This window comes from Miniopterus natalensis, chromosome 12 (genome assembly GCF_054644295.1).
Source record: "Miniopterus natalensis isolate mMinNat1 chromosome 12, mMinNat1.hap1, whole genome shotgun sequence".
In the NCBI taxonomy this organism is placed as follows: domain Eukaryota; kingdom Metazoa; phylum Chordata; class Mammalia; order Chiroptera; family Miniopteridae; genus Miniopterus; species Miniopterus natalensis.
In genome coordinates, this window is record NC_142092.1 from 50,084,577 (window position 1) to 50,226,756 (window position 142,180).

At 45.7% G+C, this 142,180-nt stretch overlaps 4 protein-coding genes and 1 long non-coding RNA gene across 7 annotated transcripts; 2 read left to right on the forward strand and 3 right to left on the reverse strand.

Moving 5' to 3' along the window:
* Positions 1-19,955: 19,955 nt before the first annotated feature.
* LOC148091852 (uncharacterized) lies at positions 19,956-34,432 on the reverse strand. 2 transcript variants are annotated; one of them, XR_015715413.1, is made up of 3 exons: positions 34,367-34,432; positions 30,741-30,954; positions 19,956-23,097 (listed from the first exon to the last, which is right to left on the reverse strand). It is a non-coding gene; the product is annotated as an uncharacterized LOC148091852 (long non-coding RNA). The 2 variants fall into 2 exon arrangements; XR_015715412.1 differs by lacking the exon at positions 34,367-34,432 and having other exon boundaries at positions 30,741-31,720.
* On the forward strand, positions 32,554-53,316 carry ANP32B (acidic nuclear phosphoprotein 32 family member B). Of its 2 annotated transcripts, XM_087822778.1 has the most exons (9): positions 32,632-32,757; positions 39,232-39,381; positions 43,130-43,252; positions 45,101-45,162; positions 45,911-46,022; positions 48,852-49,041; positions 50,068-50,192; positions 51,447-51,504; positions 52,729-53,316. In XM_087822778.1, exons 1-9 carry the CDS (start codon positions 32,704-32,706, stop codon positions 52,794-52,796), a joined length of 942 nt encoding a protein of 313 aa, XP_087678904.1. In that variant the 5' UTR covers positions 32,632-32,703; the 3' UTR covers positions 52,797-53,316. The 2 variants fall into 2 exon arrangements, with proteins under 2 accessions (XP_087678903.1, XP_087678904.1); XM_087822777.1 differs by lacking the exons at positions 45,101-45,162; positions 45,911-46,022 and having other exon boundaries at positions 32,554-32,757; positions 52,729-53,193.
* A 6,406-nt stretch (positions 53,317-59,722) lies between these two features.
* NANS (N-acetylneuraminate synthase) lies at positions 59,723-81,434 on the forward strand. The gene is made up of 6 exons (XM_087822779.1): positions 59,723-59,885; positions 65,930-66,145; positions 75,509-75,608; positions 76,413-76,567; positions 79,168-79,434; positions 81,197-81,434. The coding sequence occupies exons 1-6, from the start codon at positions 59,754-59,756 to the stop codon at positions 81,404-81,406; spliced, it is 1,080 nt and encodes a 359-aa protein (XP_087678905.1). The 5' UTR covers positions 59,723-59,753; the 3' UTR covers positions 81,407-81,434.
* A 4,528-nt stretch (positions 81,435-85,962) lies between these two features.
* Positions 85,963-105,333, reverse strand: TRIM14 (tripartite motif containing 14). Its single transcript, XM_087822780.1, has 6 exons — positions 105,112-105,333; positions 102,198-102,293; positions 95,695-95,928; positions 93,563-93,725; positions 89,735-89,827; positions 85,963-87,604 (listed from the first exon to the last, which is right to left on the reverse strand). The coding sequence occupies exons 1-6, from the start codon at positions 105,331-105,333 to the stop codon at positions 87,069-87,071; spliced, it is 1,344 nt and encodes a 447-aa protein (XP_087678906.1). The 3' UTR covers positions 85,963-87,068.
* Positions 105,334-108,200: 2,867 nt separating this feature from the next.
* CORO2A (coronin 2A) lies at positions 108,201-130,608 on the reverse strand. The gene is made up of 11 exons (XM_016222800.2): positions 130,408-130,608; positions 120,162-120,278; positions 118,460-118,609; positions 117,099-117,278; positions 116,346-116,462; positions 115,516-115,620; positions 114,646-114,742; positions 113,753-113,865; positions 113,305-113,395; positions 112,124-112,398; positions 108,201-111,099 (listed from the first exon to the last, which is right to left on the reverse strand). Exons 1-11 carry the CDS (start codon positions 130,606-130,608, stop codon positions 110,968-110,970), a joined length of 1,578 nt encoding a protein of 525 aa, XP_016078286.2. The 3' UTR covers positions 108,201-110,967.
* Positions 130,609-142,180: the final 11,572 nt, after the last annotated feature.

Here is a 142,180-nt window from a genome sequence, read left to right on the forward strand (position 1 = left end):
GTTTCTCCCTCTAAAATCAATCAATAACTTTTTTTTTAACTCTAAAAAAATAAAATATAGTAAATTCCAGTGTTGCCACATTCCCTAATTCAGTGACCTCAAGCAAGTTAGTTATGGAGCCACTTTACATCTCTACTACGTGGGGACACTTCATCGTCTACCTCACGGGGTTGTTGGGATGACTGAATCAAATAATCCATATGAGGCATTTTATGTGCCTGACATGTTGAATTTGCTTAGTTGTTGGATGTTTTTATTAATAATAAAAATACAGTAACCAGCCCAGGCCACTGTGGCTCAGTGGTGAGAGCGCTGGCCCATGCACTGAAGGGTCTCAGGTTTGATTCCTGGTCAAGGGCACATACCTGGGTTGCAGGTTCGATCCTGGGCCCCCAACAGGGCATATTCGGGAGGCAACCAACCAATGTGTCTATCATATCAGTGTTTCTCTCTCTCCCTCACTTCCACTCTCTCTAAAAATCAATGGTAAATATCCTCAGGTGAGGATTAAAAAAAAATACAGTAACCAGATTTTGGAAAACCGAGCCATAGTTTAAATGCACTTAAGAAACAGAAACTTTGAAAGGGATCCTTTATAATGTGAATAGGTGCTCCTACTTCCAGAGACTTTTAGGGCATTAGAACTGGAAGGGCCCCTGGAACCATCTAGTCCCTTCCCCTACGTTATATTCAAAGAAACTGGGAACTAAGGAAGGATTTACCTGTCCCAAATTTTCTTATTGCTGATTGTAAGATGGGCTGTCTTCTTATGCTTGGTCTTGCCTGGGTATGAAAATGTATGTGTGATGTGACCATACACACTGAAAAGTACTGAGAATTACATAACACACACAAGTAGCCCCCGCCAAAATTTAACATGGTTTCTAATGAGCAGATCCTAATGCTTTAGCTTTAAGTTTCTCAGTTACTCATTTTTTCTTACAAATCTCTCTCCAAACATTCAGATAAGCTCTGGGAGTCCCTATTCAAAGGAATCCTGTAGGGAATGGAAGGCATGCTTTGTAACTTATCTCTTGATCGGTTTTGGATTTTCAGATAGAGGGGTTAAAGAAATCAAATGCAAATTAAAAGAAACTTTGAAAATTATAAAACAGTAGCATTTTATAATTTAAACTTGCATTTTAAATATTGGTCCCTTTAGCCCAGCCGGGCGTGGCTCAGCGGTTGAGCATCGACCTAGGATCCAGGCGATTGGGGTTCAATTCCCGGTCAGGGCACAGGCCCGGGTTGTGGGCTGCAGCCAATCAATGACTCTCTCATCATTGATGTTTCTATCTCTCTCTCTCCCCTTCTCCTTTCCTCTCTCTGAAATCAATAAAGATTATAAATAAATAAATAAATAAATAAATAAATAAATAAATAAATAAATAAATAAATAAATAAAAAATATTGGTCCCTTTATTTGAGATGTTTTAATTCTTACTGGTTAGCTTGTTTCTTATGACAGCTCAATCAAATAGCCTCACAGAATACCTCTGGGGCACCTTGTGGAAGATGCCAAAGTACTACTTAACCAGGATTATCCTGACTCAGAGCCTGTAACACCCACTCAGCGACCCAGCAAACCTCACTGGATGCCCACTCTGTGCCACGTACTAAGCAAGGCTGTCAAGCCACAGAGATGAACAGATGCAGCCCATGAGTCCTGTGGACTGCAGGCTCATAGAGACGTATACCTGTATCATAAGGAATTACTTCGGTTATTTATTCCCTATTGCAACCTTCCTAAGTTGGTCCCACCTCTGCCTCACGTTCCCTGTATCTAGAAGCAGAATGTGCAGGGACTACAAGAGGGTGGGGTCTCAAGTTAACAGTTAATTGGGGGGCAGCATTGGGTGGAGGGGCCAGTGGAGGAGGGACTTTGGAGCAAACTCGATTGGAAGTCAGGCAAGGTGTCCCTGGTGTGATAAGCAGGCCAGAGCAGGAACTCGCCTGGGACAGAAATAACCACACAGAAAGTTCACGAGCCATAGTTCATTGTCCCTCCACTCCGTAGAAAACTCTGGTGTCACTGCCAGAATGTGAGATGTCAGGCATTAAAGGCTGGATATTTTTAACAGGTGCTGCCTTGTTCTAGAGTTATTTGCATAAATATATGAAACCTCCCTCTAGGCCACAAACTCTTAGACTTGCCTTTCTGTCTCCACAGTTTAGTCTAGTGGGAGGCCTGGCCCACAATCACACCCTCACCCTGTATGCAGGACCTGTTTCCTGGGCACGCGGCCTGTGAAAGTACCTTATACATGCAGGGGGCTGATATGATTGTAACCTAATGACAGTAATCACAGCATCCGTTCCAGAGCTTTCTACCATCATTCACTGGCACTGTCCTATGTGCTGGAGACACAGCAGTTAAAAGACAAAGTCCCTGTCCATACAGAGCCTACAGTCTAATGGGAAGAGATAAACAATATGCAAATAAGTTAAATATCACACATCTCAGACGGTGATGAGTGCTTTGGAGAAAAGGGAACAGGGAATGACAGGATGGAGAGTGAGGGGGGAGTTGATGGTGGTTGCTATTTTAAATCAGGTGACTGGGGGAGGCTTGACTGACGGGGGACAGCTGAGTAGAACTGAAGGCGGTGAGGGGCCAGCAGACTGATCTGTGGGAGCGCATTCCAGGCAGGGGGGCAGGGACAAATGGCCTGAGATGCGGAGGGGGCTCACAGAGCTGGCTTTGTACCTCCCGCGGGGATGTCCCCTCTAATTGAGACGCATAGTCATGGGGTGGCTTTGAACAGAGGAGCGATGCAACGTGGCTTATATTTTTAAAGGATTAGTCTGGCCACTGTGCAGAGAACAGACACGGGGCACAGGGGGGAGGTGGAAGCAGGGAGATGAGTCAGGTTTTGTAGCAGTCCGGGTGAGAGACGTGGACTGTGCCGGTGGTGACACGGTCAGGTTCCGGAGCAGCTTACAAATTGGATATGGAGTGAGAGGTAAAGAGTCAAAAACTATGACAAGGGTTTTGGTCTGAGCAACTGGGAGGGTGGAGTTGCCATGAACAGATGAAAAAGACTGGGATGTCAGAAGTGTGTTTCGTTCTGGATGTGCTAATAGATTAGGGAGAAAACAGCAAAGGGCAGCCAGTGAGGCAGAGGAAAACCAGAAAAGTGTACTGTCCTGGAAGCTGGGTAGAAAAATGTTTCGAGGAGGGAAAGCTCGACTGTGTCAAATTTTGCTAATAGGTAGAGGAAGGATTGAGAATTGTCCTAACAATTTAATTTAAATCATTATAGACTGTGGAGCCCTAGAGGTTTTAAATGACTTGGCCAAGGGCATAGATAGGACCAGCTACATAATTTACAAGGTCCAGCACAAAATGAAAATGCAGAGCTCCTCCTTCAAAAATTAAGAATTTCAAAATAGCTACAGAAGAAAATTAAACCCAGCACAGGGTCCTACTTTCATAGGTGTTTTACTGAATCCATGCAGGAGACTTATGAGATAACTATCATCATTTTTCAGGTCAAGGCACTGGTACTCCGGCTGCTTTGTCTGTGGAGTAGCCCATCCTCTGTCTCACTGCTTCATTAATAAACTTTCAGCTTAAACTCTTAAAAAAAAAAAAAAGACACTGATGCTCAGAGTATAGAGTGATTTAACCAAGGTCACAGACCAAGGCTGGTAGTTTGAGCCTGGAACCTGAGCCATCAACCTCAAGTCTGGCCTTCTTCCTACCAGCCCAAGCTAGATATTGAGGGAGATTGCTTTCCAGTCTCCTGACCCATCTGGAGAAGGTTTAACCGTGGAGGCCTTGTCCGTGCATTTCAAAGGCCTGGCTGAACTGGGCAGATGTGGGAGGGAAGGAGGCAAGCACATTGCTAAGAACTTCTGTCCTAGGGTTCTTTACAATGGGGGTGAAGAGGGAGCACTGGGTACTAGTTAGTCACAAACATGACTTCATAAAAGTGCCCCAGAGCTGATGCAGTTTTAGGCTATACTGATAAAATTACAGGGCGATCAAAGGCCTGCGACCCTGTGGATTGTCATTCCGTACCCTAGAGCGTTACACTGTAAAGTCCAGGTGAATGGTATTTGGAAACATGTACTAAAAAGAGCAAGGGGTCTGGGACTCTACCATTTTCTGGGTGTGTAATCTGGGGGAAATCACTCAATTCTTTCAAAACTTACTTCTTCCCTTGTGAAAAATAATACTTCACAGGGATCCTGTGAAAATAAGAGATCATGGGCGCTTTTTATACAATGAAAAGCACTGTGCAGATAGAAGAGCCCTAAACTTGGGGTGCTAATAGTATCATCAGCACGTTCTAATGATGCACCTGGCATTTTTCTTGAGTGCATTTGGGTGGAAAAGACAAGAAAGGGAAGATAGTGTACACTTCTTTTTCTTAGTGTTCCTTCTTGCTAAAATACTTGTTCAAAGTGCTAGAATTATTTTCAGAGAGTGGATGTAGCTTTGTCTCCCTAAGTGGGGAAGGAGTTTCTTGCTTCCCTCTCTCGCAGCCTGCGGATGCATGATAAATGAGGCTGTCCCTGCTAAAACAGATGCTGCTGTGCACATACAGATAACATGTTCTCGAACTTCAGAATGGCTGTAACCTGACTTTCAATCTAGTTTCTTCCAAAGTCCTTCCTCTTGCCCCCTCCACTAAAGTTACTTTCTATTTCGTAATGTGTAGACAAATTCGCATCTCTGGATAAACGTTAGTGAGCGGTCATTTACCTGGGGAAAATAATCTGCTCCCCAGGCCATCCTGTACAGCTAGAACATCCCTCCCCCCATACCTAGCTCTGAACTGGTCACTACCCTGTAGAATCCTATAAAGTCTCAGCGAAACTGGCAGAATAAAGACTAAATTTCTCAGCCTGGCATTTAAAGCCAACTTCTCACTATTCGCTAACATTACTTTCCTGAAAATACCCAAGATTCCAATTAAACAGTGCGACTTCCCCACACTAGTTGGCCCACAGTACCTTTATTCATGCCTCCTGTTGGGTGCCCTCCGGTGTCTGCCCCTCCGGAGAGCGAGTGCCTCCATCACAAAGCCTTGGATGATGATAGTGATGATGCTGATGATATGTTAGCTGCTCTACAAACATAACAGGTACCTGGCGTTTTACACACATCATCTCATTTAGTTCTGCCAACTAATAGTATCCCCATTTCACTGATAAGGAAATTATTGTTTAAAGAAGTTAGGTTACATCCCAAAGTCACATAAGCTAGTAAGTGCCAGAATTAGGGCCCAAGACCAAGGCTGTCCGGCTTTAACGTTCACAGACTTAACTCTGTTCCACTGCCTTTTCCTACCTACTAGCTTTCTGAGCACTCTTGATCTGAACCTCTTGTATGGTAAATATCACTTCATTTTTTAAACTTATTTTTCACGTGTACACATCTTTTCCACAATATTCATTCAGCAAACTTTTATTGAACATTTATTTCTTGCCAGCCCCTTTACTAAGAATTGGAGTCACAGAGGAGAATTAAACAGGAGTCCTTTCCTTCAAGGAACTTAGCCTAATTGAGGATGACAGACAAGTAAATCTGGATTTAGAATATAACATGGCGTGATAATTTTAATATCAATATTTCCAAATGTTCTGAGAGTAGAGGTGGAGTGCTTCATTCTACTGCCTTAGAAGTGGGAAGATAAGGATATTATATTGTATATCCCATGGCTATAGTTCTCTCTATTCATAACCACCTTGGTCAACAAATACAGTAAGAAAAATGAAGAACCTCTATGTATAAAACAGTATCTTGTATTTTTTCACTTTATAATAGTGTTTAGTTTTTTCCCTTTTATTAATGTCACAGAAATAATAATAACAATGACCAATACTTATTGAATACTTGCTTACCAAATGCCAGGCACTATTCTGAGCACTTTATATATAATAATTCATTTAGTCTTTACAACACCCTTTAAGGTAGGTACTATTGACGTCTTTGCTTTATAGATGAGGAAACTGAAGTGCAGGCATTGAACCTGTGCTAAATCACATACTGGTACGTGACAAAGCTGGGTGGTTTCAATCTAGAAGGCCATATGCTTAACTACCCTGCTCCCCTGCACCTCATTTCTGCTTCTTTCATATTTAGTGAAATAAGGTAGCAATATATTACCCTTTCCAATCCCCTCTGTCCTGTCTTCCCTTTTTCTCCCTCCCCCACACTCTCCCTTTTTCTGCAATTTGTTGACTACCTCCTCTGTTTCCCAAACTATGCAGGGCCCTAGGGATACAGAGGCAAATATTAACGAACACCATACAAAGAAAATTAAGGGAACACAGAGGAGGGACATCTAATCAGGATGAAGAGATGGGGGTCAAAAATGTCTTTCCAGAAAAGATTATCTTGAGGGTAGTTTTGAAGGGTGAGTAGGAATTTACTACTGAGACACAGCAAGGCTAAGAGGAAACAAACAGGCCCTGAGGTCAGGTCTAAATTCATTCAAATCAGGTCTGTGAGGCCTTGGGCAAGTTACTTAAAATCTTCCAGCCTCATTTCCCTCATGTAGAATGGGCATTGTAACACCTACTTTTCAGGACTATTATGAGAATTAAGAATGATGACCTATGAAAAGCACCCAGCACACAGCAGACCTTAATGCCCTGGCTGTTATTATGATTGTTCATGTCTCAATAATAGTAAGTGAAATAGGACCACTAAATAATAAAGCCAGGCAAGGCATCAGAGTTATTGTGTGGATAAGGAAATGGAGATCCAGAGAGAGGCCACTGTCACAGAGGTGTAGTGCCAGCTGGAACTGGAATCCAGATCCTGCGAGAGTTCTGCCATTTTCCCTTCACCTCTCCAGTGTTCCAAGTCAATCTACCGCGTTCCCCAGTTTAAGGAAGTATTTCCCAAACTTTCCAATTGTTTACATTCCATGTTTGTGATTTTTGCCATATTCTTGCAATAACATCTTCTGTATTATTATTTACTTAACATTTTTCTTCAAATAAATTTATTTTTACTAAAAGTATTGTAAGTGGTAATTTTATATCACCATTGTAAATGGAAAACCAACAATATCACCTGTGAAAGCACAGGTTTGTAGTATGACAATTTCTTTTGAGGCATATTAAAATAAATACAGAACTGTTAAAATACAAGACCTTTCATCTACAATTATCTGTACTTCCCTGAGTAGAATGCATACCACATTTTGGGAAATGCAGACCTATGTAATTAAGCAGTGAATTCTTTTCATTTCACAGAACTTCTAGATCAGGTTTGAATCTACCCTAAAACCATAACTTAGAAGGGATAGAGCAAAAGACCCAACTCACTTCCTGGCCTGTCATGGACCCACTGTCACTCATATCAGCTGCTCTCAGTGGTGTCTCTAGTTGAAGACTGGCCCCTCCTATTTTTGCTATTTCTTCACCCATTGGACTTTTAGCTACTCTGGCATGGAATATGTACTAAAACCTAATGCTGCTTTGGTCCATTGTTTGGAAACTTCAACTCCCTGCTTCCTGCAGATTCTACCCCTTGGACTTGGAGTTCAGAGTTAGAATAACCTAGATCAGTCCTTGCCCGAAACGGACCATGGATGAAGAATTGCAGCTTCCACAGGGTTCAGCCCCCATTGCCTGCCAGGGCCTCTGGCACAAGAGGGGTCATCGCCTGAACCAAGCAAGGTGGAGGTGCCTCTGGCTAGAACTGCTGCCACCAGGTGGACGTCAATGGCACTGCACCATTCTCACCTGGTAACTAGGTGGTGAGCTTTGGCTCTAGCACTTTCCTCCGGAGGCAGCCTGCTTGCTCCCTAATTTTCTGACACTCTGTTCCCCCTCCCTCCAAGTCCTCCTCTGGGTTTAGCACTGAGGATGTTTGCATACCAAACACTTAGCTAATTGATATTCTGTCACAATCTGTTCAACAAATGCTAGGCTTTTCGTAGAGTGTGTGTGTGTGTGTGTGTGTTTCAGTGACACTCTGGTTGTATTTTTAGCCAGGTTGGGGAGGGAAGGGAATTCGTTACTTTAGCAGGCAGAACATGTCTTGCCAGGTCTTTTTTGCCTGGCATTCTCCTAAGCGGCTGTGAGCACCTTTAACAGATGGAGCTCAGGATATACTCAGATCTGATTTTATCAGCATATATCCTGGGCAAGTTCTGTGTGAGGATGAAGACTTCCTTTGTGCTTCTTTATGTCCTGTATTGTCACCATTTGTTGTTAGTACTCTCATCTAATTTCAAGGAAGCCAGCCTGGCTCAGCCACGATAGACACCTGTGTGGGGGTCGCATAGCAAAGACTGGTGCTCCACGGGAAGAAAAGAAGGTGGCAGGCCTGGTCCAGCACTTGGAAATGAGACCCCCCCCATCAGCAAGAGCACATCTCATTTTAACATTTAAGTGTCATCATGTTCTTGGTTATCAAGAGGATAATTAAAACAAACCCAGACAGGCTAGCTTTCCTCAAAGACTGCCCACAACATCCAGAATTATCCAAAATTCTTCTATCCGAAGGGCCTTGGACTTCTTGATGAAAACAAAGATAGGATGTTACATGTTATTATTGATATAAACTTTATCATTAAAATTGGACACTGCACTTCACTTCTCAGGAAACATTAACTAGTAGGCACAACTATCACCCTGAAGAGTGTATGGTGCAGCGGATAGAGCCTGGACTCTTGGGTCAGAAGATACGTAGGATATCTATTTCCACAGAGCAGCTATTAGCTTCTGTTTTTACCCAGTTCAGATGGGCATACAATACTTTGTTCTCATGCAAAGAGGCTGGGGAGAACTTGTCAGACTAAACTTAAATAACTTGGTCCATCCAACCAAGGTAGACTTTCCTTTCTAGAAAATTACACACCTACCCTGACCTATGGAAAACCCCATTCCCATATCCCACTACCAAAGACGGCACCCAACTGGATTTAGTCATCTCTCTGAGGAGGGACAAATAGAGTGAACCTTCACTAATCCAGTCATTTTAATTCCTCTTTAGTGAGAATTAAATTAAGATCTCAATAATACATGATGACAGTTCTGCTTTCTAGCCTTATAGCGAAATTATGCCTCTAGCTCTAAATCCTAGTTATCTCTCACAGAGGAAATGAACAATTGATCAAGTAATAGAGTTGCCATATTGTAGGGGGTAGGAGTGGAAAGAATAGATTGATGATTAAGTGATGGAATAAGTAAGTAATGGGCTGGAGACCTTTTGATCAGATGGATGCTGGGCTGGGCAAAAGAGCTATTTATTTTGGAAATTACTTACAAGCTGATAATTATACTTCAGGGAGTTACATGAGCCTGGCACACAGAAAACACTAAGTTTCATTTAATTTCATAGATTTAATGTCATCTAGTCAAATTTCCCAAGAGATGCTTCAAAGCCCCTAAAGACTCAATTTGCTAGAAAATGTTTCTGATTTTAAACATTTTGTCAAAGAAAAGCCAGCAGGGATTTTTAAAGCAACTCCCGTATGTTATAGGTCTGTTTACTACTTCATGACCCTGGGAAAGTTGCTTCATTTTTATAGGCCTTCACTCAAAATGTGACCTTGGGTAAGTCATTTCACCTCTCCAGATATCCGTTTCCTTATCTATAAATAACAACCCCAGCTCTGTCTTGTCTGCCCCACAGAGTGGATAACAGGCTAAAGAAGAGAGAAATGGAAGTGTCTTGGCAACCATAGGCACAGCATACTTTTTAAAACATAAAAAATGTTGCTATTAGCTCTTACATTCCATCGCCAGCCATACAAGAGTAGCAGTGTTTCATCCCTCTTCGTTCTACTAAGAGGTTTCTCCTCCTTGGTCATAATTCCCTCCATAGAGCTACCCGCAGATGGGTACCTACGAGAGCATTCTCCAGGGGGTCAGTTATGTGCTTTTCACACACACAAAAACACAAGGAATAGGTTTGTGCTGGTCACAGCGTCTGCTGGGGGAGCAGCCAGGGTACAGTGAGGCTTTCAGTGGGAACAGCTGCAGGCCTCTTGCTTCTCCCCACATCCTCAAATACCAGGCCCACTTGTCCGTAGGCCTCTGTCCGTGTGGGTGGACCCAAGGAGCACGGCCGCGGCAGACCACACAGGATCTTCATAGTCTTCTTTTCTGGTCAGTGCAGAGCCTCATAATGGCAAAGATTGTTGTTCCTGCTAACGGGCCTTTAGCAAGTGTTATGAGTCAGGCCCTGTGCTCGCCACCGGGGGTAAGAGATGAGTCAGATGCGCTGCCTTGCCCTTGAGACCTCACAGTTTAGTGGGAGAAAGAGACTAATAAGTGTCCTACGCAGGATGTGTTATGACCAAAGCCTGCACAGTGTTTGGGCGCAGCTGATGGGCCACTTAAATCTATCTGAGGGCTCAGGGTAGGCTTCTCAGAGGACATGAGATTTAAATGAAACCTTAACAGGGGTCTAGAAATTCCCCAGGGGAGATGAAGTGTGAGGAGGGCATTTCAGACAGAGGGAGCTACAAGTGCAAAAAGGCAGAGACGTGAGTGGGCACCTCGGTTCTGGGTCACAGGGAGGCTGGAATGTGTGCCACACATCAGGGAGTGGAAAGACCTGAAAACAGAAAGGTAGTTGGGGGGGCCAAGGAGCAGGCCTTTATGACGTCATGGGAGCCACTGCCGGTTTATAGGGAATAAAATGTAATGGTCAAGTAAGGTTCTTAGAGCATTTAGGTGGCAGTGTGGGGCCTGCGTGGGAAAGGAGGGAAGATAAATTAACCGAAGGTATTGAAGGAAGGGACAGATTCTAGAGAGATTTTGAAGATAGAACTGATAGATCTTATGAGAAATTCTAAGAGCTTCTGGCACAGGAAATTAAAAGAGAAAGAGGCGGACCGAAAATTTAGTGAGGGCCCACAGGTAAGGTGACAAGATATCTTGCATCAAGCAAATTAGACTTTGACTTCAACTTCTTCACTACCTGGCCAAGATGGCCTGTGTAATGTTTGTGGACAGGAGGTCAAAAGCTTTTATTACAAATTATTTTTACAGCTGCAAAGATGAATTCAGCACATATGGCTGGCTGGGCCAGCTACCCCTGTCCTTCTTCCCTCCTGCATCACGTCTCAGCCCCAAAGCTAATTGCTTTGTCAGGGAGAATGCCTTCCCCAGACAGAAAAAGGAGCACACTGTGGTTCAGGATTGACAACTACCTGCGCTAGGATCTCCGTACGAAGTTCCCTCTCGATCCGTGCGTGATCACTAAGAAGTGTGCAGTTCGGAAGGCTCTCTTGCCCATAGCATACAACTACAGACCCAGCATGGGGCGAATTCCCAGAAGAACTGGCATCTGAGCTGGGTCTTGAAGGAAAGCAACGGAAAAATAAACACACGAAAATGATATCCTGCCTGGTTTGTCCCTTTTCTAGAAGTGCATCTAGAATGCTCCCGCACAGAACCGTCCAATAGAACTTCCTTCAATGATGAAAACATTCTTCTGTGCTATCCGATATGGTAGCCACTAGTCGCATGTGGCTATTGAACACTTGAAATGTGGCTGTGTGACTGAGGCACGGATGTTTTTACTTACTTTTTATTAACTTTAATCAGCCACCTGCAGCTAGTAGCTGCCGTAATGGACAGCAGAGCTCCGGAGGCCTCTGAGCGCCCGGGCTGTGGCGCAGGCTCCTTCGCAGCGTGCTCCTTGTGACCCTTGCCTGTCTCCGTCCTCCTTTGCCTCCTGCCTCCAGTTTGATGTACCAGTTGGCTAGCTTCCAACATTGCTTCTGTTTCCTGGTTATTGATTTCCTCTCTCTCATCACAGCAGAACCCTGAACTATCTCCCAAATGACTCAGACCTTGCTACCCCCCCAGCCCCTGCTAGTGTGCGGGCCCCGATAAAGCAGCTTCGCAGATTCCCGTCCGGCCACAACTGGCCCGTCACTAGGTCTTATTTGTAACCTGGAATAGTCATTGACGTTTTTTCTCCCTGACAGCTTGAGTTAGAGGAAGGAACAGTTGAGGTGTGTGTATTGGGGGTGGGGAGGGAAGCGTATAACTGGCTAAATGAATACTTTTGTTTGAGGTCTCTGGTAGTAAGTGAAGGGCTCCATCCTGAGGCCTTTTCTGCCAAGTGTTTTAAACTTTGATTTATATGAACACAGCAATATTGATAATCTGATACATTTGTGGATGGAAAGGATTGATTCAGGATACAAAAAGGCTCCTGACAGGCCAAAGCATTGGGCCAAATTTAACGTGATGAAAAGTAATGACGACAAATCTCAGACCCTGTATTTAGGTGAAAATGGCTAATTGCCTAACCAAATATGATCTAGAGGACGTGGTTGTGTAGCTGATTATGAATCAGTGCTGGATAATGAGGTTCTTTACTCTTGGAAAGCACTAGTAGAATTATCATATCCAGCAAGAGCAGTCATATCCAAAAGAGACCTGCTCATTTCCACACTGATCAGATTGCACCTGGATCACTGTTTCAGGTTCTGAGCACGTCGCTATAAAAAGGGGGGAGACATTGACAAACTGAGGGACCCTAGTGGGAGAGGACTGGTAACATCTCTTAGAAGGACCTGGGACAATTGAGCCTTGAAGAGCAGACCGAGGGGATGGGTCCCTTTCCTCAGTCCCTAAAGGGCAGTCACAGAGGGCAGAGCAAAAACAAATGAGTGAAAATTCGAGCAGATTTCAGCTCAGTATGAGGAAAAGGTTTCCAATGGTCAGAAGTGTGATTTTTGGCAGTTGAAGCTGCAGAGGTAGAGTTCAGTAGAGGCCCTGGAGGAATGACTTTAAACATGCCCCAAAGCCAGTCTGCTCAAATATTGATTGTCTCCACAGTGATGGAGAGTTCATTCAAAACGTGTAGGCTTTATACTTGCTCACCTCGGTTAGCTTACAGACTCTATATTAAGTGTCAGACTCTTCTCATTCTAGCTCAGCATCCTAATTAAATAGCCTTGGCTCTTTGCATGTAGGAAACAGGTTTCAAGCACAGAACCTCTAGACCAGGCAGAATGGCAATATAATTTTAGCTCCTGAGCAAAATGGGTTTCATAACAGCGCCAGTACAGCGTGCACATTACATTGAATATGCTGGATAATAAGTGTGCTAATTCCTCTAAGAATACTTGAAGAATAAAATAAGCTGGGATCATTAGAGGAGAAAGGGGCTAGCAATTTATGACACCACCACTGCTTGGTGCTCAAAAGTACATGACGTCTCTCATCACAGGTAAAAGATAATTACTGTGATTATAAAATGTAAGGACAGTGGCAGGAAGTGATAAGAATTTTACTGGAAATGAGCTTGTGGTACAGGTTTTTTGTTTGTTTGTTTGTTTTTTTACCACATTTGGATTTATCACTAATAAATTACAATTTGACCCCAGTTGGTTGTTTGGTTCCTTTGAGCAGTTTAAATGTGAAGCCATTACTATATTACTGACCTCACCTTTGCAGAAAACAGCTGACAGTTTTCCTAGGAGATGAGACACTGAGATGGGGAGGCCTCACATTGGACGCAGGGACATGATAATCACCTTGTGCTAGAGCAGAAGCTGTAATAGGGAGCTGGGGCCCCATGCCTTGGGTAACCTAGATCGGTAGTTCTCGAAGTCTGGTCTGTAGACCTCTCAGGGAACCTGATATTCTTTCAGGGGGTCCATAAGATCAAAATTATTTTCATAAGATGTCGACTTTTTAACAGTATCAAAAGGCTATATAGTATATGGTTCAATTTATATGAAATGTCCAGATCAGGCGAATCTATAGAGACAGAAAGTAGATATACAGTTGTCAGGAATAGGGGAGCCCGGGGGGGGCAGTGACCATGTTCTGGAACTAGGTAGTAGCGGTGGCCGCACAGCACTGTGAATGCACGAAATGCCACTGGACTGTACACTTTAAATAGTTAAAATGGTGAATTTTATGTTATGTGAACTTAACCAGAAAAAAAAAAAAAAAGACTAAAAAATTAAAAGGTAAAGGTTGCACACTGTATGGTATGAGAGGTTCTTCCCATTCAGACTTGAAGCCATTTGAGGGTTTTCTTGGAAGTTCTATTTGCCAGATCTTTCAATAGCTATAATTCTTTATTTTTTTAAGTTTATTTATTTATTTAATATGTTGTATGTGTTTTTTTTATTTCAGAGAGAGGAAGAGAGAGGGAGAGAAAGATAGGAACATCAATGAGAGAACCGTGGATCGGCTGCCTCCTGCATGCCCCCTGCTGGGGACTGAGCCTGTGTCCTGACTGGGAATCGAACTGTGACCTCTCGGTTCATGGGTCGATGCTCAATCACTGAGCTACACTGTCAAGGCACTAAAATTCTTAAAGTAATGAACATTTTCCTTATTCCCCTCACATACTAAGCCCTTTAAAGCTACTTCTTTGGACTTTGCCCCAATGCTAGTTTCTCTTCTTGAGATATCCTTTCTGTCAACTAGAAAGCTAGGTTCTTTGAAGCCCATCTAAAATGACACTTCCTTGGTGAAATCTTCCTGGGCCTCTTCTTCCAAACCCACCCCAGGAAGAACTGTCCCTTCCCCCAATCTGGATTCTTACAGTATTTTGGCCATATTCCTTATATCATATTCCTGATATAAGATCTTGTTACATTGTAACCATAGTTAAATATCACTTTTTGTTAATGTGTCTGTCTCTCCTAAAAGGTGACTCTTAAGGAGTATTTTCTTATCCTTAAAGCCCAGTACACACAACACACACACACACACAGGAAACCAAATGTTGTGCTAATTAATAACTCTGTGTTAAGTACTTTTAAAAAGGGTCTACCAACATTGACTCATTCAATCCTTATAACTTTCTATACATTTTATAGATACTTAAGCTGAAGAAACAAAAACTTTAGGCCATGAAAAGATGTTAAAACAGCAAAACCATGATACCACCTGGTATCAAACATGGCACATGGTCGGAGCCCAATAAATGCCTGTTTCTTCTGACAAAAGAAAAAAAAACTAATAATCTTAACATTCCTATGGCTTGTTAAATGTTACCATCTCCTTTTTAGACCTCATAGAGTGTCAGAGCTGGGAGAGAGCTTGCTTATCTCTTCATGTAAGCTAGAGATAGGGCAGGGGAGTTCCAAGGTGATCTTATGGAAGAAATATGGATGTGGAGTTTAAGGGGAGAGAGCAGGAGTCGGGGAAGAAGTCTCCCAGATGCAGAAGAGCAAATAAGTTAATAAAGAGAGAAAGGGTAGCTTAAGATGATTATTCAACCAGCAGTTAGGAAACCCCCTACCCAGAGGAAAGGCCAGAGGACGGCGGAACAGGGCGATGGGAGTCACAGAGCACAGCGCAGATGGCCCTGAGCAAGCATTCTCAACAGGAGTACCCTGAGCTTCAAGTCAAAGTGCACTGTGAGGCTTCCCACAAAAAGTAGCTGCAGTCTCTGGTCCCATCCCACCTGGAGAGATTTCCCCAGAGGCAACTACCCAATTCTTTTAGCTATTTCTTCTGATGTTTACACCACATGCTTCTGCTGCTATTTCTTCATTTTTCCACCTTAGACATTACCTATTGACTTCCTACTAGGATTTAGCTCTCTGTACCACTTCTAAAAGCCTACTGGACGCTGGAAACCAGAAACCAAGTGACTCAAGTAGAAGGAAGGCAGCTGCTACACAGCAGGTCATTGCAAGAAAACATAGCTCCTTGTTGTCAGAATGTGTCAAAGTATGTTCATTTGTAAGAAATGAAAACACAACTGAAAAATTTACTTATAACAGTGAAGCTCATACTAAAAGCCCTGGCTAATTCAAGCTTCAGGGCTGGTTTGATTCAGCAGAACACCAATGTCATCAAAACTAACTTTGATGGTGAGGCAGCTGCCGACAAGGGTCAGGGCTCCTCACCCACATCCAGGCAGAAAAAGGTCACTTCTGGAAGCCTCTTTCTCAGGAGCCCCTTGAAAACCTGTTAATCTAGATTAGGTCATGTGCCTGCAGGGGATACTGTGGGGCTCCACTCAGATCCCCTCTTCAGGGGAGACACATGCATCTCTCAGCTGCTGGAAATATTCTTGCTCTCAGGCTCAGGAAACCACTTCCCCCAAGGCTTTACACCCCTCCCAGGGTGAAGCCAGAGGCCAGTAACTGGCTAATATGAAAATACAGAGCAAAGCTAGGACTAATGGTTATTTGAAGTCAAGACTTCAGCTCAACCTAAGGAACAGTTTCCTAATGACTTGAGCAATATAAAAATAGAACAAAGCCCTTCAGGAGGAGGTGAGCTCCTTGGGATCAAAGTTCATGTTTGAGTCTTGTTAGAATTTGAACTATATGATCTTTGAGACCCTACTCATTGATGGTCATATATAGTCCCATATATTCATAAATTATCATTGGTGCACTCTCAGCCTTACATCAATAGCAAGCAGCGTTGGGACTGTACCAATGGTACTATTGAAACAAGACTCAGTTTCCTTTTCCCGGGATACACACACCACTTGACTCATCACTTTCATATATTTACTTCAGTATCAAAAGAAATAAAAGGTGAAAATATAATCATGGGATATCCAAGATGGCAGTGGAATGAGTGGAAGCTACACTGACACTCTCCCAGGACCAAACTGGAATTACAACTAAAATATAGAAAAACTATCCTGAATAATCAACTGCAACTGAAGACGAGCTGGAGGCACCCTCACAACCAAGGAGGAAAAGTGGAGGCCACATCGAGGCTGGTAGGACGTGCGGAGGCGAGAGGGCTGGCTGGGCTCCCGCAGGCAGCAGCTGAACGTCCCCAGGGAGATCTCAGCTGAGGGGGTTCCCACTGAGGACTCTGGGGTCTAACTCCCAAGCTGGGCTTCCCAGCCCAGAGCGCCAGAGCTGAGACAGGGGCCCACATAGCATCTGGCTGTGAAGGGCAGCAGGGTTTCTGTCTGCCAGGGAGAGACGGCTGGAAATGCAGGCATCCCCTTAAAGAGCCATTGCAAAGTTTCCTGTGCAGCCGCTCACCTTGGGCCCGGCGGAGAGAAGGCAGCGTGGACCAGAGCAGTGTGAGGAGAATCCAGGGGGGCTGGCTGGGGAAACAGATCTCGGAGGGCAGCCATCTGGCCCCCAGCGCTGAGCTATTCCCCCATACAGCAGAGGACATCTTTCTCAGGCAGACATTGACCTTCCAAGCAGCTTTTGCCTGGGGGTGGGGGTGGGAGCAGTTGTCCCACCCTGCTGGAAAACCTCTGGTCCCACCCTATGGAGTTTCTACAGCCTGAGGCTCATTAAGAGACTGAAAAACGGCCTCTGGGTGCTTTGAGTCTTTGCCTGATTTGCTTCTGGACCCAGGGCTTGGAAAAGGAGACCTTGGTGCACATCTTGGTCCTGGCCAAACACACTTTGCCCCAGCAGAGGAAATGAGAAGCTGTGGAGTGTGGAAAACTTCAAACAGGGTACTCAAGGCCAGTCACAAACAGCATCTGACATTGGCCTGCACCAGAGGCCATGCAACAGACTGGGAGTCCTAGCAGATCTACCTAATACAAAGAAACAAATCCAAACAGGCAGCCAAAACGGGGGGACAAGAAAACAAGCCCCAAATGAAGGAACAAAAGAATATTTCAGAACAAGAGCTAAATGAAATGGAGATAAACAATCTTTCAGATATAGACTTCAGAATACTGATTATAAAGATGCTCAACGACATAAAAAAAGATACAGAAACTATGAAGGAAGTTAAGAATGACATAGTAGAAATAAAATTTAAAAAAATAGAAGGAATAGCCTGCAGGCTCTTGCCTTAGATATAAAAGTGAGCAAATCCTTTACAGATATCATATCATGATAACCACTGTTGCTTAGAAATTAGCAATATATTCTAGCATGTCAGAGCTGAAGCATCTCTAAAATCATGCAGTTTTGCTCCTTTGTTCAACAGAAGACACTGAGAGGGGAAGGAACCCACCCAAATTACACAATAAAGCCAGAACCAGGGTCCAGAGCTCTTTATTTTCAGAGCAGAGTTCTCCCTGCAACCCAGGCAGACGATCTTTCGTCATTAGGCTGAAACAATTCCCTCTCGTCCAGCCATCCAGGAGTGGCAGGACTTCTGGGCTAATGGACTTTTAAGATTCTCACAGATAGGCGTAGCTAGTCTCTGGTCCCCTCCCCATTCCCTTTCAGCAGCCTAGAATGTCTACCCATTTGTATGGATAGTTTGATTCTGTTCATGAACAACCTGCTGAGGCTGTTGTAGAAACAAGGACCTGGCTGGCTGATGAAAAACAGTGGCTCCCGTGTAGCCCCTGCTCTCTCTCAACTTCTCACTAAAACATATCTGAAGAAATGGGGAAATTAGAAATCTCCCAACACCATGCAAAATCCGAAGAGAAATGGAATGCTAGGGTCTTGGCAACATCTCTCTTTTAAAGTGCATGTTGCAGCTGGATTAAGAAAATCTGACCCATTTTTGAGCTCATGTATTCACTTTCATTCCTTGAGCAGACTGCTTGAAAGAAGAGGTAGGAAGGCCCTGGCCCCTCCCATGCTATCTGTCCTCTGCACCCTGGGGGCATTCAGCCCTTTGGGAACATGTAGCTTTCTGAGGCAGGCAGAACACCTTTGCCCAGCATCCATACCCACTGTCAGGAGCCTCTTTTGTCAGCTTCTTGCTTTTTAATTTTTTCCCCGTTTTCAGAATTTTATTAAAAATATTTTTTTTCAGGCAGCTCTCTCTCCTCTCCCCCTGTCCTCCCCCCCTTTCTCTCTCTCAAGCACGCCTCCACCTTTCCCCATCCCCTTACCCAGGCATGTTTTTCCTTGCATCTCTCTCCTAAGTCCCAAGGGCCCGCCTTTCTTTTGCCTCTATAACTTGTTTCCTGAGCCCATTCCTTCTAGAGCTCATTTCTTCTACCTCTGTGGCTTTCTAAATAAACTCTCTTGTAAATTTTTTTTTTTTCTAATTACAGTTGACATTCAATATTCCATTAGTTTCGGGCGTACAGCATAGTGCTTAGACATTTATATAACTTACAAAGTGATCTCCCCATAAGTCTAATACCCTCCTGACACCATACATAGTTATTACAATATTATTGACTACACTCCCTATGCTGACTTCTTAATCTCTTCACCTTTTCACCCAGCCCCCAGCCCCCAAAACCCCCTCCTATCTGGCAACCATCAGTTTTTTTCTCTGTATGAGTTTTTTTGTTCCTTTGTTTTGTTTTTGAGAGTCCACATAGAAGTGAAATCACATGGTACTTGTCTTTGTCTGACTTATTTCACTTAGCGTAACACCCTCTAGGTTCATCCATGTTGCAGCAAATATTAAGATTTCATTCTTTATTTATGGTCAAATAATATTACATTGTATATATGTACCACATCTTCATCCATCTCTCTATCCATGTACACTTGGGTTGCTTCCATATCTTGGCTATTGTAAACAGTGCTTCAATGAACATAGGGACGCATTTATCTTTTCAAATTAGTGTTTTGAATTTCTTTGGATAAATACCCAGAAGTGGGATTGCTGGGTCATATGGTAGTTCCGTTTTTGAGGAACCCCCACACTGCTTCCCATAGTGGCTGCACCAATCTGCATTCCCCCCAACAGCGCGCCAGGGTCCCCTTTCTCCACACCCTCGCCAGCACTTGTTTCTTGATTTGCTGACCACAGCCACTCTGACAGGTGTGAGGTGATACTCACGGTGGTTTCACTTTGCATTTCTCATGACTAATGACATTGAACATCTTTTCATGTCTATCAGACATCTGCATGTCCTCTGAAGAAATGTCTATTCAGGTCCTCTGCCCATTTTTTAAACAGATTGTTGTTTTTGGTGTTAAGTTGTATGAATTCCTTATATATTTTGGATATTAACCCCTTATTGGATATTTCATTGGCAAACATCTTCTCCCATTCAGCAGGTTATCTTTTCATTTTGTTGGTTTTCTCTGCTGTGCAGAAAGGTTTTAATTTGATGTAGTTTCATTTGTTTTTCTTTTGTTTCCCCTGCCCGAGGAGACATATCCAAAAAAATAGATTACTAAGAGTGATATCAAAGAGTTTATTGCCTAGGTTTTCTTCTAGGAATTTTATGGTTTCAGGTTTTACATTTAAGTCTTTAATCTATTTTGAGTTTATTCTTGTATATGGTGTAAGAAGGTGATCTAGTTTCATTTCTTCTGCATATATCTGTCCAGTGTTCCCAATACCACTTATTGAAGAAACTTTTAAAAAAAATATACATATCTTTATTGATTTCAGAGAGAGGAAAGGGGAGGGAAAGAGAGAGACAGAAACATCAATGATGAGAGAGTCATTGATGGGCTGCCTAGCCCACAACCCAGGCATGTGCCCCGACTGGGAATCGAACCCCGATCTCCTGGATCCTAGGTCGATGCTCAACCGCTGAGCCATGCCCGGCCGGGCTGAAGAAACTGTCTTTACCTCATTGTACATTAATTTAAATTTCACTTGTTTCAGAGTAATAGATAGATAGACACAGATCTAAACAGCAAATAGGGCGTCAACAGAGCTTGTCACCAAAACAGCTGTCTTTTGCCTTGTCCCTCCCGCTTCACTCCCCATCCCCCAGGCACAGCAATTTCAATTCTTTTAGCTGTTGCCTCTGGTGTTTGCTTTGCTATTTTTATGTTTTTATTAATTTTAGACACTAACTGCTAACTATTAACTTCCTATGAAAAGAACCTGGCTCTCTTACACTCTCACTCCAACACAGCTTTGATTTCCCCCAACTTTCAGTATTGGTCATTTATGTTAATGTGACTATACAGTGTGTACAGATGAGCCATATAACATACTGTAAAGAAATTTCTTGTACGATTATTTTTCCTGGAGTTAAGAATTATCCCTTTTCATTGTTTTCACTTCTCTGCCAGTGTGTTACACAGGTGGTAATCTTCATTTTTATTTTCCAACACCCCTCTGGCCTCTTGCGCCATCTGTCCTGGGTTGCTTTCCTGGCCTACTGTATCACTACCCTCATGGGAGTGTATTCTTCAGTAGCTGCCTAAGAAAGGGTGTGTGAAGGTTAATATTTTGAGATCTTGAATGTCTGAAAATATTTTCATTCTACTCTCACTCTTGAATGATAGTTTGGCTGCATGTTAAGTTCTGAAAAAAGGATCCTTTTCCTCAGAATTCCCCCAGAAGGTGTCAGTTGCTCCACTGTCTTCCAGTTTCCTTTGTTCTATTGAGAACTCCCATGCTATTTTGATTGTTGATCCTTTGATTATGACTTTTTTTCTCTTAGGACACTTTTAGGATCTCTAGTTTTCTGAAATTTCATAATAGACCTTGGTGGGCCATTTCAATCTGAAAATGCAAAGGAACTGTGTTGTATTATTGCTTGATAATTTCATACTTTATAGCTATAGGTACTGAAAATACTGACATGTGGGGGTCTCATTATGGAAACATGGGCTTGTTTCCTGATAACGGTGGAGTGATGCCCACTAGTCTCTATGACCGACCAGTGCAGAAGAGTTTCTAGTCGCTTTTTAGGGCTTCTCTCGTACATATGAATATTCAAGGGATGATCAGATACTCTAACACAAGAGCCAGAAATCTGAGTTAGTTAAAAGGAACATGGAGAAGGTGGAGACCATTCAGGTATCAAAATAAAATTTTATCTCCTCAAAGATAAAAGAGATGTTACATCAATTAAATAAAAACAAAGTGCATTGAAAAGTGAACAGTTATAAAGAACAAGAGCCCTGGTTGGTGTGGCTCAGCTGGTTGGAGTGTTGTCCTGTACACCAAAGGTGGCAGGTTCGATTCCTGGTCAGGGCACATACCCAGGTTGTGGGTTTGATCCCTGGTTGGGGCTTGCCTATGGGAGGCGATGAATTGATGTTTCTCTCTCCCCCCTCCCTCTAAGTTCAGTAAAAAAATAAAAAGAAAGAAGAACAAGAAAGAGCTCTTGGAAATTAAAATACTATAACTAAAATAAAACAGATTTGGTTATCTTAGATATTTTCTCTTAAATCAGTCACTTTCTCCAGAAAAGAATCCTCCAATCTCCTGACTTTGGAGATTAGCTATTAGCATTCTAGAAATAAACTGGGGGTGGGGTGGGGGGTGTTAAGAAGTAGACTTCCATCTAATTCCATTTTCTCTCTCTCTTGAACTCTGATTAAATATTAGAGTTCCTGGACTGATCCATTAATTTTCTTTTTCCTTTACCTGTAGTAATTTATCCTTTTGTTCTACTTTCTGGAAAAATTTCCTCAACTTTATCTTTAAATCCTTTTAAGCGTTTGGGAGGGTATAGAGATAAGCATGTTGTTTATCCAGATATCCTTCTCATATCATTGAACACCTAGACTGATAGGATATTCTTTGGGGGAAAGAGATAAGAAATGGGGAGGGAGATAAGTGGGGGGAGTAGCACAGGATTAGTGGTGGTCCTGTGCATTCTGAATGGTATGTTCTCCACTTCTGCATGGTTAATGGAGAAGTACCCACATCCTAGCCTGCTGTCTCTGAGCCTGTTTCTCCAGAGAGTAAACTTCTGGTCTTCTGCCATTTGTCTACTGGCTCCATTTTCTAAACTCTCCCAGGTGGATACTGGTAAGGGTATAGCGATATAAATAAATAAATGAACAAACAGAGAAGGAGGTCCAGAAACAGACTTTAGAATATGTAAGAATTGCCCTGGCCAGTGTGGTTCAGTTGGTTGAGCGTCGTTCCATGCACCGAGATGTCATAGGTTTGATTCCCAGTCAGGGCACATGCCTGGGTTGCAGATTCGATCTCCAGTAGGGGGCGTGCAGGAGGCAGCTGATTAATGATTCTCTCTCATCAATGTTTCTCTCTCTCCCTCTCCCTTCCTCTCTCTCTAAAATTAATGAAAAGAATTTAAGTTACATTTCATGTTCATTGGGGAAAGATGGTTATTTAATAAATGGTATTGAGACAACTAGCTAACCATTAAAAATAAAGAAAATTATACCTTTACCTCAAACCATACATTAAAATATTAGTCTAGTCTGGCCTGTGTCACTCAGTGGTTGAACATCAACCCATGAACCAAGAGGTCGCCGGTTCTGTTCCTGGTCAGAGCACATGCCCAGGTTTCAGTCTTGATCCCCAGTAGGGGGCATGCAGGAGGCAGCCAATTGATGATGTTTTTCTTTCATCGATGTTTCTATTCCCTCTCCCTTCTTCTCTCTGTAAAAAATCAATAAAAACATATTTTTAAGAAATATATTAGTCTATATAAAGATTTTACATAAAAATGAAACCAGAAGTACCAGAGGAAAATATAGGTAAATATTGATATAACCTTGGGGTTGGGAAGGCCTTTCTAAGCAGAACATGAAAGAAATAACCATGAAGATGCATTTTATCCTAAATATAATTTAAAATTTTTTCCTCATCACCCTCCCCAGTGTGTGTATCTATCTATCTATCCCAGAAACAAAATTTAAAAAGCAAACAAGTGGGGAAAAATAGTTTAAACATGTATGTTGGACTAATGGTTAATATTCTTAATATATACAGAGCACTTATTAAGAAATAATTTTAAAATGCCAACAGGCAACTTAACCAAGAAATACAAACAGCTTATAAATACCTGAAAAATATTCAGCTCCATTAGTTATATACATAAGTAAAAATTAAAATAAGAATGGATTAGCATTGTCAACTTACTTAATTGATAAAAATATGTATTGAGATATAATTTATATACCATGAAGTTCACCCTTCTAAAGTGGCCAATTCAGTAGTTTTTAGGATATTTGCAGTTGTGCAACCATCATCACTATCAAATTCCAGAGCATTTGTTATCCTAAAAAGAAACCCCATACTCATTAGCAGTCACCCCCTCTCACTCCCAGCCTTTGGCAATCACTAAGCTACTTTCTGTCTCTATGGATTGCCTATTTTAGGCATTCCACATAAATGGAAGCATACATTATGTGGTCTTTTGTGTCTGGCTTCTTTCACATAACATAGTATTTTCAAGTTTCATCCATGTTGTAGCATATATGAGTACTTCATTCCTTTTATGGCCAAATATTCCACTATATGGCTGTACTTACTAGCTTCTTATTTGCTGCCATGACTAATTATCACAAATTTAGTAGCTTAAAACAACACAAATTTATTATATTACAAGTCCTGTAGGTTAGAAATCTGAAACAGGTATCACTGGGCTAAAATCAGGGTGTTGACAGAGCTTCATTTCTTTTTGGAGGGTCCATTGGAGAATCCATTTCCTTCTCTTTTCGTTTCCAGAGGCCATCTACATTCCTTGGTTTAAGACTCCCTGCAAGTTCAAAGCCAGCACTGGTAGGTTGAACCCTTCTCAAGTCACATCACTCTGATCTCTTCTTTTGTAGTCGAATCTCCATCTTCCTCTCTTCTGCCTCCCTCTTCAACTTTTAAGGACCTTTGGCCTATATCAGCAATTTCAACCTTTTTCATCTCATGGCACACATAAACTAATTACTAAAATTCTGTGGCACACAAGAAAATTATATTATTGCCGATCTGACAAAAAAATAGGTATAATTCACACCAAATGGCTATTGTTGTGTTGACTGTTCTCATTTTTTGACAGTCTAAGAGAAAAAAGGTCAGTACCCCTGACTAAATAGTCAGGTATTGCATGCAGCAGAGCAGTTGAAAATTGCTGGCCTATATGCATAGTCCAGGATAATCTCATCTCAAGATCCTTAATCACATCTGCATAGTCCCTTTTGCTATGTAAGGAACTTATTCACAAGTTCTAGAGATTAGGATATGAACATCTTAGGAGAGACATTATTCTGCCTACTACATGGATATACCACATTTTGTTTAAGCATTCATGCAGTGATGGACATTTGGTTATTTCCATTTTGGGGCTATAGCCCTACTATTTTGTATAGGAATGTTGCTATGAACATTCCTATACAAGTTTTTGCGTAGATTTACTTTTCAGTTCTTTTGGGTATGTACCCCGGAGTGGAATTGCTGGGTCACATGGTAGCTCTATGTTTAATCTTTTAGTATACAATTCAGTGGGTTTTAGTATATTCACAAAGTTGTGCAACCAAGTCATCATCATTTAATTCCAGAATATTTTCATCACCCCACAAAGAAACCCCATAGCCATTAGCAGTCACTTTCCATTCTCCCTCTTCCTGCAACCTCTGGCAACCACTAATATGCTTTCTTACTCTATGGATTTGCCTATTCTGACATTTCACATAAATTGAACCATATAGTATGTGGCTTTTATGCCTGGCTTCTTTCATTTAGGATATTTTTAAGGTTCATCCCTGTTGTAACATGTATCAGTACCTCATTCCTTCTTATGGCTGAAAAAATTTGTTTGTACGGATATACCACATTTTGTTTATCTATTCACCAGTTTATGGACATTTGAGTGGGTTCCAACTTATGGCTATTATGAGTAATACTGCTATAAACATATTTGTACAAATTCTGTATGAACATATATTTTCATTCTCTTGTGTTTATACCTTGGAGTAAAATTGCTGGATCTATGTTTAACTTTTTGAGGAACCGCCAAACTGTTTTCTGCAGCAGTTGTACCATTTTACATTTCCATCAGCAATGCTCAAGGGTTCCACATCCTCGCCAACACATGTACATTTTTACTATAGCCATCCTAGTGGGTGTGAAGTGGTATCTCATGGTAGTTTTGATTTGCATTTCCCTAATGCCTAATAAAGTTTAGCTTCTTTCCATGAGCTTATTGATCATTTGTATATCTTCTTTGGAGAAATGTGTATTCAAATTATTTGCCCATTTTTAATTGGGTTGTCTTTTTGTTGTTGAGTTCTAATAGTTCTTTTATATTCTGAATACAAGTCCCTTATTAGACACATGATTTGCAAATATTTTCTCCCATTCCATGCATTGTCTTTTACTTTCTGGAAGGTGTCATTGGAAGCACAAATGCTTTCAATTTGGATTAAGTCCAATTTATCTCTTTTGTCTCTGGTATGTTATGCTTTTGGTGTTATATCTAAGAAAGCTTTGCCTAATCCAAGGTCATGAAGATTTATTCCAATGCTTTCTTCCAAGTCATAGTTTTAGCTCTTATATTTAAGTCTATGATTCATTTTTAAATTGATTTTAGAGAGAGAAACATCAATAGGTTGCCTCCCACACACACCCGGACCAAGGACCTAACCCACTACCTGGGTATGTGCCCTGACCAGGAATCAAACCTGCCACCTTTTGGTGTACGGGATGACGCTCTAACCAACTGAGCCACACTGGCCAGGGCATCTATGATCCATTTTGAGTTAATTTTTGTATATGGTATGAGGTAGGGATTCATCTTTATTCTTTTGCATGTGGATATATAGTTCCAGCCCATTTGTTTAAAAGATTATTCTTTTCACATTGAATTGTCTTGGCACCTGGCACCCTTAGGTTTTCAACCTTGTAATTAGTTGAAACTGATTGACAAAAAAATTTTAAAGGTAATACCTAGTTTAGGCAAGGGTGAGAGAAGTCTTATACACTGTTAATGGGAGTATAAAAGCAGTACAGCCTCTGAAGTGCTATTTGCTATACACATCCAAATCTGAAATATATATACTCTGATTCAGAAATTATACTTCTAGGAATTTATTTCAAGGAGCTAATTGCACAAAGATGTTATGTATAATGGTGAACAATTGGAAGGAACCTAAATGTCAATCAGTAGGAAACCAGGTGAATAAATTATGCTACACCCATCCAGTGAAATATGATACAGACTTTAAAAATGATGACGTAGACTTATATTTATTGACTTGGAGGAATCCCTGTGACTTTCTGAGAAGTGAAAATAAAAGCATGTTACAAAGTACCACTTATATTATGCATTTATATAATAAATATTTTACATTTGCATATGCATTCATAGATGTAGTCAGAAAATATTCACAAAAATGTTAATAGTGATTGCCACTAGGTAATGGGATTTGGGCCCGCTTTTATTTTCTTCTTTATACTTCTTTGCATTGCATGAATTTGCTACATGAATATGTATTGTCTTTATATTCAGAAAAAGGAAAGCTATTTTCATTTTGTAGGAGCATGTCAAGGAATATATATTGTAGGGGACTATTCAATGGCATGGAAATATGTTCATAATATATTGTTAAGTGAAAAAAGCAGGTTACAGTATCATCCTTTTTTGAAAAAATTAAATGTAATACATACAGTATTTCCTAGATACTATAATAGTTTTCTTTCTTCTTTTTTTCTTTTTTTTTTTACTACTTACCGTTTTTGAAGTAAGGATGTCTCTTATAATCACTATGAATATTTAATGTAGTGGGTTTCCCCTTTGCTGCCTCCCTGAAAAGCTGTTATTAATGAGATGATGCTTCTGGCAATCTGAGACTTGAGAAAGTGCCATATGTGTATAAAGAAAAGACTGGAGGAATAGACACTAAAACGTGGTCAGTGTGTGCTTAACCCTGAACTGAGATTTTTATTTTCTTCTTGTTGTTAAGCACAGTTTCCAAGTTTTCTATAGTATGTGCATAGACAGACATAAAAGAAAACCCCGCTGCCCTGCTTTCTTTTCTTTTCTTTCTTTCTTCTTTCTTTCTTTCTTTCTTTCTTTCTTTCTTTCTTTCTTTCTTTCTTTCTTTCTTTCTTTCTTTCTTTCTCTTTCTTTCTCTTTCTTTCTTTCTCTTTCTCTTTCTTTCTTTCTTTCTTTCTTTCTTTCTTTCTTTCTTTCTTTCTTTCTTTCTTTCTTTCTTTCTTTCTTTCTTTCTTTCCTCTCTCTCTCTCTCTCTTTCTTTCTCATAATTTTTTCTTTTCTTTAAAGATCTAACTGGCTTTATTAGGTGATTCATGAATCAGACAGCATCTTATCTAGCAACTAGAAGGGTGCTCCTACCCTGCTTTTCAAGAAGTAGAGTGTGAGGGTATTAGGGACTTTTGGCCTTTACCAAAATGAGACTAGGAAATTAGGGAGCACACACACTACCTAAGGACTGTCAGAGTCTAGTGTGAGGGAGGACTACCTTGCATAGCCACTGAGGGGCCTCTGGCTGGGCCAGAGCTGGCAAAGTAAGCTCCAGAACAGATGGGAAAGTTCAGTCAGCAGGAGCAAGACTCTTGGATAGTTTTGTGTGGACAAGGAAATCCCTGTGAGGTAGGAGAGAGTCCAGATGGTGGGGATACTGGCTAATTATGGAGGAGAAGCATATCCAACACTGTGGGGCCACACAGATATTTTCCAGGGTAGCTCAGGAGCACATTCCCAGTTCATGAAGAGAGACCAAGACTGCATGAAACAGAAAATAAATCCACTCCTTTGAGAGTCAAAACTTATATTGGTTTGGGGTGAGTTCTTTCTTCAATCAAAGGGGCAGGGTAATCACAGGAAACAAAGGACATGGAACAGAGGTGGAGGACTGATGGCCAAAGCAGAACTTCTATACTCCTGAGGAGGCCCAGCAAGCTCTGGGCCTCTACTTAGGGTAAGGGGGGGACTGGGGCTTGCAGTGACTGTGACAGGGGCACAGGGGAGGGTACCAGGCACTGTGCCAGGTAGGAGCTTCACCCACATGATCATGTCTAATCCTTACAACATTCTGAGATGAGCCAGCCTGAGGCTCAGAGAGGTTATGTGGTTTGTCCAAAAGCCTCATTAAAGCTCTTCTTTAAAAAGAGAAAAACATTCAGCAAAGCTACTACTCATATTTATGAAGAGTATTAACTCATTATTTTTCGTAATGGTAGGTGGAAAAAACAAGTTTCAAAAAAATCTTCAGTCTGAGCCTAATATTGTTTTTTCAAAATTATGTATAATATAGAAAAAAAAAGCTGCAAGGATATACACCTTAATGGTGGGTGTATCTCAATTGTAGGTGTTTAACTTTAAGTTTTCTTTTCTGTGGTTTTTTTCCTCTCCTGCCTCCCAACAATGAGCATGTAAATCTTCTTAAAGCAAAGAAAACAAAAAAGGTTTTTCAGAAGCAGTTGTGAGGACTAGTGGATCAAAGTAATGAGAATGAATTACAGTGAGACCTTAATGACAGAGAAATCCAGATTCTTACTAGCTATGTGAGTTCCACTTGGTTTCTCCAAGTCTGTTTCCTAAACAATAAAAGGGGATTATAGTCTTGTCCCAGTGAGCTGTTGCCAGGATTAACTGAAATGCAATATACATGAAAATCCCAAGCACAGTACTTGGCATAAGGATGGTGCTTAATAAATATTAAACCCAACTCTTGGTAGTCATAGCTCTTCCTTGCTGCCCCAGGAAGGCCAAGCACCTACAGCTGTTTCAGAGAGCAGAAAAGAATCTGGTTCCCTTGGCAAGGGCCCCTTACTGGACCTACAGCTGCCTACACACCTGACACTCTCCTCGCCTCTGTTTTTACCACCTGGAGACTTTTATAGGATCTCATTCTTACCCAATTTTCATCTAACTATTTGCCTCTCCTTCTCCCTGTCGCAACAATCTCAGCTGCCTAGATAGTATTCGTGAGTACATGTGACATTATTTTCAACATAATACACATTTGCAGAGCACCTATATTCTAAAGATGGCCCAGGCTACTATTCTCTATTTATATCATCCAGAAATATTTGTATGAGCTCAGTCCAGTTGAAATTTTAGATCCTTCAACAACTCCCATGTGTTGCCTAACTGCTATAACAGGTACACACACCATGCTATGGAATGTCAGAGGGCAGATTTAGCAATGGCTGCACATGTATATAGAAGAGGAGAATGGAAGCACTTCATTTAAAAAAAAGTAGATTCTTCACCCTATATTATGCATTAGCTTCATATACTGTCTTTACAAAAGAGAAAGGGTGCCATTCTTCCAAACTGGTTTCAAAGCCAGTTAAATCAATGCCTAAATGGGGCTGTTTCTTCTCATCTTCAGATTTATTAAAGTTTGTTCCTAGCCACAAAATTTGTGGAAGGCTTGGGTCGTCATCTGATGGTTTGACCAATGACCGGCTGGTGCTGAGAGCAGATCCAAGGAGTTACAAATTAGAGTGTTGTTCTCAATTTGAAGTTTATTGGAATACACACACATTCTGTTTAACAGGCAGTTTTAAGACTCAAAGAGGTGCCAAAACCAGGCATTATTTGATATTTTCATTACTTATTAGGCAAACATGAATGTCAATGGGAGAAAAAAGTATTTCACCCATAGTTCAGACTCCCTAATAAACTAATAAGCTGTGTTCACTTTTCCTTATTCCCTTCCAACTCTTATTCAAATCCATAAATCCACACACATGATAATAACCATGGATTAGATACAATTATATATTCTACTTCTTTCTCGCACCCAGATGCATACTCAGAATGATGTTGAGTGCAGCAATATTCAAAACCAGGGCACTGTGACAACAGCCCCTTCAGGCCTTGTGGACTGACAGTCCAGTGGAAGATGTTGGCAGGGCAGTGAGACACACCCTGTTCTGCCTGTGTTATTTATGCCTCTGGCAGTGAAGCCCCTGACAAAGAAGCATGTCACTGGAACACATGCTCTTTGTTCACAGAGGTGCATGCCAGCACCGGCTGTGTCAGAAGGGACAGTACCGGGTCTGTAGTCTCTCCTCCTTTGGCTCTTTTGCTTTCTTTTTATTTGCTGCACATTGTGGCTATGTTTATTAATTACTTTGTAGCTTAATCTTATAAAACACAGTTATCTTGAGGAAGGAGCCCTTCATATCCTAGAGTTGGTCATAGAGGACAGGATCCAAGATTTGCCTGGTTTCTCCCTAAGGATCAGTACCACCTCCCCCACGAGCCACCAAGTTACATCTCTCTCTAGCACAGAGCTGCCATGTTCCAGTCTCCTTCAGCATCTCCCCTTTACCTGCAAGATGGCACCTGCATGTTCTGTTTGGTATTAAAGGTCCTCTACAGATGTTCCAGACGTCGTGTCCCGAATCAGGCCCCCATGCTAGGACTTCATTCCAGTCAGACTGATGGTATAGCAGAAAAAATGGCAGGCTTTGGAGTTAGACCCATCTGGGTTTAAACCCTAGCTCCATCTCTGTTGGCCATGCAGCTTAAGGTTCAGTCTTCATCTGTAAAATGATTAAAATACAATCTGCTTCACAAAGGTGTCTTTGGATTAAATGAGAAAGAACATATCAAGCCCTAAAAGTGGACGATCATTTTTTGCTTGTTAGCTCATAGAACTGATTTGCTAGTTTTTTGTAAAAGCCTTCATCTCATGCCCTGTGGTTCTCCTAACCTTGTAGTTAGACCTCTGTGACATCCTAAAGAGTACTCCCCTCACCATTTTCCCTCACAGAGATGTCTGCTAAGACTAACATTTTAAATGCGAGACTGGGAAACAACATACCAGAAAAATTTTGCCTTTCTCCATAAGCCTTTAAAATTTTTCTTTTGCTTTGAAATTTTAACTAATTACATATTTTAAAAATTGATATAAGTGGTTTTGTTTGCCACAGGTAGACTGGGACGGGGGAGTCTTAACTTTAAGAAAACCTTAGGTTAATGCATAGAATTGTTTTTCTCTATTCAGAAGTTGTTCGCAATCTTTGAAGCCTTTTGTCCGTTACAAGTACGATGGTATCTGATTAGACACATTACGTATTTACTTATTTTAAGCTGAATATAACGTTATGTTACTCTAGTTAGTCTGCAAAGCAAATTTAGGGCTCTAATCCTGGCTCTCAGGGTGCTCTCTGAAGCGGACCATTACAAAGGCTGCCTGCCAAGCTTCACCCAAACCAAGACCATCAAGAATTTACACACCTCACAGGGGTCCCCTGAGGAATAATGGGATAAAAGTCTTCGGACAAACTGTAAAACTCTCAAGGCCCCATTAGAAATGCTAATTGCTGCCTCGCTATCCTACATTTAAATGTTAGAAACCCAGGGAGGGTCTAATGAACTCGGGGAACCTGGGCTCCTCGGTGGCTCGGGCGCGTGTCCGGAGCCGCGCCCGTTCCCTCGAAGGCCGCCTGTACCCGGGGCCACGCGGGGCCACGCCGGGAGGCCGAGATTCTGCTCCCGACGGGGTTCCTCCGAGCCTCCACGACCACCCGACCAAGCAGACAGCGGGGTTCGGGCCGCTGACTCACACCGTGGGGAGCACAAGGTGAACCTCAGCCCCGTGTCCCGCCGTCGCAGGCGTCGGGCTGACCTGTCGAGTCTCGGAGGCCGGGCCCATCCTCACCGACCCCTGACGCCTCCTTCCCACCTCCCCACGAGCCCGCCGGCAAACGTCCAAACCCCGGCGGTAGACCCGCGACGGGGCGCAGCGAGGTGGGGCCCGGGGGGGTCTCGGCTCGGTGGCGGGCGGGGAAGCCCGAGGAAGATCTTACATCAGCCGCCCCACGTGCGACCGGAGGGAGGGGAGGAACTCGCTCCAGTACCCCCGGCTGCGCCTTTCTCCCCCAGCCTAGCCCCTCCCGCCGCCTCTCCCCGCCCCGTCCTCGGTGCAGCCGCGGCCACCTAGTCCAGTGGCGCCGCGCGGGGTCGAGTCGAGCGGAGCAGCCGCCTGCGCCGCGTCGCCGGTTTAAGCGCAGTGCGGGGCCGCGGCCGGGGGCGGCGGTAGTGAGACCGGCGTTGCGCTCCAGCCCCCTTTTCCCTCCATGGTTTCTCTCCGCTCCCGTGAGTAACTTGGCTCCGGGGGCTCCGCTCGCCTGCCCGCACGCCGCCCGCCGCCCAGCGCCGCGCCGCACCGCCGGCCTCTGCCGACAGCAGACCCCTTCCGACGGCCGTAGCTGCGCAGGCCGGGACGCCTCTCCCCCCTCCGCCCCCGCCGCGGAAAGTTAAGTTTGAAGAGGGGGGAAGAGGGAAACATGGACATGAAGAGGAGGATCCACCTGGAGCTGAGGAACCGGACCCCGGCAGCTGTAAGCAGAGCCCCCTTCGGGCGCCTTCTCCCTCCGATGACTTGCATGTAATGGTGGCCACCTGCGGGGCCCCGGCCGCGGGTTCTCCGGCCCCGGCGCGGGGAGGGCGCAGCTCGCGGGCTCGGACGGGGAAGGCGGGCGGGCAAGCGGGCGGGAGGGCGCGGAGGGGGGAGCGAGCGCGCGGGGATTAACTCTTTGGCGCCCGCGGTCCCCCGCGGCCGTCTGGGGAAGGCGGTGGGGTGGAGGAAAGCAAACTTTGAGCTCCTCGCCCGCCGGGGTCCTTCCCGGGGGAGCGCGTGTGCGTGTGGCCGGTGGTGAGGGAGGGAGGAGGGGATTGTGTAACGCTGGGAGCCATGTTTGCAGCCTCCCGGGATGCGCGGCCCGGCGGGGACCGGGCCTGCCGAGGGGCCGCGCGGTCACCCCAGGCTGGGCCCGCCGCGGGCCGGGCCGGGCTTCGCGAGCCCCGGGCCGACCGGGGCAGGGGCTCGAGCGCGGGCGGTGGAGGTGGCTCCCCTAGCCCGGCTTTGCGGTTGGCGCCGGCCCGGCTGAGGGCAGGGGCCGTGAGGCGGGGAGGGCGCTTTTCGCTTCGGAGGGGGTGAGAAGCCCCCTGGGGTGCCCGGGGGCTCGGGCGGGCGCGGCCTGGCGCGCGCGGAGCGGGGGAGGGGCGAGGCCCGGCAGTGGAGGTGGCGCAACCGCCGCCCCTCCCGAGGCCAAGTTTGAAAAAGGGACGTGGTTCCCGCCATTTTTCAAGCCTAAAAATAAAACTTTCTCCACCATTTCTCCGGCTTCCCTTTCGCTTCCCGGGCCTTCCCCACTCCCGATCTTTGAGGGCGAGCCCAGGTCGGCCTGGGCCAGCCGTTGTAACGACGGCTCCGCGCTCCCTCCCGCGCCGCGGCGGCGGATTCCGGGGCCCCTGGCCGGGAGGCTGGCCCCTCGGTGTGGGCGGGCGGCTGCTCCTCGCGCCAGCCGGGGCGCGCCACAGGCCGATACAGCGCCATGTTGGCGGGCACCCGTCTCCCTCCGCCGCCGGAGCCGGCCTGCGGGCTCGGCCCTGCCCGCCCGCCGGCTCGCCCCCGGCGGTGGCTGCCGGCCGCCGCTCCCCAGGCCGAGCTCGCGGCGTGTATTTTGCTCCCCTCGCGGAGGCTCAGCTCACACTGGCGGGAGCCGCGCGCTCCGCCGTCGACTCGTCTCCTCTCGGGAGCGCTCCGTCCTCCTCCCCCTTCTTAAAAGGGCAACGCCAGGGGCCGGCTCCGCCGGGAGCGCGGCGGGCCTCGGGCCCCTGCCTCCGCCAGTGCCCGAGCGCTGCGGGCTGAGGCCTGCGCTCGGGGCCCGCGTGGGCGGCGGCCGGGCCTTTAAGAACCCCCTTTACTCCGCGCCCTGCCCTCCTCCCGTCCCCGCGACTGGAGCGCTTCCCGCGGCCGGCTCCCGGCCGCCACGCGGGGAGGCCGCGCCTCTGCCAGACCCTCTCGGGGTGAGTGGCGCGCTGCGGCCGGGGTCGGCCCGGGGAAGTCCTCCCGCCCCGCCCAGGTCTAGCAGTGGGTGCGTTTCTCGCGCTCAGGTAGCTGTGGGTAGCAATTTGCCAACTTGTGGAAATTAAACCAGGGTTTACCTGGCGTGCACGAAGTTTTGAATCCCTGAGGTCACCACAAGCGAGGTGTGGGGCGCCACACCTCATGGCCACCCTGCGCGTTCCTGGGGGATCTGAGCCATGGCGTGGGCATCGCCACCAGTCCCCCGGGTTTTGAGGTTGAGGGTGGACCACGTCCGTCCCGTCCGCTCGTCAGTCAGACATTTTGTGTGGGCCACGTGCTAGTAGGCGGAAGGGTTAAGCTGCTTCACGCCGCGAGACTCGAAGAGTTGTGTTCTTTTCGGTTGTAATTTAAGGTGTTTACGATATTACTGAGGAGTTATAAATTAATAGAATGTGGAGTAATTAAATTTAGCCAAAATTTTCAAAAGAGAAGTACCCACGTGAATCTTAAGTGTTTTCAAATCTAGAACTTGAACTCTTTGTGCGAAAGCTACAGTACTATTAAAGTTTATTCAGTAAGACTTGACTTGGAGTGAGCACACAATACAATATACAGATGATGCGTTATAGAATTGTGCACCTGAAACCTTTATAATTTTATTGACCAATGTCACCACAATAAATTCAATAAAAAGTAAAATAGAAAGCACTAGACAAAAAAATAAAGTACTCAGTAAAAGCAGTGTTGCTCCCTCCGGGAAATACAACTGGGCTGGTATTCCCACTATATGGAATTTTTTTGTATATGAGATAACTAATATATTGCTTTTAAACGTGTGCATATATGTGCAAGTGTTACTTTTTCAGGTAATCACCTTAGGCCTTATCCTCTTGCCAAAAACAGGCCAGAATCATGTGGCTATTTAATTAAAATTCAATTAAAAGGTCAATTTGACAGTTGCACGATCCACATTTTAAGTGCTCATAAGCCACAATTGACTAGTAGCTGCTCTGTTGGACAGCACTAGCCTACCGTAATCCAGTTGTTTATTAAATAAATATTTGAGTGCTAATAGTATGCCAGGACCTGGAAAAGCAGTGTGAACCAGGCAGAGAGCTGCAGTCCCTTCCCTCCTGAGGCCTCAGACCCCTGTGGTGCCTGTTGCAGTTGTGCAAGTTAGGGGCCTTAAGAGTGTTACAGGAGCCAGCTAAGATTGTAGGGGTAAAGAAAGGCTTCCCTAGGGACTCTGACTGGGAGACTGAGACCACCAGTAGGAGTTAGGTTCTAAAGAGAGGAGAGGAAAGCTTTGACCTTAAACAGAAGGCTTTTCAGGAGAAAAATATGCCACAGATTTTGAAGGGCAATTTATAAGAGGAATTAAAAAGTGTTTTTGCCCAAAAGCATCATTCTTAAGGCAAATGAGAAGTTCCAAGATGACTCCTTTAAAACCAAACTCAACTAGTCACATGGCTCCTTATATTTGTGTGATTCCAGCTCTTGAGTACGCTTGGCCTCCAGAATCCTGAAGACTTGTCATGTTTGAGAAAAGGCTAGTTTAATTGGAAAATGAAGTACGAAGAAGAGTGAATTTGACCCCAAAAGTTAAAACATCTGTTTTTGAGCAGAAGGCCAGCTAATTATTTTAGACCAAATAGCTCCCCTAGGTTGTACACACTAATGTACAAGTGCCTAACCAACCTTCCCTCCTTAGATAGTAGCCATGGAGGATTTGGGGCATACGTAGGGGAAATGGGCCATTTCTCCTTGATTAGAACCTGCCATGTATTCTAGAGCTAGATTGGGAGGCAACGGGATTATATGCCTGTCTATCACTACCACCGCCACTCCCCTCCACACACTGCCCCATGCACACTCTTACACAGTTGTACTTTCCCTTGCCAGGCAGTCTGGATCCCTTCACACTTCAGAAAGGAATGAGGGAATAGGAACGCTTAGTTATGTCAAATGCTGCTGACACAGTGCCTGAGAGAAGATACCTTTTCACCGAAGTTCTGTTTAGAACTTTAGACGGGCTAGAAGACTGCTGATGGAGGGCTTTCCAGACCTGTCATACTCAGGCACAGCACTGAGTGGGACCATCCTGTGGTCTCTGCTTTCTGCAGTAATTCCCACTCTGCTGTGTCCTCTTACTGTGCTTCTGGAGCCCTGTTCTGGGGGTAGCACATTTCTTTACATCCTCAGCCTTCCTAAAAAAGTGAAAGGACTGCCTTCTCTGCTGAGCCATACAACCCTCTGCCCTACTCACCCCAGTAAAGTCTGTTGCCTCCTACTCATGGAGAAAATTAAAGGTCTCAGTGTGCATTTCCTGAACCTCTTGCTCTCCCACTTATAAACTCACCTACACCTGTGCCCATCCTAGCTGTCTTCTGCACAGGAAGAGCTGTCCTGCCTCCTAGAGTGAATGATATATCTCTCTTTTTTTAAAAATAAATTTTTTTAATTTAGAGAGGGAGAGGAGAGAGAGATAGAAACATCAGTGATAAGAGAAATCCTTCGTCGTCCTCTTGGGAATTCTATCCTTCCACTATTATTTCCATCCTGATGACTCGCAAATATGGAATTTACAACCCAGACCTCCCCTGAACTCCAAGCCCACGTGTGCAGAGCTGTCTGGGGAAACCTTTCATCTGGACATCCCATGGGAACCTTAAGCTTGGTATCCCTTTTGTTATTGCTTACACACCTCCTTCAACAAGCTGTTCCTTTCTTATTTTCATCTAGCTACATGGTTCCCATTTCTCTAAACCAGAACCTCAATTCCTCTCCATCATCTTCTGTACTCAGTAGCTAAACCTGCAAATTAGAAGCATTTTAACAGACCTGCCTAGGTATGTCAGTTGGGTAGAGTGTCATCCATACCCACCAAGGTTGTGGGTTTGATCCCTGGTCAGGGCACATATAAGAATCAACCAATGAATGCATAAATAAGTGGAACAACAAGTTGATGTTTCTCATTCTCCCTCTCTAAAATCAATTTAAAATTAAAAAAAAATAAAAACCACATTAACATTTTTCTCTCCCAATTTCCTCTTTTTATTTCTATTCTGTTTGTTTCAGCAAACATGTAAACTCACATTTAAATGCTTTATGGTAGTTTTTGATGATTCAAGTTGAAGTGGAATTTCACTAGTTGAGAGAAATTGTCCAGAAGGTGATTTCACTCAGTAAACTGGGAGGCAAAATGGCTTAAGAGGTAATATAGCTAACTGTAATAACTCCTCACTTGGCTTTTGGCATATTAGGTTCAATCTGTGTAATAATTTTGGATTCTCTGTCAGAGTTGTAGAAAATCTCCCAAACCAAATGGGCCCATTTTAGTAGTATTGTAGCATACTACTTAGGTGAGTAGCAATCAAAATTGACTTTTATGTTTTGGGGTTGGTTTTTATTTTTATTTTTTAATACGAAAATACCTGCTTGTAAAAACAAAACTTAGTATAGATACGAATAAAGTGGACAGCAAAGGTTCCTGTCATTTCCCTACTCCCTTTTCCCAGATGTTACTTTCTCAGCATTTACTATGTCCCAAGCACTACTCTAATATTCCATGAGGTGGGTACTATTTTTTCCTACTTCACAGACGGGGAAACTGAGGCACAGAGAGGTTAAGTGACTTGCCCAAGGTCACACAGATAAATGGCAGAGCCAGGATTGACCCAGGCTTCTGTCTCTAGAACCCTGCTCTCCTCAGCTGACCTCTTAGGTTTTCACATGTGCTGATTTTCATCAGAAGAAGGAAGAATGGCAGAGTTATCTAGAGAAAAGTAGAAGGAAAAAGGTATAATAGGACTGCATGCATCCTGACTGAAACCAAGGCTTATGAGGAGGGAATAGGGCGAGGGCAGTGAGAAGTAGTGAAGGAAGGAGCAAGTGAGCTGTGCTGGCGTGGGCATCACAGATTCTATAAACCTGTTTCCTTCTCTGTAAATGGGGGAGGGTGTGGTGGTGCCGAGAATAAGTATGTTCTTGGTAAATGATAGCAGTTAGTAGAGTGGTATCCTTGGATTCTGTATGGGAGGGTGAAGACATCACTAGCTCCTATCCTTATTTTAGGTAAGCATCTACCTTCCACATATATGCTTGATTGATGCTATTAAACTTGGTAGATTCACTGCAAGAATGCCTTTGGCAGTTAAAACTAATTTGCATCACTGTAAATTGATCAAAATATGTTTAAAAGTTGCAAGTTTCAGACCCAACCACAGAACAAGAATGGCAATAAGGATTATTATAGTATTAACACAGTAGACTGTTTATTAAATCACTATTCAGAATCTTCAGGTGTGATACCCTTGGATGAATTTGAGTTCTGAATTTCAGGGTCTCCAAAGGAGATTTTATAGTTGGAAAAAGGAACCTAATTTAATGTCTAAGTTCTCTCCCTATCATTCTCACATATAACCCAAATCTATCTTTGTTTTGAATTAAGGCCTCTTGCATCTTGACTCCTTCCTAGTGTCAAGATAATCTTAGTAAAGATTAATAATACCACAAGTGGAAATGTATAGTGCTGACAAAGTCTCTTAGTGATCTTGTTAGAAAAAGTAAAGCTTTCCTATTTTTCTTGTGTCAGTCTCCTGGGCCTTGAGATAGACTCAGCCTAAAAGAGGGTGAGGAGTATCCTCGCTCTGCATTTGTAGTTAAAGCTACCTCTTAGGGAACAGACTGGGGAAAAGAAATAGGGGAGATACAATTTCTTCACTTACATCTTAAGAACTGTAGTTTCTGTCTCTGGAAAGGAAAGAGTTTAAATCTTTATTTATACCATGGTGTAACATTCCACCCTTGGTATCAGTATATTGTTACTAAAGGCTTAATCATTTTTCATTTATTTATAACTGTAATCTAGGTCTAAATAGAGGCTGCCCCTATATGCGAGTGTTTTTGCTGTGTATTTACGGAGTTTTTGCTTTTTTTGTTCTTTGTTTTCTGTATGTTTTTGAAAACTTGTCTTTTCTTCTTTTTCCTTTGTCATCTACAGGTTCGAGAACTTGTCCTGGACAATTGCAAATCAAATGATGGGAAAATTGAGGGCTTAACAGCTGAATTTGTGAACTTAGAGTTCCTCAGTTTAATAAGTGTAGGCTTGATTTCAGTTTCAAATCTCCCCAAACTACCAAAATTGAAAAAGGTAAGTGCTTTTTCTTTAACAGTAAAAGAAAACCATCCCGGGAAGGGAAAAATATGTGATTTACCTGTAAGGAAGCATTTAGTGTAGCAGAAAGCACATGTGTGGCCTTTGGAACTGGGCATATCTGGGATTGAATTCCAGTTCTATCATTTCCTTGATGGGTGATCTATAGGTTACTTAATCTTTCTAAGGCTCAATTTCCTCACCTGTAAACTGGTGATACCACTTGGCCTTATAGAATTGTTTTGATGTTTGGAAATAATACATGTTGGATGCTAAATAACTAGTTATGAATAATTTATTACTTAATTTTTATAAACTTGTTGTTATAATGTTAGATACATTTTGTTCTTAGTATGCTCTGGTTTAGGAAACACAGGTGCCTACCACTCATGTTTTATCTTTGTTGATTAAAGGTGAGTTTAAGTAGTAAAGACTTTTCAGATTTGTTGTCTTTATGATAATTCAAACCCTTTGCATTATTTTTTAAATATGTTTACATTGATTTTAGAGAGAGGAAGGGAGAGGGGGGAAAGAGAGAGAGAAACATCAGTGATGAGAATCATTGATCGACTGCCTCCTGCGTGCCCCCTACTGGGAATTGTGCCTGAAACGCCTTCATGTGCACTGACCTATAATTGAACCATGACCTACTGGTTGTTGGGTCAGTGCTCAACCACTGAGCCAGACCGGCTGGGCCAGTTGCATAATTTTTAATAACTAGAAGTTTAAAATGTGTTGTGACTCACTGCAAGAATCCATTGTAACAGAGCTTCTGTATTTCCGTATCCTGACTGATGGCCCGTTGTTAGCTCTTCATTGATCTAATTGCAAACCAATCACTACCCCCCTCCAACTCCACCCCCTACTTTAAAAAAACAAACCCCAAGATAAATGTTTTCTCGTGTCCTTACACATTTAACTATCACAGAGCTCCAGAATGTGAAAACTGGAAGAAACTTAGATCTTCTAGTTCCTTATTTTATAGGCACACCAGTAGACCTAGAAAGGTATAGTAATTTGCCTAAAGCCACCCACAAAAGTGGTTAGTGCTAGAACCAAAACTAGAACCCATATTTTCTAACCCAGTACCTTCCCTATTACATACAGAAAGGTATGTGGTCAGGTAAGTGTTGCAGAATTCTTTACTGTTTGGGTTTTCATTTTATTAGGGAATATTTGTTGAAACTGTCTAAACAAAGATACACATAGAAAGAAATCTGTAATCAAATTTAAGCAAAGGGGCAGGTAGGCTGTTCCTGTAGCTTGCTTTTTGAGTCCTGAGAGGGACTTGTTTTTTCTTTTTTTTCTTTTCTTTTTTTTTAAAAATATATCTTTATTGATTTCAGAGAGAGGAAAGGAGAGGGAGAGAGAGATAGAAACATCAATGATGAGAGAGTCATTGATCGGCTGCAGCCCACAACCTGGGCATGTGCCCTGACCGGAAATCGAACCCCGATCGCCTGGATCCTAGGTCGAAGCTCAACCGCTGAGCCACACCCGGCTGGGCGGGACTTGTTTTTTCTTAAGTACATGAATTAAAAACCAGAAATGCTTTTTACTTATTTGCTTTATTTATGTAATAATGCTCAGGCAGTCCTCATGGGTTTCAGGGTGACTTGCTTCCTATACCAAAGAATCCTGTTATATTTAAATTGGTAAAATTTTCCCTTCTGATAAGTATGGGCTTTAGAGATTTAAGAGCCATCCTTATTTGCATGGGATCTTGGTGACACTGGAAACTCTGATTAGCCCATTAAACAACAGATGACTTTTTAGCATATATCTACATAAACTTGATGTTAGCAGATCCTAGTGTAGTATGTGTTTTGTGTTCTGTTTTCCTAGCATCCTGATACATTTTTCTGAATTATTATGGTCTGTGTACTGTCAGACTTACTTAAAAAGTAAGTGTATCAGTGACCATCTATATAGAGGCTTTATCAAATCCTTCTGAAGTCTTACTTTAATTGGTTACTTGTAGAGTTAGTGAGGGAGTAATGAAGACTTCTGTAAATCAGATTTAAAGGCAGATAGATGTTCTCACAGCTGATGTGGGCTTTATTTTCTTTCTACTCTAGCGCATGGGTTATTTTATAACAAGAAACAGGATCTGAAAGAAATTTGTGTATAAATGTCATAGGTTTCCTAAATTTACACATTGCTTTTATTTCAAAATAAATAAGCCACTAAATCCTCTGGCAAGATTGCCTTGTTATTTCTGCTCCCTAAGATACTCATCTTGAAAGGATGAATTACATATGTGTTCTGATATTCTAACCAACAAAAAGAAGTGTTCTCTTTTTATTTTGATTTACTGATATCTCAAATAAAGCTAACACTTGGGTCTTTGTCGATTATGGACTTAATATTTTTAAATCTAGATGGCGATTAGATACTTGACTAGAATATCCCATTGGAAGGAAAATCTTTTCTTAAATGTTGCATTTGCCTCTTCTGAAATACTTAACACCTAAGCAGCAGACTTGAATTGTTTTTTAAACTCATTCTTTCAAGAACTATTTAAATTTTTAAAAGTTCTCTATTCTGCATCATATGTTTATTTCATTGCGTGCTGTAGACAAAATTACATGACGTTTTCATGTTCTTCAAGGTACATAGCATAGTTCAAAGAGCATGGATTCTTTTAAAACTAGCCTGCCCAGCTTCAAATCATAGGTCAACCACTGTAACAGCTGTGTGCTCTTGGGAGTGTTACATAGTCTCTTTGTACTTAATTTTCCTCATCTGTCAGTGGGGGTAATAATTCTACCTACCCCATGGGGTTATTGTGAGATCAAGTGATCATGTAGTATTTCTAGTGCTTTGAACAGTACCTGCAAGTACTAAGTAAGGGTTAGATACAGTTACCATTGTTGGCACTTAAAATAGGGAATTAAAACCAGCTGTACGACCGAAGTTTTCTCATCTGCAAAATGAAGAATTTGAATTTGATGCTCTTGACCATCTAATTTTTCCAGGCTCCAGTATCTTTCACTCTAAGATTCTAATATTCCTTGCTGAAGGCTCATTTCCTTTATTGGCACACCACTTGCTGTGCTACTTGACCTGCAGCAAAGAAATTAGAGTAGGTTCTTATAAAGGCCAGGTTTATGCAAGAAGTGGCCTCCAGGGAGTTGGTTGTATCAACCCTGAAGCTGTTGTCTCACTCCCTTTTGTGAGGTCATGGACCTTTAAGAGTGTGCTTTTTGGACTTGTACTACTCCTATAACCTTCAGAGCAGATTCCCTGGTGGCTTCCAGATGTAGAACTCCACAGTGTGTCAGCACTGTGCAGCACCAGGTTAGGTTGCAAGTGGGCATAGCAAGCTTTGCTTGGCACACACAATAAGCTGCTTAGAATGCATGGACCATTTATCCTTCCTGGCAAGTATAGAGTATTACAACTTCTTAAAGAATTCTAATTTGCTTTGACCTACTTTTTTAGGTTAAAAAATGTATTCACTGGTGTTAGGGACCAGTTCTTAAGCAAACTGTTAAAATTAGCAGCTGGTTAAGAAAACACAACTCTTCTCATCCTGTCTTCTCTCTCCTCCCCCAAAATGTTGCTGGCATCTGTAAACTACTTATTTGGGTTTAATCAAATAAAACAAACATACATGTGCTAATAAAAATAGAGATCATTTGATCTTGGTAAGTATTTGAGAACTGTATTTGCTCTTTAGAACACCTTAATGATGTATGTTTCTCTGTATATTTGTGTGTGTGCTGTACATTTTCTCTTGCAGCTTGAGCTCAGTGACAATAGAATCTATGGATGTCTGGACATGTTGGCAGAAAAACTTCCAAATCTCACACATCTAAACTTAAGTGGAAATAAACTGAAAGATATCAGCACCTTGGAACCTTTGGTAAGTAATTAAGAATTTGGAAACCAGGACTTATGGTCATTTTCATTTTCATATTGCTTTATAGTAAGGGAAATGATTGGAAATAATAATTGATTGCCTGATTCTGTGGTGGCTTCCTTAAACAGGGAATTCTTTTTTTTTTCCTTGTCCTTTTAAAATTTCATATATTTATGAAATTAAATATTTTTTTCCCAGACTGGCCAGGCTATTCTGTACTTTTATAGAAAAAGCTATTTATATTGGGTGGCATATCTGAATTATAGTGGAACAGAAGTCCAAGGACGGTTCCAATAAGTTTTAGGTCTCCTAATTCATAACCTTGTACTTTAGCTGGATCACTGTTGCCCAAAGTTTTGCATGGGAGCCCCCCATATCCTCCTCAGTCTTACATACTGGGATAAGCTATGGAAAGTTAAATTTAAGTGCAATGGGTTATAGACTTGCTGTGTGACCTTGGGCAAAATGCTTCTTTTCTCTGGGCCTCAGTTTCCTCACTTAGGAGTTCTGGGAATAAAATAAGGTAATGCACTTACTTTGCTTTGTAAGTTGGGAAGCTTTGCTAATGGGGGTCTAGAAAAAAACTTTTGTAGGCAGGGCTTAATGCAGCATGTGGGGCAGTCCCACAGGCTGCTCTTTTGGTTGTCATCTGGAAATTCTATGAATTCAAGATTATTAAGTGACTGCTTTCCCTAAATGTGACATTCTATAAATTTGGCATACAAGGAGAATTCTGTTTTAATGAGGCCTACTTGGTGTACATAAAGTCAGTGTTTCCATTAACTTCCAAACATTAATTGGGAGAGGGTTGGTTACACAGTAGATAGGAGTTGTCTTTCAGGATCTAGTAGAGCAAAACTCAAGAGGATAAGCCATCCTCTGCTATCTTTTCTGATGTCACAGTATATTTATAATATTTGGATTTCCCATTAGTTGTACAGAATGTTCTGTTACTATTTCAAAGGAAGACAGAGTTAAATTATGACTTCTTTCAACAAAGAGGACTTGTCAGAATTATAGGGTCTTTCCCTCCTGATTAATAATTGATGCTCTGCTCTAATGTAGATTTAATCATCTTTTACTGAGTCATTTTATGTGTACATTTTATTTTATTTTTCTTAATATGTTTTCATTGATTTCAGAGAGAGCAAGGGATAGGGAAAGAGAAACATCAATGATGAGAGAGTATTGATCAGCTGCCTCCTGCACGCCCCCTACTGGGGATTGAGCCTACAACCCAGGCATGTGCCCTGACAGGGAATCAAACTGTGACCTCCTGGATCCTGGGTCAATGCTCAACCACTGAGTCAGTGCTGGCTGGGCATGTGTATGTTTCATTAAGTGGAGCATGTCCAGCTCATATTTCTCATAAATGTTGGGAGCCCTTTTCTCATCTTTGCTCCATGAATTTTGCCCCTTTTGTCTGCTGTAGATAGGTACACCCAGATACTTAGGCTCCCTCATTTTTACTAGTTCTATTTTTCTCCAAACCAGTCCCTGTTTCCAATGTTTAAACAAGCATTTGTTGAGTTTTGCTGAATTCAAGGACATTAACATTGCTCATCGTATCCTCATATAAGCCAGAGAAGAGCGAATGACCATAGAGAAAACCAAGTTTAGAAAACTTAAGTAATTACTCAGTGGTCACAGGATGAACTCCAGAATAGGGATTCAAATCTAAGTCCGCCATTTTTTGCACTGTTCTTGGGATCTGATCTTTTCTTTTTACCTACAGATTTGTTCTGTACCCAAATTGACCTAAGCTATTTAGGTCAGGAGCACTAAATTAAGCGCTGGTTGTCTCCCAGTCAGACACCTACACTAAGCCTTTATTGTTTGTGTTAATGACAGGCCTATCAATCCAGGGTCACTCTGAGCATAGGAACCCCTTTTTTTCTGGAACAGAGCACCAGGTAGTACCATGCTAGATCATTGGCTATTGCCTAATTCTCAGGCAACCTGGGTCCTCTTAGATGTTTCATCAGAAGCCTTTGTCAGTGTCCTAGCATACAGAGGCAGAGCAGAAGCAAACATAGTGTGTGGGAGCTGTTTGCTTGGGTGTTCCTGAACTGATCAGTGATGTTTGAGGGCCCTTGGGTGGCTTTGAAAGTCTCAGTCCCCTGGGACAGTAAAGAATGAGAAATAATCATTGTTGTATTTATCATTTTTGGAGGATCTGCTATGTACCGTACACTGTAGTAGTTGCTTTATGTGTGTTATCTCATTAGTAAACCTCAAAGAACATTTCTGCAAAGTGGATAGGAATAGCAAGGCCCTCATTTTACACATGAGGAAGCTGAGGCTTGGGAGAGGCTGAATCCCTTGTCCAGAGTCACACACTTGACTAGCCAGTGAGAGCTGCAGTGCTGCACACCCAGGGCTTTCTGGAAAAGCCTGAGCTCCCACCCTTCTCTGAACTTGCTGCTCAGATTCCTAGGGGTGCTAGGTGGGTCTCCTGAAGTTAGAACTTGGAATAAAATATAACTGTAGGAGAAGGTGAAGGGGGGAAATGATGGGTCCATTTTGACTTCTGAAAGTATTCTTCAGTGGGGGAAAACACCATCCTCATCCTCATTAACCACATACATTTTGAACACCGTCTACATTGAGCCCAGTTCTTACAGTCAATGCAATGATTGTGAATGCCTCTGCTTGCTACAGGGACATTAATCGAGAGACAAAGAAGGCATCAATTCAAACTTCCTTGGACACCTTTTTTAAGAGACCTGGGCCATCCAAACCATCCCCCAAAGCCCTTCTAAATTCTAAGAAGGCAAGCAAAATTATTGTTAATAAAATGTTTAATGTTTATTATGGCTAGCCTATTAGTTTTAGGCCAAATTTATGATATTGAGTTGTGGTTTGTTTTTTGTGGGTTTTTTTAGCGGTATTTAAACATTACATTGGTATCCTGAATGATCTCTGTGTAGTGTATTTGAGGCCTTAAAGTGTAATTTTACTACTTTAAATAATTCTAGGGTACTGCAATTATTTGTGATTTTGTTTTATTTGCTTTCACTTAGTTTTCTAGCATACTGTTTGGCATGTCCGAATTATAATGGGTCCTTTCTGAAGAAGTAGCCAGAAATATCACAGAATCATAGTTTCAGAAACAGGAGAGCCTTGGAGGCGCTGTGGACTGGGATGGTTGATAGAACTAAAGAAAGGGCTTGGGGTACTGTGGAGCATTAAAAATCAAGGACTGTATGCATTTTTGTGCATCTTTTTTTTTTTTTTATTTTAATATATCTTTATTAATTTCAGAGAGAGGAAAGGAGAGGGAGAGAGAGAGATAGAAACATCAATGATGAGAGAGTCACTGATCGGCTGCCTCCTACACGCCCCAACTGGGGATCAGGCCCACAACCCAGGCATGTGCCCTGACCGAGAATCAAACCCCTATCGCCTGGATCCTAGGTCAACACTCAACCGCTGAGCCATGCCCGGCCGGGCTTTGTGCATCTTTTTCTAGGGAATCATTTTGAGAACTACATGGCTCATTCCTTTGAGCAATGAATTTTTAGACCGAGCCAAAGCTACCTAAATTTACTTGCGGTTTTAACCTAGCTGGTATAAAATCAACCATTTTGTGAAATGGAAAGAGTTCCCAGTATGCTAGCTAGTTGTCTGGGGTGGTATTTTCAGCATTTAAAAATTTTTTTTTTTCTCTTTGGCAAGAATTCATACCTGGGCTTCTAGAGGTCAGGGCCTGCCCAGTGGGAAACCTAATCTGAAAGCTACATGACATAAAAACAGCTCTCCCAATGATGAGATGGACTGGGGACAGCTTTCTTAAGACCTCAGGGGACTGACTTACATAAGCACATTATTTGATCCACAAACCCTTGGATCATCGCACATTGGTGTTTTGAGGAGTACGGTTTCCTGTTGCTGTAACCCTGCTCTGTGTTCTCTTCCCTGTCTGGCTCTATGTTCCCAAGGGCTGCTCAGTGAAAAATAAAATAAGTGTGGGAACCTCATCTTTCACCAGGAAGATGAAGATTCTGTAAGGGCAGCAGTCAGCAACACTTTCCTCTAAAGGGCCCAATAATAGATCATTTAGGCTTTGTTGGGTGTACAGTCTAACACAGTTACTCAGCTGTCCCATTGCAGCACAAAAGAAACCATACATAATATGTAAACAAATGAATGTGGCTGTGTTTAAATAAAACTTATTTTACAAAAACAGGCAGTGGGCCCGAATGGGCCAGCAGACCATCTTTTGCTAAGCCCTGCTTTAGAGCAAAGACCTTCAAATCATTTTGTAACTCCTTAGAATTACACAGATACCTCAAGTCCTGAAAACAAGGTTTTGTTTAATCTGCATTTCTTCCCATGCCCTTGTGAATATTGAAATAGCTTTCCCAATAATGCATCAAAGCCTTTAAACATACTTGTTTTTTGCAACTTCATACAGAGATCCTCTTAATATTTTTAAATTCTTTTTTAGAGAATACCAAGCCTTTTCTTTTGATTCAGAACCATTAAAAGTTACATTTATGAAGCTATATAGTGTATGCCCTCCAGGCTTATTGCCCCTATTCTAAAGGGCAGCAGGCTACATAGCACTTCATGTTTTGTGTTTGCTTTTTTTAAGTTTGCACCCTCTCTTCTTTTCCCTAAGAGGGTCTGCTGTCACTTCCTGTTGCTCTGTCTTTACTTTCCTGTAATAATACCTCTGCCCTCCCAACTTCTTAATTCACCCTTAATCAAAACTTAATAGATGTGGGGTTGCAGTACTAATACACTGATATCATAACAGATGAAGATCTGAGTAAAATACCTGGAAATTTTCCTTTCCACTTTGATTGCTCAAAATTTTCTTGGGCCAAGTTTTTAGGTCTTAACTATTTTAGATAAATGAAATTGAGGTTCCAGGTAAATGAGGTATTCAACAAAGTTTCAAGGTATGGTAACATCAAAAGAATTTTACGTGGAAAAGTCTGGTAATAGTGTCAATCATTTCCCCAAAAATTAAGAAGAAAAGAGTGTAATATTTATTTCTGAAGTTTGAACTCTGAGTTCCCTCTCTTCTTTTTGCCAGCCTATATTGATTCTTCTCTTCCCAGAAAATGTCTGCATCACCACACTTTGTGCTTTATTATATTATGTTCTTTAGTGTTTTACATCTATGTCCCCAAGTAGAAATCTCAAACACCTTGAGATTGAGTTGATTGATTGATTGAATGAATGAGGTTTTTTTCATAGTACTTCCCCAGAGCATTGAGGACTATGCTTGATCCTCAGCAAGTTCCTTTTGGGCTTTTGATTACCCAAATGTTTAAGCTTAGTTTGAACCAAATTTATTAAATTCTCTGATTTGTCTAACTGTGAAAAGATTCAGTTTTAATAATTTTTTCAAATTTGTATTTCTTAAGACTAATGCTGCCAGAAAAAGACAGTTATTTGAGAAGGGTAGATGTAGAAGGAAGGATTATTTAAAAATCCAGTGGCCTCTAAGGACTTGAAATGTTTTTCTATGTACAAGGCTGAGTGAGTAGTAGCTAAATGGATACGAGCCTAGAGTTTTACCGCTTTAGGAGATGGGTTTTGTTGCTTATGTTCCTTTGATTTAGGAGGTGTGGTTTTTTATCCTTTTCAGAAAAAGCTGGAATGTCTGAAAAGCCTGGATCTGTTTAACTGTGAGGTTACTAACTTGAATGACTACCGGGAGAGTGTCTTCAAGCTCTTGCCCCAGCTGACCTACCTGGATGGCTATGACCGAGAGGATCGAGAAGCTCCTGACTCAGATGCTGAGGTGGATGGTGTGGATGAAGAAGAGGATGATGAAGGTAATTGGACACAACATCCAGTGAACCTAATTTCTGCCTTTCAAGGGTCCTGATAAAGCTACTGAATGTTCTTGCTGTTGAGGAAAATAATTTACATTCATGCATGTAGGCATTCCATTAAATTTGGAGTTAGGACCTCTGTTTAATTTTAATAAGCTCTTGGGACATTGAAGCCTTTAAATGATTCCAAATAAAAATGGTTTGTTAGCTAGTGTCTTGAATTTCCAGCCTAGAGAGCATAGACTGCTCCAATCCATTGAAGTACTGTGATTCACAATTTACTAAAGGGACTATCATTTCATGTCTCCTGCCTTCCTCCTAGCTGTTCCCCTCTCTTGGTTATTGCTTACTTATCCTTACAAACTCATCTTCGTCAACACTTCCAGGAAGACTTTCCCGACACCCTTGAGAGGTTAGATTCATGAGCATGCTAGAACATCCCCTTGCTACCTCTTTCGTAGCAGTTACCACTCTGCTATTCTTGTCCCTTCCAACTATGCTATAATTATTTTCTTGGGTAAGGGCTTTTTTCTTTATTCACAGGACCCAACACTTAATAGGTACTTGGTACATGTTTGTTACAGCCAAATGTAAGTAAAATAGCTTTACTGCCTTTAATATATGAGTAGGGTTTAAGAAGGCAATGATTTCAAAGTACTATATGTTGCATTCCTAGATCAAGCCCTCAAACCGGGCATGTGCCCTGACTAGGAATCGAACCAGTGACTTCTTGGTTCATGGGTCAACGCTCAACTGCTAAGCCACTCCGGCTGGGCTTTACTAAATGTCATAGTGCATATCGAGTCTACCAGGAGTCCTGGCCTCCAAATTTTATGGGATTCTGTTGGACAAAAGGACTGAGCTCTACAGCCTGGGAGCAAGAGGGTGACTGCAGTTCGTGGTTTTCCCTGACACTGGTGTAGTCCAGCATTTGTCCTGTGGCCAACCCATAGTTCGCCAGTACCTCAGCAGGTGTACCCCAGGGGACATCAGGTATTTACCGAATTCCTTTTGGACTGTTTTCAGAAGGAGAGGATGAGGAGGACGAGGAGGATGAAGATGGTGAGGAGGAAGAGTTTGATGATGACGAGGATGACGATGAAGATGAAGACATAGAAGGGGAGGAAGATGAAGATGAAGTCAGTGGGGAGGTCGGTACAACTCTGCTTCCTATTTGAAATTATGTAAAAGTAACAGATTTTTTTTAAGAGGAAAAAAGGCCTGAAGAAATTAGCATACTTGTGAATATACTGATACTAGTCTGATTAATTAGCTCTTGTATCCCCCACCCTCTTTAATAAATACTAAATGGAATGCTTACTGAATGCTAATTGGGCACAGCGATTGGCTCTGCAAGGTACGTTTTGACCCTTCACTTTGGAGACAGCAACAAGCTGAGCATTCAGTAGGGTGAGAAAACTGGAAACACTGAGAACTGAAGGTTACATCTGTCCCTTTGTTGTATTGAAAGAAAGGTTACGTTTACCAAGTCTGGGTTGGCTCTTGTATACTCAGCTTAATTCAGCAATTATATGCCTCCTTTGTTAAAGAGCTGGGGATACAAAGTTAAGTAAGAATGTGGTGCTGCCCTGAAAGAGCAGGTAGTCTAGCTTAATGGAACACCTAGTAATCCAATATCTCTAAGGAGCTGAATGCCGTAGAAGGTCAGGAGAAAGGAGTGACTTGACTTTGACCTCAAGGAGTTTTGTGAAAACAGGCAAAGAAAGTTAGACGTCATAAAAAAAGCGTGTTCTTTTTTAGTACAGAAATAGGCTGAGCATTTATATAATCTCATAGGTGTTTAATGAAATTAAGTTTCCGAAAGAAGCTTTTTATAACAATGGTAATGTAGAAATCTTTGTTCAGACCTGCTTTGAAATTCAAGGTTTTTAAACCATTTCTTGAATTACTCATTTAAAGTTTTATGCTAATTAAATGCCTACTTCTGAAAAGCAATTTTTTTTAATCCTCATCCAAGGATATTTTTTCCATTGAGAGAGAGTGGAGGGGGCGGGGTGTGGGGGGGGAGAGAAACATTGATATGAGAGAGAGACATCGATTGGTTGCCTCTTGCATGTGCCCGGACTGGGGACCCAGGATAGAACCGTGCAACCCAGGTACGTATCCTTGACTCAGAATCAACCCACGACCCTTAAGTGCGCACGACAATGCTCTAACCACTGAACCATGCCGGCCAGGGTTAAAAAGCAATTTTTAAAGAAAATTTTAAATTAAGCTTAAGGAAAACCAACAGATCTCACTCAGTACATCAAAGTAAATAAACGTAACATTACAGTTTTCTCCCCTGATGGATTGTTACATTTATTGGGGAATTACATAGTTTTTGTACTTCTCAACTTGGCAGAATTGATCTAATGATGATCATTGCCATTCCTGTTCCCTAGGAAGAAGACTTTGGACTTGAGGAAGATGAAGATGAAGATGATGAGGACGAGGACGAAGGTGGGTTAACACCCTTTGGGCCCTCAGTTAAGAATCGGGGGGGGGGGGGGAATGAATTTAGAATTTGGAACCACCGAGAAGAAAATAAAATGCCCTTTGCCCTGGTGGTCCTTACAGGCACTGTGCAGCCCTCTCCGTGCATGTACGCTAGTGCAGCTCACCCACTCTCTAGGGAGCAGAGCGAGTAGCAGTGCTCATTGGAGGGAAGGAGGCGCAGCTCTCCATCCCCACATTGGAACTGTGCCTTTAGACCTCATCTTTAGGTTACTGCCAGGCATGAGATTTCTTTCATTTAAAAAGTCTTAGTAATTGGGTGATAATTTTTGCAGAATATGTACATATCACCTTTCCAATTTTATCAGTGTGATTCCCCTTCTCCCCAACCAAAACCAGTGAAATATCCATTTATATATTACTTATAGAAGGTACAAATTCTCATGCTTGTATAGGTTTCACAATACCAGGTTGTTTGCTGTGCTTCCCATTGGTTCACAGTTTTTCAGCATCTGTTCTCTATCCCAGGCACTAGACTATTTACAATGATAGAACAATCCTTAGGACCTGGTTTCTGCCTTTAAGGAGCATTATGGAAAAGAGTTTGACACAGATTTAGTTAATTTGATAGCCATGAATTTTTACTAGTTGAACAAACAAACCCTATATAGGTCTCTGTGTCTAAAACCTGAGGATTCTTAAGAAATCTCTTTAGTCAATATCAACTTGCTACAATTTAAGTTTTGCCATGTTCAAGGCTAAAATACTTCATGTTATCATTTAATCCTCAGAATAACTCCAAGTCAGTACCATTGTCCCCATTTTATAAACAAGGAAACAGGCTTAAAGGGAAGGGGTTAAGCAGCCCACCCAAGGTCAGTTGTTAGTGAGCATGGGTCAGAAATGGGTTAGCTAACTCCAAAGTCCTTGCTATGCATTTTAATAACTGCTGATGTCCTACTGGACCAACAAGTATAAGAAACATTTGGAAGACTGCAATTTAAAATTGAGGAAACTGATTTAACTTTGCTGTGATTTGAGATGGGGCTGTGCATTTTGCCCTTCTTGGTTCTGTGGTCACTGTTTATGCTTTTTAAAATTAATACCTCTTAACTAACAATCTATCAGATCTCTCAGCCAACAAAAAATTCATTGTTTTTACTTCATTAGCAGTAACCTAGGCAAAATGCCTTTCCAATTGTCTCAAAATGAATTTTTGTTGTTGTACAGAGGAGGAAGAAAGCGGGAAAGGTGAAAAGAGGAAGAGAGAAACAGATGATGAAGGAGAAGATGATTAGGATCCCAAATAACCTGCAAAAAAAGAACTGTTCAGTATTGGTTGGACTGCTCATATGGATTTGGTAGCTGTTTTAAAAAAAAAAAAAAAAAAAAAAAAAAAGGTAGCTGTGATACAAACCCCAGGACACCCACCCACCCAAAGAGCCAAAGAATAGTTCCTGTGACATTCCGCCTTCCTCCATTTAGTCCCTTTTGGAAATTCACCAACAAGCTTGGGGACTGCACCCCAACAAAATTGTAAGCGTTGTTAGGTTTTCGTGTAAGACTCTTGCTGTAGCGTGGATAGCTGTGATTGGTGAGTCAACCATCTGTGGCTACCAGTTACATCAAGATTGTAACAGCATTTTTACTTTCTGTACAACAAAGAAGCTTTGTAAATAAAATCTTAACATTTTGGGTCTGTTTTTTTCATGCTTTTCTTTTTTATGAATTTTTTTTACATTAGGACATTTTATGTGACAACTGCCAAAAAGTATTTTTAAGAATTTAAGTGAAATAAACACGTTCCTCTTTGGTAAAGCCTAGTTGTATGCTTACATTTTTAAATTAGATTTCAGTTGTAAGCTCATGTTAAAACACACTAAAGACCTGGTTTCTTTGGCTTTTTTATATTAGTGCTTATCAAGGGGAAATGCACAAGTGTGTAGGATCTTTGAGCATTTAAATCTAATCTTCACTCTTGATGACTGGGAGTAAATGAGGTAGACTTAAAAAATAATGTTTGAAATTCAGTGCCCTGGAAAGCAAGTCAAAATAATGTTAGGTTCAAATAATAGTTGAATTAAGGAGAAGATAGTATAAAGGAAAAGGCCTTACCCCAGGAGATCTGAATTCTAGTTCTGGCTCTGCTACTAATTTCCTGGGTGACCTGTGTTGATCTCTGGATCACCTCCCAGTCTATAAAATTGAGGGGGTGTGACCAAATGGCTTCTGAAGTCTTGCAGCACTGATGGTCTGTGACCCTCACTGACAGGAAGGTCTGAAGAAGAAAATGGGCTTTATACCAAGACTGAAACATGTAGGGTTTGACTGACAGATGAACAGAGTATGGTTTGTTATCAAGACAGGCGTGCTAAGGAGGAATGACATATGAAAAGCCTTGCGGAAGAGCGGGTAGGCTCTGCTTGAGGTCAGCTCAGCTTTTCCAGAAGATGGAAATTTTCTCTTTTCTTACAGATCTGAAAGGGATTTGGGGGAAGGGTAAGATATTCTGCAGTCTGTATTTAATGGCTCAACCACTTAATGTGTGACTGCATGGTCAATATTTTTGTAGTGGAAGATTTGAGGATGGTTAGCTATAAGCTACTAGAATGAGGGGATTTTATGTGTGTAAAAGCAATATTAAAGATTGGAATCCAACGAATTTATATCTAGAAAAAGTTACATGGTGTCCTTGTAACCCCCTAAGCATCTCTTAAAACTGAAGTCTTTAGTCTTTAGAGTTTGCGTTTTGCAAAGGAAATTCAAGAAAATTGGATTTGATTTCTGGTCTAGCGGGTATTTATTTTCCCCAACCACAGGCTTGGCAAACCTTCAATACATTATAAAGCATTTTCTTCTGTAGCCTAAAGGTCCTCAGATTTTGCAGATGTTGTCAAATATCAAACAGTAACTTTGGGTGATTATTTTTCCTGCTTTTTCAAGTTTACAGAACTTTCCAGTATCTACAAAGCAGGATATGCCAGGATCCTGGCTGGGAAAGAAGGAGGGGTGTTGGGATAGAGACCAGCCAGTCCTTGGGTGCTCGGAGCAGGGGAGAGGAAACATGGAAGTGATATTTACTGGGACCTAGAACAAGAGTCCAGTAAGTGTTAGGATAATTCAGAGGCTGGAAAGGTGGCTTCCAACTAGGATTGCAGAAGTTTCCTAGAAAGGAAAGTATTTGAGCTGTACATGCAAATTTGAAATTGGAACGGAGAAAGGAGGGAGGAACATGAGCCTCTAGAGGTAGGGATTATCGAGTACATTTGTATTCAAATAGGCAAATTTGACTCAAGAATGAGAAAGAATGGAGGAATGCTAGTGGGACTGGAGTAGTAATTTGAGACCTTCTCCTAGAGGTCCTTGAAGGTTGAATGTTTCTTATGCATTCACTTTGTAAAATGTCAACTGGGCTTTCTACATGTGGCCAGTGAGTATGTCTGGGGAGTTAGCAAGCTACGTTTTCATTTCTGTCATGTTTTTCTTTTAAAATTAGGTTTTTCAGAAGCCTGTGACATTCTGATCTCTGGGAGGTCTGTGAGGCTCAGCTGTTCTTGACTAAAGACAATTTTTAAATTTTTGAAGAAGAAAGCTTTGTTGATGAGCTCACAGAGCAGACCTTTTTTCTGGACTTGTCTCCCATCTGAAGGAGACCTTCATTGAGTAGGTTTGCCTCCAGCTTTTGCAGCAAATAATTGAGCCATAAAATGTCTAAGCTGGGTGAGAGCTGTAATGGGCTGGATGACTAGTCCTGACTTAATCCTTTGTGGTCAGTGGAAGCCTCTCTTGCACACATACCCTTGCCCTCCAGCTAGATCAACTGCTCTGTCCCTGTGTAATATGTTGGAATGCCATGACTGCATTTAAATCTTTTGTTCTTTAATAATAAAAGGGTTGGAGCCATTGTTCATTGTAAAGATGGAGAAACTGAGGCACAGGAGAGGGATAAGAGCTGGCCCAACTGGTGAAATAGTGAAAGGACCTAGCCTAGAAACTACATGGCTCTGTTTTCAACTTGTGCTCTTAATTTTGAATTCACTCCTGCTAGGGGAATCCAGGACCTGAAGAGTGACTGACACTTTTCATAGAAATACAGACCATCTTGTATAAGAGAAATGCCCCCCCCCAACCCTATCACCAGGACTCCCACGTCACAAGTGAGGATAATTACAGCAGTTTTCAATCCTTTTGCGTTTCTGGTACTTCTATGTGGGGTACACTACACTACCACCAGAGAAAGCTAAGACAGAACCACAAAGGTTCTACCCTTAGGCTATGACCTTCCCTTTTCTCCAGCCCTGTCAAGTTGTGCTGACATCAATTTTAATGAGGTTGGTGATACCACTGTGTTGACAGTTTGAAAAGGGAGTCAAGTTACCAGCCCACTTAAGCTTCGGCCAGCCAAACAGTTGCTCTGCAGGAAAACCACCAAGATTACAGCAAGTGTAGAAGTTCTTCCCAGAGCCAATTAGGTCAGCTTCAGTCTCTGACCAGGTGCTTTATGAAGTCTGCAGTGTTGGGGAGGGCATATAGGGAAAAGAAAATGACCCTGAGTCACTTTTCCTTCTGTGAGTCTTCAGTTCCTCAACTGAAAATATGCGGCCCAAGCTAAATGAGCTTGCAGTGCTGAGTTCCAGCTGTATAAATCTGAATGGGTTACACTCCAAGTTTTAACCAGCAACAGGGATACTAGTACTAGTTACTCATGCTGTTACTCCCAGTTACCCCAGCATCTTCCCAAGGAGTAGGTAAGGGCTGGTGGAAAATGTCAGCTGTGCTTTACGCTCTGTGCAGTAGAACTGGATAGACCTGTAGCAGGACCAGAGAGGAGTGTGTGGCAGTTATTGGGAAAAGGCTAAATGAGGGCTTCACCCCCAGGACTGACAGTGAATGAAGTATTTTCCAAAAACTGCAATAGGAATACTAGAATATTGCTTTTACTAGTCACACTAGTCAGTCTTCTGGGAGCTAGCTTTAGTCTCACATTAGCATAAACAGGATGTGTATCTGCCACTAGGGGGCACTTCTGCTTCAAGACAGGAAGGGAGTAGGTGGCCATTTAAGAGAGGGATTCTTTCTTAATCAACACCCTCCCTCCCCCTTGTAAAATACACTGTAATCCCCATTTTACAGGTGTGGAAACGGAGAGATTGAGAGGTGAAGTGCCTTACCCAAAGTCTCGTAGCCTGTAAGTGGCAGGCCTGGCTTGGATTCCAACCCAGCTCTGCATGAGTCCAGTTTCTGCTCTTTGCCCCGTGTGCCTCCTTAGGTCCTCTGGCATCTGGCTCCATACAGATGAGGAAGTTAGTGAACGTGTTTCTTCTTCCTCAGTCTGGGAGCAAAGTAGACGCTGGCTAACAACACCCTGTTTCCAGAGAGCTTCAGGACAGAGTGAAAACAGAGCTTAAGGTTTCAGAGTTGGAACCATGAAATGCTTAGGGGTCTGGCAAACAGTGAGCACTCTCTAATATTGGCAACTACCACTCTGGGGTCGGGGAGCTTGGGCAGATCCATACTTCACTTCTTAGAAAAATTTTCCAGAAAGCTGACTTTAGGGAACAGTTATGTTCCGCTAGAGACTGAATGTGGACGGGGAATAAACATGAAGTCAGTTATGCCTCAGTCTTCATTGTCATCTTTTCTGTACTTGCTCGTTCAGAAAATGTTTATTGGTACCTACTAAGTGTTAAGAAATCCTGTGCTTGGTGCTGAAGATACAGTAGGAAACAGTTCAGACCCTGCTCTTAAGGAGCTCCTGGCCCTGTAGGACACAGTTACAACATAAGGCTCTTAGCAACATAAAGGGCAGAGGCCTGGTCTCTTATTCACCATTATATTGCTAGGTCTTTGCTCTGGACTTAGTGCTGAATAGGTGCTCCAGATGGTTCCTGAATCAAAGAAGCTCATAGTCTAGAGGGAACTACAAACGAGAAGAGACAGTTACCATAAAGGGTAATAACTGGGTGAAGAAGAATGTCCTATGGCAGCCAGAGAAAGTTTTTGGTGAGATTAGAGAAAGTTCTGAGAGGAAGTGACTTCTAGGCTGAAGGACCTGCAGAAGGTGGCCAAGCATGACTCAGTATGGTGGGGGTGGAGGAGTGGGAAGCGTGCAGGCTCAGGAAACAGTCTGCACCAAAGCCTGGAGGTGAGAGCACATGATCCTTTTAGGGGACAGAGTGGCAGGAAATTAGGCAGGAGTCCTAGGTTGGAGGAAGTTTTGCAGGAGCCAACTTCAGGAGGGACTTAGCACAGTCAGTCTGGCCACTGGGGTCCCAGACCCTAGGGTCTCAGGTCTGAGAACTGGGCCCCCATCTTCTACTTTGATTTCCATGACCCAGTACTCTGGGTACACTAGTTTCTCCAAAGCTAAGTTCTTCCTTGCTTCTTAGGCCAATAACAGAAAAAATCCCTCATTGGTTTTAATTTGTTTTAAAGATCTTCCCACGTGCTCTCATCCATTTCAACAGATTGAACATTGATTCCTTACCCAAGCAGAAAAAGCAACAGAAGTTACCAGGATCTTTAAAAAGAACAGGAGTGGAATGAAAATTGCATCCTTTCCTCTTTATTATAGTAAGATAAAGTGGCACTACCTTAATTTACTGAAAGCTTATTTAATCACAACATCAGCCTAACTTGCTTTTGTGGAATAGCTATTTTAAAACAATCTCTCCTTTCTTCCCTTTAAACGTAATTTCCACTTATTCACAAATTAAACAAAACCATAATGGTTTCTTTAGCCCAAAGTGACTGAGTTACTTTATTGTTGGATTTCATTTTCTCTGTAACCAGGGTCTGTTGATCAGGCTCAGCCAAGTGAGAAAGGCCATTTAGACTTGAGAGACATAAAGCACATGCCATAGTCTAGCACACCCACATATCATGGATGAATGAACTCTTGCAATCTTCTTTCCTTTGGTTACTTCCTCCTGGCCTCCAAACATGCACTTAGAACCTCTCAACTCTGGGACCCCCTCTAGCCCAGGATCCATTTTCCATCTGCTTTTAATAAATGAACTTTCTCAAGAAAAGGTTTATTTCCACCCCTTTTGTTTCCTCCCCTCCCCTTGGCCACCAGATCTGCTGTGAACAGTGGCCTCTTTCTCCCAAGTCCTCCCAAGTTCTTGCTCCCCATTCTCCTGGACCGTTCTGGCCTTTGACCCTGTGAGTCTCTCCTCCTCAGGACACAGTGTCACCTGTTTCTGGTCCCTTTCTCCATTCTTTCCAGGGTAGCTGCACAGGGCTCATTCCTCCACATTGCTCATCTCTGCACATTCTCTCCTTCAGCATCTAGCCCATCCTTGGTCTTTCCTCACTCAGGATGGCTCCCAGATCTCTCTCCTACCCAGACCTCTACTCTGAGCTTTAGACCTGACTTTCCTCCTGCCTGGTGGACAGTTTCACCTGCATATTTATACCAATGTGTCCAAAATCTTCTTACCTTCCACCCAGAGATGCTGCTTCCTCTCCTTTCTGTTATTTTTGTTACTTTGCTCATCAGTTCTGTTAAGTCAAAATGGGAATCAATATTTTGTGTTTTTTTAAACTGGCTCTCGTTTCTCAAGTTTGCCTGCAGCCCAACAGAGTTGGGTCCCTAGGCTGGGAAGCAGCGCAGGGGCCTGGTCCCAGCTCCATTCTGGCTTTCTGAATGACTTTGGACAAGTCAGTGGGACTTTTTGAACCTGTTGCCTCTCACATAATATGAAAGCTACCACTTACAGAAAGCTTACTACAGGCCAAGAACTGTGATCAGAGTTTTCTAGACATCTCACAAAAGACTAACGCATTCATGATCAAGAACTGGTTAGTAGCAGGGACTGGCTCTAACCAGCACTGTAATTCTAAATCCAGAATCCGCTTTCCATGACCCCGTGGGACAGGCTCTCTCCCCACGCCCTTGGGAGCTGGACCTAGACTACGCCCCGCGAAGGCAGCCAGCAGCCTCCTTCCCAGAATGTTGGGTCACCGTACGCGTAGGGACCCTGCGACCACCGAGAACCGCGCTTCCCAGCCGGGAGCCAAACGCCCCGCCCACCCGAAGGCGCCCGGCTTCCTCGCCCGCGGCACCGCCCGCCTAGCGGGTAGCCCCGCCCCCTGCTCCGATTGGCTGGCGGGACCCCGGGATTGGCTGCGCCGCGGGCGCGGGCTGACGTGGCGGGGTCTACGTGTGGGCCGCCCGGGCGGCGGACGGTGGGGCTCGGAGGCCGCGGCAGCCGGACCGAGCGGGTGGAGCGGCGCGAGCGCGGGGCGCAGCGATGCCGCTGGAGCTGGAGCTGTGCCCCGGGCGCTGGGTGGGCGGGCAGCACCCGTGCTTCATCATTGCCGAGATCGGCCAGAACCACCAGGGCGACCTGGACGTGGCCAAGCGCATGATCCGCGTGGCCAAGGTGAGGGGAGCGCGCAGAGGGGAGGGGTGCCCGGAAGGGTGGGCCTGGGGCGGGCCGGCCTGGGCGGGGCTCCGGGAGGGGCGGGGTCGCAGGGCGCCGGGCCCACCCTCCTCTGCCTCGTGCCCCTCCTCGGGCCTGGAACGCGGCGAGCCAGGTCCATTTCTAAATCTTTCGTATCCTCTCAATCCCTGCTGCACCCTATCCCCCTAACCCGACTCCCTCGCCCCCTCCTGGTGGCCGATGGTCTTTCTAAAAAACACAGATTGGATCAGGTCGTACCCCTGCTGACACCGTCAGTGGCTCCCCGCTGTCCTTGGATAGTTGGAACACTTTGTCCAACGTATTCAAAACGACTCAGGAGGCTAGAAATAAACGACAAAGATTTATTTAAGGGTCTTAGAGTTTGGAAACACGATTAGGCAAAAACTCAGAAGTGTTCTGAAGAAGAAAGAAAAGTTACGAGTTCTTATAGTGAAGTCACATCCTTGAGACTAATCAATTCTGCACTCTTAGTTGGTCCAAGATGCTTGTCAGTTGGATGTCAGGTGGTCTGGATGATGGATGCCAGGTAGTCTGGTCATGTCCTAAGCCCTTTAGGGAATAGTCGTGTCTGATGTATGCTTGGGCATTGACATACAACCAGCCAATGTATCTCTAGGTATTGATGATACAGGACTGGGAAGTTCAACATTTTAAGTTACCAGGGAGGTTAAGATAATTTCCTCATGCCTCAACCTTCATAATGTTAATAATTTAGCAGCTTGGTTAAAATGACTCCATTTTATTTTTACTTATCTTCACTCTTTCCTCACCTTTAATGTAGTCTTCAAGACCTCAATGACAAAAAAAAAAAAAAAAAAAAAGACCTTGATGACCTGGCCCTTTCCTTCCTATTATTTTTTATCTCTGACATCTTCCAGTGACATTGAATTACTTCCAGGAATATTTGGAAGTTTCTGGAAGTTGCTGTGGTCTCTCTCGCCTGCCATTCCTTGTGTTTGGAATGTGAAATAGTTAAAATGCCAAGACTTCGAGTTCAAATCCTGCTCCACCATTTACCAGCTATGTGAATGTGGGCTAGATACTTAATCTCTGTGGGCCTCAGGGCCTCATTTGAAAACCAGGCTTGAGAGTTGTAAGGATCAAAAGAGATAACTCGTAAAGCTCATAGCACAGTATTTGGCACATAGGATACAGTACAGTCATGCTCCGCATAACAACTGACGGCATGTACAATGGTGGTCCTTTAAGATAATGGAGCTGAAAAGTTCCTATCACGTAATGACATCATAGCTGCCTTAATGTCATAGCTCAGTGCATTACCTAAATATTTGTGGTCATGCTGGTGTAAACAAACCTACTGCACTGCCAGCTGTACAAAAGTAGTTGACCCTTGAACAATGTGGGGGTTAAGGGCATGCATCCTCACTTTCCTGCACAGTCGAAAATCTGCATATAACGACTTCCCAAAAGCTTCTGTATGCACAGGGGATTGGTTCCAGGATCCCCAGCTGATACCAAAATCCTGGATGTTCAAGTCCCTTATATAAAATGGAAGAACAATGCATACAGTCACCCTGCTGCGTGTGTGGATTGGTTGAATCATGGATGCAAAACCTAGGGATACAATAAATACTTGTGTATTTATTGAAAAATCACATATAAGTGGACCCACATAGTTTAAACCCATGTTGTTCAAGGGTCAACTATAGTACATACAGTTATGTACAGTACATAAAACTTGGTAATGATTATAAATGATTATGTTTCTGGTGTGTGTATTTACTACTTACATTAAAACAAAAGTTTGCTGTATAACAGTATTCCATGTTATGGCAGCAGCCTCATAGATCTCCTTACCGTGTCTTAATTGTATCATTTTCTTTTGTACTTGATTTAATCTCATGTTGTTTTGTACAATAATATACTGTACAGGTTTGTAGCCTAGGAGCAATAGACTCTAGGATATAGCCTAGGTGTGTAGTAGGCTGCACCATCTAGATTTGTGTCAGTGCACTCAGTGCTGTTCACACAATGACAAAATCACCTAACAATGCATTTCTCAGAAAATATCCCTTTCAAATAACTGTCAGTGTTCATGATTAGGTTTTATCTACTCCTTCATGACTAACTCTGCTTTTATGGAAGCCTACTGAATTATAAAAATATTTTTAAAGAGTAACAGTTGCTAACATTTTTGAGTGCTTACGTATTAGAAACTGGGCTAAGTGCTTTAAATGTACCATCTCATTTAATTCTTACAACATAGTGGTGTGGATGTTGTTGGTCTCATTTTAAAGGCTCAGTAAAGATAAGTCACACGCATACAGCTAGTGAATAATGAATTTCTGAGCTCTGCTCCTAGCTACCAGGCTGCAGCTTTTATACTGTAACACTGTTTCTAGGGGAAATTCCTTTTCTTTTTCTTTTTTTTGATTGAAATTATTTTTTATTTTTCAGTTACGGTTGACATACAATATTTTATTAGTTTCAGGTGTACACCCCAGTGATTAGAGATTATATAATTTATTAAATGATCATCCCAATAAATCTCGTACCCATCTGACACCATACATAGCTATTAGAATATTATTGACTGTATTCCCTATGCTGTAGTTTATATCCCCATGACTGTTCTGTAACAACCAATTTGTACTTCTTAATCCCTTCAACCTTTTCACCCATCCCACCAACGCCCCTCCCATCTGGCAACTGTCAAAATATTCTCTGTCTCTGGGTCTGTTTCTGTTCTACTTGTTTGTTTATTTTGTTTTATAGATTCAATTGTTCATAGATGGGTATCTATTATCATTTTATTGTTCATAGGTATTTATTACCATTTTTTTGTTTATATTTTTTATCTTTTTTCTTCTTCTTAAAGAAGACCCTTTAACATTTCATGTAATAGTGGATTGGTGATGATGAACTCCTTTATCTTTTTCCTGTTTGGAAAGCTCTTTATGTGTCCTTTGATTCTAAATGATAAGTGTGCTGGGTAGAGTAATCTTGGTTTTAGGTCCTTGCTTTTCATTACTTTGAATATTTCTTGCCACTCCCTTCTGACCTGCAGAGTTTCTCTGGAGAAATCAACTGATAGTCTTAGTCTTATGGGAGTTCCCTTATAGGTTAGGTTACTAACTGCTTTTATGATTCTCTTTGTCTTTAACCTTTTGCATTTTAATTATGATGTGTCTTGGTATGTGCTTCTTTGGGCATGCAGAGTCCAGATGCTGCTTGTTTGAGAGATTTTAGGAAAATCCAAAGCATGAGCCAAAATATGCCATTCATATGGAAAAGCCACTGGAAACAGCTTGAGTGGGCCTGCAAGTTGGGTGAGACAGGATCTCAGGGAATGACCAGGGAAGGGCAAACAGTGATAACCAGGTTGATGGAGACTCAGATATGGTGCCAGCCTGCTGGCTCTGTGGGGGAAGGGCTCAGAAAAGGAACAATGGCCTCTGTTGTACTTCTTTCTGGGAGAAAGCTGCCCTTTAGCTCTTACCCTGATGTCACACATTTTAGTTCCTCCCCATATGTCCCTAGTGCCTTTCAAGCTGCTACTCCAGTGCTGGAGCTTAGAGGGAGTGAGTCCTACTAAGTCTGTGCACTGGACTTTTAAGAGGAACTGCCTGGGACTCCAGCAGCTACAATCCCTGCTGGGTTTTATAGCCAGAAGTTATGGGGACTTATTTCCCGTGCACTGGAACCCTGGGCTGCAGCGCCTGGTGTGGGGCTGGGACCCCTTGCTCCTCAAGATCCCTCCCGATTTTTATGTACCACATGTGGTTGTGGGACCAGCCCATCCTGAGTCTCCAGCCCTCTTACCAGTCTTGATGTGGCTTCTTCTTGAAATCCTTAGTTGTAGGACTTCCATTCAGCTAGATTTCAGGCAGTTCGAATGATGGTGGTTCTGTAGTTTAGTTGTAATTTTGATGTGGTTGCAGGAGGATGCGAGTTCCGCATTTACCTACGCTGCCATCTTGACCGGAAGCCTGAAATTCCTGCCCTTAATTTAAGGGACAACCTGTTTTTCTGAGGTATAACCTCTGAATGCTGAAGTTGTAAAAATACCTGGAGATATTGAACACACAGAAACATTGTTTTTTCTCCTTTTATCTTTTACTTTTGAAAGATAGTTCTCCAGGGGGAGGAGAATGAAGAGGTTGAGGCTGCATTATAGTAGAAAGTACTGGACTAGCATCAAGATAACATTTACTAGCTGAATAATCTTGGGCAGGTGACTTTTCCTCTCTAGGCTTCGGCTTCACTTGTTTTACAATATGTATGTGTTTTTGAATTTAAAGCAATGGAATTCTTTAAAATCCTTATATTTTAAGATTTTTTTTGGTCTTAGTTGCCAAATGGAATCACATTTTCAAGTTAGTGACCCAGAGTGTGTAATGTACAAAGGCTAGCTTGCTCATATAATGAATGTGCTTGCAACATTAAAGATTGAGTTTGTTCAATTATTTTTATTTTATTATAATTACATAGTATAAATTTATTATAATTAAGGATTTGCTAATTGAATATACTTTTAGCTTTCCAATTTTGATGCAAATGGAGTGTCACATCTTGGCTCATCCTGGAGTTCTGCTGCTTGTTTTTTGCCAGTAGAGAGGCAATAAAACTTTGGACGAAGAAACTATCAGCCTTATAGTAAAACAGACAGTTACTATGTTTTCTGAACCTAGAGCTTATCATAGCATTCCATAAACTGATAAGGAAATCATTCATTTTTAGGAAAGAAGCTGATAAAATAAGAGGAACCTGTTCCGGTATCACTGCTGTCATGTGGAATATAGTTTCTGCTAAGTCACTTTTATTATCTTCCTGTAAAGGGAAGGTTGTGCAGATAGAGACAAGCCTTTTAACTTCTTGAGTGAAAGTCTACTTCTTGAGATAGATGTGAGAAGCAAAGGGAGCCTAAGTGACACTTGGTGAAGACTCCTCATTAGCTCGCTGGAGGCCTGGGCGTGGCAGGGATCCATGTTCCGGTTCTGAGCCGGGACACACATGGTCTCTAGCCTTGAGGAAAGTGATCTGGCCAGGCCTGCCGGAGACTCATTAAGCAACTTCGGTCCGGTCACTCTGGGCCTTGGGATCTTCATCTAGACAAAGGGGAACTGTGTTGCCCTACGTCACTTTCAGTTCTAATGTTCTTTGAACTTCTTTCCAGTGTCATCTCCTGACTGTGCTGTCTTGTGATTTTTCCAGGAGTGGGAGCAGCACTCTTAGCACAGACATTTCTGGAGCCAAGGTTTTCAACAGCAATGAATACCTCTGTGTCTACAGAAATGTCAGTAAGCTAACTCTTTAGAGGGTTTTCCTTAATATTTCTGTTGAGTGGTTTTTAAAATTAATTTTGAGAGGTTAGATACTGACTGGCAATAGAATTATACCAGACAGTCCAGCTTTCATATTATAGCTTTTGTTCAATAAGGGTGGGGCATTTCTACATTTTGTTTGCTTTTTGCCCCAGAACCTCTTGGTCAAACAAGATGTCATGCTTTTCAGCACAAGAGCAAAACACCTAAAAGCAGAGTGGTTCCCTTATTTCCGGCCCCCATAAGGGGCTCCTCAGAACAGTTACATGCCCTGGAGCTAGCCCAAAGCAGTTTTTGATTTAGATGGAGAAACTGAGTCCAGAAACAGGATGTAACTTATCCAAGAGTTAGGGTGAGGTTCTAAATTTTTCTCTCCCAAACTCTGGTCCAGTGCTCATTTTACTGTCTTCTACTGAGTTGCACAACTTAAAATCTTCCTGTACTGTTTGATGAATTACTTTTAATATTATAACACAAAACAAAACCATAAAAGGGCCTCCTGCCTTTTTCATTTTAAGGGGAAAAAAGTAGGGGGAAGCCCCATCCCCAACCTTTTCTTCCTCTGAGACTTTTGCTTCTCCTGTTCCTCTCTGGGGGTTCTTAACCACTTCTGTCAGTTGACATTGTTTTTAAAGATGATGTCATAGCAATTGCCCCAACATTTCTCTCTGAGAATCCATGACAGGTTATTGAAAAGAGCCCTGATGTATGTTGCAGGAGTGTGGGGCTGACTGTGCCAAGTTTCAGAAGAGTGAGCTGGAGTACAAGTTTAATCGGAAAGCCTTGGAGAGGCCATATACTTCGAAGCATTCCTGGGGGAAGACATACGGGGAGCACAAGCGCCACCTGGAATTCAGCCATGCCCAGTACAAGGAACTGCAGAGATATGCCGAGGAGGTTGGCATCTTCTTCACTGCCTCTGGCATGGATGAGGTGAGCCCTCTGCCACTCTGTCATTTGCTACTTTAGCAGTCCCCGGGGACAGCAGGCAGCCTGGTGGCTTTTGGCTTACAGCCAGCTCCAGCCCTTGCTCACTTTAGACTTTTTTGTGTTTTCTGGACATAGAGCTCTCCATAGCATTAACCAGATAAATGCCCAACTAAACAGGAGGCCAGAAGGAAGTGAGGCCCAGTGAGAGTTTGTGGGAAGCGTACCATAGTTTTCAAAACAAGTTGTCCCTGGGAGCAGGGGGCAGCCACACTGGCATCAGTGTCCCTGAAGCCTGTGGGAGGTCCCTGCTGGGTCAGTTTCCCCCAGTGGAAAGCCACCTGGATTAGGCGTCAGGAAACCTTAATTCTGACAGGAGTCCGTCCCTTGCTGAATGGCTTTGGCTGATTTGGGTGGCGTTGGCATTGCCATCATCCAGAAGGGAGTGGCATACAGGATCTCATGCTCACATCCTGGAAGAGTCTAGCTGGTGCCAGGTCTCAGGTTTGATCTGCTCTGTGACCTGCCTCCTCAAGATTCCATGTGTCTTTTTCTGAATATAACAAATTTTAATTATAAAAAACAAAGTGATATCACAAAAAGTTTAGAAGACAGGAAAAAGAGGGAAAAACTGACCCATAATCCCTGTATGGCAGCTCTTTTTATATATTTATTCCCAAAGTCTTTTTATATGCAAATTTTATTGCCTGATGGTTATATCTATAAATATTTAGTTCTGTGCATGCTTTTCCCAGTTAACATTATACCAAAAACTTTACCCATATCTTGTTTCTATTTTCAGCTTTATAGATATAATTGACATGTAATTCCCCATACCTTATGCTTAAAGTTTTTAATAGCAGTGTAATATTTTTTGAGGATTTATAACATACCTAACCATTTCTCTACTTTTGGACATGTAGATTACTTTCAGTTTTTTGTGTTTATAAATAATGCTGAGATGAATATCTTCTTTCTGTGTTATGAGTTGTTTCCTTAAGTTAATGTTGCAGAAATGGATTATTAGATGAAACCTAAGAACACTTGTATAGCTCTTGAAACAGTCAGGATTCTTTTAGTCAACCAGAACATTTGAAGTGACTCTGGTTCATTCTCTAGGCCTCTGACCCTTTCTGCCACCCCAAAATACGTCTGTAAATTGAGTCCCAAAAAACTTAAGTCTAGCCTAGCCGTTGGTATTTTTAAAAAAGGGGGCAGAGAACCTAGGCCTCTGGGAAACTTGCCATGTCTAGGCTTCAGTTCTGTAGCCCAAATTCATTCCTTAATTAACAGCATTCATAAGCATGACATTCTTCAGGTCTGTTGGTGCATTTAACAATCATATTTCCTACTTTTGAACTATACGTCATAGTTTACAAAGCATTTTCACATACAGTAAGGTATTTTACCCCTATTGTGCCCCATTTTACAGATGAAGAAATATGGAGGTTCGGAGGGGCTGAGAAGTTTGTATAATATTGCACAACTAGGAAAGAAGTCTTAAAGGCAGATCTGAAGTGTGGTGCAGTGTGCTTTCTGTGGTCGCTCAGCTGCCACCTAGGTGTCAGGCCAGGTGTGTGTGCGGCTTCCCAGAGCTCAGCAGAGCCTTTGGGCTTCCCCCTTTTTCTTCCCCACCTTTCCCCAGGACAGTTTTCCTAAAGCCTGACCATACCTTAGCATTGAGTCCAGAGCAAGGAGAAATGGAAGACATGTCATTTGGGAATTGCACTGCAGGGAGTGACAGCTAAAAACAACAGTAACAAACCAAAATAAAAAATAACAAACCAAAGAGTATGGGAGTTCTCAAAGTATGGTCCAGGAACCCCTGGGGCGACCTTTAAGAAGGTCCATGAGGTCAAAACTATTTTCATGGTACTCAAATGTTATTTGCCTTTTTCACTGTCATTTTCTCACAGTGTATAGTAATGTTTTCTAGAGGCTATGTAATGTGTGATGAGATCATTTCTTTGGCAGCAGCTGTGCGCTATATGTGTGTTTTTTTAAATAACAGCTTTATTGACATACCATACAATTCACCCAATTAAAATACACAATTAAAGTTCCTGGTATATTCACAGAGTTGTGACCATCACCACAATCAGTTTTAGAACATTTTTATCACCCCCAAAGGAAAAACTGTGTGTCAGCAATCATTCCTCTTCCACCACCACCCCCCCAATTCTCCCAGCCCTAGGCAACCACTAACCTACTTTCCGTCTTTATAAATAATTTTGCCTGTTCTGGATAATGCGTATACATAGAATCAGGCAACATGTAGTCTTTTGTGTCTGGCTTTTTTCACTTAGCATCATGTTTTTAAGGTTCATCCATGTTGTAGCATGTATCAGCACTTCATTCCTTTTTTATTGCTAAATTATATTCAGTTTTTTGGATATACTACATTTTGTTTATCCAGTTATCAGTCGATGGACATTTGGATGGTTCTCACTTTTTGGCTTGTATGAATAATGCTGTTATAAACTTTCATGTACAGGTTTTGTATGGACATGTTTTTATTTCTTTTGGGTATATATTTGTTAACTCTATATTTAACTATTTTGAGGAACTGCCAGGCTGTTTTCCAAAGTGACTGTACCAGTTTACATTTCCACCAGCAGGTATAAGAGTTCTAATTTCTCCACATCCTCACCAACATTTGTCGTCTGACTTTGTGGTTTTGATTTGCATTTCCCTGATGGCTCATGGTATTGAACATCATGTGCTTATTGGCCACTGGTTTGTCTTCTTCAAGGAATGTCTGTTCAAATCCTTTGCCAATGTTTAAATTGGGTTATTTGTCTTTATATAGTCTAGATACAAGTTCCTACAATATTTGCAAAATTTTCCCCCATTTTGTGGGTTGTATTTTTACTTTCTTGATGGTGTCCTTTGAAGTACAAACATCTTTAATTTTGATGATGTCTAATTTATCTACTTTTTCTTTTTCGCTTGTGATTTAAAAATTTCTCAGTTATAAAGCACAGTGTGATATCACTACAAAACTACTAATATGGCTAAAATAAAAAGTGGCGATGACTCCAAACTGTGGAAAGGGTTCAGAGAAAATGGATCACTTATATGTTGCTGGTGGGAATGTAGAATGCTCTAGAAAATAATATGGCAGTTTTTTCTTTTTTGAAACACAACTTTAGTAAGATGTAATTCATATACCATGTAATTTACCCCCTTAGAGTGTACTCGTAGTTTCTTATAAAACTAGACATGTTTATCATGTGACCTACCAGTTGTCATCTGGTAATTTATCCCAAAACAAATGAAGAACTGATACGTGCTACAGTGTGTTCACACAAAAACCTGAGTGTCCATAACAACTTTATTTGTAGTAACCCCAAACTAGAACAACCCAAACATTCTTTAGCAGATGGATTGTTAAAACAAACTAGTACATCCACACCACAGAATGCTACTCAGCATTAAACAGAAACAAACTACTGATACATGCAACAGCTTGGATGGATCTCAAAGATATTATGCTGAGTAAAAAAGCCAGTCTCAGAAGGTTGCATGGTGTATCGTTCTGTTATATAATATTCTTGAAATAACAGAACTAGGAGGTGGGGAACAGGAGTTAGGGAGGGGGAGGAAGGAAGGTGGATGAGGCTATGAAGGGGTAACAAGAGGAACCTTGTAGTGATGGCATAGCTCTGTTGTGACTGGTGGTGGTCGTATGAGTCTGTGCATGCGGTAAAATTACACAGAATCTAATACATGCACACTCAGATGAGAACATGTAAAAATGGTGAAATCTAAAGGAGATTAGTGAACTGACCCTCAGTGTCACTCTCCTGGTTATGAGATTGCATTATATTTTAGTGAGATGTTACCACTGGGGGAACTGGGGGAAGTGGACATACGATCTTTGTTATTTCTTACAGCTGCATAGGAAGCTATTCTCTCAAAAAATTTAAAATTTAAAGAACACAAAATTCTGTAGTTTTAATTTTAATTCAGTACATTTGAATAGATAGCACCTACATAAACAAAAGCTCTCTAGTATCCTTAGTAGTTTTTAAGAGTGTAAACCCCAAAGCATTTGGGGCCCCGTGCTGCATGGTGTACACCTTGGCAGTGTGGCCTGCTGGTTACGTGCGTGGACTCCCGGATCAGATTTTGAGTTTGAATATGGTTCTGCCTGTCATTGCTGGTGTGTCATGCGGAGGTTATGTAACCTCTTTGCGTTTGGTTTCTTCAACTGTAAAGTGGGCTAGTACCTGAACCCATCTCGTAAGCAGATGTTAGCTACAGTTGAGGAAAGCAAGCTGGGCTGAGGGTTGGGACATCTGGGTTCTTGCCCTGATCTACTCTGAGATCATCTCAGTGTGAGCTTGGCCAGTCCATTCTCTGCTCTGAGCCTCCTTGCTCTCTTTGTGTGAACAAGCTGCTGTCCGAGGGCTCTCCCAGCTCTGATGTCCTGAGTCACTGTAGGACCAGAAAAGTCCTCACTAAGGTGACACACCTGGAATGAGGACTTCCCTGCTCAATGCATGTTTCCAGACACCTGAGCATCTGGATTGGACAGAAGGAGAGAGGGCACCTCCTTGCATCTGAGGCTGCTTAGGAAAAGTCACGTTTGCTTGCTTCCAGGTGGCTTCAAGGTGAGATGCAGGAGCAATTGGGAGATGCAGAGGAGCCTGGGTGTTGGGAGTTGGGGGCTGCCTCTCAGCCTGCAGCCTTTTTGTTTCCCAGGAAGCTTCTGTTTAATGTGTAGAACTCTGTTCTGCAGCCACACTGAGCTCAGGTCCTGGCACTGACACTACCTGTGTGGGCCTGGGCTCATCATGTAACCGCTTGGAGCTGAAGATGCCCCATCTATAAATGTGGGATAATAAAAATGCCCACTCCACAGGGCCGGGGTGAGGATTCCGTGAGATAAGCCTGTGGGTGGAAGGCCAGTGCAAGGCCTGAGTCCACTGAATGATAGTTGTTCTGTTACTTACAACCCTTTGGAGTTTTTCTGCTTCACACCATCTTTGCAGGGAGGCTCCTTTGTCCTTGGAATGCCATTTGTTCCCAACTGGTCTCCTGACCAACCTGGGCACAGGCAATGAGGGAAAGTGCATTCTTAAGAGCCTTTACAAGAGTTAATTTGCTTTGCCGGCCAGGCCCCATTTCGGAACCAGCATGTCCTGTCTACCTGGCCGTTGGAAGTGGGCTGGTCCCTTGTTTCGTGTTTACCTAGCATGTGGCTCTAGGTATTTATACATCCTAACTTCCTTATGGACCGTAGACAGTCACTGAGTGTCTGTTTTCTCCCCTCTGCGTGCTGCCCTAGGGCGTTCTTATGTGCTGAAGAAAGGTTAAGGTGTGGCAGAATTTCATTAAGCCAGGTAAACTATCGGGGCACCTGGTCAAAACTGCACAGAGGCATGTGCATCTCTGCTGAAAGGAGCGGTGCCTGTGGTCTAAGTGGAGAGTTCTAGTCAAAAAGCCAGTGGCAGCCCTGCAGGCATGGCTCAGCGGTTGAGCATTGACTTAGGATCCAGGAGATCGTGGTTCAATTCCTGGTCAGGGCACATGCCCTGGTTGCGGGCTCGATCTCCAGTGGGGGGCGTGCAGGAGGCAGCCGATCAATGACTCTCTCATCATTGATGTTTCTATCTCTCTCTCTCCCTCTTCCTTTCTCTCTCTGAAATCAATAAAGATTAAAAAAAAAAAAAAAAAAAGCCAGTGGCGGCCATGACCATAGAGGTGGCCCCTCACACACAAATGACCCATCCTCCCGAGCTGCCCTGCCCTCCCAGTGTGCCTCCTCGGTGCTCTCTTTCTTCCTCCCTTTCCTCAGCCAAGCAGGGTGCCTCCTGCCCAAGTCCTGGTGCACTCAGGCCACTTGGCTGAGAGCGAGCCCAGCCTTTTTTGAGTTCCGTGCTTCCCCCCTCATCATTCCTCACCCTGGGCAGCTCTCCAACTCATCACCGTGGGCTTCTTTACTACAGGATCCCCAAGTTAAGGGGAGTGGTAGGGGCTTTAGAAAAATTCCAGCTGCTCTCTTCTGTTACCTGTTAGATCAGTGGGCCCCAAAGTTTCTCACAGGATGTGATATGGAAAGTGGGTTCTGGGCACACATTGTCAGTCCTCTTTAATTAATTAATTAGAATCAGCAAATCCCCTCCCCTCAAATGAAGGGACCCTTTAAGAGGGAGCTCTGCCAGTACAGCATTTCACCCAAACTCGGTTGCCAGTGGGACTCTTTTCTGTGCATTTAACCCAGTTGGATGCCCAGGGTGCATCACACTGGCTGAGTTTTTTCCAGGCCAACTCCAAAAGGCATTTACTGTGGGTGGGAGGGAGGGAGAATTTGTGAGGCTGCCTGTTGCATTGCACCCCTAGATGGAAAGGGGACAGGCAGCTGGATGGGTAGGGCTGGGGGATGCCAAGGAGTCCACAGAGAGCAGGGGGCCACTGGCACCGATACAGCCTGAGGAGGCTGGTGAACAGGGATGGAAGGCTTCTCAGTAGCTGAAGTTGGCACCCTTTGCAAAGATCAATCTGAAATCGCAGTTTTCTGAACGGCCACTAGGTGGGGATGATTCCCCAGGAGGCCTGCAAAACGAGGCCTGCCTATCCCTTTGACAGAATTGGCCCATTTTTCTCTCACTATAAACTTGTAAATTTTACAGCCTCCACAGATGAGCTTTTATGAAGTGTTTTTTTTTCTGCATTTCGCCCCTCCTTTCCCCTGCTTGCTCTGCACCTTTCCTGAGTGACCTCATCCATCTTTTTATACTCTTGGGGATTTTTTCATCATAAGCCACTTTCTCACAAGTTGAACATTAGATAGAAGAAAACAGCATAGGGCTTTCCCTCTGAAAGCAGAAAACACTCTCTCTTCATCTGCCAGATAGAGTGAGAGGCATGGAAAAATTTGACTTTGTTCAATAAACATATTAAAGAATGTTTTTCAGCCTGGTGGGCGTGGCTCAGCAGTTGAGCATCGACCTAGGATCCAGGAGATGGAGGTTCGATTCCCAGTCAGGGCACATGCCCGGGTTGCGGGCTCGATCCTCAGTAGGGGGGCGTGCAGGAGGCAGCCGATAGATGATGTTTCTCTCATCGATGTCTCTATCTCTCTCCCTCCAATCAATAAAGACATGTTTAAAAAGAATAAAAATTAAAAAATAATGTTTTTCAGTTCCATTTGAGGGCTAGCTAACAGTGTGAGACATAAACAGGAGAGAGTGAGCTAGAAAAATACGGGAAGGAGAGAGATGCGGAAGAAATAGAGTAGAAGGGAGGAGGCAGCAAGAACTGCAGCAAAGGTGGCTTAGCGCACTTGGAGGTAAATGGTACTTGGGCCGCGCTGGACAGTGCCTCTTGGACGCAGGGGGTTGCAGACTCTCTGAACTGGTCACTGGCTGGTTAGCCATTTGTATGGCCCTCCAGCAGCTCTAACCGGTACATTATTAGAGGACTTACCTGTGAGGAAGGTTATTTTCTGAACGCAGCTACTGCGATTGGAGTAGCGCATCACCCACTGGGAAGATGGACGGAAGCTCAGGCGTCAGTGGATTGATTGAAGAGCTTGCTGGGAGAATGACCTTTCCATACTGTTCCTCACCACTCCTGTGCCCTTTGGATTTTCAGGTGTGGTGACCTAGCTCCTTGCTACTCAGAGTATGGTTCACAGAGCACCAGCCTTGGCATTACCCAGGAATTTAGTAGAAATGCAGCCTGGCTGGTGTGTCTCAGTGGTTGAGCATCCACCCATGAACCAGGAGATTGTGGTTCAGTTTGTGGTTGGGTCACATGCCTGGGTTTTAGGCTCTATCCCTAGTGGGGGGGGGGGGGTGCAGGAGGCAGCTGATCAATCGCTCTCTCTCATCATTGATGCTTCTATATCTCTCTCCTTCTCCCTTCCTCTTTCTGAAGTCAATAAAAACATTAAAAAAGGAAGAAAAAAAGAAATGCAGACTCTCAGACCTCACCCTAGACTGACAGTTTGCATTTCATTTTAATAAGATCCCTGGGAGATTCACGTACCCAAGTTAGAGCATGAGAAGCGCTGACCTAGCTCATCAAGTCTTCCAAACTTGCTTTGAAACTCAGGCAGTATTTGAGGACAGACAGAACTTAGATATTTCGAAACATTCCCCTACATTGATTCTCCCCACTTCTGATTTCCAACTTTAATTTTTAAAAAATATTTTTAATTGATTTTTAGGGAGAGAAAGGGAGAGGGATAGAAACATCAATGAGAGAGAAATGTTGATCTGCTGCCTCCTGCACACCCTCTACTGGTGATTGAGCCCACAACCCAGGACTGTGCCCTGACCAGGAATTTAACTTGTGACCTGGGTCAGCGTTCAACCACTGACCAACACCAGCCGGGCTCCAACTTCAATTTTTTTTAAATAGTAATAAATAAATAAAATAAATAGTAATAAAAGGTAATTTTGGCCATGGGTGGGTCGCTCAGTTAGTTAGAGCATCATCCCATACACCAAAAGGTTGTGGATTCGATTCCCAGTCAGGGCACATACCTAGGTTGCGGGTTCGATCCCTAGTCAGGGAGCATAGGGGAAGCAACGGATCAGTGTTTTTCTCTCTCCCTTCCTCTCTCTAAAATCAATAAACATATCCTTGAGTGAGGATTTTTTTTAAAGAAGGTAGTTTGGAGGTTCTTGTAATTTGATAGCAAACTGAGATTTTACTCTTAAAACTTATTGGTCTTCTGACTCCTTCATCAAACATTTGCTACACTTGCCAATCTCCTGAGTTTTACTGATGAATCCCAGATAAGGATGGTGAAAGGCCCTAGAACAGGGGATGTTTTCAAGCAGTGATGTGTCAAAAAAAAAAAGCGACAGGTTTATCCTGAGCGGCATGGTTTGAGGTCTGAAAGGGCTTGGGGTGATAGGCCCTGCCAGCTGCATATCACTAGGGCCGGGCCATCAAATGCTCCATTTTTTCCACTTTGGCAAGGATTGAAATGGCCTCTTTTCCCAGCTTTTTGGTCCTGCGCTAAAGGGTAAGGTCTTTGAGAGACATTCATTTTCTCATTGCCTGGTTTTCTGGGTCAAGATTAGGTCATGACCCTTTGAATTTGTTCACTGGGCCCTGTGCCCCTGGGGAAGAAAAGCTGGCCAGGGGTCTGCTTCTTTTCCGGATTCTGTAGCCAGCCAGGCCGGCGTGCAATGTTTGTTGGACAAATGGATGGGTGGCTATGAATGAAAGAATGTTTGAAGTTGAATGAAATGACTGATAACAAATCTTCGCCTGCTTTCAAGTTGTTGAGAGAGTCCCTCTTGCTGGTAAAAGGAGGGGTTTTCTGTTCCTATGTGGCTCCTTGCCTGTCTTGAGAGCAGTGTTTTTGAACAATGGTGAAAAGAGCTCCTTCTTTGATTTTTGTAGATGGCAGTTGAGTTTCTGCATGAGCTGAATGTTCCATTTTTCAAAGTTGGATCTGGGGACACTAACAATTTTCCTTATCTGGAAAAAACAGCCAAAAAAGGTGAGTGTTTAATCTTTGTTGTACAATCTGAGGGAGTCCAAACCGCGTTGTAACTCCTCTAGTGGCAGCTAAAGGAGTAAGTTAGACTTCAGAAAACTCTTTTCAGTCTGCACATCCACTTTTTCATGTGCTGACTTGAAAGGGAAGAAGTTAAGGGTGACACAGTTGTTATAAGGATTTAATTAAAAATTATTTTTAATTTATAAGAAATTATTCAAAATTGAGGATACAGCACTGTCTTAGAGGAAGCTCTGAGAAATATTCTGTAGGTATTTTATAATATCTAATATATGCATGTTATAGTTTGTAAGGAGGAGTTTACAATATGAGTGATCTCATTTGATTCTCACAACCTAGGACTGAAGCAGGTCTTGTGATTATGATGCCTTATTCTATGTCATAGCCAAGGCATCTGAGACCACATAGCCAGGGAGTGGCAGGCTGCGCCTCACACTCATTCATGCTCTTGAATCTGGGGTCTGGGGTTACCCGCCCACACACTGCAGCCTCTTCATCCAGTGAGATGCTCGTCTTTCTCTGAGGAGTGTGAAATTGCTCTGACTCCTTAATCCAGTTCACTTTTCTAAACTATAATGTGGGGGGATGACGGGAGTGTGCATTGCCCATGGTCGAGGACAGGAACCCACCAAGCTCACCTCTGTTCCTCCACAGTGGCTGGCAGAGTATTTGAGAGATATTTGTGAAGTTCAGTTGCCTGAGGAGACCAACAGTTGGGGTGTGCTTGAGGGAGAATCTGAACCCCTAGAAAGAAAGTGACGATGGTGTTGGTATTGGGTCACTCAGGCCGCCCAATGGTGATCTCCAGCGGGATGCAGTCGATGGACACCATGAAGCAAGTCTATCAGATCGTGAAGCCCCTCAACCCCAATTTCTGCTTCCTGCAGTGCACCAGCGCATACCCGCTCCTGCCTGAGGACGTCAACCTGCGCGTCATCTCGGTGAGCAGAGGGAGGGCCACCGTCTCCTTGGGCTACTGCAGAATGGCTTTTCTTGGGCCATTTACTGTGGGGAAGATGACACCTTTTTGACCACTGAAATTCTAACCAATGTTGACATGCTTCGTAATTTGAGTCTCCTTTGACAAATCTTGCTGTTATAGAATCGAATTAGAAACCAACGTGTAGCTAAGGAAGCAGATGCATTCTAAAGAGGGTGATTATAAATTAAACTTTCTTAAAACCAATCTTAATTTCACCCATTGCAAAATTTTAAGTCCTCATAATTGTCTATATACATTTTCTTTACCCATGTTTCTTAGCCATTAGAGGTCCCTCTTCTGTGAATTGCTGGCTCATTAGTGCGTTGTCTTGTGTGTGTGCGTGGTGAAATAAAAGGCTTATCATTTTAACCATTTGTGGGTATACGGTTCCGTGGTATTTAGTACATTCACACTGTTGTGCTACCATCTCCTCCATCCATCTCCAGAACTTCATCTTCTCAAACTGAAACTAAACCCATTAAACACTAACTGCCCATTTCCCCTCCCCTAGCACCTGGCAACCACCATTCTTCTTTCTGTCTGTGAATTGGACTTCTAAAGGTACTTCATATAAGTGGAATAGTAGTATTTGTCCTTTTGTGTCATCTTGGTTCACTTAGCATGATGTCTTCAAGGTCCATCCATGTTGCAGTATGTGTCGGTGTTTCATTCCTTTTTAAGGCTGAATAATGCTCCATTGTATGTGTGTACCACATTGTGTTTGTCCACCCATTGATGTACATTTTGGATGTTTCCACCATTTGGATATTATGAATAATGCTGTTAGGAACATTGGTATACAAATATCTTTTTGTTTTTCTTCAGATTGAGTTATAGGTGCCCCCCCCCTTTTTTTTTTTTAAGAGGAAAGGAGAGGGGGAGAGAGAGAGAGAGAAACATCAATGATGAGAGACTCACTGACCGAGCCCGCAACCCGGGCATGTGCCCTGACCAGGAATCGAACCCCAATCGCCTGGATCCCAGGTCGACGCTCAACCGCTGAGCCACGCCCAGCCGGGCTATAGGTGCCCTTCTTGAAACTTCTGGCTTTTCCTACTCTGTGTTATTTGCCAGCTGTTAATTTTCTACCTGTAATTCTGAACATCCCTGAGGCTCAAACTGTTTACAGTGACAACCTTGAGGTAGCTTTTTCTCTCCCAGGATTTTGTCCACTCCAACTCAATCAGTTTACAGATGGCGAGGTCTAGTCCCAAAGGGAAAGGACTTACTTGCCTGAGATCTCATAGCAGCGGGGTGGCAAAGCTGGGACTAGAATCCTTTGTCCCTTACTGTCTTGGGCCAACTCTATAAGCCCTGAAACTTAATTAGAAATGTGTGTATGCGTATTTATTATACAGAACATTAGAGTAATATTAGTGCAATTCTAAATATATATACACACATGTAATAGTGATATTGCAATTGACCAATTTTTCTTTTGCATTTTCCTTTGAATATAGTATTTGACTTTTTTTTTCATGAGAGTGTAAACTTTTGTACATGTTGCTATAGTCTTCATACCTCGTTTAAAAAAAATTAACCTTTTTTGAAAACTGACATGGTCTTTTTACCTAAACTTTTTGTCCCTCCCAGTTGATAGTCTTTATTTCTAACCATCTCTGAATGCTGTTATTTTTTAAATTTAAACATGCTTTTTAAAAACTCAAAACAGTTTTGAGTTATAGAACATAGAACGTGAATATTCTCTTAATCCCGTGTAAAAGAAATTACCATAATCAACAATTTAGTGTATGTGACTCCAAATAATGTCCTTGATTTTCTTTCTCTGTGTAGCATGGCCCCCCTTTCCCTTCCAAAACCAAGGTGCAGTCATTCTGTCTGTTCTCTTGATACCAGGGCCCCAAATGATAAGTTGCCAGCCTTCCTGTCTCAGGCCCAGCCCACCATATTACAGCAGTTTGAATTCCCTGACCCAGCAACCTGCATCCCTTGTCCATCACGCACCCTTAAAGCCTGGCTTTCAAGCCTTTGCCACTCAGCTGTTCTGTCTTTATTAAACCCATCTGGGTCTTTCTACTGTACTTAAGCTTCCTGGTCACCCTCACTGACAGGACTCACTCGACTAGAATGCCTTTTGTTGCATTCAGTGAATTCTAGATCACAGATTAATTATTTAGGATTTCCACCAAAGGATTGTTTTAAGATTGGGCGATATATATATTATTGATGGTATTTGTGATATTTAGCAGCTCAGGCTAATTCAGTGTGACAGGTGCTTTTTAAATGAGTTTAGGCATCCACTTATAGCTCTGTTATTCCTGGTGGTTTTTGAGGTGTGAAACGTTCTTAAAATGCATTCTTGATAACAATACCATTATTTTTTGAGCATCTACAGTGTGCTGAGTGCTTTTCATGCATTTATGGCACCCTCAACAGCTATTATTACCCCCAGTGAGGGTAGGCTCTCTGGGCGTCTTGTCCATAATTGCACAAATAGTGAGCTGCTAAACTGGGACTCTAACCCAGGTCTGCCTGACTCTGGAATATATGCATGAGGTACCACAATATTTAACCTTTTTTCCTTTTTCTATTTTACAGGAATATCAGAAGCTCTTTCCTGACATCCCCATAGGGTATTCTGGGCATGAAACAGGCATAGCCATATCTGTGGCCGCTGTGGCTCTGGGGGCCAAGATTTTGGAGCGTCATATAACTTTGGACAAGACCTGGAAGGGCAGTGACCATTCGGCCTCCCTGGAGCCTGGAGAGCTGGCCGAGCTGGTGCGGTCTGTGCGCCTCGTGGAGAGGGCCATGGGCTCCCCGACCAAGCAGCTGCTGCCCTGTGAAATGGCCTGCAACGAGAAGGTGGGTTCCTCCCCCCTGCTGGGCTCTACTGTTCGAGAGGGCCAAGGGGGGCTTACCTGCCAGGAAGAGTCAGGACCTACCCAGCCTGAGCCCAAGTCAATGGGATGATAAAGGAATGCCACTCCAACCCTCTGAGTCTCGCTGGGCTCATGTTAGCAGCCGGAGAAACATACTACTTAAGTGAACTTCAGCAGTTCCTGCTGCCTAGGACCATGTTATAATTTCTCACTAAGTCTCTGAAGTCTTTGGCCCCAGAGCTCTAGACTTCAGGAGATGTAAGGGGTAGTGGTGGTGGCCAGGGCCTCATGAGGCACTAAGGCAGGTCCAGTCTGGGGTCCCTTGGAGTAAGTAAGCCTTGAGAAACATTCAGGTAGAGGGGTTCCATGAGGCAGTGGGACAGGGCCTGTGATATGTTGAGACATCCCTACTCAGGGGAGGCACTGGGTGGATGGGGGTGGCAGGTTGTCATGGGCAGTAAGGAGGGATGATGCAAATATTCCCCCAGGAGCAGTTTGAGCTGTGTATCATTGGCCTTCAGGCAGAGAGGATGGTGAGGCCAAGGAGCACTGCCTGGTACACTGACAATCTGGGCTTCTTGGAAGCCATGGCCTAGGCCTCTCTTGGCCTCTGAGTCATAGAGCCAGATGTCTCAGGGCTGCCAGGAGTGCAAACACTCCTAATCTGCTGCCGGCCATCTGGGCGAAGGCAAATATCGACCACCAGGCATGCATGGGGAGTGTTGTCATCTTTTATTTTAGTGGGGCCCTACTCACTTCCCTCAAATTAAAGATATATAGACACTGGGAAATTACAATAATGGTAAAAAGAAACAAACTGCCTGATAGAGGAAAAGGAGAGAATTGTACCAGAAGCCAGAATGAGAACTGAGTGCTTAATTTGGTTCTAAGTCTGGTTCCCTGAGCAAACAGTGACATACATGCATAATCTGATATTGTTCATTGATAGATATTTGTCCTGGTACTAAATTCCAGAATTGATTCCTTGGCCCTTACATAGAGGATAGAGTAATAGTTTGTTTAGCAGCACTGTGGACAAGACATAGAAATGCTGGTCATGGGCCTCAAGTACCCTTCATTCTGCTCGCCTGCCTGTCCTATCTGCCCTGTCCTAGGCCTCCTTTCCTGTCCCCTGAGGAGCAGTCACACATCATCTTGTGAGACCTCTATATGCCTGTTTTACCTAGCAGTGTGGCCATAAGGGATATATGTCCCTTGAGAACAGTGGACCAGGAATGAGGAATCCTAGGTTCTCATCCCAGCTCCTTGCAACCTTAACCGAGTTGCCTACCCTCTGTGGGCCTCAGTTTACCCATGTTTAAAATGAGATATTGAACTAAATGATGACAGAAGTAAATTACATAATTTTCATTTATCAAGAGCATTCTATGTCCCAGGTAGATTATATATATTATCATAGATCCTTACCGTTGTCTAACAAAAGATAGAGGCACTATTATTTCCCATTTTACAGAGAAACTGAGCCACGGCTGGGTTTGGACCAGTTGACTGACATAACCCAAGCCTTTTCCTTTGCATTTTATTGTGAAGGCCTCTCCTCTGAATCTGAGTTCACACCACACTGGCTGAGTCCCTGGCATGTGTGAGAGACTGCCCTAGGTACTGAGTGGGACAACAGAGTCCCTGTTCCCAAGGTACCTTGTGAAGACTGAACAGGTACCTTGAGTATAACTTGCACTAGTTACTTTTGTGACACTAGCACTGAATCTTAATTTTATCCACAGCTGGGCAAGTCTGTGGTGGCCAAAGTGAAAATTCCAGAAGGCACCATTCTAACATTGGACATGCTCACTGTGAAGGTGGGTGAGCCCAAAGGATACCCTCCTGAAGACATCTTTAGTCTGGTGGGCAAGAAGGTCCTGGTCACTATTGAAGAAGACGATACGATCATGGAAGAATTTGTAGAAAATCATGGCAAAAAAATCAAGTCTTAAAATAAAGTGCCATTCTCTGAACTCTGAATTGCCTTGCTTCTGAATTGTACTGTTGGGTATGTTGGGTGAGGTGGGACAGGAGTGGTCTCCAGACCTGGCTCTCATCTACTTCCCCTCCCTGACAGCGGACATTTTTGAGCCAGGCCCTGTGTCAAGCCCATTGGAGGGATACAAAGAGCAAATACAACCATCTCTGCTTCAGGCTGGCTGGTCCAGAAGGGGAGCTGGGCTCAAAAGCAAATCATCACCTTCAGTTGTGTGGGTGCAGGAGGGGCAAGTGCTGGCTGTATGGGTCCCCTCCTTTAAGCCTTCATTCTTATTGCCCACAAAGCCAACCCAAATAACCCCAGATTCCCCTTTCCAGACCTCCAGCTGTCTCTCTCTCGTTTTTAAACCACTTATTTTATTAGTATTATTATTTTGTTAAATCTCACCCAAGGAAGGATATTTTTTCCATTTTTTTAGAGTGTAGAAAAGAGGGAGGGGCGAGAGAGAGAGAAACATCGATGTGAGAGACGCATCAATTGGTTACCTCCTGTACGCCCGACCCGGGCTGGGATTGAAGAACCTGCAACCCAGCAGTGCTCAGGCCAGTGCTCCAACACTGAGCAGAACTGGCCAGGGCATATCTCCCCATTGCCTTATCCTCTGCGCACTCTGAGGCTGTGTTCAGTTAGCTGTATAGTAATCACTTGTATTAGAGAAGGTATTGGTCAAAGGCAGAGAAATACCCAAGGCTCTGATATCTCAGAAAAGAAAGGGAAGTGGCATTCATTCCTTTCATTAGCTATGGCCCTGGCTGGTGTGGCTCAGTGGTTAGAGCTTCGGCCCACGGACTTAAGGGTCCCAGATACAATTCCGACCAAGGTCATGTAACTTGGCTGCAGGCTCGATCCCTGGCCCCGACTGGAGCACGTTTGGGAGGCAACCAATCCATGTGTCTCTTTCACATCGATGTTTTTTTCTCTCTCCCTTCCACTCTCTGAAAAACAAACAATAGCTATGGAGTGCTTACTATGTGCCAGGCTCTGTTTTAGGTCCTGAGGATAACACCAAATCCCTTCCTCATGGAACTTTCATTCAGGTGGAGACAGATACGCAATAAACCATGAGCATAGTAAGTAAATCACAGTTATGTTAAAAGGTCATGTGCAATGGGGGTAAAACAGAACCGCGTGAAGGAGATGAGGAATGTGGGGCATGGGGTATTAGCAGGTTGTGGCAACTTTCAATATGGTGGTAAAGCAGAAATCAGCCCTTCTATGATCTGTAATAAAATTATAAACCCATCTAATAAAAAGGATTGTCTTACTTCCTTGAACAGCAGCATGAACCTTTCACTGAGATTTTCTATCATACTCCCCTTTATTCTTTTGAACCCAGAGAGATGAATGATTCTTTTCAAATGTATTTTCAGATTCTTACTCTTTGTTCACCTTTGACCTTGTTTACTATAACTCCTCTTGTTTCTGAGTGTACATTTGAGAGTCTTTTCAAATGCATAAACTAGCCTTTTGAAGTTTACTTGTGAGTATAGAACCTCCCCCTCCTGCAGATCCCAAAACTGTTTCCGGAAAGGCTCTCACGCTGTATGTGGGGGTGGGGTGGGATAGGAATCCTGGGATGTACTTGTGTGTAAAAGAGAACCAGTAAAATCGATGTGCTGAGAACTGAAGTGTCACAGTACCAATTTCTGGCTATTTACTCCCTTTCATTTTTCCCTATAAACAGACCTTGAAGAGACCATCAAAATTTCCTATCCTATGGCCTTTTTCTACAACAGCAGGTATTTAAGCAAATATCTGAGACTTCCTAACAAGAAGAGACATAGCATTAGAGGGATGTGTTCCAGGGCCTGGAAACAGGATGTGGGTCTGGAAGAGAGGGAAGGGCCTGGCCTGGACTCTAGGTGAGAATGTGCAGTGGGTGGTTTCCAGCAGGGAACCAGTCGGCCGCCTCTACAAACAACACCTCATGTGTATGAACTGCTGAGATGTTTCCCAAGAGCCATGGGAGTCATGGGAGTGGGGATAGGAGAGAAGGCATAGTTAGGGAAGGCCTCCTGGGGGAGGTAGCATTTTAGTTCAATCTTGCAGGTTGAGAAGTGACTGAGGGAGTTGGGGCATAGGCTTGGGAAGTGACCGAAGTGTCCAGGGACTAGCAGGTGATGGTTTGACAGGGAACGGTCACATGGAAAGAAGGGATTTGGAATTGGTCAGGAAAGAAGCAAGAGCTTAAAAGCCTGCTGAGTTTGGATTTTGTTCTATAGGCAGTGGGGAGCTGTGGAAGGCTTCTGAGCCAAACATGGTAGACTCAGACCTGGACCTCCCACTCTCACACTTATTGTCCATCTAGCTTGGCTTCTTGGGAAAGCTGTCCCCTCCCCATAGTATGAACTCCTGCCCACCAGGCCCTGGCTGTGCAGGGCCACCTCTGTATGCCCTCTGCTAGGCTGACATCATTATCCCCCGTTTCCTGACAAAGCGCAATTGCAGAAACGGAAGAGAGGATGCAGTGGGCAAGGGAGGGTCCCTGGAATCTCTAAAAAATTAGTAAGGGCCAAAGATGACTTCAGTGTTGGTAAAGGATACTCACAAAGATGCCAAAAACGATATAATACTGTCATGGATAGGAACAGCAGGGAGGCAGAGTTTGTTTTCACATAAGCAAGAACTTAGTGAATTATCTTCAGAAGTGGTGAAGTCCCTGTCACTGGAGATAGTCAACCAGGGACCACTGCAAGGAAATTGTGGAGGAGGCAGAATATGAGCAAGACTGTCCAGGCCAAATGCCATGTACCTGAAGCAACATGAACTCCCAATGAAGACCATGGTTAAAAGAGACAATATTCAGCCCTGGACAGTGTGGCTCAGTTGGTTGGAGTGTTGTCCCATACACCAAAAGGTGGCAGGTTCAATTACTGGTGAGGGCACATACCCAGGGTGTGGGTTCCATCCTCTGTTAGGGTGCATGCGGGAAGCAGCTGAATGATTTTCTCTTATCGATGTTTCTTTCTCCCTTCCTCGCTTGAAAAATCAATTTAAAAATAAAGAGACAATACTCATATTTTATGTAAACATACATATTAGAAAATTGCTGTCATTTAAACATATCTGTAAGCAATTTGCTATATCAATTAAGAAATTTCTACATATTCAAATCTGAAAGAGTAAGTGATCAGTACCGTTGCAGACATGGACCCCAAGGAAGCTCAGTCCTCTCCTGAGAATATGCAAGGAATCTCCTGCTATTGCAAATGGCCCTAGGATTACCAGTTGTCTCAGCACTAAGCACATCAAGAACTCTGCTGGGTATGCTCACACACCCTGGCATGGCACAGCTGTACAGTTTTTAAGGCAAGTTCCTATCCTTTGCTCATTTGAGATTCACAGCACTGGTAGATAGGATCATTACACCCATTTTACAGATGATGCTTGAGAAATAAACAGTGACTAGCCTGCCCAGACAGGCGAGGCTCAGTGGTTGAGCATCGACCTAGGATCCAGGAGATAAGAGGTTCAGTTCCTGGTCAGGGCACATTCCTGGGTTGTGGGCTCGATCCCCATTCAGGGGCATGCAGGAGGCAGCAGATTAATAATGACTCTCTCATCATGGACGTTGCTATCTCTCTCCCTCCCCTGTCCTCTCTCTGAAATTAATAAAGATACATACATATATTTTAAAAGCGACTAGCCTGAGGTCACAATTGATTGTGAACCAGAACTGCAGTTTTCTGGCTGGTACAGGCCTTGGCACAGAGTAGGCATTTGATAAAAGCCACTTCCCCCCCTTTATAGTCTCTGCTACTCTCAATTCCCCCTCTAGGTGTAAGATCTCAATCTCAGAGCCCAAGGAAGATAATCCAAAGATGGACTAAGGTCCCACAGAGTAACCAAGCAAAAAAGCTAAGCATTACAGGCCCACTGAGAGGGGCTAGAGTGAGCCCAAACAGTATTCTTCTTGTATTACACTGCCCATATAAAAGTGCCATTTTTTAGGTCAAAAACTATTGGAAATTTGCATTTTTATGATTCAAACTAATTAATGCACTGGGAGTCTGTTTAAATTATAAGGGGGATTCAGCTTTGCATTTTCCTCACCCTACCACTGTCTTCCTGTCAAGCACCTAACAAGATACTTTTAATATGATATAACTTAAAAGCTGTCTAGGGAATTTGACAAGTCAGGATGCTGACCCTTCAGAACTGAGGCACAGGCCCTGAAAAGATGCCTTTCCCAACCTGCTAGAGGAGCTGGCCTCCCTGTGAGGTCCTGCCAGTTTGGCCTTTTCTATTTCTATCACTTCTTACTGGAAAATGGGGCTCTATGGGTTTCCGTGGCAATATCTGGATCTGAGGAGCATAGAGTGTCTGGGCTGCCCAAACTCAACTCGTAGCTGCTCTCCTTTGGGTTCTAAGACACTGGGAAAACTGCCCTTGGTTGCTTAGTAACTGCCACCTGCTGATTCTCCCCAGCATCCTGAACAATGACTAAGCAGTTAAATTCCCCAGGTTAAAGGCTGGGCCTAAAGGACTGGGCCAAAGAACAAATCAGATACTTGCCTGGGGGCTGGGAGGGTGGCCCGGCCCTCAATCACCGTGGATGGCTTTAAGCAACTTTCTTTCAGGTCAGGACCTTTGTCTCCCCAAATGTAGGATGAGGTCAGGCTGGGTGATCTGTGAGGCTCTCGAAGCCCAGCTGCTCTGTGATTCAATGAAAGCCAGCTGCTTGCTATTCACTGCCTGGGAGGGCAGGGACTTAACTGCATTTTTCGGGGTGGGGAGAGTATAGGACATAGCTGCCCTTAGAAAGCTTCCAATCTAGTTGGAAAAATAGGTCCCAGGTTTGTGGCCCTGATACTGAGGGATTCTTGTGGCTTGGGGACACTTCCGTGGAGCAGTTAAGCCTGGGGAAGACTATGACAGGCAAAAAGAAGAAAAGGGCTTTCCTATCTAAATGTACATAGTGGGGGAGGGTAGCTGCAAAGGCACTGAGGTCAACTATGTGACACAGTTCTGCTCCAGGGTATCTGAAAAAAGCTGTTATAAGGTGAGGTGAGGTGCTTTTACCCCCTGGTGTCCTTGGGAACCTTTCCATAGTTCTGAGACATTAAGTGTGGTTTTAGGCGGATCACTCTGGCTATAGGTGGAGGAGGATGGGAGAGGGTTCAAGCCAGGCTCTTGCTGCTGCTCTGGGGAGGAAACATGGACAAGCTAAATGAAGTAGAGTGGAAAGGAGGAGGCAGATCCAAGGGCCATTGAGTAGATAAGAGCCAGGGCTGGGTGACTCATTCATTCACCTATTTACTGTGCACCTACTATGTGCCAGGCAGTTCTGGCTTCTGAGGGAGGAGGTCTGAGGCTAATAAGCATAACATGATGATTGGTCAGGACGCCCAGGGCTCACCTGTGAGCGTGTCCTTCCAGAAACCTGGGCTGAAAGGACTGTAGCCTAAGTGCTCTGGTGGCGGGGAGGTCTGATGAGAGCAGCAGCGGAGGGCCTACGTTTAAGGCATAACTGAACCCAGCCTAGGAGAGGAACCGTTCCAGCACACGGCATGACTGGAGGGGAGACTATCCGTGTGCTTGGAGAGCTGGCCGTGGGCAACCCCCGCCTGTGACCAGACCCCGGAGTCTGAGGGCGGTGGCTCCAGTCTCGGCCCCTAGGGCAGCCGGGGGATGCTGATGGCGCCCTCCCAGAGCCGCAGGGCAGGGTAGAGCGGCTCCTGGAAGGCGGCGCGGAAGGTGTGGAGGTGCCTCATGCCGTCCGACACGTCGTAGAAGGCGAGGACGCCGGCCTCGTAGTCCAGGAAGACGCCCAGCCGGTCGGGGTCGCCGCGGGGCAGCAGGCGGCTGCGCTGGCTGTCGTGGAAGGCCCAGTACTCCAGGTCGTAGCGCTTCAGGCACCAGGACTGGCGGTTGCAGCCCAGGCGGGCGGCGGCGGCGGCCCCGCGGCGCCGCAGGGAGGCGTAGGCCGCGCCCACCCACCAGCCGCAGCCCGCCTCCTGCAGGTCCACCTCCCAGTAGTGGCGGCCGGCGGCGAAGCAGTCGCGGCTCAGCACCTGCCACAGCGCGTCGAATCGCAGCGCGGGCGCGGGCCCCAGGCGGCCCAGCAGCGCGCAGCGCACCGTCAGCCGGTCGTCCGAGAGGCGCAGGCGCGCGTGCATGGTGTCGGGGTCCAGCGTGGGCGTGCGCGCGTCTGCGGAGGGCGGAGACACCACGGCGGGCCTGGTGGGCGGGGCCAGCGCCGCCCCGCCCCGCCCCGCCCCGCCCCGGGGACGCCTCGGGCTCGGGCCCGGACCCGCGGGTGTGCACAGCAAAAAAAGGGAAAACTCAGAAATCGCCCGTGGAGAAATGGAAAGCCACCCTTTCAACCTTGACTGCCTCTGGGGAGGTGGCTAGGGGAGCATGGGAAGGAGAGCAAATTTTACTGCACACCCGGTGTACCATTTGCATTTTGAACCGTGGAATTTGTTGCCAATTTCTAAAAATTTAACTAAAAAAAACACCCATCACTATTAACACTTAGGAGTATATCCTTCCAGTATTTTTACTTGCCGCTTTATCGCTTTCCTTAACATTGGTATCATACCACACATGCTCTTGGATAATCTGTGTTTTAATTTATTGATGTATTTATGAACATGTTTTACCACACCAAATAATATTCTTTTATTTTTTTTAATTTATCTTGATTTCAGAGAGAGGAAGGGAGAGGGGGAGAGAGTCATTGATCAGCTGCCTCCTGCACACCCCCTACCGGGGATCCAGCCCACAAGGCGGGCATGTGCCCTGACCAGGAATCGAACCTCGATCTCCTGGACCTAGGTGGATGCTCAACCGCTCAGCCATGCCCCACTGGGCAATATTCTTTTAAAGAGCATTTTAATGGCGAACCTAAGATTTTTATGTATGGGTGCATTATAATTAACCTACCCCCCTTTATAATATTTAGGCTTTTTGGGAGGCTTTTGAAAACACTAATAATGATTACATCTTTATGTATTTGATTATTTCTTTAGGATATAAAAGGTGTCCTAAAAAATGTATACACACCTTGAAAGTCATTGTTTATTAACATTTAGTTCATTTTCAAAATTTAAAAGAATCTACAGAAGTGAATAATTTTTTTGTAAATGCCTGTTGTCAGACTGATGACCGTTCTGGTACAGGGACTGCTGATAACTCAGAGCAATGGAATTGCAAACATCAATAATCATTTCATTGGTATTTGTGTGCCCTCAATTCATCAACTGTTGCCAGTTTTATACTGTAAACTATCTTTTATGTATCCTCATTAAAAAAAAAAAAAAAAAGACTAGTGGCACTTTGGGGTAAATTTTCTTTGTTCAAAGCTTGCTCTGGCTTCACCCATTATTTAAAATCAGTTAAACCTGAAAAGGAGTGAAAACTAAGTAAGTTGTCAGCTATAAAAGTGTGTATACATTTTTTGGGGATACCCTATATTCCTAACAGAGGAATTGCTGGGTCAACAGGGATGACTGTTTTCAAAGCCTTTGGTAAATATTGCCAAATTGTCCTCCAGAAAGGGGATAGTGATTAAACTCCCAATAATAGTTCTCTTTGCATTATACCACATACATAGACATAACATTCTTTTTAAAGTCTAGATCATAGAGTATGTGGATATTCAGCTTTAGTGGATACTGCCAAATAGTTTTCTCAGTAATGTTTTGAAGTTTTAATCTTCACCCAAGAATATTTCCCATTGATTTGAGAGAGAGAGAGAGAGAGAGAGAAAGACATTGATGTTTGAGAAAAATATCAGTGGGTTGCCTCCCCAAGAGCCCCAACCAGGATCAAACCCACAACCTAGGTATGTGCCCTGACCGGCAATCAAACCCCACAACCCTGTGGTGCATGGGACAACGCTCTAACCAACTGAGCCACACCAGCCAGGGCTACCTGTGTAATTTTTTAAGGGAACAAAAATGTTCACAATATATCAGTAAATGAAACACAGATTACAAAACAGTATGTATAGTATGACACCATGATTGAAAAAAAATACATTAAATGTATAGAAATATACCAAAGAAAACTAAAAGGGCAAACAATAGTATTTATCTACTTCTACATATCTACTAGGTAGACATAAGCAGAAGAATTTCCAAAGCTCAACAGTGATTTACGAGTGATAGTCTTTTTAAAATTTTTGCTTTCCTTCGTTTTCTAATTTTTCTATAATAAATACTTTATTTCTGTATTTAGAAAAACCAGTAATAAAAGTTAAAAAACTAGGTTGAGTCTCTTAGGGGTACTCCATTTCTGTGATCCTCCGCCCACCCATGCACCCTGGGGGTCTTACATTTCACGAAGAGCGATCTCTCTGGTGAGGGGCTGATTTTCAACAAGGATTCCTTCTTGGTGCTAGAGAAGCTGGACAGCTGGCATCTCATGTCTGCAATGAATTGTGAGAAATGAGTGCTGGTGCTCATGAAAGCAGCACAAATTATAAAACATAATAATAATATTATAAAACTGGAGATTTACATAATCTCTCTCCAAGAATCAAATGCAAATTTAGGTAGGAAATGCAAATTTACAGCCACAGGAAAACTCCAGGAACTATGTTCAGGTCTGACGAGAAATGCACTTTCCAGGGTCTGAAGCAAATTCAGTAAAAGTAGGTCAATGTGAGTGAGCCCTGAACACGGGGGAGGAGACAGCAGGCTCCGGGACCAAACTGAGAATCACCCACAGTATGTACTCAACAGTCAATGATGGGAGCAACCTCATGACAGGAACGCAAGTTCCAGGATAAAGATGGAAAGTGAGAAATTAAAAGAGAGTCTTCAGAAAGGTCATGTTCAGGCCTCATGCAGGCGAAAAGGAGTTCATGGGGAAACCCATGCCACGGTCCCCGTCTTCAACAGCTCAGTCAGCCAAATGGGGTGAGAAAGGGGCTCACTGGAGCTACCAGTCAGGGCAGAGAGTGCTCCAGGTCACAGAGGAGAGAGGGGAAAGGGCTCTGGGGCTTGGAGGGGTCTGGGAAGGCTTCATGGAGGAAGAAGCACCTCAGCTGAAACTAAAGGAGCGGGAATATTTGGACACCCAGAAACAGGATGGGGAGCTTTCCCAGTAAATGGGTATAGCGAGAGCAAGGACATTAACGGCATGTCAACAGTGAGGCGCCATGAAAGGTGTCTGAGTGAGGAGAGACATGAGCAGAATTTCCAAAGCTTGCTCAGGTGAGGAATGGACGGACAGGGCGAGAGTGGAAGCAGAGGCCCTGTTGGGAGACTGAGGCCTGAACAGGGACGGAAAAGGGACTGGGCTCAGTAAGCACTGCAGTGGCAGAAATGCCAGGGATAAACTTTACTGTTAAGAGCAGACTGGCGTCCAGAAGCAGCTGACAGGGGTGGCGGTGCTGCTGGATTCCATTTTGGCCTATTGAGCCTGTAATGTCTGTGAACACACAGAGAGAGCTGGGGCCGGGCCTTGGAAGGGCAGTGGTGCTGCAAGGCCCCATTCCTTCCGGTCCTTCCTGGGAGTCCGCACCTCTCAGTATTACCTGTGATAGTAAAAATGATGGCCTCATCTGGCGGTGGCTGAGGGGTGACAGCCTGGGAGGGAGCAGACTGCAGAGAATCACAGAACAGACTCTGGGACCAGAGTCTCTATGCCTCCCAGCTCTGAGCTTCAGTTTCCTCATCTTTAAAATGGGGATCACGAAGGCACCTACCATACAGGGTAGTTGCTGGGTGAAACTGTGTAAAGGGCTTAGAACAAAGCCTGGCACAGAGCAAGTGCTAGCTGTTACCATGCACTCAACAGGCACCTCCAGTTCTTTGGGACGGAGCACTGAGAATGTAAATGGGAGTGAATGCATTATGGGACCATCTGCGTATCTTCTTGCCAGGGGTGGTGGTGGAGACTTCACTGCCCACTCACCGGATACTCACAAGCCCAAAGCTTCCTGGGGCCGACTGCTAAGGTTTTTTTCTTTCTTTCATATTTAACTATTTTTTTTAATTGAGATATATTTACTGCTACCATTCTGGCATGTGGTTTTCTTATTAAATAATTATATTTCAAGAAGAATTTTTCAGTTGAACTATGTGTTCAAAATTCCAGTGGATGTTATGGACAAAAAGAACACCACCGACATTAAAAATCTGCTTTCAGCCCTGGGCAGGTGGCTCAGTTGGTTGGAGTGTCGTCTCATACACCAGAAAGGTCCCAGATTCGATTCACAGTCAGGGCACATACCCAGGTTGCGGGTTTGATCCCTGGTCTGGGCACGTACAGGAGGCAACCGATCGATATTTCTCTCTCACATTGATGTTTCTCTCTCTTTTTCTCTAAAAATCCCCCCAAAACCCCCATAAACATATTCTTAGGTGAGGATTTTAAAAAAATCTACTTTGATGAACTGGCTCAGGAAAATCCACTGCTCAGCCCTGCTGCATGCATCACGGTGTCCCGAACTGTGCTCTCCTGTCTCAGTTTGAAATTCCTTCCCTGGTTCTTTCCCACTCTCAAAATCTTAGTGATTAAGATTTTGAGAGTGGGAGAGTTGATTAAGGCCCAACTCAAGTGCCAGGTCCTCCAGGACGGCTTCCCAGTTTCCCATCACAGTCCCTCTCTCCATCTGAGCTCCGCTGGCCCTGGCTGTCTTCCTCCGTGACTCACCTGTTGAAGTTGGCCTGCTTTGCAGCCAGGGCCTGGCCTCACCTCTCCCCATTTCCCAGAGGTGCTCGGCAGGTGCTTGCAGCGTTTCTGCCTTGCTTCCTCCCACCTCTTTCCTTCTCCCTATCTCCGGATCTTCAGAGCTGGCACAGCCCTGCCAGCCCCATTTGACAAGGTAGCTTCCAAGTTCCTCCACCTCATCTCCCACCACTGTGCCCCTCTCTGTGCCCAAATCTCATCAAGTTCTCCCCTCTCTCTGGGCCCCTGGCACATGCTGTTCCTTCTGCCTAGAAGGTGTTTCCCTCAGATGTAAAAACAGCGACAGCAGCAGCTAACTCTTACATGGTGCCTATTATGCCTGCGCCCCATTCTAAGCACTTTGCGAATAACAACTCATTTAATCCTTTCAACAACCCTCTGAGGGGGGAACTGTGTTACCATCTCTGTGTTATGGATGTGGAAACAGGCAGAGAAAAGTTAGGTGCTTTACCCAGGGTGGCCGGGTTGGGAAGTGGTGGACCTGGGGCAGGAACCCGGTAAGTCTAGCTCCAGAGTCGTGCTGTGGCCCCTCTGCTCCCGGCCCTTCAGCTCTGCAGAGCTTACAGAAGACTTCCTTCAGGTCAGTATGCACAACCCCTTCTCAGAGAGGCCTCCCCCACTTCCCCACATAAAATATCTCCTCCTCCTCCTGGTCACCTTTATTCCACTTAATCTGCTTTCTTTTTCTTCAGAGCACTTATCACTGACGTATGTTCATTTGTTGTCTGTCTTCCCCCAGAAGGACTGGGTCCCACAAAGGCAAGAGCTGTGCCTGGCACATAATAAGGGCTCCATAAATGTTCTGAAGGAATCATAATAGCAGAGATGAATGAATGAATGAATGAATGAATGAATGAATGAATGAATGAATGAATGAATGAACGAACGAATGAACAGATATTTCTGAGCACCTGTTTTGTGTCAGGCCCTGCAGGAACCTCAGAGCTGGACCCAAAATGGTTCTTGCCCTCCACGCATTTATGAGAGGCAGGAAGGGATTCGTGCATCCAGGTCAAGAACACACTCAGGCAGGAGATGGGGCAGGCCCTGGGGAGGAAGGACAGAGGGGTAGATGTCCAAGGGAGAGAGTGAGCCCAAGGTGGCATGGAAAGGCTTCCCAGGTGAGCACAGCTGTACTGACCCTGCAGGGATGGTGGGACTTGACCAGGCAGAGGAAGAGAAGGAGTTGGCCATTCCAGCTGGGGCCCCGGAGCAGATGCAGTAGAGGTGTGACAGAATCCCAGGAGCAGAGCAGTGTGGCTTCAAGAGGAGAACAAGGTCTCAGAAGGGGAAAGAAGTGAAGTCAGAAGGGTGGGCTGGGCGCAGGCCCAGGATCCCTTGACCACCCAACCAAGGGCCACTGTGTGGGAGAGACATGATTCACGAGGGCGGTCTTCCCCTTTGTCTCTGGGCTAAAGGACACTAAGGGAGTAAAGGACACAAAGTTGGTCACATGGTGACTTACTTTCCTTCAAGCGAACCTCTAGTGGCGTCTGTGTCATGTTCTGCATGGCTTCCAGGAGGCCCTTGAAGAAGGTCTTGATGGGCTCAAAAGATTGAGGCACAGGGTGGCACAGCTCCCCTGAGTTCAACTGATGCTTCAGCTCCTGCTCAGTGGCCATGAACTCCTGCATGGGACACAAGAGTCAGGGCTGCTCTACAGTGGCACCAGGAACAAACCCTGGCCATCAAGGGCAGGCCCCACCCCACCCTGCCCTGGTACCTTGGGTCAGCCCAGGGCCGTGCCCCCAGGAACCACCACACAGCAGGCCCTGGGTTGGAAGACTGTGGAGGTCCCATTTTAGCACTCCCCTCTTCCCTTCCTGCCTCCGATGCTCAAAGGTTTCTCTATGCCGGGCGTTAGCATTAGAGGCAGAAACAGGAGACAGGCTGACTGCCCACTTTTAAGTTGCTCACCACATCCAAAGAGGCTCTGAAGCTTTACAGACAATGTGACAGGGGTCTGCTTGAGGCACGGGGGACAAAAAGAGTGAGGGGCCAGTTTTCCTGGGGAAGGAGCCCCTAGAAGTTCAACTGGAATGCTGCCAGAGGTGGTGTGGCCACCACAGTGGGGACCTTTCCTGTTTCTGCCTGGACAGCACCTTTTAAATACCCTTCCGTGTTAAGTGTGGCTTTGCTAGGTAGAAGCTAGAAAATGCACTCTCCCAGCCTCCTTTGTACCTGTGGGGCAGACACGTGATGAGGCATCTCCAATCCAAGGCTTGCATGTGGAAATGAGAGGTGAAGCAGCATGTAGGGAACAGTGGTGGTGGAGGCTCCAAGGGCCAGTGCCTGGGCCAGAGGTGTGAGCTGTGATATCTTGCTCAGCAGAGAAGCAGTGGGGTCTGCCCTGGAGCACACCTGTGCTGTGGCCCGGACTTCCCTCGTGTTGCCTGGTCTTCACCCTGACTTTCTGGCCCTCCTGGAGATCCTGTGAGCTGCCTACTACTCTTTCAGAAACTCCTTTCTTGCTTCAAACAGTTATAGCTAAGAACCCTTTCTGTACTTTCTGAAGGGCTGTGCTGGCAAGCAGGCCCTGGCGGTAGGAAGTGATGCCCAAGCAGGATGGGCGGACGGATGCCTCAGGAGGATGGCCCACACTCAGCTGTTGGGCAGAGGTAGGCCCACAAGGCAGCATGCTGGACCCTGGGAAAGGGCTGTGAGATGGTCCCCAAGACCCATCCAGCCTAGGAAGCTGTGGGTCTGGAGTTCATCCTCATTTTGTGGGGAAGAAGATAAACTGTGGGGAACCAGGGCTAAGGTCCCACTCAGAGCTGCAGTGGACCTGGCCAGAGAGTCAGGGAGGGCAGGGAGCAGCCCTGGGGTGGCAGGATGGTGGCCCAGAGGACAGATGGGTAGGATGGGACTGGGGAGGGCGACGAAGGACGAATCTCACCACTTGGTAACCCCCAACTCCAGCATCTAGCACAGAGTCTGACACATAGTAGGCACTCAATAAACATTTAGGTTGAAATAAATGGATGAAACTGAGCACATCTGCTTCGTGCCTTTGCAGACTTAGAGAACAACCCCCTAGCCATGCATCTCTCAAGACAGAAGCTGGGAATCATCTTGGATTCCACCACTTTCAATCACCAATCCTGTTGTACCTCTCAGACCTGCCTTCGTCGCTTCACCTCCAGGCCCCTCACTGGCCCAGCTCACCACCTTTCTCCTGGGCACTACTGCCTCCTAATTTCCCTGTTAGCCTCCAGTCTGACCTGCCTAGTCCATTCTCCGGCCATTGCCAAGGTGACCTTTTCATAACATTAACCTGACCGTGCCATTCCTTGGTTCAAAACACTCCCCTGTCCTCCATTTCTTCATAGCACCAAGTCTGAACTCTATGGCCAGGTATGTAAGGCCCTCAGAAATGGTGGCTGTAAACGTTATTTCATTAGTCCAAGATGTAAATTATCTTCCTAACTATGTATATTTTCTGACCACTTGCACAGGGACAAGAAGGTCTACCTGCTAACAGGCAACTCTGTGTATTAACTCGGTGTGTAAATACTGTGCTCAATGCCACAGTAACCAAGATGAAATGTGGGGGGGTGCGTGGCAGGTGGCAGCTGCGAGGCAGAAACCCAGCATTACCTGCAGTAGCTGGACAGGATTGGGCTCCTGGCTGATACTGCAGATCCTGTCGGAGAGACTGTTCAAGACGTCAATTTGGTCCTCACAAGATATGATTTGGTCCCTGTATGCCTGAAGTGTAAACTGGGTATTTTTATCAATGACTTTCTTGGCCAGCACTTCCTCTTCATCAAGTAGTAATCTGAGTTCAGTGAATTTCTCCGTCAGCCAGTTTTTACTTGACTCTGCATGAGCCTAAAAAGAAATCCAGTTACGGAGGATATGAGTGCCAACTAGGAAATCCAGACTAATTAACATGAAAAACCTATTACGACATCTAAAAGCAAGGTGGCCAGTCAGGGACAAGATCAACTTATCAAAACTCAAGCTCTCCTGAGGACCAACCATAACCAATTGGAACATGCATGGAGAAATAAAGGTCCTTTGAAAATAGTGGACAAAACAGCAATATATCTAAAAATAAAACCTAGCCGGGCCTGGCGTGGCGCAGCGGTTGAGCGTCGACCTGGGATCCAGGCGATCGGGGTTCAATTCCCAGGTCAGGGCACATGCCCCGGTTGTGGGCTCGATCAATGACTCTCTCATCATTGATGTTTCTATCTCTCTCTCTCCTTTCCTCTCTCTGAAATCACATGCCATATAGGTTAAATTGTCTTTGGGCTAGCTTAGGAATTAGTCTACATCTACAACATGGTTTCTATGGGTCACTGAGCCTGGGCACAAATATATCTTTGTTGAATGACCAAATGAAGGCAAGAAAATGTGTTCCAAACCCTTAATTTAGAAACACATTTTCAAGGCAAGGTATGTAAACAAATGGAGGACCTTTCTACAGAAACCAAGAGATCAAATATCTATATCTTCTCCCAACCAAGCTATGTTCCAAGTTTCTACAGGTCCACCCTGTAAAGAAGAATATACAAAATAATCTTAATGACACTACACATTATTATAACTGAAAATATCCACAAGAAAACTTCAGGCGCAAGCATATGAGGCTGATTATGCAATATGGTTAAAAAATTTAACAACTCTGGCAATGAGACAAGGAAGTATGCTGTCTACTCTAGGCTCCATTGGTTCAAAGTGAAACTGGATCCCAGACCGAACTGGACTGAAGTGTGGACACGGCCGGATGGGGCCAGGGTAAGGACCTGACAGAGTCTAGCTGAGGAAGATCTAAGGCCTGTGGGAGAGAAAGAATTTGAGCAGCGAAGCAGCCCTGGACATGGAAGTGAAGGATTTTGCACAGGGAGTCCCCGGCTGCCATGCGAATCCATCCCTGCCCAGGCCCCCGGGGCACCCTCCGGTCCCGAGGAAGGAGGAACTTATGAGGAAAATGGAAAAAACTGTTTTGCTGAAAGCTCAGTATGACTTTGGACATCCTGCTATGGACTCAGGTCTCTCAGGGGCCTCCCGCCAGGGAAGGAGGTGTGCTTGCCAGCCCTGCCCAGGCCACATTAGCCATGACATCTGTGCACTCTGATATGTAGCAGTGGCTGGCAGGAGGAGGCAGGGGAATGGCATGTCCAGAAAGGTGGTGGAGACCAGTGGCATCGCCAGGGTCAACAGCAGGCCTGGCCTAGTCCTTATCTTCCTAGTCTCAGACTGGCAAAGGCTAGTTCATGTCACCTTCTGTCCCCAACCCCATGCTGTGGTCCAGTCCTTACAGCTCTGGTGGGTCACAGGGAAATGCACAAAGTCAGGAACCAAGGATGCTTACAAACTTCCCAGGGTGCCCATCTAGGCCTGTGTGCCTCCCGTCTGTTTCCTGGCCTCCTCCCTTCCCCCTCTGTTCACGAGAGCAGCAGGGCTGACTCCTGCAGGCCAAGATCCCCTTTCAGGCTCAGTTTGGTTAACGGGAGTAGGAACTAGAGGGAAGTCGAAGGGTGAGGGGAACAGCCAGGGTATCCCTGCCTCCCTGAGTCTCCTCCACCCTTCTGCTCCCACAGGACAGGGCCTGCTCTGGTTCCAGCTCCTGACTAGGTGGCCCTGGACTCTGCATTATGCTAATAACGCCTCCTCCCTTTGGCAGTGCAGCCCAGGGGTGAAGGTGCTTCCTGCTGGGCCAGTTGCCTCACCACGCCCTGGTTGGCTGCTCTGCCTCTTCCTTGCCAAACCCTCAAAGTGGACTTGTGTCTTTCTGGGTGGAACTTGATGGATACAGCCATGGCCCCAGGTCCACCTCTACCTTCCTATATGACCAATGACAAGTTATTTCCTTTTCCTGGGTGACTCCATCTCCAAGGGCCTTTCAGCCTGACACTGTATGCACATTCTGAATCCCTACCTAGGTCTGGATTCAATAGACATTAACCAAATTTAAATATATATACTTTTTCTTCATTTATGAAAGTATCAAAAGCTCACTGTAGAATATTCAGGAGTTTCAGAAAGAAGAACACAATCACTGCATACCATCATCTTATCCCAGTTTGAGTAACCAGTTAGGGTAGCAGGCAAGTGTTGAATTCCCCCTACACCTGCATGTATGAGCCCCCTGAGGAGCCATGAGGACGACAAACAGCCTATTAACAAGGATGTCAGAGAAAATCCTTTAATGGGTGTTGGTTGGGGATTAATAAGGACCAAGTCTTTCTTGACTGCTCTGTGAAAGAGTAGTTAGTTAGGCCTGGTCATTGGCTTCTGAACAGCAGACTTTGGACCATGTATGAACTTTATTGATTTTAATTTGTTTACAAAACTGCTTTATGGATTAATTTGCCTACAAGTGGTCTTTGCCTTGGTACTGGCCTGTGTCAACAAGTATGGAGCAACATGGTTGCCCCAGACCGTGCTGCCCCAGACTGCCAGCCTCAGTTGGGCAGAACTCACAAGAATCCTTACAGATGTTGTGCCTGTTGACCAGATTCATCACTTCTGGACATGTGTCCTGAAGGAAGTAAATCGAGGTGCCAGAAATGTTCACTGCAGTGTTATTTTACATTAGTGAAAAGCAGGAAATGATCTAAATGTTCAACATTAGGAAAATGCCTTAATGAGCCTCCCCCAAAAAACCCCCCAAAACCCCAGAATCAAACAAACAACAAGAAAGGAAATCCTCAGGTGCCCAAAACAAAGAGGGAACTTGATGTCAGAGCCCTGGGCAGAAGATAAGCAGACACCTGGGGATGGATGGGCATGCAGGTATCTGAGAGCACACCCCACTGGGTGCTCAGGAGGGTGCTCGGGGCACCTGGCCCCATTCCAGCTGAGAATGGGAAGGGGGCCACCTGCACCAAGCCAGAGTCACGGAGAGCTGCTCCATGCACGAACTAGGCACCAGGAAAACTCTACCCACTGGCCTGAAGAAGCTGCAAGGAAACTTGTCATCCATCCAGGGTCATGGGAGAAAAGAGAATCACTAGCAAAACAAACAAATAAACCCAACAACTGGCTTGGAATCTGAACTCATGGAACCTCGAAACTAAAAAATTCACATGACACCTGGTCTGGAACTGCTGAAACTCAGAGTCCCCTGCAGATGCTCATGCCACAGTGCTCTGAAAGGCACAACCCAGGGCGCATGAGGCACCATGAAAAATACCTACTGAAGGCGCGGTGGTGATACAAACGTCAGGTCACACACATAAACGAACCATCATGTCTCACCTCCATACTGGGGATATGATACTATATAAAAGAATATTCATGCCCGGCCGGGCATGGCTCAGCGGTTGAGTGTTGACCTAGGATCCAGGTGAGGGTTCAATTCCTAGTCAGGGCACATGCCTGGATTGTGGGCTCGATCCCCACTCGGGGGCATGCAGGAGGCAGCCGATCAATGACTTATCATTGATGTTTTTATCTCTCTCTCTCCTTCTCCTTTCCTCTCTCTGAAATCAATAAAGATATATATTAAAAAAAAAAAAAAAGAATTTTCATGATAGCCCACGGACACAGGCAACAACAGTGTACTGAAGGCCTGGGACAGGGCGGGAACTGGGTGGAGGGGGGCAATGGGGGAAAAAGGGGAGACATCTGTAATACTCTCAACAATAAAGATAAATTTTTTTAAAAAGGGAAAAAAAAAAGAACATTCGTGTACAGAAGAAAAAAATCTCAGAATGTGACTAGTGGTTGACCTGGAGTGGCAGAATTATACCTGAATTTTTATATTTCAGTTCCTGCTTGACCAGGAACTGAAATATAAATGCCCAAGGGAGACAGCCTGGTAAGACATAGTGAGAAGAGTGGGCAAGCAGGGGCCGGGAGATCTGGGCAACACATGCCCTTCTCATGAGCGTGTCCATTGCTCAGCTCTGACAGCTCCAATGTGGGAATGCAGGCACTTCCTACTTTTCCACAACTAACATTTTTTAATTTGGGTGCCCTTGACTGGAATCGAACCAGGGACCTTTCAGTCTGTGGGCCAACGCTCTATCTACTGAGCCAAACTGGCAAGGGCCACATCTAACTTTTTATACAAATACCTCTCAGCTTTAAAATGCTGACCACTAATTTTTCTTAATACCTTCTGAGGGCCACTTAGGTGTAAGTCCAATAAAACGTATTCAAGATTTGTACACTGGAAACTACAAAATGCTGATGAAAGAAAACAAAGATCTAAATAAATGAGATATACCATGTTCATGAATTCTCAAGTGCTGTAATTATAGAGAGGGAGAATAAATTAGTGACTGCTGGGAGATAAGGATTGCTGGGGGTGGAGGGGCGACTATAAAGGTGAGGCATGAGGTAGATCTTGGTGGTGATGGAACAGTTTTGTATTCTGATTACAGCAGCGGTTACTCAAACTACACACGTGATAAGCTGATATAGAACATATATATATACACACTGCCAATTTTCTGGTTTTGCAATTGTACTATAGTTAGGTAAGATATAATCCTTGGGGCAAACTAGGTGAAAGGCACACAAAACTTACCATCTTGGCAACTTCTGGTGAATCTGTAATTATTTCAAAGTAAAAGTTTGAAAGTTGGGGAGACGGTTGAAAGAAAAAAACCACTTCTTAGATTAAGATGAAACCTGCCTCCTGAGTCTGTCCACGTGGATCCTAACTCTTGTTTTGAGAACTCCATGCTATATCTGTTCAGAGACTTGCAGTCAGTGAACCTGTGCCCCAACCGTGGTCTGGCTAAAAAGCTCAGAGCACCTCCCCCATCCCGTCAGGTAAGACAACTTTCAGTTTCCAAATCCTGTTGAACTGCTTTATCCGCCTGGGATTGGAGTCCTTCTCTTGAAGATGTGAGGGACACTATTAATAATTAAGCCAGGGCCAGGGCCAGAACTTTCCTCAGCAAACTGGGTCCTGTAGTCCTCTTTCAGATAATGAATGTTGGGTAAACACAAAGCTAATTCTGTGGCTTGGCGTTGGCCTCGGCATTTCCACTTCTTAGATTAAGCTAAAACCGGCCCCCCTAGGCTGTCCATGTGCATTCTAACTCTGTCTTGGGGGCCCCACACTATATCTGCTCAGAGATTTGCCAACAGTGAACCTCCACTGTGGGCTACTGACGCAGTCAGAGCCATTCTCCCTGCCTAACTTGTGTCAGTCAGCGGCTCAGAGCTCTCAGTGGAGCAGGCCCTAGGAAGGGCATCCCACCCCAGCCCTCACTTTCAGGAGGCTGAGAGGGTCAGGGACTGGCCAAATTCACATAAAAGGCCCCTAGAGACAGAACAACTTTTTCATAGTCAAAATGGCAGCTCATGATAACAGCAGCCTCAACTTCCCATTTAAAACCCACAAAAGAATCCATTTAAATAAACATCATTAGGAAAGGAGAAACCTGAAGAAAGTAAATATTTGTGGAAAATATTTATACCTTACTTTTCCTTTCACCATGGCAGTGAAACCTATAGAGGTATCTGTGTGTTCCTTAAGCTGTATATTGCTTTGTTTAAGGCATTTAGGGGATGGAGGACTAGTCCCTTCAAGAGAATGGCCTTGGCAATGGTGAAGAAAGGCTACTCCTCCGTTTTATGAGGTGTTACAGGCCAAAGCTGGGTGCTGGGCAAGGGCAGACTCACCACAAAGCGAATGGAACAACAGCCTCAAGCCCCTCACTAGCAAGACCCCTTCATGATCTTGCACTGAATTTTGTGTTCTTTTGCTCAAAAAGGGCCCCCCAAATCAGCTATTTTCAACCTTTTCATCTCATGGCATACATAATTTCTAAAATTCTACAGCACAGCAAAATATATTTTTTGTCAATCTGACCAAAAAAAAAAATAGGTGTAATTTTTATTCATTCACACCTGACGGCTATTGCTGTGTTGGCTGTTGTCATTTTTTTATTTGACAATCTAAGGGAAAAGAGGCCAGTGCCCCCGACTAAATAGTCAGCTATTGCATGTTTTACAAATTCTTGCCGCATGCCGGTTGAAGATCGCTGCCCTAAATTATGGAAGCCCCAGACCCTACCAAACCCGATCCCCTTTGAGGTTGGTTTTCTTTGCCCTGGCTCCACAGTGGGGAGAATCTCGTGTCTGAGGAGAAGTGCGGGCATCTCAACTAGAAGGAAGAAACGCCCACTTGCCTTGAGCTGTGCAGCAGCATCTTCTATCTGGTTTCTGTTGCCAACTTGCTGCTGCCTCTTGGTTGCCAGTTGCTTTACATATTCTTGGGTGAGTTTCTGTATGTGAAGGAATTAGGGAAAAAGTATTAATACTGTCACTTTCAAGATTACAAGGCTCCCCAGGGGTCATCTCCTTGTACCCTGTGTTGTGTATCAGCTGAGGTGTCTGAGGCTCAGGAGGTGAGATAACTTGCCCAAAGTCAAGTAACAAGCTAGAGGATGAGCTGTAAAGAGGGCCCCTCTGGTTCTCAGAGTCCCGCATCAGGGATTCTTCAAACCATGATGCCCTCCTTCTTTCTAGGCTTGTGACCTGCTTTTCCAGTCCCTCAGATGGGACCCTAACGCAAGCAGCTTGGAGACCGGGGAAGAGAATTCACTTACAGAGTGAATACAGTGGTCCTTCGGTTTTCGAACATGATCCGTTCCAGAAGACCAAATTCTGAAACGTTCAAAACCGAGGGATCAACAGCTGACAGCTGGGCCTCGGGATCTTGCCCTGAGCGGAAGCCGTGAGGCATGTTCCACTTCCGAGGTGTGTTGGAAAACCGAAGCATTTCCTTCCGGGTTTACGGCGTTTGTAACTGAAATGATCGTCAACGGAGACGTTCCAAACCGAGGCACCGCTGTATTAACTGAGCACCTATTACGTGCTGGGCCTTGTTCTAAGAGCTACCTTTGTGGAACTTGCCTTCCAGAGGGATCTGTGGCCCTCTGGCCTGGACAAAGATTCCGAAGACCTGCATGTGTGAGAGGTCTGTGGGGTTCATGCTCCCCTCCCCCTCCCACCTGAAATGGCTCCTTTCCCTACCTCTGCTTTTTGCAATTGCCATTTTTTCAAAGGCCTGCTCTGTGCCTCTTCCCACCAGTGGGACTTTCCTCCCCTCCTTCCCCATCCTAGCTTACTCTCCCCTGTTGGGCCAACTGGGAGCTTCCTGCGGGCAGGCCTGCTCCATTCCTGGCTCCCCATAGGGACCAGATGGTGATCTAGAAGTGTTTGCCGAGTCAAACAGAATTACCTGCCAACTTCAAGCGGGCACCTGGAGCCACCCAATAAGTTATGAGCACAAGCCCCAGAGTCAGATGAGACCTCCTGATCTGAGTCCCACGTCACCTGGGCAAGTGCTCTCACCCTTCTAATGCTGGGTTTCCTCAGGGGATAACCTCATAGGGTTGCTGTGGAGAGGAAGTGCCCCATTAAGTGCTTGGTGTGGTGCTTGGCGGACAGTAAGTGCTTAATAGATGAGGCTCTTCTTATTTTAACATCTAACAAGCATTTGCTACTATGCACACAGTTCGATTCTAGTTGGGGTGCGGCAGTGGGGACACAATAGTAACCCGCGTTCCAGGAGCACATCCTTACCCCACCGTAATTTTTAAGTTTTCAGGTCTAGCTCCTCGGGTTAGCCAAGGATAACCCAGCCTCCTGCTGCCTGTGCCCTCTGTCACAGGGTTATTTCTCCTATCTCAGTGCTTGGTGAAACCCTGCTCATTCTTCAGGGCCAGTTCCAGTGGCACCTCCTCCAGGGAAGCTTCCTGCGCTTCTTGTCCCTGGTTCACATGGTCTTCCATCTGGCTCCCACTGACCACTGGCCATCCCAGTTACAATACTTACCACATCGTATTGTCACTGTTGTCCCCTCACCAGCCAAGGAACTCCTCCAGGTTGGGGAAGAACTGATCTATTCCTTGACTCACTACGCAAAGTATGTGCTGAATGTGTTTGATGAATGAATGAATGATGGATGATAGATAAATAGGCTAGCGAGTGGGTGTGTGGGTACAAAATGGGTACCCATAGGTAAGTGGGTAACATGTCCTATGAGACCCACAGCGATATCTCTGGACAGCACCCTTGTTAACCCTGGAAAACAGCTCCTTTTGAGGGCCTATTATTATTACAGGGAATTTATATAAGAAAAGGAGGACCTTAGAGGCAGAGGCAGGCCTTGAATCCAGGATTCCACCTGCTGGACTGGCCCTCACACGGCCCATTCTCACCTTGGAGCTCCAAGGTTGTTAACCATGTGATAGTGTAAGTCATGCCATGCAAGGGAAAGAGCTCATTCATTGTGGTGCTGGGTTAGTCATGGAAGACTTCTTGGAGGTGTCAGTTAATAGAATCAATGTCCACTAGAGGCAGGTGCGCCTGTCTAACCCAGAGAGGTGGAGGGATTTGACCAGAGCTACAGAACAAATGGGCCACAAGGCTGGAACAAGAGGCCAGAGCCCCTGCCACTATTAGGATTAAGCAAGGGTGAGGGCTCCCAGGTGAGAATGGACCTTGGGGCCAGTCTGCCTGGTGGAGTCCTGGGTTCAAGGCCTGCCTCTGCCTCAAGAGCCTTCCTTTTCTTATTGGTAAAACGGCTGTCCTAGCTCCCACCAGGCTTGTGGAATCGGAGCGTGGGGAAGGGGAGGGGGAGTGCAGCAGGAAGCCGATGCTCCCACAGCAGTCCAGCAGTCCACAGCCCCTCCTTGTGAACTCCAGGCCAGAAAACCAGATCTATCTGTGTAGCTTCCCAGGCTGCATGGCTGTTTTCTAATAGGGAGGGATTTTAATATAGTTAAAAGGCAGATTTTCTTCCGGCGCTAGAGCAGTGTGGAGGATGCTCCATGGTAGACGAGGTCAAAGGTAAACGGGAAACAGCCGGGGCCCCCAAGTTCTCACTCTCACGCCTCTTCTGCCGCTTAGCTGTTGGCCTGGGCTCGCCTCTGCCCTACTTGGGCATCAGTTTCTCATTCTGAGCAACAGGTTGGCCGCCTTGACGATCTCCGGGCTGCCTTGAAGTTTCCAGGTCCTAACGGGGACTGGCAGGTGGGCCCCGGGCTCGCCCCCACTCCCCCCACCCCCGTGCCCCGCGCGCCCCCGGGTCCCCACCTGCACGTGCGCCGCGTCTTCCAAAGCCAGGCCCACCGGGTGGCCCCGGTGCGCGCCCAGCACCGGGCAGAGCGCGCACACGCACTGCCGGCAGCGGCGGCAGAAGAGCTCGGCCGGGCGGTCGCCGTGCTCGGGGCAGCGCCAGCCGCGCGCGTCCTCGGCCTCGGCCTCGGCGGGGCCCGGGCCCCCGGGGGGTCGGCACAGCGCCGCGGCGCCCGCCATCCGCTCGCGCGGGTCCTCGCCGCCGGGTGCTGGGGTGCTGGTCGGAAATCGAAACTGGACGGTGGGGCGGGGCCCGGCTCGGGTCGGCCCAGTTCTGGGGTGGAAGTTGTCAGCGCGCCCGCGGGGTGGGGGGTGTGGGGGCGGGGCCTCGGCTGCACCGTCGCCCTCCAGACCCGCAGGGTGCTCTCCCGTCCTTTTAGCCCCTGCTGGAGGCTCAGGCTTGGCCGAAGCCGGCTTGGTGTCTGGCCTAGAAGTGCTGACCACAGCAGAAATGGGGGTTCGCTCCTGCATACCTGAAAAATAAAACAGTTATTTTACCAGCAAAATAAATTGACTTGGGCATAGCAGAGGAATTGCAATTCGTGACACGTAAGCTACAGCAAAAACCATAGGCAAGTCCAAGGAGCAAAGGAGAGGAATGTTACTTTGTAAAGAAAAAGGAGGAAGTTGGGTGGGGTCATTTTGAAGGAAAGTCCATTGAAGGAAAGTGAGAGTGGAGGGTGGTGACAGTTTCTCATTGGCAAGAAGGAAGCCTGCCTTCCCCGGAGCAGTAAGGTAGTGCCCACTTGCACTGACCATTCTTCTCCTTGGGGTCTGTAATTGACTTAGAGTGGTAGAGCCTGAAGGCTCCCCCTTCTGGGCTCCCCACTCCATTTTAAATGAGGGTTCCCTTTATTTTCACACTCCTAATGGGCTAACTGGAAGGAGGTGGGCTCTCCTCACCCCTTGGTTAGGCTAATCCAGTCGTGCTTAGAAAAATGCAGTCCTCTGGATGGGACCAAGTTGACTGACCTTCCAGAGTGGTATGCATTTACCTACACTTTTCACTTTCCCTTGATTCTCCCTCGCCCCTTCCCCAGGAGAAATAACCATTCCCACAAGAAACACCCTGGAAACTCCAATTGCCCCCAGGTTCAAGTCTCAGCCTCAACCGAATGTAAATTGGTACAGCCATTATGGAAAACAGTGTGGCAGTTCCTCCAAAAATTAAAAATAGAACTACCATATGATCCAGCAATCCCACTTCTGGGTGTTCATTCAAAGAATGAAGTCAGTATCTCCAAGAGATAGCTGCACCCTCGTGTTCATTACAGCAGTATTCACAATAGTCAAGAAATACAAACAACTTAATTGTCTTTCAATGGATGAGTGGATAAAGAAGATATGGTATAAGCATCTACAGTGAAATGTTACTCGGACCTAAGAAAAGAAAGCCTGCCATTTGTACATTGATGAGCCTGGAAGACATTATTCCAAGTGAAATAAGCCAGACAGAGAAAGATAAACCTATACAGTATCACTTATATGTGGAATCTAAAAAAAAATTTTTTTTAAAGTCAAACTCATAGTAACAGAGTAGAAACATGGTTTCCGGGAGTGGGGAGAAGGGTACCAACTCATTATAAGATGCATAAATTCTGGGAATTTAATATACAACATGGTGACTATAGTTAATAACACTGTATTGTATAATAAAAAAAAATTTAATTGATTTTTATAGAGAGGAGGAAGGGGAAGAAGAGAAACATTGAGAAACATTAATTTTGTTGTTCCACTAATTTATGCATTCATTGGTTGATTCTTGTATGTATCCTGACAGGGGGTCGAACCTGCAAGCTTAGTTTATTGGGATGATGCTCTAACCAACCGAACTCCTGGGCCAGGGTGAAATGTGTTGAGAGTAGATCTCAAGGGTTCTCACCACACACACATGCACACAAATGGTAACTTTGTGAGGTGATGGGTGTGTCAGTTAACTTGATTGTGATGATCATTTCGCAGTGTATGCATATATTAAATCATCACATTGTGAAACTTAAAAAATCACATACAACCTAAATTCATACAATTATTAATCATACCTCAATAAAGTTGGGAGGGGGGTAGTTCCAGCTGCTACCTATAAGGCCCTTGGCTTTTTTTTTTTTTTGGTTAATTCTTACCGAAGGATACTTTTTCCATTGATTTTTTTTTTTTTTTTAATCCTCACCAGAGGATATTTTTTCCATTGCTTTCCAGAGAGAGTAGAAGATAGAGAGCAAAAGAGAAAGAAACATTGATGCGAGAGAGACACATCGATTGGTTGCCTCCTGCATGCGCTGACCTGGGCTGGAGATCAAGCCTGCAACTGAGGTATGTGTCCTTGGCTGGAATCGAACCTGAGACCCTCCAGTCCACGGGCCGACACTCTAACCACTGAGCCAAACTGGATAGGGCTCCATTGATTTTTAGAAAGAGTGGAAGGGAGGAAGGGAGGGGAGAGAGAGAGAGGGAGAAACATCGATGTGAGAAAGACACATTGATTGGTTGCCTGCTGCACATGCTCTGACCAGGGGGGATTGAACCTGCAACCCAGTTACCTGCTCTTGATTGGGAATTGAACCTGAGACCGTTCGGTGTACCGGTCGACACTCTAACCACTGAACCACACCAGCCAGGGTGAGGCCCTTGGCTTTTAACACCCTTAATCTCTGCCCTGTCTGTGCTCTAATCTTGGTTTGATTCCAGGCCAAGGAATAGGCAGTTTTCTGTTTCAAACACATTTTCCCCAAATGCCTGTTGCCCTACTCCTATGTACCCTTCAGGTTTCTGCCTAAATGTCACCTCCTCCAGGAAACCTTCTTTGCTTATTCTCCCAAAGCAGCCGATATTTCCGCTATCTTGGCCCTCCCCTTCTCTCCAACCATGACTTAAAACTTCAGAGGGCAGGGACAAATTCTGTCTTACCTGTTTCCCAGCCTGGAAAAGTAGGTAATTAACTGTTGTTTGTGGAACAAAGCAAGAAAAGGAAAGTTCCATGTATTAAAATCTGTAGGCAGATGCTGTTTATTATTGTTATAGTCTTTCCTAGCACGATTCCACATCTATTTATTTTCACTTTTATTTATTTATTTTATTTTGTTTTATTTTACAAAGGTACAAGGAATTTCAGACACAACATTAAAACAATCAAACAGTTTCAGGCACGGTTTCATATGAAAAGCATAGATCAATTTCTGACTTCCTGCTTCCCTCTATGATACTCAAGTTTTGTTCCAGGAAGAACAGTTACTGTGGCGCTAAGGTGAAAACACCCTAAAGCTCATCTCCCAGTGCTGTCTTCATTCTCGGAAAGTTCCTGAGTCAGCAGTCAGGGGGACTCCCAGGGCATGGAGTAAAGAAATGGGTGCTCATTCTGCTTGCCCTGGGCATGACGGCCTGGCCCTGCAAGTTCTGGGCAAGTCCCACTTCATCAGTCAAGAATATAAACAAAAAAGTAATTATTTAAAATGGCTTAAAAAAATATCTGATAAAAATTACCTATCCCACTCCCCTGCTGTGAAATAATTTAAATAATTTACTCTAAATGTAAAAAAAAAAAAAAAAGTTTGTTCATGATGCCTTCGTATTGTTTCTAAGCTTGAGGTCTGGGTCCCTTGGGGTAGGGAGAGTTCGCTGAGGCGGCCTTCAGGAAGCTCCCCAGACTCAGCCCCACCTCCACTGCTTTGTAGCCAGTGCCTATAGGCAAAAGTTTCTTTTCCTCTAAGGCTGAGCTTCCCTCCTGAACATGGGGATAATCATGCCTGCCTGACCCATGTTAGAGTAGAATGTGTCAGTGAGTGGAGGTGGGAGGGCTTTGTAAACTGTGAAGTGCTGGCCACAAATGAGGGAGGAGAGATGACCCCATCTAGTAGAATTCTGCTTCCCTGACAACACCTGGGATTTGGTCTTTGGCAAGCTTGGCAGGCCCCAGTGACTGAGTAAATGGAGGACAAGACAAGCAACTGGGGTGTCTGGAATGTGCAAGCAGACAGGGGGACCAGCCATGGCTAAGGGAGGGGGCAATCAGGAGCACAGAGCCCCCATCCTGTGGGAACTGGGGTGGGGGGATGTGGGAGTGGGCAGAGACCTGGCAGAGGGCTCAGAGCAATGCTTCCTGATTTTAGCCTCTGGCCAAGACTTAGAGGACAGGGTTGGGGTCCCAGCTCCTGTCTGGCGCCCCCTGTCCTCATCTTTACTGTAGATAGGTACAGATGCACTAGCCCGGTGGGTCTCCACCCTCAATGTACTGCAGAATCACCTGGGAGCTTATAAAAGCATACACAAGGCCAGGTCCTACTCTGCTGATTCAGCTTTGATTGGTTCTGAGTTGGGGCTGGCCATCTGTATTTTCTGAGTGCTCCCAAGCGGATTCTAAGGTACAGCCTGGGTTGAAACCCACCAGGCCAGGTGGCCTCCTGCAGTCCCCATCCTAGCTCCAGGATTGCCCAGTGCAAAGAGTAAATCTCATTGTCTGCACCTCCTCGGTAAGGAGGTACTTTTAACTTCCAACATTCGCCGTCTCTAGGTGGGCCACTGTACTGAACTGAGAAAGAATCTCAGAGAAGGGCTCAGACCACAGATTCACAAAAGAGGGACACAGAAAATGCTCAGGCTGGAAGGGAACATTAGGGCCATGTGGTCTTTCTTTCTTGCCTAGTAAAATCCTCCTCCAGAAGCCCTCACGGCTGGGCGGCCAGGGGGTTCTGCAGGCAAACTGCCACCTCCACCTCCTGTTATGGTGGACTGACATCTGCCTTTGTCTGCCTGGCAGAGGCAGACTCTGTGACCCGAGGGCTTTGGTAGCTGTCGGTGGCCGTGGATGACAACCTGTCTGTGTCCCACATAAGGAAGTGTCTACCCACATCCGGTGGATTCTGGCTGGAGCTAGGATGGTTTTGCCCTCCTGTCTATATTCTAGAATTGGGCTGAACCCTGACTTCTTTCCCTGAAGTTAAATTCCCTCTGCCCTTGCGCCAATGTCTTGTGAGTTCCCACAGCAAACCCAGATCATCCTCCTACAGGTAGTTTCCTTAGGTCAAGGCCAACATTTCGTCTTGGGTGGCAGATTCCAGGGGTCCCCTTGTTCAGATGGAGAAACTGAGACCAGAGAGGGAAAGGCTTGAGGTCACTGCAAGTCAGGAAGCGCAGCAAGGCCAGAACGAACGGATCCCTCCTCTGTGGGCCGAGAACTGTATCAGACCAAAAACAGCAGACAGACAGACCCAGGAGACCAGAAGCTCAGCCCACCCCTGCTGAGAACACTCTGGGGACCTGCATCACTTGCCTCTCTTTGGGCCTCTCAATTTCTCCACCTGAAAAATGAGGAAATTGGGCCAATTACTGGTTTTCAAACTTCTAGTTTTTTTGAGTAGCAGAATTATGTATTCCATATAAGCCAATATATAAAACAGAAAGGAGAGCTGTCAGGTTGGAAAGGGGGGAAGAAGGGTTCAGCCCTCCTGGTTAGCCTGCCCCATTCTATAGACCACAGTTTGAAAATCACAGGCAGGTTCACCTTCTAGGTCCTTTTAGCTCTAACTTTCTACAATGTTCTTTCCCTTGGGAAGTTATAGCTTATCATGGACCCTTACAAACAGAATCAAACAGAAGGCAAGGTATCATGTAAAAAGAGTCAATTTAGACACTGATGTTTCAAGAAGGCAAATAGAAAAACGGCACCACGTCCCACTGGAATCTTTCGGCGATCGAGTTTCATTTTCTGGTAAAAAATATAGAAATAGTGGTTGTTCTTGGGGGACTCGTGGTTTGGTTCTGGACCTCCCCATGGAGCCAAGTGGTGTCCCTGAGGGCAAGGAGGGCAGAGACCTCTGCTCAAAACCATTCTGAGCTCATCCGCAAGTTTTTGATCTCCAGTTCCAACTGTTTGGCCTGGACCTCGCGTTGGGTCACCAGCTCCCGGAGTCTTCTGATCTCCTCCTGTTGCCGATAGAACATCTGTAGCAGCTGGGAGAGCACGGAATAGAGGAAAAGGTCATGTAGGTATCCTGGGATTTGAGGGAGGCAGGACAACAGCAGAAAGCATAAAAACCATCGTCCCTTTTGGACTCAGAAAGGTGGAGGTGATTAAACTAATGTGACTGAGGCCTAAGGGGGCAGCCATTGCATAAATCTTTTACAAAAACCTTGTTTCCTTCACCTAATAAATGAAATTTAAAAAGACTTGATATTTCAGACAGTTTTTTGCCTCCTTAGATTCTCCCATGGGATGGAAGAAAGGATATTTGGCCCTGATGTCTGGAAATTGGAGTTTTTACCACCACTAAACTGCGTGGCTTCAGGCAAGTTACTTACCTTCTCTGAGCTTTAATTTCCTCCTCTAGGAAATGAGGGTCAGAAAACTAACTTTAGTATCATCACAACTGCTGCCACTGTACAGAACGGTACAGGTGTTGGGTGCTCCCCCTAAGTAAGGGTCTTCCCTGTTCTCCTGGATGCTCACAAAGCCCTGTGAGGGTCACGGTATTAGTGCCCCCACGTTACCACTATGGAAACTGAAGCAAAGAGACTTGGCCCCTGGGGCCAGCACCCTACAGGTAGCGCTCAGTAGAGCTAGGATTAGAATGCCTCCAAGAGACGCCAGGCCTTGAGTTTTTGGCCGCTACCTACTGACTCCCAGGGCTGTTGGGAGAATTCACACCTACAATATATCAGAGTGCCCTCCACGGGACCTGGCACACAGCAGGCACTGAGCAAATGCTGGCTCTGAAAGCACAAAAGTCCTACAGGGTCAGAACTGGAAGGGGCTTTAATACCCAGCAAGTCACACCCTCTTCATTTTGCAGCTGGTCCTCCACCCTCTGTCCGCAAGGCCCCCATCTGGGCGGACCGACAGCGCTCGTCGCCCGTTTGCTGAATGAATTAACGAAGTGAGTTAAGTAGCTCGGCCGGGCCACACAGCTGGTCATTCTGCTCACCCCTCGTTCCTCTGCCCCCCCCGCGCCAGGGCAGGCGCACCCCCCATTCCCACCTCATTCTCAGTCTTTGGTGGGGGGCACTCGAAGATGTCAAAGCCGTTCGTGAGCCAGGCTTTCTTCTCCTCCAGCCTGTGCTCCGCCGCCCACCTTGGCGCCTTCTCCTCGCGCAGGGGGAAGGGCCTCCGGCCGTCTTCGGCAACCAGCGCTTCTGTCTGGTCCGCGAGGTGGGGCGCGGTGGGGGCCGTGGGGCTGGAGAGAGGTCTTTCTGGGGGCAGAGGCCGAGGGCTCAGGATATCGGAGCCGGGCCTAAGGGACACCAGGACAGGCCCTGGGAAGGAAGCAAAAGGCTGTGTGAGGACTGAGGGCCCGTTAGCACATGGGCATGGGGGGCACTGGCGCAGGCAGGCAGCAGACACACAGATGCACACAAAAAGGGTGGGGGATTCGGCCACAGGCAGACAGGCACGAACCTGTGGACCAGGGCACTCAGAGTGCGAACCAGGGTCCCATGCAGGTGGCTCTGAGGAAGCCCAGCCTACCGGAGCAGCATGGTGCATGCCCTGGAGCTCCTCACGTGAAGCCTGGCCCTTGCTTTGTAGGGACAGTCCCACCCACACTGACATCTACCAGCTTATGAATCCTCCCTACACTCCTGGGAAGCAGGGGAGGCAAGCATCAGGGAGAATGAGGAGGAAACTGAGGCCCAGAGGAGAGTGAGACTGTCTAAGGGCTATAGAAAGAGGGGCTTGGGGTGTAGAAGGGAAGGGAGATCCCAATCACAGAGGCAGCAGCTGGGGTGGGGGTGGGGAGCACCCACAGCCTTCCCTGGGCTGGCCCTCATGTTGACAGGGCAGGAAGGGTGAGTCAGGGCACAAGGGCCTGGGGCTGCTGCCTAGAGGGTCTCCTAAGTAATTGTGGAGGTGGGGGTGGGGTGGATGGGCACAAGGTCCGGCTGAGACTATCCAGTCACTCTGCACAGCCCAGAGCTTAGTAGTTTTCCATGGAGCAAAATCCCTTGACTGGGAGGGAGTGTTCTGAGCCACTTGGGATAAGTCCCTGCCTTCCTGGGACACATAGGTGTGACCATCTCAGCCACTGGGGACTGACTGTCAAGGACCAGTGCTGGGGTTTCAGGAGAATACACATACAGTTCAAACCCCTCTCAGCTCTCTGGGCCATAGGACACGCCATTTCCCCCCACGTTCGCCCGAGGCCTCTTCTCTGCCTTCCTCACCTTTATTCATCCCACCGAGCCACTCCCTGGCTGTCATAGAGGGCTGGGCCCCTGCCGTGGGTGGGTAGATGTCCTCCTGGTAGGATTCCGACTGCAGGAGAAGTCAGGACAGTGAGAGCGGGGGTGGTAGGGCAGGCTGCCCACAGAGGGCCCTTAGAGAGCTGGGGGTCCAGGCCCTTCCCAACCCCTGTGAATTGAGAAAAACAAGGTCCGGAGAGCAAAGGGTCATGCCCAAGGTCACACAGCAGCTCAAGAGCAGAGGTGAGGCAAGAGTTAGGGTTCCTAGCTCCCAGTGATCCCTCACTGACCACGGGGAAGGCCTGACCCTTGAGGGAAGTGGCCATAGCCTCCCTGTTGCTACCTCAGGGGCATGAGCTCCTGGCTCCAGGGTTAGTCTTCTCCAGGAAGGGTTCCCCACCTTCTTTGCAGATACCCCCACCACTCTTACCCGCCGAGGTACAATCATGGACACGGGTTCGATGAGGCTTTTCGTTGTGATCAGTTTGTAAAAGCGGAAGATCTCACAGGTGGACACGTCAAGACCTCTCTTTGGCATGAAACCTGCGGGAAGATGGTTGACAAGGGCCAAGCAGTTCCAGCTGGGCTGGGGCCACAGGGACCCAGTGTAAGTTGCAAAGCCAGGCTGCACACCTGGATGTGAACAGAGACCACCCTCCTCTCACCATTCTTCCCCTCAACAAACAGTTCATGAGCAAACATCTCCACTGGGCCAGGCCCTGTACTGGGGAAATGGGGCTGAAATCATCAGAACTTGTCCTCACCTTCAAGGATTTACATGATTTTAGCTCGGCTTTTGTAGGAAGTGTGCTCTGTTCCAGGCCCTCCCTCGCCATCCCCACAGGGTGACCCAGGTACTCTTAATAGAACGTGTCCAGCTTTCTTTTGCTTACTGTTAGCATGGTATGTCTTTCTCCATTCCTTTATTTGTAATCTAGCTGTGTCTTTATATTTAAGTGGGTTTCTTATAGACAACATATAGCTGAATCCTGTTGTCTTTTTATCCCCAAACACACTGAAAAAGTAGGGGCTCTCTTAGGTCAGTCTCTCCCATCTCCGTGCTGTGTACTTGTTCAATCTTGGCCTAGAACACCTTCATTCTCTCCCCATGCTGTGCTCTGCCTCCTCTTTCCATTCCTCAAATGTTGCCTCCTTCAGGAAGCCTCCCAGAGAACCTCCTGCACACCTAACTAGAGTTCCCATTGAGTCAGACTGTTTACCCACCATCTTCCCCCCTGAATGTGGGCCCCTCCAGTGTGGAGCCTGAACCTGACTCATCCCTGTCTCCTCAGGTCCCAAGTGGCTTCAGTGCCCCACACTCACCGATCCCCTTCTGTGGGTAATAGGAGCGGTATTCCGTCAGGTAGTTCAGGTGAGGTTTTTCGGCGCTCACCTCATAGTAACGGATGTTCCCGTCTCCCTGAGGAAGAGGAGGGTATGTTTAGAGCCAGTTCCCATCAGCCCCCACCTGGCTCTCACTGCCATGAGCAGAAACCTCGTCTTCATAGTAGGGAGAGTTGGTAAAACCACCTCACACCAGGAATACCAGGAAACTGTCACCAAGGCAGTAGGATGGTCCTCTTTTTAACACTCAGTCCCCCCAACCATGATCCAAAGCCCACCCAGGTGCCTCCAAGGCAGAAGTTCTGGAGGCACAGGCTGGAACCCCACTCCCATCCAAGAGTTGCACACAAAGGTCAGAGAGGCATGTCCTGAGACCAGCCAGTGGGGCTTACCTCGAGGGGCATTTCTGGTTGTCACTGTCATAATGACTGGGCGGGGCCGGGGTGGGGGGATGCTGCTATTGGCATGGGTGGGTAGGGATCAGGGCCGCCAAATACAGATGATAGCCCTACTCAATGAAGACCTGCTCTGCCCCAAATTTGAAGGTGCCTCTGATGAGACACACCAACTGGTCCTTTCTCATCTAGACCCAGAGTTGGGGAAGGGGGCCAGCTCAGGGTGTCTAGCTAAAGCCCTGGGCCCAGGTGCTCTGGGAGCCAGGAAGGTGGGAGAAAGGGGCTGGGCTCTCCACAGGGGGAGAGTGTCCAGTGGCTCTTGCCTGTCCCTGCCCCTGCCTTGCACCCAGGGGCCCCAGGCTGCTGTCTGGCCATCAGTGGGGCTAGGCTTAGGGTAGTTCTGCCTCCTGCCTCAGGATTCCATGAGGCCACCTTCCTGTCGTGCCAGACTGACCTTTCCCACCACGTAGAGCATGTTGGTGTCTGCGTCATAGAAGGGAAACAGCACACCTGAGGAGCCGTCCAGGTCTTCCTCTGAGAGAGGCTCGGAAAGGTTGTCCTGCAAGGGAAGGGAGACCAGGACGGCCTGCAGGTCACGCATGGGGCCCTCAGCGGTGCTCTCTGAGCTAAGAATTCCTGCCACGGCGCTCTGGGTGCGTGTGTGTGAGCAGCCACGTGAGAGAGCAAGAGACTTAGTGTGTGTGTGTGTGTGTGTGTGTGTGTATGAGAGAGCGCACACCACCTTGTATTTTGCCAACATTTTGCCCTTAACAAATCACATCCCACACACCTGATCTCACTCCAGCCCTCTGCTGTCTGTTATTTATTCTAATAGATGAAGAAGGAGATTCAGAGAGAACTAAGTGACCTGTCCAGTCTTTGAAAGTCCAGCCAAGTGCTCCTTCGAATCAATACTGCTTGGCCTGGCCCCCACCTCACCACACCCCTACCTTGGACATGCAGCTGCTCCTGCCCACATGGCTCAGTACTTCATCAAAAGCCCTCGCTCCAGCTATTCCTTCTGCCCAGAAGGCGCTCTCCTCCCTTCCACCCAGTCCTGATCCCACACATAGCCACGTGTCCCCCCCGCTCCCCCATCCTGACCAGTCTCCCTCTTTGAATGACAAGATGTACAAGGTCTGGGCTCATGCCATCAGGCTATTAGCATCTTCCTGTTATTCATCAATAAATTCAATCAATGAATGAGGGAATGAATGAATGAATGAATGAATGAAGCCAGAACTCAGCTAAGGAGCGACAGTGAGGGGTGCATGGTAGACTTACCTGGTCCCACAGGGCCATCTGCCGGTTGTTCCATCGGGACGTGCCGGTGGACAGCAGCTTCTTCATGTTCCCCAGAAACAACACTTTGTTGGCCCGGTGCCCCTTGTAGCTGGCTTCCTGGAGGGACACGTGCGGTCAGGGACTCCCTTGCCTTTGCTCACGCTGCTGCTCCACCTGGAATGCCTTCCTTTCTCACCCCAACTCTGCCTCGAGAATCCTTCCAGAGTTATTTTTCTGAACTACAAGAGGCAAACTTTTGCCCAGTCCCATGCTCTTGTTGAAAGATTATTGAGCACTCACTATATGCAAGGCATGGGGCTGTGCGGGCACTGTCACCCGGGTTATCTCATTTAATCTTCTGAGAGGGAAAACTAATACAATAGCCCATTGTTGCAGATGAGGAAACAGAGGCTTGGCCACCTGAAAATGTTTGCCTAGTAGATCAACATAGTAGATCAACAGTGATACCCCAAGGTCTCCAACCCCATGTCGTGCCCCTGACAGAGCTGATGCACACTGATATACTTTGGCATTAGACCAGGTTCAAATCCCAGTTTTCAATGTGGGTATGTTGCTTGGCCTCTCTGCAGCCTCAGTTTTATCATCTGAAAAATGGGGACAACATGTATGAAAGCTTGCCCAGAACGTAGGTTACTGTAATGAACAATATTATTGCCCTGTTCTCAGAAGCCTCCGCCTCTACTCCACTCCTTGATCCTCTGACCCGAAGCCAGACTCCAGCCTTGCACTGACCTGGAGGACAGTCCCTGCTCGGGGGTCAAGAACCCGAATCTTGCGGTCTTTACAGGTGGTGGCAAGCAGGCTGCCGTTGGTGTTGAAGGACATGGAGAGGATCACGTCTGGGTGACAGTCAATTGTTTTCACCGGGCTCATGATTACAGACTCCTTTGTATCCAGGTTCCAGACCATCACCTGCATGGCAGAGAGTCGGCTCTGAGCACAGTGGCTGCCCCTCCCCTGGCCCCCACAGTCACACGCTGGACAGGCTGTAGTGAAACACGGTATCCCCGGGAGGGAAGCCACAGATGGCAGTCTGGCCAAGAGGCCTCAGGTGGGAAGATGGATCTGCCAGCAGAAATTGCCACGTGGTAGGAGGGGGAAGCTGGGAGTCAGACTGTCTAGCAGTGAAAAAAACACCATCTGCCTTGGAGCAATGAAACATCCATGCTGGAAGGATCCTGGGGGTTTTAAACAGGAGTTTCCACCTCTCACAGATAAACAGGATTGCCATGTTTAGTTGTGCAGGCTGCACTGCACAGCTCCAGGGCATCCACATTCCCATAATCCACGATGTGAACAGCGCCCCCTGGAGTCCTGTACACAACCTGCAGAACCCCAAGCAGTAGCCCTGCAGACACAGGTAGACAGATAAAGAGCACTTCTGATCGGAAGGGGGAAGAGGCCCTCCCTACCACTCCCATTTTATCCATCACAGAGGCCCCTGAGGTGCCTCAGTAAAGCCCTATAGAGTTGTGAAGGGAAGAGTTTAAAAGCCATAGCTATGGTCACACCAACCCCATCTGTGTACAGATTGAGAAACGGAAGCCCAGAGAAGACCAGGGACTTTCCCAGCTCACACTGCAATCAGAGGTGAGCGAGAACAGAGTATCAGTCTCCCATACCATAGATTTCCACAATCCACGGGGCCCAACCCAGCCCCTCCAGGCAGACTAATGGATTGAATAGTATCCTCCCCAAACTCATGTCCACCTGGAACCTCAGAATGTGACCTTATTTAGACATAGGGGCTTTGCTTATGAAATTAGTTACAATGAGTTCATACTGGATTTGAGTGGGCCCTAAATCCAATGAGTGGTGTCCTTATAAGAGGAGAGGACACACAGAAAAGAAGGCCATGTGACAACGAAGGCAGATTAGAGCAATGCAGCCACAAGCCAAAGATGCCTGGAGCCACTAGAAGCTGGAAGAAGCACAGGATTCTTCCCTAGAATCTTCAAGGGAAGCATGGCCCTCCTAACACCTTGATTTAGGATTTCGTCTTCAGAACCATGCGAGAATAAATTTCTGTCGTCTTAAGCCACTCAGCTTGGTCCTTTGTTAGGGCAGCCCCGGGAGTTAATACACAGACCCACCTTGTAGTCGTAGCCCGCGCTGAAGAGGATGTTGGCGGCCGTGGGGTGCCACTCCACCAGGCCCACTCGGCGGGAGTGGCCCACCAGCTCCTTCCTGTAGGCCGTGAGGTTCCTTGACAGCAGTTGCTTGGGGATGCCCCAGATCTTAATCTGTCAGCAGAAGGGACGGGGAGTTCTCTCTGTGTCCACCTCTTACTCAGTAGAGGGGCAAGTGGGAGCCTCAGAGGGACAGCGGCTTTGCCAAGGTCCTCCAGCCCAAGCAGGGACTGGTATTGACCAGAGATGAGTCCAGGCCTCTCAGTCTGCCCCTTGGTACCTTCCAATGTGCCCCCCGGTAATCTCTGCCATCCTAATAACCGGAGGCAGTGTGTGGTAGGTGGGCCACAAGCCTGACTCCCAGGCTGGGTGTCGGAGCAAATCTGCCTCCCAGCATAGAACATCCTCCAAAGTACAATGGCCTCCCCCTGCCCCTTGTCCAAAAGGCCCTGGGTGGAGCCTTGAATGGCAGGAGGAAGGGTTTGTGCTGAATCCTCAAGGCACTAGGGAGCCAGCCAACACAATCTCTGGAGCAGGACAGGGCAGGCCCTTTTGGAGGGGCTTCTTTTATGTTCCTCAGCATCCCCTCTATGGAAACTGGCACAAGTCCTCTTAGAATTTTCTGCCTGCTTGTCCTGATGAATTGGTGTGTTTCCTCTGACCAGACAGTAAGGGTTCTGCAATACATTCTATTTTCCTTTTTGCCTTGGCTGCCAGGCAGTTCTGAGCTCAACCTCGGGCTCAGTAGCTGCAACCTTCCATTGCCAACGTTTCTAGTATTATTTCCTCACTTCCTGCATCTGTGGCTGCTGCGCTTTAGGGAACTGGCATAGCTCAGTGGAAATAGGCTGGGCTCTGAAATAAGACCTCAGTTTGAAGTCTGGTTCTGCCTGTACAAACTGTGTGACGTTGGGCAAATAGCCGTACCTCTCAGATCCTCGACTTCTACATCAGAAAAGTGTCCTGCCTTGTGAGGTTGCAGGGAAGGGAAGACTGAGTGACATGACATGTGTAATGAGAGCCAGTGGGCTCACGATATATGGTAACTATGAATTTTATGCTTATTTGAATCACCTGATCATATTTGGGTCTTTTTTAAAAAGTCATACCCACTACATTTTAAAAGTGGCCTAGAATAAAAATTATAAATAACAATGAGCATTGTGGGAGCAGGGATTAGCTCCCTGGAACAGAAGAGGTGCTTAAATTGGTGGGCCTGAAGCCTCTAGGATGGTTCTGGTGTCCATACTCATCTATGGCTCCCACTCTTATCCTTTTAAAATTTACTTCCCTACTGTCTATGAGATTAAGTGGCACAATATTTTCTGGCCACAATAAGAATGCCCCTCATAGCATTTTATAGTCTCCCCAAAAGATGGGCTTTCCCACTGGAATATGAATCTCACTGGATCTTCACTAGGCAGTTGGGAGCTATTATGCCCATTTTATAGGTGGGGGAACTGAGGCCCATAGAGAGGAAGGGTCGTGCCCCAAGTTCCACAGAAGCCAGAATCTACATTACGCCCTCCCCACAGCAACCTTACCTCATGAAGGATGAAGGAGTCGGGAGCATCAGAGCCGAGTACAGACACTGTTCCACCTCCCGCTGCCCCAATCCCACTCCTTTTGGTCAAGAGAACAGCCAGCCGTACGTGCTGGTACTCACCGTGGCATCTTCAGAAGCAGAGGCAATCTCAAAGTCATCGAAAGGGTTCCACTTAATATCTAAGACGTTCCCTCTGTGCCCGCAGACCTTCGGGTAGTGGGGGTCCAACTTTCCCGTCTGCAAAACAAGGCCCAGGAGGGTTGGGGAGGAGAGTGGACTAATTCCACTTTAGCCTCTGACAGTCACTCAGTCAGTCAGCAATCACTGAGTAGACAGGAAACATAAGGGGCAGAACTGGGTGTGAATCTAGGACTTGCCTCTATTCCCTGTGTGATCCTGGGAGAGTCCCATCACTGCTCTGAGCCTCAGTAAAATAAAGGCAATGACAGGCATTTCACAGGGTAGGTATGAGGATCATAGCAGACAAGGTATGGAAGGGGTCTAGCTCAGTGCCTAGCACAGAGTAGGTGTTTAATAAAAGGACATTTTCCTTTCATACACTGCTGGTGGGGAGGCAAAAAATGGCACAGCCCCTTTGAGAAAAAGTCTGGCAGAGCCTCAAAAGGTTAAACGTAGTTACCATAGGACCTTGTAATTTCACTTCTAAGGATATCTCCAAGAGAAGTGAAAAATAGGTCTACAAAAAACTTGTATATCAATGTTCACAGCAGCATAAAAATCCCCAAAAGGCAGAAACAGCCCAAATGTCCATCAACAGATGAATGGATACACAAAATGTAGGATAGGCACGCAACGGGATGTTATTCTGTTGTCCAAAAGAAGGACGAAGTATCGATGCCGCTACAACACGGACGAGCCTGGACAACATGCTACGTGGAATTAGTCTGACATCAAAAGACACAAATACTGTATGATTCCACGTGGATGATACACCAGATGTGGTTTCATTGCTCGAGCAAACCGACGCATCCCCTGGTACCTGGTGTTCAAAACCTTGACTAAAGCCTGTGAAAAATTCAGAGCAGGTAAAGCCATAAAGACTGAGAGCAGATGAGTGGCTTGGGGGAGGGGCCGATGGGGAGTGACTGCTGATGGGAACGGGTCTCTTTTTGGGGTGATGAAGTCACTTTGAAATCAAGACAGTGGTGATGGCTCCACAACCATGAGATATACTAAAACCCACGGGACCGTGGCCAGCCATGCGCCCCTCGCCAGGCTCCAGGCCTTCTGCATGCGACATCAGGTGGGCTTTCAACACCTGAAAGCTGATTATGTTGGTTCAAATTTTGCCTTTTTCCCATCTATAAAATGTGACTAATCACCTCTTCCTTGCAGGAGTATATGGGGGCGAAGTGAGATATTGTGCTTGACAAGCTGAATGGTGACGTCCTATAGAGTTTAAGTGCTTAAATAAGAGCAGCTATTAACATATGTCTACGTTTGTGTGTGCACGTACACGTGTATATCAAAACTGAGGGAAAAAACTGGACAGAAATACACCAAAATGTTATTAATGTTTATCTCTAGATGGTGGGATAAACAGGGGGTTTTAAATCATCTTCTATGTCTTTAAATTTTCCCCCCAAAACTTTCTATAAAAACTGTAAATTTCGCAATAAAAAGTACTTAAGACAAAACTCCAGACTTTCAGAAAAAACAGGTCTTTCCAGGATTAGCCCAAAATTTGTTATAAAATTACAGAACTTGAAGGGCTCTGAGAGACCAGGAGTGGTGAAAGCCCAGCACAGCTCTGGTACCTGCACTGGTGGCAGGCATCGCTGGTGGATCCCTGCACTCTGTCCCTGCGCCAGGCTGGAGGAGGGACTCGCCCAGCGTCGCGAACACAGGGTCGTGCCCAGGGCTCTGGAGGCCAAGCGGGAGTCTGAGGCGTCTTTATTGCGCTGAGGGAACTCCAGCCCTCTGAGTCAGTGTCGGGCCCCACTTCCCGCACACAGCCTTTCCCTTCTCTTGGATCATTCTTGGGTCAAAGGGCATGGGCAGTGTTGGGTCTTGGGCTATGGTCTCTCAGGGCCCAGTTGCTCTCAGGGCCATTATCTCTACACTCTGGCCCAAGGCCATGCCCTAATTTCTGCCCTGAGAGTGCCTCGCAAGAGCTGATTGTAGGCCGGCCTTGGATGACAGGAGGCAAACTGCCCAGGAGCCCCATTCAGGCCCACAGCTCCCAGGTCAGGCTCAGGAGGTGCTTCAGGGTCAGGCATGGCCCAGACAGGCAGCTCCTCAGAGCTGAGCTCGGGCCAGTGCTCCTCCCAGGCCTCTGAGAGGTGGGGCCCAGCTCCGGACAGCTTGACCCTCCCCTGAGGCCGGCAGGCTCTGTGCCTGAAAGGGTTTTGTGCTGAGGACCCACATTAACAGACATTAGCCAGTCTGACGGGCTATTGACTGAGCTGCTAATAGCCCTGTCAGGGCAAGAACATTTATAATCAGGAGGCCACTTCCGCCCTTCTGTTCCTGAGGCCAGCAGTTAGCCAGGAACAAGCCTCTGATTTATGAGGGACACAAGCTCTAAATCAGGGGACATATGCCTGCTCTCCTTACAGACCATGGAGAACCTGCTTTGGGTGCAGGAGCAGCTGTTTAGCTTGGAGAAACACCACTTCCAAATCTCTGCCAGGCTGTTCTGGGCAGACAGAGTGGACAGGACTGTAGGACCCAAAAGGCAGAGCCAGGTGATCATAGAAGGCTTCCTGGAGAAGGAGGAGGCCTTTGAATTGGGCCTTAAAGAGAGGGAGACTTTGACCAGGCTAGGGTGGAGGACAGGTATTTCAAATAAAAAATGCAGGGCCATAGGTAGGTTTTAAGTGGGAAGGATCCTGAAGCAGACAGCAGTGAAGGCAGACTGAAAAATGGGGAGAGAGGCCAGACAAGAGTTAGGCTATGGGAGTGGAGACAGTCACCCTGCACAGGGCTCAAGGCTGGGCCCTATGGAGAGATGCACATGTGGACAGATGAGTTATGTCCTGATTAGAGGGGGTAAGACTTGGGGCTGCCCAGAGGAGAGAGTTGAGTAGAGGGAAGGATGATAGGAATGTTCCCTAATCCTGGGAACACACTTGTTGCTAAAATGCAAATCCTGTTCCTATAAGGATTCAGGGCAGAGCATCATTCACCAGCCCTCCCCTTAGGTGTACACAGATGAGTATGAAGATAGTTTATGGTAGAATCCCATACCCAGGGTTGGAAGTGGTGAACCACAGAAGTTATCTGGTAACCCCGCTTGATCACCTCCAGAGATGGGGAGCTCACTTCCTACCCAAGTGGTTTATTCCACTTTCAGATTGTATTTACTGTGAGAAAACATTTCTTACTTCGAGCCTGGTGTGGCCTCCTTATGGCCCCTCCCATTCCTTTCACTTTCTGCTTCTGGTCCTAGTTCTGTCCTTTGGGACCCCATAGACACCCTCTCCACCCCTTCCCAGGCCAGCTCCTGGGAAATTTGAAGGCAGAGGACCCGTTCCTTGAGCAAATTCTTTTATAGACTAAACAGATCCATAGAACTGAAAGAGACTAAAAAAATTTAACAACAACAAAAAAACACAAACAAAAAACAAAACATGGACTAGCCCACACTTTGCATTTCTAGACAGGAAGCCAGAGTACAGAGGGAACAGGTAGGTGCTGTGGATGGAAGGCTCTGAGATTCAAATGTCGGCTGGGACAGGTGATGGACAGCTTGGATGAGGAAGGCAGGGCTTTATCTGCAGGCAGTGGGGAGCCCTGGGAGGCATCTGAGCAGGGGAGCGACATGGTGAGACACAGGCTTGAGAAGGGTCCTTCTGGCCTCCAAGAGCACAGCAGTGAAGTGCCCCCTTCCCCTTCTCCCAGGCACCTGAAGCCTGGTGTCCATTCAACCCCAGGCCCCTGGCCCCCCTCTGGCTGGTCTACTCCCAGCAATGTGCCAGCGCCCAGTGCCCGCCCTCGCCTTCATTCCTCCCCGTCCTCCACACCTCACAGCAAAGTCCACTCTTCTACCCTTCAAGAGGTGCGTCTGCTGCAAGCCGGGCCCCAGGGTCAGGAGCCCAACTTGGCATGTCACCAGGCTCAGGGCAGGCCTGTCCCCAGACCTTCCTGCTGTGCCCTATTCCCCCAGCACCGCACTCTGTCGCCAAGGCTGCAGGCACCTCCCTCTAATGGGCTCACCCAGGGTCATAGCTTGCAAAAGGAAGGGCCCTGATTGCAGTCACTCCCTTCGGGACACCTGACACCGCCAGGGGCAGCCCAGCCCTTTTGAGAAAAACTTCCGGGACACAATGGTGAGGCCAGGGCCTTCCAGCCCAGACACTCCATTAAATAATTAGCTGGCTTGCTGCTTTCTTCCTTTGGCCCGCAGTCCCTCCCTTCCTCCACTCAGCACTCCACTGATGCTTCTCTGCCAGGATGCCACACACTCCCTGGTAACCCACAAGGAGCCAATGTCTGAGCCACATTCGGGTCCTCGCCCTTCCTGTTCAGGGTCCTCGGGGAATCCGTCTCCCTGAGCCTCAGCATCCTCATCTGTACAATGGGGCAATATCCCCTACAAAATAGCCTAATGGCATCTGTAAGCACTGCCCTGTCTGCCCAGAGCCAAGTGCTGCGGGAAGGGACCAGCACCTGTGTCCTTTCCCTCTCTTGGCCTCTCGTTTCTGCTGTCACATGGGATGTGGTTACTTAAGAAAATATCAAACAAATGCAATGCGGGGGCCTTCTCGACCCTGATTCAAACACAACTGGGCATTTATGAGGCGCTTCACAGGAAGTGGAAATCAGGTGACCCAGGAGCCAGCGTCTGTGCCGTGATGCTGGCACTGTGGTCAAGGCAGAAAATGTACTTAGGTTTTGGAATTGGATACTGGTTTGTGGGCATAAAATGACAAAATGTCCAGGGTTTGCTTTAAAATACTTCGGGGCGGGGGAGGTGATGAAGCAAGAGTGGCAGTCTTGAAAATTCTAGAATCTGGGTGTAGAACATTATATTGTTTTAAATCTACTTTTGTGTTTGAAATTTTTTCATAATTATAAAAAAGAACTAGATTCCAGTCTAGCTACTGAAATGTAGTTTGCAAACCAGCAGCATTGGCACCTCCTGGGTGCCAGAAGAGATGCCAGAATTAGCAAATAAAAATACAGGAGCCCAGGGATATTTGAATTTCAGATAAACAACAAATATTATTTTTAGCATAAGTATGTCCTATACGCTATTTTACCTATCCTGAGAAATTCTGTGTGAAAATATCTTGGCAGTTTCTTATAAAACTACACGTTTGACGACCTTGTCACTGCACTCCTGGGCATTTATCCCACAGACATGGAGACTGACTTACGCTCACACAAAAACCTGGTGAATGTATATAGCAGCTTTATTCATAACAGCCCCAAACTGGAAGCCATCCAGATGGCCTGCAACGGGTGAAAGGTTAAACAAACTGTGCATTCACACCTCAGAAGGAATATTACTCAACAATTAAAAAGAAAGAGCCACTGATAACACGTAGCAACTTGGATGGATCTTTTATGCTGAGTGTAAAAAGTCAAGCCCAAAAGATTACATACTGTATGGTTCCATTCATATGACATTCTTAAAATGGCAAGAGTATAGAAATGGAGAACAGAGGACTGGTTGTCAAGGCTTAAAATGAGAGTGAGAGTGAGAGTGAGTGAGGGAGTGGCTGTGGCTATAGAAAGGCAACACGGGAGATCCTGGTGATGCCAGCAACATTCTGTATCTTGACTGTGCTGATGTCAATATCCTGGTTGTGATACTGGACTCTAGTCTCACAAGATGTTACTTTTGGGGGAAACTGGGTGAAGGGTACACAGAATCTGTTATTTCTTACAAATGCATGTGAATCTACAATAATCTCAAAACAAAAAGTTTAATTAAAAAGAAAAAATAAGCAAGAAAAAGTTATTTGGCGCTCATCTGAGGTTCGGATTTAACTGGCATTCTGGATTTCATCTGGCTGCTCTGGAGCTTGTTGGAATGCAGACTCTCTGGCCCCACCTTGGATCCACTGAATCAGAATCTGCGTTGTGACACTCAGGTATGAGCTCTGACTAGTAGCTTCCAGCTCCTGTTGTGCCTGGACTCCTAGGAGTCTGTGACAGCAGCAATTAACATGTGTCCTCAAGCTATTTATGACACTATTTCAAAAAGCCAAAAGGGAATTAATTGCACATTTTACCCAAGATCACGCTGCACAGGACAACAGATTTCAACTCTCCAGAGTGGCTTTCCCACTGGATACAGCATAGAGCTGGACTCCTGCCCTGGCTGACAGAGCCTTCACAGCCTCAGCCCTGCTCCCTTCTCTGACCACCTCCCACTGCTCCTGCCCATGTGACAATGCACCAATTTGTTTCTCAAACTCCAAACCCATTCCTACCTCAGGGCCTTTGTACTTGCTATTCAGTCTACCTGAACACTCTGCTTCTAGAGCTTCTAGTGGCTCTCTGTCCAAATGTCAACTCTCCAGAAAGGCCTTCTCTGATCTTCCTGTCTAACCTAGGTGCCTTCTCCCCACCCAGATCACATTCCATCACATCAAACCATTTTATTTTCTTAATATCTGTTGTTAGTATCTATGCATACTGAACAATTCATACAAGTTAGAAACCACGACAGTTCTGGAAAACTCTGAGTAATAAAAATCAGGAAAATGCATTAATATGTAATTAATTAAGAATGCAGTTTGTTTGTTGGACAGAATCTTTTAAAAGCATCCAGAACTTGGAAGAAATAAGTAACCAAACAGGCCATCTCTAGGGGTCCTTCTAGCTCTGACCTTCAAGTCTTTCCATAAATCCCATTGTACACTTGTTGCTTCCCAGCTTGAAAAATTTCATTTCTCTGGCATATAGTTCACACATCTCACCCTGGCCCCAATTCACTTCCCCAAGGTATTTCCTCCCCTAAATGGACTGTTCATTTGTTCTGGCCAGACAGTTCTCTGCATTGTTCCCTGAACAGTCCACACACAGTCTCACCTCCGTGCCTTTGCTCGTGCCATTCCCTTTGCCAATTATGCCCTCCCTATTTATTTGAATGAACAATGATTGGGTAATGTGTTCAATCTATAAAAATTTATGAGCACCAACTGTGTGCCCACAATGTGATATATGGATAAACAAAGTACTGGTTCTTTATCCCCTCCTATTCCAAGTATAGGAAGTACTAGCAGAACACAAATGACTCTAATTCAAAGTACTCAGGGCATGATGTCGTAAGGAAAAAACACAAACAGGCTATGGTATATATCCTTAAAAGGAGAATGGTGTGGAAATTTGGGGGAGAGAGAAAAAGTGGCTATTCATGAACATGGTACATATTTCCATTTGCTTGGGTCATTAATATTGGTCTGTCAGAAATGCTCTGTAATCTTCCCCTTCTAAGTTTTGCTTTGTTTATGCCCAGGAACTCACTCTCCTTTTTCTATTGCATATGTTTACATTTTCTAAGCATTCTTGGTATGTAAATATACAATTCATTTTTTTATTATTTTTTTACCCAACCACCTTCCAAATACTCATATTATTTTTCTAATAATTTGACTGTATGTTCTTCTGTGTTTCTATGTAGTCAATCGTATCTGTAAATAATAGTGGTTTTACTTCTTTTTCAATCCTTATATCTTTAACTTATTTTTCTGGTCTTACTGTGCAGTCCTGAGCTTTTTATTTTATTGATAATATAAAGGGATGTTTTTAACATTTTTTCTATACGAATGATGCTTGTACCATATTAACAAAGATATGAAATATCACCAATAATGGGACAAACTGACAACGTGTGTCATGTGCTGTGATGAACTGAGGATACAATATCACTTGTTTAATATTCTTGCCAAAAATGCATAACATGAATGTAATCATGAGAAAACAATTGGACAATTTAGGAATTTTCTACAAAACAGTTGGCCTTTACTGCTTAAAAATGTCAATATTGTGAAATAAAGCAGACTAGGAAATATGACAGTTAAATACAATGCATGATCCTGAGTTGGAATCTGAACCAGAAACAAAATTTCTATACAAACACATACAGAGAGAAAAATATAAAGGACATAAAAAATAAATCTGGCAGAATGTTAGCAATTGGTCAATCTAGATGAAGGATAATCTGTTTATTCAACTATTTTGGCAACTTTTCTATAGGTTAGGATTCTTTCAAAATAAATGGTTTTAAAAATTGTTTCCTATATATTAGTAAAATTACCTTTTCCTAGTTTGCAAAGAGTATTTTTTTTGGTTAATCCTCACCCAAGGAAATTTTTTCATTGATTTTTAGAGACTGGAAGGGAGGGAAGGGAGAAAGAGAGAGAGAGAAAGAGAGAGAGAGAGAGATCTATGTGAGAGAGTCACCTCAATTGGTTGCTTCCCACATGCGCCCTGCCAGGGCAGGGGATCAAACCTGCAACCCAGGTACGTGCCCTTGACTGGGAATCAAGCCTGCAACCATTCAGTGTACAGGCTGACACTCTAACCACTGAGCACACCAGCCAGGGCTTGCAAAGAATTTTTATCATGAATAAGTATTGCACTTTATCAAATATTTTTTCTGCATTTATGACGACCATATGGTTTTTCTCCTTTCATTTGTTAATATAATGATCTACATTCATAGATTCATTAATATTGACCATCCTTCATTTCTGGAATAATCCTACTTGGTCAACGTATCCTTTTAATCACACAACTTAAAAAATAGTTTCAGGACTATTCAGGCTTTCTATTTCTATTTGAATTAGTACTGACAAGTTATATACTTTTTATAGGAATGTGTCCATATTGTTAACATTTTCAAATATATTGTCATAAAATTGCTCATGTTAGTGTCTTGCTTTGCTGTTGTACTGCCTTTTTTTTTTTTTAATATATCTTTATTGATTTCAGAGAGAGGAAAGGAAAGGGAGAGAGAGAGACAGAAACATCAATGATGAGAGAGTCATCAATTGGCTGCAGCCCGCAACCCGGGCATGTGCCCTGACCGGGAATTGAACCCTGATCGCCTGGATCCTAGGTCGACGCTTAACTGCTGAGCCACGCCCGGCCGGGCTGTGCTGCCTTTTGTTCCTGATGTTATTGCACCTTCTCTCTTTTATTCTTGACCATTTGTCCAAAGGTTTGTCCATCAGTCTTTTTAGGAAGCAACTTTTGGCTCCTTTGACCCTCTCTACTGTATGCTGTATTCTCTTTCACTGATTTCTGCTCTTTACTATCTCCTTTCTCAAACTTTCTTTGGGTTTACTCTGTTGTTCTTTTTCTAACTTCTCAGGTTGAAGATTTAGTCACTAATTTTCTAATATAAGCATAAAATATAACAATACATTTCCCCTGAAGAACCACTTTCCCTGCATCCCTTAAGTTTTGTGATATATTTTTTATCACTCAGTTCCAAGTAGTTTTAAATATTCATTTTTATCTCTTCTTTGACCTGGAAATTGTTTAGAAATGTGTCTTTAAATTTCCAAATGAATGGGAATTTAGAATTTATCTTTTTGTTATTGATTTCTAAATTAATGGCATTGGGATCAGAAAACCTGGTTAATGAGATTCCAATTTGCAGCTGTTATTTTTAACTTCTGAAGTCCTCTGGGGTTTAAGTCTGTTGTTTTTGACTTATGGCGGCTTACATGCTGGGTGATCTGAGATTATTAATTTCTGATCTTAATCTGTGGGACTCCTGTCCACACTGGAAATGTTTTCCTCTAGAGACTTTGTCTCTGCTTTTGCTGAGAACCTGAGGCACTACCAACCCAATATCAGTCTAGACCCTTTGGAGGGTCTCCCTTAAGGCAGAGACTCAGGCTCCTGAAAAGATCTATTAGATTAACCTATATGAAACTACCATTTGGAGGGTCAAAAACTGTGAAATATCAGCAAATGCATATGATCTGACCTCTACTGTCAACATCTGCCCTTAAGACAAGCCAGTTCTTTCTGTTCACTTACTGCTTTTCTCTCCTATCTTAGATTTTAGCTTAAGGTTTGTTTCCTTTTGTGGGGAGGGTAAGTGGCGTTGGAGATTTCCTGGATGTCTTGTGAACCTGGCAATGCATTAAAAGTTATATTCTATTCAGGAGTGAATTATTTTGCAGCAGGCTGGAGGGGAAGCCCCAGGAATCATTAGGCAACTGTTGAAATCCCAGGAGAGGTATATTTTTTCTAGTGAGGAAACCAAGGCTCACAGAAGTGAAATGACTTATTCAAGGTCACATGGCTGGTAATAAGCAGGTCTAGGACTTAAACCCATGCATTGTAGCAGAAAGCCAGGCTCATTCTACCTGCCCTCTGTCCTGAGCTGCCTCCAAAGAGCTGTTTCGGCCTGGGGCTCACCAGGCATCCTTACCTGGTGCAGGGGGATGACGAGGAAGGCCCCCCCACCAGCACACTCGGTCACGACCGCAATGAAGTGGGGGTTCACGGCACAGAAGTGATTGTCGTGGACGCTGTGGGTGATAGGCACTGAGTCGTAGCAGTTCTCCTTGCTGGCTGGCTTGCCAAAGACGTGGCGGAACTTGGAGCTCCGGTACTGGGGGTGCCATGACATCTGCAGGGGACAAATGGGACAAAAGGAGTCTGAGGCTCACTGCCTTGATAGCGGGGCACAAGGCGATCTCACCTTGAGAATATATGAGAGGCTATAACCAGGACAGGGACGTGCTATGAAGGCCAACCAGTGAACAGGCTATAATTGGTGCTGCTTCCACGGACCTGGTGAGATGTGGCGAGTTGATGATAATTATTGTTAACCTGTTTGCTTTCATCCCTTCAAGTGTGAACACAGAAAAGCAGAAAAACCATAGAGAGACCTCACCACATTCCCAATCCACCATGTCACCAGACAGGCCCGCCACCCCGCCCCCTCCCAGCCCAGCCAAGTGGGTAACACTGTGCCCTCTGGAGCCAGCCAGCCTGCGCTCCATTTCCAGCTCTGCCTCTCGCCAGCTGGGCAGGCAAGTGACTCAGCTTCTGAAGCCTCTGTTTTCTCATCTGTAAAATGGGGACAATGAAGGCATCCTTCTCATGGACTTGTCATGAGGGTTAAATTAGATGATACATTTAGATACCTTGATCAACAATAATAATTACGACCACTATTATCTTCCAGGCATCTCGGGCTGTCCTGGCTTCTCACCCAGCCTTGTATTTATTTATTCAATATTTACTGAGCACCACTGTGACTAGATCCTGTGCCAGGCACTGAGTAAGCCCAAGCCCAGCCTTTCAGGAGCTGTGAGTGAAGCCACTGGGGAAGTCTGGGCCACTGAGACCCAGGGTGCTTTAGGTAATAATGGAGGCTTGTACTTGACAGTCAGGGAGGGCTTACCAGAGGAAGTGACACGTGAGCTGTGACTTGAAGGGCGAGGAGTTAGCCATGTTGGCAGGACAAGAGAGAGCTGGTGGGAGGTGTCACAGGCAGATGGAACAACTTGAGCAAAGGCCGCGAGATAGAAGAAAATATGGAAAGTTTGGGGAACTACATGCAATTTGGTAAGATTAATAGGAGATGTTAAAACAAAAACATATACACACACACACATATAAACATAAACTGGGCGATGTGAGTAAAGAGAATACCAGCCAGAGGTGAGCAGGGCCAGATCAGGAATGGTTTGTAAGAGGGTCCAGGCCTCGTGAGTGGCCAAATGCATAATGCTGTGTGGCCTTCCTTCAGCCTTGCTGCCGCTCAGGTCAAATCCTTGCCCCAATCTCACTGATGCCACTGGACCCGCCCATCTATGCTCCCCATGTAGCAGAGGGATCCTCTGGATACCAACCCTGGTTGTACCCCTTACCACCCCAGCCCCCACCTTACAGCACCCTTCATTGCTCCCCATTCATTGCTGCCCTACAGGTTCAAGGTCAAACTCGGTCTGTCATTCAAGGCCTTCTGGTTGTGTCCCCCCCAGATTCCAAGATTCACTTTTCCTTGCTCACCTTCTGAAGGGTACCTTCCAGATAAAGAACACCATCCAGCTTCCCTTGAGTCTGCTCTTGCATTCCCAGTCCTCTGGGGCCTTTGCCCTTGCCTTTCCCTCTGCTTGGCTTGCCCTTCCCAGCCACCTATTGCCTGTACCCGTGTCCGCAAGTCCACATCCTCCCATTCCCCAGCTCCCAGCCCCCAGAGTCTTCCTTGATGCCCCGAGTACCAGAGACCTTGCTCTCCTGCGCTCCCCTTTACTCCCCACAGCTGTCTCTCCTCTGCCCTTAGGTCCCTGACACTGTCTGCCCTGATTGGGAGTGTGGTGTCAGGTCTCATGCTCTCTACCAGGCTAAGGGTTCCTCAACAAAAAGCCCAGCACAGTGCATTGCCTACCGCAGGCCTCAGGACCTTCCCAGGGGAAGACAAGTTTGGCTGGATACCCAAGGGGTCAGGACAAAGAAGGCATTTGCTCAGCCTGAGCAGCTGACCCTTAAAGCTCTTCTTGTGTGCTCAGTTCAAAGGCACACGATTAGACTGTTGATCTCAGGAGGTCATGGTGATCAAGGGCCGGACCCGGGATCCAAGCCCTTCCAGGTAGCCCATCTGCCTCACAGGGGCAGGTCTGTCCTGTGAAACTCAGACATTTCCACTCTCCTTTCGGGAACTTTGCCCAAAATCCTGGCTGCATTTGCCAGAACTACAAGCAGCAGCACAGAATGCAAGGTCTGACTAATTAATGCCCATCTGATCTCAGAAAGGATGAAGGAAGCCTTACAGAAATAGAGAGAGCACAAGATAGAAGGAAATGGAAAAGCTATGGTGAGGAAATGGGGAGACAGGGAAAACGCAGGAACAAAAAGAGATCATCTGAAATGCAGGGGGAGGTAAGGTCCTGAATGTGTGCTGCCAGGTCCTCCACACAGGCGGTGGACCTCAGATTTGTGTCGGAGCTTCCTAGCAGTCAATTCGATAAGGGAAGCAGAATCAGAATGGGATTTAGTCAGTGTCTGTAAGATAAAAACCACCACCCACTAAAGAGCAGCACAGCTTTTTTCTGCGCTGGGTCCTGGGAGAAATGGGCCCTGGGAGTCCTCTTAGAAAGGAACAGCAGGGACAAAGGCCTTCCCAGGGCCTTGTCAATTAGATGGCAGCTGAGAAGCTGCCTTAGGCCTGGGATGGGGGTGAGAAAGTAGGGAGAAGTCAGCAGGCTCTGCTCCAGGTCCCCCACCCCACCTCTCTCTGAGCAGCAGTAGGGGGTGGGGAGGACCTCCCCATGGCCAATAGCGATGTTCACCAGACAGCCCATCACTCACCACACATCTCAGCCTCCTTGCAGTTAAGCAGCCCTCATCTAGCCATGGGCAGAAGAGACATGTGCCACTTCCAGGCAGAAGCACAGAAGACCTGCCTGTGACCATCCAGAACTCTTGTCCTTAGCACAAGAGACGAGGCCACATGTTCTAGACGGTACAGTTTCCATCATCCTGGGTCCCCCAAGGAACTGTATGGAACCCAGCATCCCCCCACCTGACTCATGTTGGACATATAGCACGACAGAGAAATAAACTGACAGAGCGGACCACTGAGATAGTGGGGTTATCAGAGCACAGCCTATCCATCCTGACTCTCACACTGCCCCATGCAGGCCCAGCCAGTGGCAGTGGACCACGTTAAAGAACCTGGACTGAGGGCAATGGGGAGCTATTGCAGGGTTTAACTCAGGAGAGTGAGAAGACCAGATTTCACTTTCAGGTGGATTCCTCTGATGACTGAAAGGAGGAAAGCACAGACCAGCTGAGAGGTGATGGTCACCTGGGCTGAAATAGGGCAGAGGGGATGGAGAGGAGAGGCCACGTTAGTGAAATACTGAGGAGGGGGGGCAACCAGCCTTGGCGGAGTGCCCGTAGTGGGCTGTGGGGTAAGGAGGGTGGGTCATGGCTGCTGAAATCAACATGATCTGCTGATCATCAGCAGTCCCAGCTCCTCCAGCCACTCCCAGTGCTCTCCCTCCACAGACTGGGGCTTGGCCCCACACCTGAGGGACGGCTCTCTGCCCAGGGTCAGAGTCAGGGTCAGGGGGCCTGAAGAGGCCTGGGAAACAACTCTACCTGAGCTCAGTCACCTCTGTGGAAGTAATGACTGGCCTTGGAGCAGCCTGAACGTCAGTGACCTTCTGCCTCCCTGACCCCAGATTCCTTTCCCTACCCCACCCATCCCACCACCTTATCTTTACTGCCAAGGTTCTTCCAGACCTATTGCCACAGAGGGAAACTTATAGAAGAGGGGGGTGGAGCAGCACCAAGCCAGGCGGGCTGCCTCTCCCTGTGCCCACGATATGGGAGTGTGCAGGTGAAATCTGTGTGACTGTGTGTGACTGTGTGTGCAAGTCTGTGCATGACCACTGCATCTACCAGGTGCAGTACCCATGTATTCACTCCTATATGCGTGTGTGCATCTGTTTGGATGTTTAATTGCATCTGTACAAGCATGTGTGTCTGTGCATGCATGTGTATGTTTAAGGACTCAGCAATTCAGAGAAGAGTTTTATTTTCCCCACAAGCAGGTACTTGCTGGAAACGCAGACCGTAGTGGGCCCTCAGTACTTCAAGGCCTCGCCCAAGGGCTGGCCCAGAATGCCTGATCCGGGCCAGGTTTATCCCATGCCACCGGTCCTATCTTGCCCGGTCCCATCTGGATGGGTCCACATCAATGCCACAGCAGGCCTTCTAAGGCTTGGCACAAAGCAGGGGTGGCATAAATTCTGTCCCATGCATGCTTAGTGGCCCTGATGCCAAAGGATTAGGCTCTGTAGGCTGTGAATCCCCCCCCCCCCCGCCCCCCGCAGAGGATTTAGTCATCTCTGGGTTAACATCCCATTCAGTTGGTTTCTTAATGCCTGACAGTGGAATAACTGGCTGCCTGTCCCATCCCTTACAACTCTCCTGGGGACTGGTGTCTCTATTTGATGCAGGGGAAGAGACTTGACCACGATCATATCAGTAAGAACAATACAGGTGGGAAGCAGAAGCCAATTCCTCTCCAGAGGCCTCTCTTCCCGCCACATGCTCCTCTCTGACAGGTGAGAGAGACAGAGACAGAGAGACAGACACAGAGAATTTCCTGCCTGCCCTCAAAGGCCTGTATTCCCAGCCCAGCCCTTAATTATAACAGGACAAGGGTTAGCTGCAGGGTGGCTCAAATGAAACCCAAACTGGGTATGGTACAAACCAGCATAATAGATTATTCATTAATTGCACTGTTCCTGGCCTCAGGGAAAGAATGAAATTACCTGATTTGGTCTTGGAGACTCCAGGATGGGTAGATGTCTGGTGCTGCCGGCTACCATTGTCCCTTTGAAAGTTTGTGGTTCCACATCTAATATTTGGAGTTTTAGTTTATTTTTTCTCTTAAAGCCTGACCTTGTGGTCAGTGAGCTAGCCCCATAAGTGCCTTGTGAGTCCAAACCACCACGCTTATGTCATATGCAGTTAACAGGGGGAGATTAGAACCACAAGTTTCCTAGTTTTAAAAAATAAAAAAATATTTCTGTAAGAGTACAGAACACTCTATTTGAAGGTGATCTACAAAGTTCAATAATTAACACAATAAACACCTAGTTATGGGCAGGTCCCTCACCTTGATTCCAATCCTTGACCGACTATCATCCATCATAGAATTTATGCTGATCCTAGCCTTGGCACCAAATTTGCCTAGGAAAGCTCCTCTCCAATTTATCCTGAACCCTTATCAGGGCCTCTGATCCTCCCAAGAGGGGGCGGGATTCTGGATCAGGAAACCAAGGCCCAGGAGTGAGGCCAAGGCTCCCCTGCCGTCAACGAAAGGCTCAGCTTGACCCACGGAGCCCTTCCTTCTCTCAAGGCAGAAAGAAGAAACCCTGTGAGACTTGTCCAGTCGTTTCTGAGGCCAGGCCCTGGTAGCTGCCACTTCTTGGCACAAGGTGCCTTTACTGCTTTCCTTCCCCAGGCCAGCAGAAGGGTCTGAGTAATGAGGGTCTCATCCCTCAGGCATAGTTTTTGTCCCTCCTTCAAAGCAAGCAGAGGCCTTGTCCTGTCCGTGGAGGGAGGTGGCCCACTTTCCTGGTTTGCCCGGGATGGGGACGGGGGATTCCAGGATGGGGGACTTTCAGTGCTAAAGTCAGGAAAGTCCCAGACAAACCGGGACAAGTTGCTCCCCCTCCCCCCTACCACAGAGGCGTCCAGAAAACCTTTACGATTCACATGCAATGAGTCTCCTTCAGTGACCAGTAACCCTGGCTCTGACAACCTGCCCATGAAGGAGACTTTACAACTGACTTCTGAAAGATCCCAACACTCTGACCAGAGAACAGACCATTTCAAAGCAGGAAAGCCCAAGAAGGTTTGTAAAGAGAGGTGAATATGACTTAATTCAATCACCAACCTTCACCCACCATTAGCTTCAAGCTTATTCTGTGCTAGGCCCTGCGGTGGGGGCAGGGGCAGGCCAGGGGACCAGAGACAAATGATTTAGTCACTGCTTTCCACACGTTTACGCTTCTCAGGGAAATGACCAAGAGCAGGAAAAGACGAGAGGCCATGACCCTGCAGAGGTTTGCAACTGTGAGTGCACATTAGACTCGTTTACGTCACATCACTGGGTGGGGGACCCAGGCACCAGCTTTGTCCAACACGGAGCCTCCCGCCACACACGGTTTCTAAATTCAAGTTAAAATGCAGTGGAATGTAAAATCAGCTCTTCAGCCGCACTGGCAACATTTCAAGTGCTCCGTAGCCACGTGGCTATTTGGGTATCTGGCTGAATGGTGTGATTACAGAACATGCCCATCACACCTGTGTGACTGTGGGCAAGTTACTTGATGTGTCTGTTTCCTCACCAGTAAAATTAGGCACTGTAACAAAACAAAAAAATAGCTAACACTTACCTTGCTTACTATGTGTGAAGTATGTTCCATGTACTAACTCAACCCTTACAGCAATTCCATAAATACTATCACCTCATTTTTACAAATATATGGAAACTGGGGCACAGAGAGGTTAAGTAACTTCCCCCAAATCACACAGCTAATGGGCAGCTGAGCTGGAATTCAAAGCCAATCTATTTAGTTCCAGGTCTACACTTTCTCACAGGGCTCTCCTGACGATTAAATGAGACAATCCACACAGCACAAGGAGCAATGCTGGGTGAATGCTTAGCGTTCAACAAATGTTTGCTGTCAAGACTGTTGTGGTCCCAGTGTTTACAGGATGCTAAGATTTGACTTACTGCATGACAGGTATGTGCCGAGAGCCCAACATTTAGGGGATCTGAGTAAAAATTCCAAACCAGAAAGTGCAAAGTGGCCTGCTAGGCACCAAGGCCTGACCCTGGTGCTTACCACACTGATGGAGGGAACAGACAAGCAAAGTGAAAGTTAACAATCCCTGCTGATCAGGAAGAGCCTGAGGAGTGTGTATTTGTGCATCTTTCTGGCAGGGCTCTTCAAGTGGAGGCCAGCAGCTACGCTCAGCCCTGTGCTCAGGGAATAGGGCTCTTAGAGGGGGGAAGGCGCAGTGGCATGGCCCCACCTCGAATGCCCCAGCCCTATCAGCACTGGAGGCAGAGGCCCCCTGCAGCCACCAAGTAGAAAACAGTCCTGTCTCCAGGCTCTCTCTGCCTCAGTATCCTCCTGCCTCCGCCCTCTCAGTATCCCCCTCCTCCAGCCCTCCGGTCCTTCTGGTCCAGCACAGATGCTCTGCCACAGGCCACAGGAAACACAGATGGAGTCAGGGAGCGAGCCAAGAAAATGCCTCCCTCCTCTTGATGAGATTAGGCCTGAGGGAGTACCTCCTCCTGACATCTGACGCTGCCCAGAGCCAGGTCCCTGGGTCCTCAGGGGCAGGGCACCTCCTAAGATGGCCCCACCTCCCCCGCCCCAGGGTCCCCACCTGCTCTCTACCCCTCCCTCAAGCTGTGCCAGGCCTGGGAGCCTTTCTCCTGGTGACTCTGTTGCCTCTCATCCCCACCCCCAGGTTCCTATCCTGCCCCCACCTTGACCCTGTCATTTTCCCTTATGAACCCCTTTGTCCTCAGGATAAAGTCCTCAGTTGGACTTAGGTTGTGAGGCCCCCACACTCTCCCCATGGACTTCTCATCTCCACAGACCTGCCCCTTGAGCCAAAGGGATTTATCTGCTCTCCCCTGGAAGTGTCATGTTTTCCCACACACCCCATCTTTGCTCATGCCCCTTCTCTCTGCCTCGAACCTACCAGCCCACATGAGTCCACGGGCACTTAGCTGAGCTCCTTGGATGCCCCCTCCTCTCACAACACCTTCTTGGGCCCAGTTCAAATAGAACCACCTCCAGGGGACTTCCTGGCTCCCAGGATTGAACAATCTCTCTGCCTATGAGGTAGCCCAGGGCAGGGGGAGAGGAAGTACCAGGTTCAAATCCTAGATACCATTTGTCTCTGGGACTCAGCATCCTCACCTGTAAAAAAGTATCCTAATAGTTAACTTAGAGGGTCCTTCCAGAGTTTACATGAGATAATGGATGTAAAATACCTCGCACATGTCTGGTGCTAAGTAGGAGCTCAGCTGATGGACGCTCTCTCCCCTCCCTCCTGTTCTGCTGTTTCTGCCTTCCTTCACCTGTCTATCCGTCCATCCATCCATCCATCCATCCATCCATCCATCCATCCATCCATCCATCCATCCTCAAATGGCCCTCTCTTTTGCTTTGCCCACCCACAGACCAGATCCCATAGGCAGGCACTGAGGGGGAGATGGACCTGGCTCCTGTATTGAGATTTCACCAGCACCACCAGTCCTCCTGACCCCTACCTCTGGGCATGAGGACCTGTCCTTTCATAGCAGGTGTGCTGGCCAGGTTGAGGAATCTTAATTCTGACACCCATTTGCTCCATGACCTTGGGCAAATCTTGTTCCATCTCAGGTTTTGACTTTCCACCCATAGACTGGCAATGCCTCTGCCCCGCCCACCTATTAGGATGACCCGCTGAGGGCTCTGTAGTCCAGACACGCCAAACCCTGGGACCCGTGAGGGCTGTCTGCCTGGCAGCTGCCCCAGTCCTCAGAGGGCTGGTGCCCTGCCTGCCTTCACCCTCTGGAGACACAGAACAGGGCTTCTTCCGGTTTGTTCCCCCACCTCAGGCCCTGACCAAAACTCCATGCAGATTTATTGCCCCACAATCTCCTTATCTGGCAGTTTCGAGAGATAAGTCATGGGACTTTCTGAAGATACCTCCAGGAGACAGAAAACTTGGAGGCTCCACTTCCTGCTCACAGCCCATTCCTTGGCAGAGTTTCTGGATCTGTCTTTGGACAGATAGAGATACTGAGGTCCAGAGACGGAGAGGCCTTGCTCAGGGTCCCAGTGAGCAGGAGACAGGGCTGAAGCTCTATGGCCACCTCCTGTGATGGGCGTCTGGCCAGGGCCTGCACTCTGTTGTCAGCGGGTCCCTGCCTCGGACCCATGAATCAGCACACACCCTGCCCTGAGGCAAGGGCCCTGGGGCCCTGAGTGAGTTTCACCAGCATCACTGGGGTCTCCCAGAGCCTGTCCTGTCCTGGGCACTGTGGGGAAGAGCGGGTGACCCTGACAGGGGCTGCTGGCCCTCAGGAGCTCAGATTGATGGGAGAGGCCAAGGTATAGCCAGCAAGCTCAATTCAGGGCAAACAGGCTAAACAGGCTGTGGCAGGGAGATGGAAATCTGGGGAGTTAGTGAGGGCTGCAGGGCAGATTTTTGAGCTAAACCTTACAGAGTGAAGGGAAGTCACTCCAGGTGGAAGGCACAGTGCTCACTCAGCCACGCCCGGCAACACCGAGGCTCAGGGCGGGGTGCTAAGGTGAAGAGAGGGGCATGTGGTGCGGGGTGGGGAAGCGAAAGGCACATCCAGGAAATCACAAGGGTCTGGTTTGGCTGGGATCTGGCCAAATGCAGGAAGCAATGACGCCGCAGCTGGAGAGGTGGCCGGGCAAGGCTCCGAATGCAGGCTATAGAACTGGCACTTGAAACTGCGGGAGGCGCCCAAGTTTGTAACCAGTGGTGCGACCTGGTCAGAGCTGAAGTGGATTTAGCCTCTGCAACTAGGTAGTTAGAACGTTTGCCCTGGGAAAGTACAGGGTGGGGCAAAGGTAGGTTTACAGTTGTTTGTATGGAAAAATAATACCATAATTAATAATAATACAAGAATAAACTATGTTTTGATACAATTGTAAATCTACTTTTGCCCCACCCTGCTTTTTCTTTCTTAACTTTGGGCTTGTGTCTAAGGAAGAAATAGTGGATTTTGTTTCATGGCCGGCTGCAATAGGCTGGAGGGCAGCAGAGCATGGTGAGGAGGGGGAGGAAGATTGAGCCCTTCTTGTTTGGAATCAGGAGGAAGAGCGTTATTGATTAGGGAGGAGTATGCAGAGCTGGCAGACTTGGTGGCCAGGAACTGAGGCCTGATCTGCCTCTACAGATCTTAGCTCTTAGAGCAACCGAGTCAGGAGGCCTGGCCTACAGGCCACATGCCAGCAGTTGGGGCTTTAAAATCAGAAAACAGTTTTCTTTCATCCTTCAACCCATTCCCTGTGGTAAGAGTCCCCAGATGTGACTGAGGCCTGCTGCTCCTACACGCCCCTGGGTGGCCCAATGCTCAGTTTCCTAGTTCAGCGGCACACTTAGAAGGGTGATGGGGAATTCCTTCCCGCTTCTCCATCACCTGCACATTAACATGGAGAAAAGCGCCACTGCTCAGCCTTAATCAATTCCCCAGCTAGCATCTGTACCAGCCGCCAGGAGATGATGGTGAGGCCACCTTCTCCCCACTTCCAGCCTCTTGGGGCTCCACTCAAATAGTTTATTCAGATCGGCCTCCTGGCCAACGGGAGCAGGAGGCCCAGCTGAGGATGAAGAGCAGAGGCCAGATGTCAAGGCTCCAGGCTGAAGGGGCACTTTCGCCCCAAGAATGACTCTCTGCTAGGACTGGTGACAGTATCTCTTTTACATTTTTTTCTTTTAAAAAATTTATTGATTTTAGAGAGGGGGTCTTGAAGAGGGGAGGGGAGGAGAAAGAGAGAAATGTGTTGTTCCACTTATGTATGCATTCATAGGTTGCTTCTTACATATGCCCTGATCCAAGATCAAACCTGCAACCGTGGAGCAGCGAGACAAAGCCCTAACCACTTAGCGACCCGTCCAGGGCCTTTCCTTTCCATTTTGCACACAGCAGTGGGTGTGAAACTTGAGAGCCCATCAGAGTCACCCAGAAGGCTGATGAATACCCAGATTGCTGGGCCCCTCCTAGAGCCTCTGATTCAGCAAGTCTGGGGGGAAGCCTGAGAATCTGCATTTCTAGCGAGTTCCAGGTGATGGTGCAGCTGGTCCAGGGACCACTCTGTGAGAAACCCTGCTCTATATCCGCTCCATGATTTAGAGTCCTTCCCATTCACAGTTCAGTTTATTCCTCACATCCACCTCAGGGTGGGGAGAATCATCCCCATTTTATGAATGCAGCAAAGTGTGCTCAGCTCAGAGCAATGGAGTCACGCTTCTGAGGTTATGCAGCTAGAAGGCAGTAGGAACCCGCTCTTCAAAGGCTCCCTGAGCACATGGCCACTTCCCAGCTCGAGCCACTTGGAGCTGTGATCTCTGGGGGCTTCCCATCTCTCAAATATTCTTCTTAAGATATAAACACAGGCTCAGGCCAGCACTCAACAACTGGGTAGGTGTTCCCATGACAGTTTCACCGTCTGGACAGCAGGCATCCAGGGCAGGTGGTCGGCTCTGGCTTCAGAGTCAGAGACCCGGCTACAAACCCAGACTCACCTTCTCTGGGTCTCAGTACCGCACAGCACCTGCCTCTGGCCGGGTTGCTGTGAGATGGGGTGAAGACTGACCAGAGCATTTAGCCTTGGCACACAGGGTGCGTGACTAGTGGGCCCAGACAAGAGTCATCGAGGGATTGGGGAAAGATACTAAACCTCTCTGTGCCTCAGTCTTCTCATCTGTAAACTGGGGTCAATAACAGAACCTAACTTAAAGGGGATTTGTAAGGATTCAACGAGTTTATTCATTTAAAGTGCCATAGAGCAGAGCCCGGGGTGAGGTCTTTCGTCAAGCATGTGATGTCTTTTTATTTTAGCCTGAACTGCGCACACTCTTCATCAGTACACATAAGCAAAACCGTTAAAGAACAGAGTAGGCTGCTG

What these genes read in the sequence shown, in the direction of transcription:
- CORO2A (XM_016222800.2), bottom strand. Translation starts at nt 130,608, where the DNA reads ATGTCATGGCACCCCCAGTACCGGAGCTCCAAGTTCCGCCACGTCTTT. An exon ending in TCGTCATCCCCCTGCACCAG is followed by an intron (nt 120,279 to 130,407) that starts GTAAGGATGCCT and finishes CTTGTTTTGCAG; the next exon opens with ACGGGAAAGTTGGACCCCCA. An exon ending in CCATGATTGTACCTCGGCGG is followed by an intron (nt 113,396 to 113,752) that starts GTAAGAGTGGTG and finishes CTTCTCCTGCAG; the next exon opens with TCGGAATCCTACCAGGAGGA.
- NANS (XM_087822779.1), top strand. Translation starts at nt 59,754, where the DNA reads ATGCCGCTGGAGCTGGAGCTGTGCCCCGGGCGCTGGGTGGGCGGGCAG. An exon ending in GCATGATCCGCGTGGCCAAG is followed by an intron (nt 59,886 to 65,929) that starts GTGAGGGGAGCG and finishes TGTATGTTGCAG; the next exon opens with GAGTGTGGGGCTGACTGTGC. An exon ending in AAATGGCCTGCAACGAGAAG is followed by an intron (nt 79,435 to 81,196) that starts GTGGGTTCCTCC and finishes TTTTATCCACAG; the next exon opens with CTGGGCAAGTCTGTGGTGGC.
- TRIM14 (XM_087822780.1), bottom strand. Translation starts at nt 105,333, where the DNA reads ATGGCGGGCGCCGCGGCGCTGTGCCGACCCCCCGGGGGCCCGGGCCCC. An exon ending in AAGACGCGGCGCACGTGCAG is followed by an intron (nt 102,294 to 105,111) that starts GTGGGGACCCGG and finishes CTTCACATACAG; the next exon opens with AAACTCACCCAAGAATATGT. An exon ending in ATGCTGCTGCACAGCTCAAG is followed by an intron (nt 95,929 to 102,197) that starts GCAAGTGGGCGT and finishes ATTTCTTTTTAG; the next exon opens with GCTCATGCAGAGTCAAGTAA.
- ANP32B (XM_087822778.1), top strand. Translation starts at nt 32,704, where the DNA reads ATGGACATGAAGAGGAGGATCCACCTGGAGCTGAGGAACCGGACCCCG. An exon ending in AACTACCAAAATTGAAAAAG is followed by an intron (nt 39,382 to 43,129) that starts GTAAGTGCTTTT and finishes TTTCTCTTGCAG; the next exon opens with CTTGAGCTCAGTGACAATAG. An exon ending in TGAAGAAGAGGATGATGAAG is followed by an intron (nt 49,042 to 50,067) that starts GTAATTGGACAC and finishes GACTGTTTTCAG; the next exon opens with AAGGAGAGGATGAGGAGGAC.